Below are 134218 nucleotides of genomic sequence, written 5' to 3' on the forward strand. Positions count from 1 at the left end.
CCATTAGATGTTGAGCAGTATTGACTAGAGGGGAGGCGGGGGTCATTCTGCACTTCACCTGCTCCCAGTCCCATATGTGTGGAGTCTGACCACAATGCAGCATGACCATGACAGCAGCAGTGTGGGGATTGGATGAAGCAGAATTCCCAAGTAAGGATAAGGATGCAGCAGGTCTCAGAGTGAGGTGGGAAGGAATCAGGCAAGCCCAATCAACAGCAGGTTTCCTTTCTTTAAGCCTTCCCAACCCCAATCTATCCCAGGACATTTGCACTTCCTGGAGCCTCTGTTTGAGTGGTTCAAGCTTAAGTCCCAGATATTTTCTTCTCTGGCACATCATTATGATGTAATGCCTTCATTCTTGCCCGTTTGTTCATCAGTGCCTTTCTCTCATTAGTGTATTTGATTTTCTGCCTCCCTTTGAGGGACAGTTGAGTTCCACGAAGCCAGAGACCCTGTCTACCTATATCTCTCCTGGGGTTCACAGCCCTGGACACCTGCTGGCATAAGTGTGAGAATGGAGGAGTGAAAGAAGAGGGGACATGGGGTGCTGAGAGTAGTTGCATGGTGTGGGGGGCTTATCTGACAAATGTCCTCAGGGCAGGAGGCAGAGAGGAAATAAAGGGAGCTTGGAGAGCCTGGAGTCTGTCCTGGTGTTCTCTCAGTTCATGACAGGAGGAAGAAAGTCAGGAAAAGCAAGGGGCAGAGGCTCTAGGACCTGAGCATGAGTGCATGCTCATCCCCCCATCAAGAGTGCATAGCCCTTTGAGCTACGCACCCTAAGGACATGCCTGTGAGGAAGAAGGAATCCTACCCTTTTTCTGCCTTTCAGAGAAGCAAACATGACTCCAAGGATTCAAGGAAGACGGGTTGGGAGTCACAGAGCTGAAATGAAAACTCAGGTAAACTGGCTCTCAGCCTCTTCCCTTCTACAGAAATAAGAAGCCACCCAGATTCTGTATGGCAGTCAGGTCCTCTTTCCCTCTACTCACATTCCCTCTGGCTGGCCACCAAGTCCTGAGGATCCCATCTCCTGAGCATCCAGTGAAGGCCCTGCCTTCCCCATGCAGTCCACTCACATCTGCTTGTCACACTCCTTAACTGGCCACACATATCCAGTATGCTCCCAGTCTCACAGTCAGCCCCGCTGGAGTTCATTCTAACACTCAGGTCTGGGCAATCTTTTGGCCCAGCAGTAAGAGGCCTGCATCCTGCATCAGAAGTCCTGCGGTCCACTCTAGGCTCCAGCTCTTGACTAGCCTTCCACCAGCACAGACTGCAAATAATTGTGTGCTTGCCACTTGCTTGAAAAAAAAAATAAGCTACAAGCTTCCACCTGACCCGGTCCCAACGGTTGCAGTCTTTGGGAGAGTCAGCCAGTGGCGGGGGGGGGGGGGCAAGGAGGGGGCCCCCTCTCTGTGCATCTGTTCTGTGTCTCTCTGCATCTCCAAGAAATAGTGTTAAAAGTGCTTACATGAAAGCAAAACTCAAGTCGGACCAGCCCACTTTCCTGCCTAGACTGCTGAGACACACCAATATGTGGATGCTATTTAGTTAACCTTGGTTTGGAGGTCATTTTCTTTTCTTCTTTGTACTTCTCAGTATATGCCAGCTTTTCTGCAATGAGCATCAGATGCTTATGCAATCTGAAAAAGATAACCCATACTTTAGAAATCCTCCAGGCTTTCCAAGATAATATCAAAACACCTTCAGCAGTACAAGCAAGATTCTGCCTGTCTAACCACACGATTACCACTCTCTTCACCTTCCTTACAAACCTACCACCTCTCACATATCCCTTACTTTGTAAGCAGCGTGGGAACTGCTAGTAGCTCCCTGAACATTCTGTGCTTTTTCACACACTTCGATTCCCTCTTTCTTTGCCTACATGAAGAACTTCTGTTCACCTTCCAAAAGCTCCAAGAACATCTCCACTGGGAAGCTCTCCCTGCTAACCTCCTCCCATAATGCGGTCAAATGTGTCTCTCTCTTTTTTTCTCTCTCTGCTTTGCATGTTTGTCTAGTTCAGTGTCTGGGTAAGACTTCCTGAAACTAGGATAAGACTGCACATTCTTCTACATGGCTGCTGCTCCAGGAAGGTTATAGAACAGTATTAGGGGAAATCTTGGGTTTTGGTTGGTTTGGTGTCTTGGGTTGGGGTTATGTTACGCTGGATTCCTCCAGAAGCCAAACCTGAAAAAAGACTCAGATGCCAAGAGTTTCTCCAGGAGGCAGTCCCTGACAGGGAGTAGGGGAGAGAGAGAGGAAAGGGAAAGAAGCAGCAGAGAGGAGATTAGGCTCAGGTGCTGGGGTGGACCACTGGCATGCAATTCCACTGGGACCTTGGGGATGACTGAAAAGGGCACACCACCGTGTTGTCTCGAGAAGTTGGCATGATCATCCTTGGAGCCTGCACTCAGTGCATTAACTTCCCTGAACTACCCACCAGCCCGATGAGCCGGCTGAGCCTGCCCCTACAGCCAGAGAGAGCTTTCCAGCTAAGTCCCGGATGCTACCTCGCCAGACTGCCAGATGGCACCTCTGCCCTGACAGGAACAGGAGTGATCAGGGATGTGAGCAAGGCCAGCAAGAAGTGCTGGTTTCAGGTGCAAAGGGGGGCATTTCACCCACTGCAACCAGCTAGTCAGCAGGCCCTGTGGGTACGTTCCTTCTCTGGGATCCCACAGGCCTGGGGCTGGGCTGAAGGGGCAGGCGTCTCCCACCATTTCCAGCCCAGACTCTTTGCTCATGGCTCCAAAAACCATGAGGCCATGTGTCTTGTCTCGATGTCCTGATCCTGCCCCTCTGGCCAGCCTGAGGGCAAGCAGTGGGCAGGAGGCTGGAGCATTATCAGGGCTAATGTGATCTCTGGGAAGGCATCACTTCCACTTACCATGCCCCTTGATGACACAGGCCATGGGATGCAGGTTGACAGCTAGGGCTGTCAGCTCAGCTCTGGCCATCAACTTGCAGGCACAAAGGCTGGGAGGGGGTAGCATTTGGAATCCAGGGGCTGGGTCTTGAGGATACACTCAGAGGCCTCCCTTCCATTGCATTCATGAGGAAACTCAGAAAAGAAGAACAGTTTGTTTGAATAGTTGCCCCTTCCCTCTTTTTCTCCCCATTCCATCCCTCCCTCCTTCCCTCTCTCCTTTTTCTTCTTTTCTTATTTCTTTTTTAATCTGTGTTTCATTGCAGCTCACCAACTCTGCTGCATTTAGCTGTTGGCATAAGTTGTGTTGCATTTGTGAACAACATAAAAGTCCCCTCCAGGGATGACCCCTGCCCCCAGGAGCAGCAATCTCCCTCAGAACATATCCCTCCAAAGCCCCATGGGAGTTATGGGTCTTTCCTCCCACTCAGCTAAAGCCCGTGCTTGGACCCGTCTCTGCTGAGTTCCTAACATAATTGCCTGCTCCAAGTGTTGGCATCACAGAGCGTCTACCCAGTGGTGACCTTCACACTGACATCCTCTGCCTGGACCTCTCCCCTAAATTTCACATAGACTGGACACTTGTGCATGGGTGATCTGAACACCTGACACTCACCATGTCTGACAGAGTCCTTGGCTTCCCCAGCCTGGCCTACACGCCTGTCTGCTCTTCCATTGTCCCTGCATTCCGCATGATGACAGCTTCTTCCTTCTAGGTCCTTGGGACAAACCTGCAGGCAGCCCTGATTCCACTCTCCTACATCCGCTCCTGCTGCAACTGTTGGCTCTTGGTCACCTCCCCTCTGTCCTGGATTACTGTGAGGGCCTCCAGATGGCTTTCAGGCTTCTCCCCTCGCCATTCAGGAGCTTCAGCTCTACTATGCAGCTGTCAGAAACACCTTTCACACAGGAGTCCTCTCTCTCTCATTCTCTCCCCACTCTCTAACAGCTCCCCTCTCATTCACAATCAACCCTGCAGTCCTTCTGTGGATTGGTGAGCAAACACATTCTTTTGGCAACCCAAGGCCTGATGAGCTCTGCAGCCCCTCTAGAAAGCCAGCTCAGGCAGGAATAGAGGTGTTGCTGGCAGGGAGAGAACAGGAGTGGCCAGCAGAGTGGCAGGCTGGGCTCCAGGCTGGGACCCAGGCTGGGAGCTGCAATGTGACTTGCATCTGCTGCTTTTGGGCTCTGTGATAATAGCTGGGGAGGCAAAGTACACATTAGAATAAGGGAAGGGGAAATGGGAACAGAGGGAGGTGTTCCAGGAAAGAGAACTTAGTCTCCTGGGAGGACAGTGGGACTTCTCACAGTCAAGACGATTCCGTGCATCCATACTTTAGCCTTAAGATGGTCAGGTGAGCCACCTGGACAGAGGGCCCTCAGGTGGACCATGTTCTCTTATAGCAGAGGGGTTGTGGGCAGTGAACAGCCAGCCTGGCACGAGGACTCTGTCCACAAGTAACGCCAGAGCATGATAGAGACTCTGGAAACTGCACATTCAATTTTACTCTCTCAGAAGACCAGGTACCCAGACACCCCACTATGAGGAGGTAAGGCCTCTTTTCTAGAAATGTGTACATGCACACAGCACTCATATGCAGTGTGAGATTTGTCATGCATGGGAGAAGGTATATAAAGGTATGCACAATTCATACTTGAAATAACAAAAATCACAATATGTACTAATTCACTCTGGATTAAGGAAATAGAGTGTCTGTCTACTCTCTGCCCCCCATGGGCCGTTCCTCACCATATCCTGTCATCTCCTTCCAAAAAAAAATCATCATCTTGAATTTAGCAGTGAGAATTCCTCTTTTTTGTTGTTGTTCTTTATTCCCTCCTCCTTTACTTCCTTCCTTCTTTTTCCTCTCCTTCTCTTCCTTCCTTTATTTCCTTCTTTTTATATAGTATGGCCATATGTGAATATACTCTGAAACAGTCTATATTTATTTTTATTCCTCGTTAAACTTCATGTAAAAACCTCACTTATTCCATGACTTCTCTGGCTCAGTATAATATTTCTGAGCTGAGTCCATGCATCTATGCATGATGAAGAGCCAGGCTGTAATTCACTCATCGCTGTTGCTATACAGATTCACTCACTCTACTGGATTAATAATCACAGTTTACTGGGAAGGGCTCTTGGATTGCTTCCAGCTGTATTTTTCATGTGCAGCAATGCTGCCCGTAAAGTTTTCAGATGTTTCTGACACACACCTGCGAGAGCTTCTCTGGGGCTCATTCTTATTTATGGTTTGAAGGGTATGTTTGTTCATGGTTTTTAAGTCATTCTAATTATTTTCTAGAGTGGTTGCATCAACTGAACTCTCTATAGTTGAGTGGCAATTTCTCGCTTCTCAACTCTTCACTTCCTTACTAATCCTTTATTTCATCTGGGTTTTAAGTTATACCAGTTTTTTAGGTGTGAAATGCTATCCCATTGTGGTTTTAATTTGTGTTTCTCTGACTCCTAATGACATTGAATATCTTCTCATATTCCCCATAGCTCATATGTTATTTTTTTTTCTGTGAAGTGATGACGCATGTCTTTTATGCATTTTTGTTGGGTTTGGTTGCCTTTTCCTTATTGATTCATCCAAATTATTTGCTGAGTACAGATCCTTTAGCCGTAGAGTCATAAACATATTCCTTTGATTGGGTTATAAAGCTTTTTGTCTTATTTATGCTGATTTTGATAAAGAGAGCTTATATGTTTTAATGTGATTTTAGTGTAATAGTCCTTTGCTTTATGTGTTGTCTACTCTTTCCTAGTGGAAATTTTCCCAAATTATATTTTGGCATATGACAATTTTGCACTTCACGTTTTTGGCTTGAATGCATCTGGAGTTTATTTTTATGTAGGGTGTGAGACAGGGATTCCATTTCATTATTTTTCATTCTAATAACAAATACCCAATTGTCCTGACCCATTTATGAAGTGATTACTTTCTCTCTGCTTTGATGAACAGATAATTCTCCATCTTAAACCACGTTCCTTTATATAACTGAGCACTTCCTGAAGTCTCTTCTATCTTCATGGTCTGTTGTGTCTCAGTAATCCTACATCATCTTAAAGACCTCTGATTTGCAATATGCTCTCCTGTCTAGGGGAGCAGGACTGTCCAGTTCTTTTCCTTTGGAAGTGCCATGGTGCTTTTTTTCCCCCTACAAATGTCAGAATCAGCTCATAAATATCCATGCAAAATCTAACTGGGATGTCATCTGTGAGTGCCTTGAATCTACATATCAGTGTGGGGAGAGGCGACTTCATGATAGTATGCAGGCCTCTCATCCCAAGATACAGTATATATCCCCACATGTTTGCCTTCTTCACTAACAACAATACTTTGAAAATACAATTCATTTGGGGGGGGGGAGGTGGATCGGCTGACTCTTGCCTGGATCCCCCTTGACATTCGTTAAAAAGACCACCTGTTAGTGTCAGCAGTCTCTCTTTTTTTCCCCCAGGAAACACTACCCCATGGAATGACCAAGTGACTTTCACAGTGACTTCCCCAATCCCTGTTTACTTGTCTCACTTGCCCTCCAACGTCTGTTCTTGAGAAATTTACCAGACTACACTTTTTCTGCAGCCTGAAGAGGCAACATGGGGCAGAGCTGAAAGTACAGCCTTGGGAAGCCCAGTGAACAAATGTCCATTACAGACCCTACAATGACCATCAGCAAAATCTTGGTCAAGTGCCCTGGCCTCTCTATGTCTCAGTCTCTTCATCTATGACATTAGCATGATGACGATGATGATGACAACGATGAGAAGGGAAGCATTTACCTCCTAGAATCCTTGAGGGGATTCAGTGATGAAAGGCATGCAAAGCCCTTCGAACGCTGTGTAGGACTTGTGTTATTTAGTGGTGCTGTTATTATCAACACAGTTGATTTTTCCATGCCTGTGGCAGACAAGGCTCTTCTCCAAGACTTGCAGTTAGATTGAGCTGACTTCAAAGCACAAGACCGGGATGAAATGAAACATATGGTTTGATTTCACAAGGATGAATGTGGTCCTTGGAGTTTAAACCAAAGCTGAGTCAAAGCCTGACTTCATTACTTGCCTGCAGAGAGACATTAGGCTTCTGATTCTCAGTTTTCCTACCTGTAAAATGGGGATAACAGTACCTGCTCTTACAGACAGTGACTGTAGCATGGGTCATGTTCATCAAGATTTTGTGGTGTCAGCAACAGTCATGGTCACTGCTTCCTCCTAGAGATTCTTTATCTCTTGGGTACTTTTCCAGGTCTGAAGGTTAATTTTATGGTGTCAACTTGACTGGATTAGGGAATACCTAGAAACCTGGAACAGCATTCTTTCGAGTGTCTCTAGGCAGGTGTTTCCCAATGAGATCAACATGTGAGTGTGAATGGAATAGGTGGGAAGACCTGGCCTTGATGTGGCAGGTATCATTAACTGGCGGGGGGCTGAGAAAGAACAGATACAGAAGGCAAACTAGACTCAGGCTCTGGAAAACGGGGTTCACTAGACTGTTGGCTTGGGCATCAGTTACTGACCCCTGGACTCCAGGACCAACACCAGCTGGTACTTGGGCTTTGGACCTCAAGAAGATGGCTCCATCATTGGCTGTCCTGGTTTTGAGCCCCTCAAACTTGGACACCATGCTACTGGTATCCAGCATCTGGGTCTGCAGATGACCTGTCATGGGACTTCTCAGACTGTCATTGTAATAAACCAATTACTTAATAAATGTCCCTTTCATGTACCACACACACACACACACACACACACACACACACACACACACAGATCGTCACATACTTCCTTGTATAGATACAGTTCTGCATTGCCCGTGTGAATGTGGGCCTTGAGACAAAGTCAAGTTTGGTGCACTGCCTCACAATCAGTATGGATATAACACATGTCTCTATACATGCATGTATGGGGATGGATCATGGGGAATGGACTTAAGTCTTAGAGACAAAGACACAAAGCTGCTGTCCTCAGGAGTGGGTCCAAAGGTATGACCACATCCCCCAAACACACTCATTAGAGCTCACTGCGGAGGAGGGAGCCCAGAAGCTATGTCTGTGGTGGCATGCCCTGCCTTCCTCAGCCTCCAATAGTTTCCAGGCTCATCCTCAACAGTGAACACAAGTACCAAAGGAATTGCTTCCCAGTAGGGGAGCTGCTTCCATAACAGGCCAAGAGCTTAGCCCAAGCACCCTGAGAAGGGAGCTGGAGCAGGGGCCTCAGGAAAGAAGCAGGCATTGTTTCTAAGGTTTCAAAGTTTTTCCAGTAATTTCCATCTCATTTTTCTTCCTATTCCCCATCCCCCCAATCCCTAAAAGATCTTTTTCCTTTGTCTCCATCCGCTTAGAAGCCAAAACAATCAGAGATTAGTGGGACCTTGAAGCTAGTTCCTAGGGTTGAGAATGAAGCTGGGAGTCCAGCTCACACACTCTGAGATGTGGGCATTCCGAGAAGCACCCTGGCCACTCTGCCAAGCTGTGCTCTGTTAACCCTGATTGTGGAAGGAGCGTGCCATTCTGTGACAACCCTCTCTCCTTTACTGGATTCTTCTTCCAACAGAGGCAAACCACACTTCAAGTCAGAATCTTCTGGGTGAATCAGATTCAAATCAAAATTTCTTAACAGTACTTGTATACAGTCACGTTTAGTTACCATCTTACCATGACATGTGATAGTAGTTTTTAATCTATGATGGCAAGATAAAATTTCTTTCATGACTTGTTGCTTTTGCTATAAAAATTTAATCATGAAATATTACTGACATATGAAACCATAAAAATTATATAACTGACAACCCACCAGTTAAAAAGGAAATATGTAAGATATTTGATGGAAGATCTGGCTTGCCCTTCCCCAGTGGAACTTTTCTCTGCACTCCCCTCATCAACCACTATCCTTGTAGAGTTTTAATTATTCCCAAGCAGGGGTCTGAAAACATACTCTTAAGTATTCTCAGGAATAGTTAACATGATATGCAGCATGTACAAATACGTAGTATGCCTGTGTACTCATGTATATTGTTATGGTTTGGATATGGTTTGTCTACTAAGGCTCTGTTTTGGGAACTTGGTCCTCAAAGTGGTGGTATTGAAAGGTTCTGTGTGCCCTTTGAAGAGGTGGGACCTGGTTGGGAGTACTCAGGTCAATGAAAATCAGCTTAATCAAAAAGGATTTTGGGCAGTGAGCACTGGGCACAGTGGCCCAAGTCATCCCTTGAGACATACATCAAAATGCCTGGTCTGAGTCCCAGCTACCCCACTTATAATCCTATCCATACTAGTGTACCTCTTGGGAAGCAGTGAATAGTGGCACAGGCACTTACGTCCCTGTCACAAGGGAGACCCAGACGAATTCCAGGCTCTTGGCTTTGACCTGCCCAGTCTAGCTGTTGCAGGAATTTAGGGCATAAACCAGGAAATAGACGATCTTCTCCCTCTCTGTCTATTTGTCTCCCTCCCTTTCAAATAATAGGAAGATAGATAAGTTTTAAAAAATAAAGGGGGCTTGGAAATAACTTAATCAAAATACACGAAAACATTTCTTGTGGGACCCTGGTTGGTTCTCTGAAGAGGGTTGCTATAAGAGCCTTGTCTGGTCCCAGCCTGCTTTCTGGCTCCTGGAGGAAGCTGCTTCCTCTGGGGGACTTCACATTGTGATATGATGCCAGCCGCCATTAGACGCTCACCAGAAACTGATTCAGTGACCACCCCTCTACCTGCCCTTTGATCTTGGACTTGGAGCTCCAAGAATGCTGAGTTTAATAAACGTCTTTTTCTTCATAAACAACCTGCTCGGATCTTTTGTTACAGCATGGGAAAGCTAAAGAAAACTCACAGACACTTGGATACATGAAGAGACTTCAAAAAACTCAAGTAAAATATGTATTATGGGAAAACACCATGTGTGGGATTTAAAAAATGTGCACCCAAACTCATCTTTTGATCTTACTTTTTCCACAAATCTTCTGACATATTCTATATTAAAATATAGTATGTATTTAGTGTATGAATATATAGTATAGCATATGTGTAGACACATACTTTATATTTAACATCCTTGAATACATGCATTCATATATACAAATTAGATATATAGACTTAGATATTAGCAAATATCCCTAAAGTCACATGCACAGCATTAAAACTGTGGTTTACACGTGTATCTATATGGATGTACCTATGTGTATGAGGCTTAAGATGCACAGAAAACTGAACCAGTCATGAGTGGGCTTCTTTATACAATTCACACATCCAGATTATTCAATAAAAATGAGCAGCACCCCAGGTTTGCCCCTCGTGCCCCCACCAAGCCCACATCTCCTTCCTCCTCCCCAAAGGCGCCTAATTTCACAGATTCCTTTTGCCTGTCCAAACAATGGAGGGTGCCATTTGGCTGTGTTTATACAAACGCTACCATCCTGCATAAATCCTTCTACAAATGTTCTCGAGATTTTTCCATGTTGACACTTGGGCTTCCTTTCTAAAACAAATGTATTGGATTAAGACGAGTGACTTGATTTAATGGAAAAACATCAGGTCCACACTAGGACAGGCGTGCAGGGTGTGTACCAGAGTTCAGGAAACCTGGGACCAAGCCCCACTCCTTTCCCTTTTGCAGGTGTGCAAGGGGAAGCCAAGAAGAGTCGGGGCAGCACCGTAAGTCACAGTGTATGCTCCTGGCACAGTGGGACAGGCTCTGACCGCAAATGCCTGAGGCCAGAAATGTTTCCTGCAATGTCCTGTTAACAAGGAACATCTCCACCTCACCCCAACCCGCAGCCACAGATATCAATTCCATGTCCTCGCCTGGGTTAGTCCTTGGCCTTGATCTGCAGAAAGTAAACTGTTTTTGCTAAATCAATTGTTTCAGAATTGAGCCTGGAGTTGGGGTGGCGCAGTGCTGGGAGGACCCAGCCCCACCAAGGCAGCTGTCCAACCTTCAAAGTTGTGACAAGTCTTCCACTTGGCAGCCCACCTCCATGACCTATATTTTAATGTGTGCTATTAGATTATTGCTAATGAGACATCTTAGGGATAAAAGAATTATGCTCTCTGCCCAGGCTATGGTAAAAGTCCAATTGAATTAAAGGCTAAAATCGTTTGGGACTCTGCTAGACAACCTGTCCCCCGGGCTGGGCCTGAATGGAGATATTAAGCTTTGGAAATTACACAGGAAAAATAAGTATAATTGATCCGAGGTAACTTCACTTGTCTAAATTAAATAATGTGATTGTTATAGGCAGAAAGGCTTGGGATGAAGAGGCGGACAGAAAAGGCTTGCTTCTGCAAACAAAGTTATAAGGACAAGCCCTAGGGAACTTTTTTCCATGATGAGCTGACCACTGGGACAGTGGTCAGCTTCCAAGAGTCCAGTTGGCTATCAGCAGGAAAGAGATCTGGTCTGAGTTAGAGTGTCTGAGATTTGTCACACACAACCATCTTCATACCCTCTTCTCCCAGTACCAGTAGTGCAGTTGGCTCATGGTCCCTGAGGCTAGCCCTTCAGTGTCTACACAGATCTTCTGATTGGGAGAGATCTCCCAGCTGGTGGTCGACCCCCCGGATTTGTGCAAATTGTGTGTCCTCAAGGAGTCTTAGCCTCTGGGACACCCACCTTCAGGACAATTCCCTCCTCCTCAGAGCAAGGCTTCCCCCAACTCCCATCATGATTTATCACTGCCTCCATTAATCATCATCACACACACAAGTTTATCATCCCATAACTGCGTGTACACTGTGGGCCTAGGGCCAGGCCCTGAGTAAGACACCACATCTGCAGAGCTACAGGATGGCCGAGCCCTGTCTCCGAGGAGCTGCCTTTCTCCAACCCAAACATTGGCACTCCATCGACTCTCTCCTTAACTCTAGGTCATCTGGGGACAATATCAGTCCCGATGTCACTCAAGAAATGGCAAGTGCTTCTCACTTCTTCTATGTACTCCATTCTATCCCATTTTCAGCTCCTTCAATCTCCCTCAACATCTGACTGTCCCACACCTGGCTGTCTGCAAGGTGAGACTTGAGGGCTCCACAGCCATGCTTACAGGGACCTTAAATATTAATGTTTTAATACCTTAAATCCCATGGTCAACACTTTTATAAAATGTTACCATGTTCAATTACAAGCAACTAGAATATGAGTGTGTAAGAGACTTCTTTCTGTTCCACCCTCATTCCATTTCTTCTTCTCTGTGTTTCCAGACTCACTGCCATGTGTTGGAACAATTCTCTAAGCCGGAACTGCAGTGACAAACTAGACAAATGAGGTCACTACCTACGCTCAAGCAGGGAGAAAAGTCTAGAAACAAATAAGCATGCAAGTAAGTGAGATAGATATAACAGTGATAACTGTTCTGAAGAAAGCCCCGGAACAGTGGACTCGGCATAGAACACCTGACAGGGCCGTCATCTGCGTGCTCAGGGCATTGCCTCCATAAACTCTAAGCTGAAACCCTCAATGGCGGGAAGGACTTGGGCTGCAGAGAGCCAGGGTGGAGTGATTGTGGCTGGAAAAGCACAGTTGGGGGCACCAAGAGGGCTGGAAGGAGGTGTAATGGCAAGAGGGAGGTGGCATCCCAGGTGTGGGCAAGGAGACGTGGATGTGAGGTGGAGAGGTGGGCAATGGCCTGATCTTGGAGTGTCCTTGGGTCACTTTAACAAGGATGAGTGTTCCTCTCAACACAGGGAGAGACATTGAGAGCTTCTGAGATGAAGGATGTGATTAAGCTTGTATTAATTTTAAAATGTGTTTATGTATTTGAGAGAGAGAGAGAGAGAGACAGTGAAAATGGCAAGTATTCCTATTTTACTAATTCACTTTGCAAGTGCCTTCAAAGGCCGGGCCTGAGCCAGAAGGAAGCCAGCACCTGGGGAACAATATCTGCTGCCTCCCAGGAAGCACATTGGTAGGAAAAAGAATCAGCAATGGAGCCAGGACTTCAATCCTGGATGTGGAATGCAAACGTCTCAGGCTGTTGGTTCAATGTTTTCATTTCAAGGGTCTGCCTAGTGGTTGTGTGTACAATAGGTGAGGGCAGAGCTGAAGCAGGTGCCTGGTTAGGAGTCTCTGGGGAAGCAGAAGGCGGTTTGCAACGGCCAGCATAAAGCACGGAGCAGGACAGATAGCAGGCGTTTTCTGATTTTAAAAATATATATATAAAGAAATACACAAAGATTAAATGAGCATGTTCTTCCTGATTCTTTTTTTTTAAGATTTATTTATTGATTTGAAATAGTGTCAGAGGTTTTCCATCCTCTGCTTCACTCCCCCAATAGTTCTAACAGCTGTGCCTTGGTCAGGCTGAAGCCAAGAACTCCAACCTGGTCTCCCACAAGAAGTCAGGAGTCCAAGTATTCACATGGTTGTCCACTGTGTTCCCAAGCTCATTAGCATGGAGCTGGATCAGATGCAGAAGGCAGAGCATGGGCTTCCAATCAGCAGCTCCTTGTCCACACAGTCAGGGGAAAGCATGAACAGGCTCTTGCCTCCCTCAGGCTTCTTCTTGGCACCTTAAATGGGGTCTACTCTTTGGATCTCAGCGTTCCCATCTGCATAATAGGTAAAAGGGCTTTCAGCACTTCACTTCTGTTCTGAAATCGTGTTCTTACGAAGAGAGAATGATGGAAAATCTGGGCACGTGGGCGCCACAACTGGGGGCAACAGAGACAGCACCCCTGTCATTCTGAGTCCTACAAGGGAGGGGCATTAGTACCCAAACGAGAACCCAGTGAAAGAGTTGTGCCAGGGTAGTGTGGTGTGGAGGCCACATGGCACTCATGTAGACAGGTGTGAATACATTTCCCATTCTGCTGTTTTCATCACATGGGATCTTTACAGTCTTCATTACTTCCCAATTGTCTAACTTACAAAGAAGCAAAAGCAAAAAAAAAAAAAAAATTGTTCTGGCACCTTCAGTCTTTGACTCAACCACTTGACTTCATGCTAATCCCAGGCCCTTACGGCATGTCTGCCTATTTCTCTTCCTGCATCACAGAAGCCTGGCTCACCCTGGAGCCCTTCCAGGCAGGGCCTGGATTATCACTACCTGTTAGCTGTGCTCCTAAAGGGCATGGCTACTTCCCACCACCTCCTGTGCTGGTTGTGCCCCTGTATCATCTCTAGAGGAGCAGAACTTTTAAAGTTTCTGCACATTTTAAAAGATGTTTTTATGTGACAAGAGAACTAGGGTGAGGGAGAAACAGAGAACAGGCTCTTCTATCCAGTGGTCCTCACCTCAAATAGCTGCAACAGACTCCTTTCCGCTCTCCCATATGAGTCCAGGAGCCCAAACACTTGGGTCATCTGCCTCTGCTTTCCCAAAAGCATCAGTAGAGAGCTGGATCAGAAGCAGAGCAGCCGGGAATGAAACAGGTACTGAGATGGGACATCATCATCACAGGTGGCAGAGTAACCGGCTGTGTCACAATACCAGCCTCTACGCATTTTCTTTCAAGTTTACAACTCCAGATAGAGTGGACAGCATTGTGGCACAATTGGCCTGCCACCTATAAATACCAGAATCCCATATGGTGCCAGTTCGAGTCCCGTCTGCTCCACTTTTTTTGCTCCACTTTCAATTCAGCTCTCTACCAACACACTTGGGAAAGCAGAGGAAGATGGCCCAAGTGCATGAACCTCTTCTACCCAAGTAGGAGACCCAGAATAAGCTCTTGGCTTCAACCTGGTTTAACCCTGGCCATGGCTGCCATTTGGAGAGTGGCATAGCAATGGAAGATCTCTCTGTGTGTCTCTCTCTGTGTGTGTAATTCTTCCTTTCAAATAAATGAAATAAGTCTTTTATTAAAAAATTAAAGTTATGTTTAAAAATAGAACTCGAAATAAAGCAGGTCAGTTGAACATCTCAAGCTGTTGCTAGTAAGATGAGTCACAAAATGTCTAGGATGGAAAGAACTTCAGAGTTTATCCAAAGCAGCGTTCCTCTTCACTACACAGTGACCTTTAACATGTTATTGTACATTCCTCACGTCAGAATACTCGCCACTTCCAAAGGCCACTGATTCCAGCTTTACACAACCCCAATAATCAGGTGCTTCTTTAGTAGCTCTGTATCCCTAGAACTTCCATCTGCTAGCCCTGATACTATCACTTGTGTCCACACAGAGGAACTTGACACCCTCCCTTCTATACAACAACTCCACAGGTACTGAAAAACCGGAATGACAGGTCCTCCTCATCTCCATACCCAGCCACTGCCCTCTATCTTTCCTTGTCCTTGTCCTGGGTGTCTTTAAGACACTGGTTCCAAACTGTAGTTCCTGTGACTGCCTTTGGAATTCAACAGATGCCTGGGACATCAAAACAATTGATTTTAGAGGCCACAGGGACACATTTCATCCCCGCCTCAGCTCTGACTTTCTTAGTTTTCCTTGATCTGGTTTGTATTGATTGCATCCCTGTGAAACACCAATGTTTGCAACCTTCAGCACCCAGAACTCTCTCTCTTTCTCACTAGTGACATTCAGAGGGTCACTAGGGCAGCTGGGGCATTGCACAGCCTGAAGTGCAGTGTGCATTGTGGATGTCACCAACCAGCACCTTTGGGACCATAGAGGCTCCTCTCCCCCATTGTGCTGTATTGTGCCCACCCTGAGCTTTGCTAATCAGGAAGAGAGAAGCAATGAAGCTTCTCTCTGTGTGTGTTCTTCTCTCTGTTTCAAACAGCTAGATAAGTATTTTTTTTTTTTAGAAAAAGAAAAGTGAAGCAGAAATATGCACCTTGTTCTTCTGGATCAAAACCTTAGCTGACGATCAAAACTCACAAGCTGTCTGTGTTCTTGACATTGGAAGCCTCACCAACTACTCATACATAAGAGAAAGTCTTGAATACTCTGCGTGGCCCACAGAGATCCTTCTGCTCAAGGCCCTGGTGTCAACCTGCCTGACCAATGATCTGCTCACTGCCCAGGCTGTAGCCACACAGCGTCTCCTGATTCCTCTTATGCGTGGGCAGAGCCTCTACCAGCAAAGCTCTTTCTTTTTCTCTTTGCTTGAAGAATCCTGCTTGCTCAGGTCTCAATCCTGACATTGCCTAGCTTCCAGACCTAGCAGGAATCCCTGGTACATCAAGAACTCTAGTCCCAGGACCATCCCTCATATCATACATGCTTCTCTGTGTTCCCTGCTGCTAACCTCTAAGCTGCTGATGTCCTGAGTCAGTCCTTGAACCCCAGCTTCTGACACAAGTATCACTGCCTCTTGTTTTCTGTCTGGACCTTTAGAATCTGACCAGAGGCTGAGCTCAATAGGCAGGAGGGAGCCAGAGAAGAACCCTGGTATTACCTTGAATCCCCCGTACTTGACCCAGGTGCCCTGAGAGGGTGATGACACCCACTTCTCTGGTGAGGATCTGAGATTCTGGAGAGATATTGCTGAAACTGGTTCAGCTCTGACTTAGGAAACAGTGCATTTGCAAAAAGCTCTGTGCTCACTTTCTGAGGCTGCTTGACAAAGGACCACAAACCAGCAGCTTAAAGCTCTTGGAACATATTCTGTCACAGTACTCAAGGCCGGGAGTTTGAGGTCAAGAGGTTGGCAGGACCCTGCACCTTCTGAAAGCTGCTGGGGAGTCCTTGCTTGCCTCTCCCATCTCTAGTTTGGAATCAGTCCCTGGAATTCTGTGGCTTCCTGTGGTCTTGCCTCCCTTACCACATCCTCTCCCTATGCATGTGTATGTCCTAATTCTTGTCTTTTTAGAAGGACACCAGTCATGTGGTATGAAAGCCCATCAAGTCTTACACTAACTAATTACGTCATTATAGGGACCTTATTTCCAAATTGAGCCACATTTTGAGGTCCCAGGGGTGAGGAATTGAATGTTTTTTTATCAGGCAGGGAGAAACAGTTCAACCCACAGGTACAAATATCTCTTCCACTTCCAGCCCTTGCTATTTACTCACTGTGGCTGAGGAATGATTTCAGCGACCAAATGCATGGAGATGCCATCACGGATAGCCCAAGTCGAACAGGACTCCTTGGCTCGCTCTGCTCCACCCAGAGGCCCAGTAAGAGACAAATGTGAAGGAAACAGGTTGTTGGCCTGTCTAATGCTGTGCTAGCAAGCCCAGTGCCCACACACACTCCAATTCTACTTGCAGGCGAGCGGGTATTTATCAGTCCCAGACCAGAGAGCTGTCCTGTTAACTTTCTTTTCTAAAATAGAGAAACTGTGATGAACTTTTCCAGATTTGGTCCCAAAGCTTCCTGGTGGCTGACTTGGCTCTGATGAAGGATTTCCAGTCCATAGTGGTGCCACAATTGAATGTAATAATTTCTACTGGGATCCAACCCTAGCCCAAGACTCAGTTCACTCAGTTCAGATAACAGAGTAACATTCAATTTGTTTTTTTTTCTAGTGTGCTAATCATAGAAAAAAGAAAATAGTAAGTTTCTATTGAAATGGACTTAGGAGCAGATGCCAGGGACAAGTGAGAAGTTGCAGATTAACTTTGCTTTATAACTCAGGGGGAAATAAAAATAACCAATTTGATTCCAGCTCTAGAAAATAGGCTTAATTCCCACACCCCATTCACACTCCTGCCTCACCAGTTTGGAGTTCTTGTAAACTTCATTGAAGAGTCCCATGTGACACACTGCAGCAGGTCATGAATACACAGCAGGTGCTGTCAATAGGACGCTCAGCACCCAGCACACACAGGAAGCACTCAATACGTACCTCGCTCCACCCCACCTGTGACACTTCCCAGGGTTTTATTTACATTCTCTCAGTCTCTGTCTCTTGTGTACTCTCGGCACACATACTTACACAGACTTGACCTAAGTGACCCTCACAAAATTTCAGTGGCAGAGGTTGAGGAGATAGTTTCCCCATCTATTAGACGAGGAAATTGAGTCCAGGCATAGTAAGAAAGGGAGCACTATTGACTAACCACTGGGATAGGACTCACAGTATCCCAGTGCTGGCACTTTCCTCTGCAGGCCCAATTGGTGGATGGAGTGAGCGGAGACAAAACAGGGCATGGCGGGGTGGAGGGGGTGGAATGACTGAGCTGAGGCCCTGCCACTTGTATTCCTCCCGGTGCTCCTGTCCTCAGCAGCCTCTTCTGGGTGTAACCGCTGCCCCCCAACCCCGCCAAGAGTACTCAGACGTCCTGGCACCAAACCTGGTGATGAAGCTCTCTGCAAATAAACAAGGCTTTTCCTCCCATCCCTAGAACACTTCATGCTCCCTCTCTATCTCTTGGTGCCAGCCCCACCCCAGGGTGCTCTGCGTCAGAGCTGCCAGTGTGCTGGGACTGGGTATCCTCTCCAGGAACTCATCCATAAATGCACAGACAATGGCACAGGAAGTGTTGGTCTTTGATGTGGCTCATGGGTGGGTGGCTCCACCCAACGTTCTAGTGTCCCTTCCAACCTGCACTCTCACTGTGACTCCAGCGCTCTCTCCTAACTCCTCTCATCTCTGCAAGCCCCAGGGTAGTCCACAAAGCTTCGGGGTCTATTTCTTTTAGAGATGGAAATGCTGAGCCTAGAGAAGACGTGGGGATCAGCACTGACCCAGGTCCTAGGGCACTTAGACTCCTGAGCCAGCTCTGCTCCACAGCGGGAACCCAGTGGCCCCTGGGTCCCACAAGCCCTTCCAGGGCCTTTCTCATTAGCAAAATATGGTCTTTGGATCTTGGAGACACTTCAAGGCCCAAAAAGGCAGCTTGTTTTTGATGGCACTTTGGGAACTATTTAAAAAAAAAAAACTGGGGATGGCACTTAAGATCCCACTCCCAATGTCCATCTTCCACATGGGAGTGAGTACCTGGGTTCGAGTCTCAGCTCAGCTCCTGATTCCAGCCTCTTGCTAGTGCACAGCCTGGGAAGAAGGAGAAGGCTGAGGTAGTTGGGTCTCTGCCATCCACTTACAAGACTGCATTGAGTTCCCAGCTTCTGGCTTCTGCCTGGCTTAGACAAGCATGTCAGGTCTGGGGCAGAGTGAGCCAATGAATATCTTCTCTCTCTTTTTAAAAAGATTTCTTTTTATTGGAAAGCCAGATATAAAGAGAGATGGAGAGACAGAGAGGAAGATTTTCCATCTGTTACTTCACTCCCCAAGCAGCCACGATGGCTGGAGCTGCTCTAATCTGAAACCAGGAGCCAGGATCCAGGAGCCTCTTCTGGGTCTCCCATGTGGGTGCAGGGTCCCAACGCTTTGGACATCCTCGACTGCTTTCCCAGGCCACAGGCAGGAAGCTGGATGGGAATTGGAGCTGCTGGGATTAGAACCAGTGCCCGTATGGGATCCTGGCGTATGCAAGGCAAGGACTTTAGCCACTAGGCTACCATGCTGGGCCTTATCTTCTCTCTTAAATAAATGAAAACAGAGACAAAACGTTCTGGCCTCATTATTCAATGACCTAGTAAATGAATGAATGAAGACAGAATTGAGATGTGCTCATGAGCGTGCCTAAGCTGGACAACAGTTATTCGGAATATCCTGTAAGGGCTAAGGAGCCATCCAGCAGGGCCAGCTGTCTGGTGCCTTCTCTTTGGAGACATGTCTGGGCTGTGTTGAAAGTCCACTTGCTGACCTTGCTGGCAATGACCCTGATGCCCATGCATGGCAGGTGATGGTGGGGAGTGGCAGTCTTGGCACTTCTGAGGGCAGTTTCCCCACAGCTTGGGTTTCTGATAAAGAGACAAGTTGCCTTTGGGAAAAGTGATAGCAATTCCCTCCCAACATCTCCTGCATTTCGATTGTTCACCATGAAGCTTTGGAGTTGACAGCCCTGAGTTAGTGATTTGTTCAGAAATCCCGTGGCAGGAGTGGGTAGGTAAGGTGAAGCAGAGTTTATTCAAGCCACTCACTCAATGCGTCTCTATCAGACACATACACTGTGTCTTTCTACATGGCAGAAGCTGAGACAGCAATGAACAAAGCTGGCATCTGGGGAAATACATGTGAGAAACACACAGTTTTAAGAGACAGGAGAAAGCACTGCCTCTGTGCTTTAGTCCAGCCATCTTTATGACCCAGGGAATCTTCCCTTTGCTTCCCACACCCACTTTCAATCCTAGGGGACAGTCAGGCATCTTCCCCTTCTCTTTACCCACCACTTGGTGATCTGCTGCCACAATGCACCAGGGACTTGAGCTGCTGCTTGGACATGGGAGGTTGGCATCACAGGTGGCAGCCTAACCTGGTGCATCACAATGCCAGCCCCTGATCAGAGTATCTTTGTCCAGACCAGGAAAACTCAACTATCTCTCACCAGAAGAATGAGTTAACAAGCTGAGGTGCATATTCAGTGGATCCCTACTCTGCCACAGTATGCCTCAACCTAATGAATCCCACGTCCATTACACGCAGAAAAAACTCAAACACTGAAGAACACCAGCTTTATATACTTAGAGCATTTCTGATAACAGTTGTGGTGGGGGAAGAATTGTAAAGGGATCTGTGGGAACTTTCTGGATGATAAACTCTAAATTATTTCATCAATAAGAAATATTTATGAGCAGATACAGAACTAATTTTTAAAATTCCTATCTCACTGGGCCTGGTGTAGTAGCCTAAGGGCTAAAGTCCTCACCTTGCATGTATCATATGTGTGCCAGTTCTAATCCCAGCAGCTCCGCTTAGCCAGGGCGAGCTGGAACAGGGGCAGACAGCACCTGCTAACAAAAGCCGAAGTGAGATGGGCCATGCTAGATTGGATTGCTGCACCCACAAGGAGAGGGTGGGGTTGGTAGGGGAATAGTAGCAACTCCACTGCTGGGCCGCTGCTCAGGGTGGCAAGCGTGAGAGCTAGAATTGGGAGCAGACCAGGCTGGACAGGGCTATAACATCTGTTGACTACATGAGAACTGGGTTAGGGAGAGAGCCAGGCTAGGGTATTGGATTGTATCCACTGGTATAGGCATGAGCCAGAATAAGGGCAGGCAGGTTGGACTTTTCTATAGCATCAGCTGGCAAGTGCTGGGACTAAGGGCAAGCCCTGTCAGGCTAGACTGCGGAACCACCTGAAGAGTGCGAGATCCAAGGGGGGGAGTGGGTCCATGGGAAGACTGTGGGATCCTCTCTGATGGGCTGCAACTCTCACTGGTGAGCGTGAGAACCAGGACTGGGGGTGGGCCTGGCTGGACAGGCAGTGGCACCTGCTGGCATGAGTGTGGGCTGGAGGCTGGAGTCAGTTGGGTTGAGTTAGGATTCAGTGTCCAGTGATATATACAAGATCCCAATGGGATGTGGGGTAGACTACACCAGTCCACTACACATGCTGGAAGGCACAAGAAACAGCTGGTGGGGGGCAGTCCTGTGGGGGTTATTGGGGGCCGCTCTGACTGGGCTGCAGCTCTCCCTGTGGTGCATGAGGGCTGAGTGGGTGTTGGGCAGGGCAGGGCTGGGCTGTAGCACCCATTGGATTGCTGAGGATGGAGGGCAGAATACATTGACCAAATATCCCGGTGAAGCTTGACAGCAACTATCTGGGCCAATGGAGATATCTGCTGGTGGCAGTTCGTCATCTCCCGGATAATGCAGCGATTGGGAAGCTGGGCGTGGTTTCTCCTCTTGTACCCCTCTCTCCCATACACAGAAAGACGAAAAAGGAAACGTGTGAACAATGGTCTCATCCACTATCCCCTGATCCTCAACCCTTCCCACCTGATCAACTATGTAAACATCATCAACAACACACACACACACACACCCTCCTGTGTGGCTCTGCGTCTGGTGTTTGTTGTGGCAACAAACTGAAAAGAACTAACACTGAAAAGAGCTAACAATGTCTTACCCCAGAATGGAAGAATTTCCTAGGCATGGGGCAGAGAGACAACGGGAAATGCTGACATGTGTTGAGCCAATGTGTGAAGAAGTAATTGGGTCACGGATCCTTTAGCAAATCAGACGGTTCAAATTATTCTCAACAAAACTGAAGGAAGAAGAACAACCAACTTGTTAGATGGCAGATCATGACATTGGACCTTTGATAACATCATAGGCTGATTTTTTTTTTTGGCAAACAATTTGAAAATAACTGAAATCATTTTCTGTAATAAATCCTTCCCTTTACATCTTCCAGATATGTAAATAAATTTGTCATGGCTTATATCTATAAAAATAAAAATACTTGAATACTTCCTCAACATAGAACTCTGTTACAATTTCAGGTTCAACCAGAAAACATAATTATAAAACTTTAAAGGAGAAGAAAAATCTACCACAATTACTCCTGTTTTTACTGTCTTTCCAGCTTCATGTTTCAAGATTTTGATTTTATTATTTTTCTTATGGGTAGAGAAATCTCCATAGCCATTTCTATTCTTTTGATGCTTCTTTTACATGTGTAAGAAAAGCAATAAATAAATTCTAAACCAAATCTCAACTCTACTTCTGTTATAAATCCTTCTACTCTGTTATAGTTACTTATATATTTCCTGAAAGATAGAGATCTTACACTCTTTTGTGACATGGTTGTTTAGTATCTCAGTTATATTTTGTTTCCAATGTCCAGTCACTGTCTTCACTTCTTCCTCCTTCTTTAAAACTAATGTTCAGGGCCCAGCGCAATAGCTTAGTGGCTAAAGCCCTCACCTTGCATGCACTGGGATCCCTTATGGGTGCTAGTTCGTGTCCTGGCTGTTCTACTTGCCGTCTAGCTCCCTGCTTGTGGCCTGGGAAAGCAGGAGAGAATGGCCCAAAGCCTAGGGCTCCTGGCTTAGGATCAGCTTATTTGTGGACATCTGCAGAGTGAACCAGTGGATGGAAGATCTTTCTTTCTGTATCTTCTCTTTGTAGATCAGTCTTTCCAATAAAAATAAATAAATCTTTTAAAACAAGTGTTTAAAAAGAAATCTTCTCATTAATTTATCATTCTTTCTTGAAATGTGATTCTCCAGGTTCATTTTCTTTTTATTCAAAGTAAGTACTTCTGGTTCTTTTTGTTTTAGACAGATGAAAATGGCCTGAAGCCTTGGGACCCTGCACCTATATGGGAGACCCAGCAGAGGCTCCTGACTCCTGGCTTTGAATTGGCTTAGCTCTGGCCATTGCAGCCACTTGGGGAGTGAACCAGTGCATAGAAGCTTTTTCTCTGTGTGTCTCCTTCTCTCTGTGTGTCTGCCTTTCTGGTAAAAACAAATAAATAATAAGAAGAGCTATCTTAAAAAAAGGAAAAGTTGCATAAAACCTGAAAAGATAAAAACAAACAAAAAATCACACCAAGGAAAACTGTAACGATTTCTCAAACTGAACAATAAATGCAAAAACATTAAAATATAAATGATAAAGCTTGTGACACATATAATTCAAAAGACAATTGTTGCTGACTTCTCATCAGAAAAATAAAAAATGGAATGTTTAGAGCATTAGAAAGAAAAAAAAAAGTTAACCTAGGATTCTTATCCAGCAATAATGTTCTTCAAAAATGGAGACAAAATTAAAGTCATATTTAGACAAAAGTTGAGAGACTGTACTGTCAGGGGACTTGTGCTATAAAAGTTGAGTTCTTTAAATGAAAGAAAAGTAATGGAAAAGAATTATGCAAAGAGAGAACTAGGAACAGTAAATACATAGATAAATATAAAATACTTTTTCTTTCTCAAGTTCTTACTTAGTTTTTACTTCTTTTCTCTTCTTTTTTTTTAGGGCCTAGAGAGGTTTGTTGCAAAGGAGGCACAAGGACGCTCAGTCCTTCTTGGCAGCTGCCTTTCGCACACGCCAGGATGCTGCTTAGCTCCTCCTGCCTCCCCTTGACCCAGGTGTGCATGCCCACCCTCTTCCTGATGAACCTGAAAGCCCACTTGTCCTTGGAGACGTCGAGCAGCTCCACGGTGCGGCACTCACAGGGGCTGAAGCTGCACACCCCCTGGATCATGTCCAGCATGAACTTGGTGTGCTTGGTCAAGCACTTGCGGCCGTAGGCGGACCTCCGCTAGCTCACGTTCTCGGTCAACCTTGTGGTCCTTGTTGAGGCCCACAGCCACGCGGTAGCGCAGAGCCATGGCTGCCGCTTTCCAATGGCAGCCGACACCGAAGCTCTTATTTTCGCTTAAGGGTAAATGAATGCTTAAAGTTAAATTGATATAATGTCTCGTGAGGTTTCAAAACAGACTATTATGATAATAACAAAAATGATGGGTTGGGATAAAACAGAAGCATATTGTAAGATTCACACGTCATAAGTGAAAAAATACACTATTACTGGAAGGTCAGCTGTGTTAAACATGCTAAGTCATTAAAATAGCTAAATAATCATAGCTGTTAATAAAACAATACGGCAAAATAAAATAATAAATAGCATTTTTAAAGAAATTAGTCTATCAAAAAATCCAAAAAGAAGTTCAGGCATGGAAAAAACAGAAAGCAAAACACAAGACATTAGGCTCAAACCCAACCAAATCTATTGGTCATTACACCAAATTTAATTGGGCTATAGAAATATTCGTTTTACAGATATATATCAAAAATGAAGATGTAGAAATTAAAATGAAAAGGATCCAAAAAGAGTCATCATAAGAAAATGGCTTGTTAATAATGGGGTAAGATACAGTGCTAGAATGAAAGAGGGACATTTAAATGACTAAATGGCCATTTGTCAAGATAATATAAAAAGCAGAGATGATGGGAGTATGCATGTCAGGGCATCAGAAAAACCGACGGCTGGTAAAACCACAACGCTTGCTGCAAATGTCATAATCTTCCTTTCAATAATCATGGAAGGGTCCAACCCAAAAAGACAGGAGGGAAGGATGTAGTACTCACAAAGCACTGCTATTTGGACCTAAGTCACATTAATAGAACCTTTCACATTCTTTCCGAGTACACACATCCACCAAGACAAACACTGGCTAGGTCACAAAATGAATTCCAAGGCATTTTAAATAATTGGGGGGGTGGGGCGGGGAAGCAACCATTGGGAATGCTTCCACCCAACCTAAAAACCAAGGACAGAAAATTTTCCTCATTGTCTTTTTTAGTCAAAAAACAAACTTTTTTTTTTTTCAGTTCCATTTTAAGGTCCATTTTCTTTCCCCTGGAATCTTGATCTGAAATCCCACTTCTTATGGAAACCCTGTCTTTTATCTTCCAGCTGCAAAATACTAAGCTTCTTTGTCAGTGGGGTTGAAAAGCGTCTACAGGACAAAGGTAACTTTTCTGTGCTCCTAGTTCTGGTTGGTGGTTCCCTTTTCGTGTCTGGCCATGGGGATTTCCCTGCGTATCTTGCAGGTTCATCTAAGAATTTCAAAATGCGTTTCTGTTACCATATTCAGCATGCGAGGGGTTTTGTGGCGAGCCGGTTCTCAGATTATCTGGTTTCCATGATCCTGCATTTTAAAGCCTGTCACGTAATTCTCTGGTTATTTTATGGGTTCAAGTTACACTGGCCTAATGAAAGCATCCTCGGTCAGAGCCAGATAGCCTTGGGTTTGAATTCCTGCCCCGGTGCTCACCAGTTATGTAACGCTGCACAAGTGATAACACATAAAACCCTCTGAGCCTCAATGTGGAGATGAGTTTCAGAGATTGTAATTCCAGATTCTGAAATTTGCTATGAAGATTATCTTGAGTCTTAACACACTAGACAAGGTACAACAAGCAAAATACCTTATTACCACAATTCATTCATTTATCAACTACCCAGTTCTCAGTTGGTGCTGGGGTTACGGTCAATAAATGGATCAGCAATCAAATAATTACAGGTGAATTTAAGTGCTAAAGCACTGAGAATATCTGTAGAAACAGTGAGACTTTCTACTTGGCTACGGGGATGTGACATTTGATTTAAAAACTGAATGGAGATGAAAATATTCTGAAATTAGATTGTGGTGTTGGTTACCCAACTCTGAATCCACGAAACACTGCTGAACAGCACAGCTGCATGTATGGGAATTCTACCTCAATGAAGCAAAATGGAAAAACCAGAATTCTTTAATTGCTTGGAATTTTTTTATAGCAAGTTTGTTTACTCAGTAACATAATCATAAAAAAAGGAGTATTACATTCACAGAAGTAGAATTAAAGAGCTGTTATGGAATATTATTTTACAACAGGAATACAGTGAAATCATTTCCAACAGTCCCATGGAAAAGCCTTTATAAAATGCTACTCTTCATGATTAATAAGATAAACAGATGAGTCTTCTGTGATTTAAAAAAAGTCAAGGTCCCTGAGCTTTCCATACATCCACCACACATTATAGACTCTGCCATTTAGATGTGCTGTCCTAATGATTTGGATGACTGTTCCAACTCATTTTTATCCCTTATCTAAATAACTTTGAGATATTTAAAGAAAAGCAAATCATTACATACATCTAAGGATGAAATTTTCTGATGTTCACTTAAATAACGCAAATGCACCTAAACAGCTAGGACACAAAACTGCTTAATACATACACTAGCCTGAAGTTACAACTTTGAATGAAACGTAAACTCTAACACTTCTCATGATACTTCTCAACTTCAAAAATGCATTTCAAAAAACTAGCTCATGGGCGAATCATCAATAAAGACATCGAGCAACACAGCCAAAACAGTTGGATTACAGTCTATGAATTCAGAATAGGAATCAACTATTTTTTGATACATTATGTTAATTGATCAGTTCTTTGTTCAAAATCCCAAACATTAAACATATTAACAGGGTCCGGCGTGATAGCATAATGCTTAAGTTCCTCACCTTGAACACACCGGGATCCCATATGGGCGCCAGTTCTAATCCCGGCAGCTCCACTTCCCATCCAGCTCTCTGCTTGTGGTCTGAGAAAGCAGTAGAGGTCGGCCCAAAGCCTTGGGACCCTGCATCCACGTGGGATACCCGGAAAGAAGTTCCTGGCTCCTGGCTTCCAATTCGGCATAGCACTGGCCGGTTGCGGTCACTTGGGGAGTGAATCATCGGACGGAAGATCTTCCTCGCTGTCTCTGCTTCTGTCTGTATATCTGCCTTTCCAATAAAGTAAATAAATCTTAAAAAGAAATACTAACAATTTATATGGCTGAGCCTCAGTAAAGAATGGCACTTTAGGGAAATTATTGCTTAACCTAAAAAGTCTGTGTCTGTGCCTTGACCGGTGGCTTTGTGTTAACAAGGCAGGTCATTTGATGCCTTAGGTTTTTGGTGACACTTGGGAACCTTTCGCGTCTTCCATGTAGGTATTTTAGACAAGCTCTAAAATTAGAGAGGACATTTAATAAAATAAAACTTGCACTTGGATGGCAAAATATATTAATTCTATTATAATATAAATAGAACAAATCAGATTCAGTTATTGGGCAAGCGCTACCTTCTGAGCCATCCGAATCAAATTAGATTCAATTCTGTGGCAAACAATTCATTTTCTCATTAGGCAATGAATGCTACCTTCAATAAGGCAATTCCCATTTAGCCTCTGGCCACAGCAATTGTCCTTAAAACAAAATTCAGAAACTTTAGATCATGTGAAAGCATATAACTTCCTCAGCAGGTGGTTAAAGCTGTCAACACTGGAGGTGCATATCAAAATACGGGTTTTTAAGAAACCCCGCTCATTAACAGAGCTCTTGCCTTCCCATAATTATTGATCCCAGAAACTGAAATTAAAAGGGACAAGTGACTCCGTGAAGTGAAAGGTATAAAAGTTCTGAAATACTGTTCAGAATCTTCATCCTTACTTCTAGAAAGGGGAGACACTAGAGAATATTACTGTTTTTGAGGACAGTAGGTTAAAAACAAAATTCTGTTTTTAAACTTCCGGGCTTACTGCTCACCCACCATTAAAGCTTTATATTCACTCAGATAGGGAAATTAAACTTGAAAACTCACAAAATACACAATATTTATCACCAATCCGCTAATCAGTAAAGTACGATGTAACACATAAAAAAGGAATATTATTCAATATGTGCACATTAATAGAAAAGCATCTTTGGTAAGAAAGTTTATGGTTTTTCTATAAAACATTTCCATTTTAACCGTCTTTACTCAGTAAGCACAGGAAAAATACTACCAATAAACGTCTTCATGGTTTCCAGGAAATCAGTGTGTCTTCCGCCCAAGGAATCCTGCGCTCAGTCCTCCTTCTTGTCTGACATACCCTCATCATGATTTTCAGGACTGACTTTATTACTCGCCCCAGAGGGAGCAGTCTGGACTTCTTTTGGTAATGAAAACACATGGCACGTCTGAAGGTCCAGGTAGGTTGTGAATATCTTAGCATATTCTGGGTGCTTCAGGGCAAAACTTTTAAATTCCTCTAGAAAAAGGAAGAAAACAAATGCAATAGATTCCGGTGAACCTTCTTTTGACATAATATAGAGAAATAACCTATTCTACAACTCAACTCACAAATATTGCTGTTGAATCAAGACATGGTATGGCACTTCAGAGGGTAGTTTTCTTACTACCTAGTCAACTATTACTACTCCAACTTGACTAGGTAGTAGTATATGTAATGACTCATTACTTTGAGCTATATCCTGGGGAAATTTGCACAAGTGGTGCTCTGGAAGGCATGCGTGAGGATGTTCATGGCAATCTGCTTCAAAATAGGTAAAATCAAAATGAAACTACTCCAGTGCTTACCATTGGTGGAAATTAGCTAAATGAATTGTTGCACATTCTAGACATAATGTTAAATAGCAATGAACATTAATAAACAGATATCTGGTAATATTATAAATGAATCATAGTCATAACGTTGAGTGAAAACAGGTAGACCTGCAAGAACATGTAGTGCATGCGCCCATTTAAATAAAATTCAAAAATACAAACACAGAATATAATTTTTAAAGGAATATAATCTTGGAAAATGTAAAGCAGAAATTCCTTTTTTATATTTTTATATCTTAACATATATACCCATATATATACACAGATATCTACCTATCTATCTATCTATCTATCTATCTATCTATCTATCTATCTATCTATCTCTCTGAAAGTGACACAGAGAGAGAGGATGAGGAAGAGGGGGACGGAGTGCCCCAAGTGTGAATTAGCAGAAAGCTAAAAGTGGGAGCAGAGGCAGGATTCAAATCCAGACACTTCAATATGGGATGTGAGCATCTGAACTGTGAGGCCAAATGTTCATTCAAATCCATGTACTTTATTTTTTTAAAGTTTTCCTCTTCCTCTTTTTCTTCTCTTATTATTATTATCATTTTATGATACAGTTCCATAATCCATGTACGTCAAAAGAATTTCTTGTATACCCAAGAGTCTACTTCCCAGAACATTAGCCTAACCAGCAACAAAATAGGTCCTAGTAATCACCTATTCAGGGCTCAGCCTCAATCACTCTTTTTAACTCTTTAGCACTGTTGTAAGAATGGAGACAGGGGCTGGTGTTGTAGCACAGTAGGCTAAGCCTCAGCCTGTGGTACCAGCATTTTATATTGGGTGTTCATTCCAGTCCTGGCTATTCCACTTCTGACCTAGCTTTCTGCTTATGGCCTGGGAAGCAGCAGAGGAAAACTCAAGTTCTTGATCCCCTGCATGCACTGTGGGATGCCAGAAAGAAGCTCCTGTATGCTGGCTTCTGATAGCCCAGTTCCAGCCACTGAGGCTGTCTGGAGAGTAAACCAGCAAATGGAAAACCTTCTCTCTCACTGTCTCTCCACTCTAACTCTGCCTTGTAGATGCTAAATAAATAAATAAAATTTTAAAAAATAATGAACTCAATAGATTAGGGCCCTAAGCATTCAATTACCTAAGACAGAATAGAAGTCAGCCAAAATTATCAGTAATTAAAAACAGAGAGTAAGGGATGTGTGTGACCTACTTTCTCCATCCCAGAAACATTAACAAGTTCAAACTCTTTGAACACCATAAGAAAGGGGTAATTAAAGAGGAATCGCTCTCCAGCCTGTGGGAAAGACAGGAAGAGAATCCATCAGATATCCAGGAACACATCAGAGCTAAGGCAGGAAACCACTAGCTGGACCTCTCCAAAGAGATGTGTTTCTCAGGGACTACCCCAAAAGACACAGAAACACTGATCGACCACTCTTCAGTGCCAGGCAACATCACTTTACCACGAGGAGAAAGGATGCTCACGGTTGGATGGCCCTGCCACTCTGCCATGAGGCCTCCATCCACACAGGCCTTGCTACCAAGGTGGTAGGAGACCACGCATGCAGATGCTTACCTAAGCAGTAAACAGCAATAAATGGTTGAGTGGCTGTTACCATCGGATCTTGATCCATATTCTTCAACTGGCATAACAACTGGGCTTACTTAACAGGCCACATGAACGACAGAAGGTAAAGGGCCCTCACAGTAGGAGAAGCAGACACTGGGGGCATCAAGGCATAGATTTCAAAGCCCAGCTGTCTTGGTTGGAATCTAGATTAGTACATTCTTTAGCTGTATGGTCTTAGGCAGTTATTCAAATTCTCTGTATTTTGATAAAATAAATATAATTAAGACTGCTGACTAAAGAGGCTTGCTGTGCAGAATAAATGAGTTAATTTATTTTTATTTAACAATGAGCTAAAGCATTCAACACGTTTAGAAGCGTACCTAGTAGCTAAGTCCTTTAGATAAGCTATTATTTACTGTATTATATTACTGTTACTACTATCATCATCATTACTGTTACTTCTATTTTTAATATAATTAGGTACAGAAAAGAAGCCTTTTGTCGGAGGGTCAAGTCACCCCTCTCTTAGACTGACTCAAGAGTTTAAATTGCCTACTCACCATAGGAAATAGAATCCCCATTGGCAATTTCCTTAAAGAGACCAGAAACATCCAGATCAGGCACTCCAAGGGAAGCCTGAAGGATGGTGGTGAATTCTTCCTCCGTTATGGAGCCGTCCTCATCCACATCAAAGAGCTGATGGAGAAAACATATGTGACAATCAGCTTTCTGTGAGTTAGAAAGGTCTGGAATAATCTTGGGATCAAAAACTTTCATAATCATTCAAGCATCTGCTTTGCTGAGGCCGGAGGTATACATTTGAAGGAAACACGGTTTCTGTTCTCACCACACTGCCACTTTCACGATACCAAGAGACAGAATTAAAATAGGGGCTTTAAAACAATAGAAAGTCCAAGGGACCTGAGGGTCCCACCAGCACAGTGATGAGTCCTGACCGCACAGGTCACAGAAGCCGTGATTTGAGTTGGGTCTTAGAACATGAAGTGATGTTCCCAGAATATACAAGGAGAGGCCTGGGGTTCATGTTAGGACACTAAGGGACAAGAGGATATCAGATCACAGTAGGTTTACAAGGGTTTTTCAAAAAAATTCATGGAAAAATGGAATGGAAAGGTAAGCTCAGGGTGGGCATTTAGCTTAACAAAGATGCCTGTATCCTACACTGGATACTTGGGCTCAATTCCTGATTCTAGCTCTCTGCCAGTACAGGCCCCAGGAGGCAGTAGTGGTGGCTTAGGCAACAGAATTCCTGTCACACACCTAAGGAAACCTGGGTTGAGTTCTTGGCTCCTGGCTCCTGGTTCAGCCCTAGCCCAGACCCAGTCCAGTCTAGGCTACTCTGAGTGTTTGGCACATGAACCAGTGAATGAGAGATGGGAGTGTTCTCTTCTCTCTCTGTCTTTTAAATTAAAAGGGATAAGAAGAGTAGTAAAAGAAGTTCTTTCCTCTTCCCTTGGGAGGTGTCTGGTCTCATATTTTTTTTAAAGAAACAGTTGACTTGGTGTGGATTTTTTTTTAATCCATGCAGTTTTTCTACCAGATACACTTTCCATGAACTTAAAGTCCTCACATAACATCTCACGTAATACGGTAAGATAACAAGAGTGGAGAGGAGCAATGACGGTGTGTGAGATCAACAGGCCTCTGAGGCAGCGCTAAGGATGGGGTTTGGGGCAGGAGGCTGACAAGACTAGAGGCAGGAAAATCAATTCAGAGTCTGGAGTAGAGGAGCAGGCAGGGTAAAAAAGAATTTATGAGAACAAAGATAGGACTTACATTAGAGGAAACAAAGTGATGGAAAGGAGGAAGTCAATGATGGCTGAGGCTTTTGGTGTGGATAACTGGATGAAGGCTGGGTATATTAACACAGAACGGGAAATGGGAACAATCGGTGTCAAATGAAATCAGGAACTGGATCCAGACCAGGTACATTTTGGAGTGAGAGGTGCCAGGGATAAGAGATTCAGGTATCAGTTTCAAAGGCTGGTGAGGCTTGGGATAAGAAGCTGGTAAGCATGGAAGCTGAGGGTGTGTCTGAGCTTATCAGAAAAAAACACAGATCCCTGGAAAGATGGGAACAAAGCACTGACAAAAGACTTGAAGCAGCAGGAAAAAATAGCATGCATCTTGGAAATTATCAGAGTGATTTCAGGAAAGACAAAAAGATTCTGACAGTGATAACAAGCAATAGCATAAGACGGCCATAGAAGTGCAAGGCAGAAGGAAGATGGTTAGCCAGATTTGGCAAATCAGAGATCCTGATGACGTCAGTAAACACAGCTTTGGGCGACCAGATGATATCGCAGAACTGGCCTTTTCTAGTGCCTCGGATCTCAAGCAATCACAGCGAGGATTCTGTCACATTTCCCATGCTGCATCCAGAGCTCTGGTGGCTCTCTCTTCTGCAGGAGTTCCTTCCACCCTGTAAACTTCATCTCTGCTTTATCTGTCCTTTTCACAGCTGCCTACCCCAGATCACACCTCTCACCACATTCCCAATTCCCCTTACTTCTGCTTCAACTCTGCTATAGAGCTCCCTGTTCTAAGCTAAACCCCATTGTCTGGGCTCTGGTAGAAAGTTCAACACCCCAATTTCCTTTAGGGAATGGCATCTCTTCACAGTACTCATAATGAAAACATCCTGTTCTTCCTATCAAGCACCTGGCCAAAGACCATTTGGACCATACTCGACTGTGAATCATGAGCTCATGTTAATTATGAAGCCCCAAGAAAAGCCACAGGGCAGTTCCGGCAGCCACACTTCCTGGAGCTGCTGGGGTCTGAGTCTTCCCTGAAGCCTATTCCCTAGCTTCGCAGCCAATTCCACTTCTGTGTCAGCTGACTAGAGTTTGCCCTGTTGCACATACCTGGACAATGTCAACATTTTACCTCTAAAAGGCAGAAGTGAGATAAAAGACGAAGTGTTGCCCAAATAAAAGGCTCTGCAAAGAATTCTAAATGGAAGAAGCTACTAGTAAAAGAAAGATGAAAGTATGGAAAAGCATTCTAAAACACAGAACACCTGAAAGGAACAGTCAAAATATATATATATATATATATATATATATATATATATATAAAACCTGACCCATGCCTTACTGAAAACAGAGTTAATTATAGTTTTAAGTCTTCCTTTCTCCCCTCTTCCTTTCCCAAGCCAAGGTCTACACTAGCTACAAATCTCACGACTTCTCTGAAAACAATCATTACTGTGATTAAGGGTGAATTTCACTATGAGGTCTTTCATTGGTAAACCAAAAGTGACCATTTGTCCAGTTAAACTTATAATTACATATACAATCCCAAAACAACAACAGAAATATCTGGATTGAAATGAGTTGGCTATGTGTGTAATTTCAGGTTTTATGATTAGTGAGTCTATAAAGGCTGTAAGTTATCAACTTTGGTAAAATTCTTGGCCCTTGTCTTAGGATCATCTGCTAAGCATCAACCACTTGGGTGTTTTGTAGGTCTAACAGCTAACTCAGTTTAAGCCAATCACAAGTAAAAAAGGACACCTTAGGAAAAAATAAAAGAGCACACAGGAGTTCCCATGGCTATCCCTGAGAAATGAGAAAGAACACTTGGAGGCAGAGAGTCTTTGTAAATAAACAGAGTTGGGAAAATATTTGTTGAGGTCACAGTGGGCTAATCTTCAGAAACTCAGGAAGAGAAAGGTAACTGAAGGATACAAGATAGAGATGGTGCTGAGATTGCCTTTAGTTCCTAGGTTGGGTGGAAGCAAGAGACTCAAGCACTCTCAAGCAATCAGGTAAGACAAGCAGGGAAATCCAAGAATCCGTCTTCGTTGAGAGTTGCCCATCTAAGCACAGAGTTCACAGGAAGCCTTCTGTTTAAAAAACCAATGAATATAGCTGGTGCTATGGTTCAGTGCATAAAGCCATTTTCTGCAACACCAGCATCCCAAATGAGAACTGATTTGTTCTGGCTGCTCCACTTCTGACCCAACTGCCTGCTAATGAACCTGGGAAATCAGAGGAAGACGGTCCAAGTCCTGGGGCCCTTAGCACCGACATCAGAGACCTGAAAGAAGCTCTCGGCTCCTGACTTTGGACTTTCCCCGCTCTGGTCATTGTGTCATTTGGGGAATGAATAAGCAGATGGAAGATCTCTATTACTTTCTTCTCTGTAACTCTACCTTTCAAATAAGTAAATCTTAAAAATGAAACAAAGAAAGCTAGAATACTAGAAGAAGCACTTTTACACTCATAACTGAAAACTCACTTTGGTAAACGTATTCTCCCCCTCCTTTTGCTCCTGTAAGCACAGATTTTACTCATTTGCTCCCTGTCTCAGTCCTGTGTCACTATAAAAATCACATGAGAGAAGAACTTCAAGAAAGTCCATGGAGATGTGTATTCTTTATTTCCACTATTACATAAACTTTTTGAGGTCCTTTCATGTGTGACATTATAGGAAGGCAGAAGCTGTGATGGGGTTCACCTGACACTACGGTGACAAACTAAATTCCGCTGGGAAAATACCACTTCAAATATCTGCATACAGAATGAAAAAATACAGATAGAGTAGAATTTTCCAGACAGAGGTAAGTGTTGTTTATTTATAAACCATGCTAAATTACCCGCTCATCAATCTCCATACTGTTAACTAGATTTTTGCTTAAACGGGTACTTGCACTTTCTTCATTCTCAGTAGCAACTGCCATTGCATTACTCTCCCAGACGTGTATCACAGCAAAAGCAGTAAACTAGTGCAGAAGATTCACTGATTTCCAAATAACACAGTTAGAATCAGCCCTTGTTGACGAGACAGACCAAGATGTTTTCCATGAGCTGATACCTTGAAGGCCACCTGGATGATCTCCTCTGTGTTGGCAGGGTTGCACAAGACAGCCAGGCCGATCACATACTCACGGAAGTCGATGCTGCCATCGTTGTTCTGTAAAGGGACAGGAGGGATCAGTCAGCAGGGCTGCTAGTTGAGCTGCTGCTGTTCATGAGGTCACAAAGCCAGCCTCAGGTGCACCTCACTGTCATGCACTGAGCCTGTTCACTTCTCCCTGAGACAGTACAGCAAGCAAGGGGACCACTGGTTTTCCATTTAGCAGGAACTGTATTGAGAATACATGTCTTACTTAGCATTCGGTACACACATTTTATCACTGAAGCCATTAGGAGTGGCCCTCGGGGCACCCAGGATGGGTTCCTGAGTTCAGTGCTGCCTTAATGGCAGGATCCAGGACTTTCATCTTCAATGGGATGGAAGCAATGATGGACTTCCACAGGCAGGATCATGGCAAAATTCTACACTGAGAGGCAAAATCACAGCAAAATTCTCTCAGACTTAATCCGCAGTCAATTAGGACCAACTAAAGCCGACATGGGAGACTCTGAACCCCTTGGGATACCAGGCCCTAGCAGGCCCCACATTTGTAAGTCACTGGACAAGCAACATCACCACTGCCATGACCTATGGAGACATTCTGAGCCTCAGTCAAAAAGAAAGGATGGATAATTCCCCAATAGACTGACAGAATCCACAGTCAACTTTATACATTCATTACTCACCTGGTCAGGAACACCGAGAGGATGAAAAAAGGGGACAGAAAGCCTAAGAAAAGGAAGAAAGGGAGAGAGGGATAAGCTGGAGAGCCAGGGGAGCCTGAAGGAAGAGAGGACAGAGCTGAGGGGGAGAAGAGAAGAAAGGAAAAATAAGATTGAAAGTGCAAAGGAAGGAAACATGGGGACAGTGTTCCGGATAGCAGCTCAGCCCACTGAGACACAACGCTGGCCTCTTGATGGATTTTGGTTTTAATTCTCACTATGGACAGTTGCACAGTACTGAAGTTTCTATGGTTGTTTTATAAGTAAACATTAAAATATCCAAAAAATGCAAGCAATCATTAAGATGAGGTACATGTTTCAAATACTCCTGGAAGTTTGTTGTTGTTCTTAGATAAAGTTTCTTTCTTTAACAAAGATTTACTTTTTATTTTAAAGCCAGGGTTACAGGCAGAAAGGGAGAAAGAGAGATCTTCCATTCATTGGTTCACTCCCCAGGTAGCTGGCAACAACAATGGCTGAGCCAGACTAAAGCAGGAGCCAAGTGCTTCACCCATGTCTTCCACACGGGTGAAGGTACCCAAAGACTTTGGTCATTCTCCATTGCTCTCCCAGCAGGGAGTTGGGTCTAAAGTGGAGCATCTGGGAATCAAACAGTATCCATATGATATGCCAGTGTTGCAAACAGAAGCTTAACCCTCTATGCTGCAGCACAAACCCCAATAAAGTTATTGTGTAAAATGATATGAGGCATTTTGAAATTTAAAAAGTATACATGGAGAGCAGGTCTTCGGTGCTGTAGATAAGTTGCTCCTTGGGACACACATCCCATATCAGTGCACCTGGTTGGATTCTCAACTCTTCTGCATCCAGTCCTGCTCCCTGCTTATGCACGGAAGCAGCAGGTGACGCTTCAAGCATTTGGGTCCCTGCCACCCATGTGACAAAGAAATGAGTATTTTAAAAAAAAACTACATAACACCATTTCACATGTTCTCATCATTAAGTATTTTTTTCAACATCCTACACTGATTATACTCTGTGATGTTAGAACTTAAAAATAATGAAATGGGGTTACATGAATCAAAGGCCTTCGCCTGGAGCTGGTACTATGGCACTGCCTGTGATGCCAGCATCTTATATGGGTGCTGACTGGTGCCCTAGCTGCTCCACTGCCAACACAGCTCCCTGCTAATGTGCCTAGACAAAAAGCAAGAGACAACCAAAAGTCTTTGTCTCCTGTGCCCATGTGGGGGAAACTCTTGGCTCTTGGTCTTGATCATAGCCTAGTCCTGGCTATTACAGCCTTCTGGGGAATGAACCAGCAGATGAAAGATCTCTCATTCCCTCTTTCAACTCAGTTTTTAAAAGGTTATCCAACGGGGCTGGCATTGTGATGTGGCAAGCCAAGTTACTGCCTTCAATGCTGGCATCCATATGGACACCAGATTGTGTCCCAATTGTTCCACTACTGATCCAGCTCACTGATAATGAACTAGAAAAAGCACCAGGAAATGTTTCAAGTGTTTGAGCCCCTGGTCACCCATGTGGAAACCCAGGAGAGGCTCCTGTTTCCTGGCTTCAGCCTTACCCAGCACTGGCTGTTGCAGCCATCTGGGGAGTGAACCAGCAGCTGGATAATCTCAACCTCTCTCTCTCTCCCTCCCTCCTTCTTTTGCTTTCTGTAATTCTAACTTCCAAAATAATTAACTCTTTTTTAAAGGCTGTCAAAAAAATATTTCTTTCTGTGCTAAAAATGTGCCTTTAAAACATTAAATATTGGATGACAACTAAGAAATTATATCACTTGTTACTCTATTAGTTCTATACAGTGCCAAAGGTTTGACTACTTGGAAAAGTTCAAGGTTTGGATTGGAGTTTTGCACTTCCACTCTGGCAACTGAGGTTATTTACACAAATGTAATACAAATTTAGGAGAGGAGCTTGGGTCACTTTAGGATGTTCCTTCATGTGCCTGCTGGAAGAGAATCATAGAAGTAGGTAATCCCTCAGTTTAAGGAGTAAGTAAATGTTTAATACCAGACCTCCTGTGAGATGATGATCTTCACTTTTCGAGAACGTGTCTTTAGAGCCAAGCTACAAAACTCTGGCTCCACTCTCCTTCCCACAGCCATCATGCAGGAAGGTTCAATTGTAAACTTAATATTCTGAGGCCTTAAACAACGTCCTGGCAACTTTTTCCTCTCCTGGCTGCTCTCCCCTATTCACGCTTAACATATTGCTGGGCTCATTCTAGAAGAGGAAGGCTGATATTGATGTGCGGTTGCTGGCAGCAACCTCATTCCTACTCTAACCACACCTGGGCTAAGCAGCCCATCAGACCCAAGTTAAATTACAAGTCCCTTGAGGACAGTGGTTCTATGCTCGGTGCTTGGTTCAGTTCAGAATTACATGTGTGCAGAGCTTCCTAAACGCTACATGATGGCGGCAATGGTGAACACAGCAGTCAAATGCCAACCCCTCCGATTTCCATTGGGAATTTCTAACAGGCAGCTGGGGGGTTATCCACAGGCTGACTACATATGCCCATAGCTACAACAAGTTAAAAGAGAAAGCAAGTACTTATTTGAAAGCCCAGGGGGACCCTCCAAAGTAGCCTTAGTTGGAAGGGATGTGTTAGCCAATGGGAAAATAGAAATAGCAGGCTGGTGAACTGTGCACTTGCAAATGCAGCCTCACCCACTGGGTCCATTCACACTGGCACATTAGACTCAGTCTGCTCATGAAAACCATAAAGTCAAACCATGGGCTCTATACTGGAAAGGCACCAGGGCAGGGATTTGGGGTTCCTTTGGATTTTTTCCTCCAGGAGACTGCTACACTGAATTTTCTATTAGGCCAGAGTTTGTGGGAGACAGATTTGACAAATCCTGGTGTGTGTGTGTATGGTAGAGGTGGATCTGGATTATTCCCCTATTTTAGAGCAGCCAATGGTGGGGGCAGTGGGTTAAGCCACTGCCTGTAATGACGACATTCTGTATGGATGCTGTCATGTCCCAGCTGCTCCACTTTTGAGCTAGCTCTCTGCTAATGGATAGTGAAAAGCAGCAGCAGACAGCCTGTTTGGACCCATGCCACCCACGTGGGAGACCAACAGTTCTGGCTGTTGGGGCCATCTGGGGAGTGAACCAGCAGTTGAAAGATCTCACTCACTCTAACTCTGGGTCTTTTTCTTTAACTCTTGACTTTCAAATAAATAAATCAAGCAAACAGCAAAGGCTATCATCAGAATCACCTCGGAGCTTCAGCACTTTCTCTCTGGGCTCTGCCTTTGTTTGCAATCTCACTGTCCAAATTATTCGGAACGGAACCAAGGCATTTGGACTGCTGAAGAGCTCATTTACTGATCACCAAATAAAAGTCACCAAAATAAAGAGTTGCTTTATATTGCCTTGGACTGATTGCCTTTGATGTCTTTTTTAATCTTTGTGTTTCCTATGTACTCACAGTTTCCCAAGATGAGCACAAGAATTTTCCTAGCTCTAAGGCAGGACAAGATATGACAAGAGCTGGCTGACACCAGCTGGGCATGCCTGAGTTTGCAGGAAGCATGTGTGAGGGCAGTGTTTTTGAACTAAGGATATACCCTCATGTGTCTCAAATGCCTTTGAACCCCCCCTCCACACACACAAGTATATCAAAGCAAAACAAGATTACAAAACGCTTATTTTACTAGATAAACAGAATCAGAGTTCTAGAAATTTAAATAGTTACGCCACAGTTTTTTTTTAAATGCTGTCCTCATACAAAAAGTATTTTATTTCACATTTCTAAACCTGTCTCTATATATCTAAAACATTCTTTCTAGAAAGCACTTTTTTCTTTTTTTCTTTTTTTACATAATGGAAAGACCAGATGTGAAATTATGAGAAAAACGGACTTTGAATCTCTCTCTTCATCCTCTTACAGGGAAAAACCTATCTTCTGAGTTATTTTCTTAATTTATTCCAATGCTTAAAACAAAACAAAGCAATGATAACATTCTTATTCATGGAGTTCATAATCCCTAAATCTATGACTTTACAACCCTGCACCCCCTTCCATCAGATATGCAAATAAATCTAAATAAATCTAGTATCTCAGAAAGAGGACATACTAACCACTCAGCACAACTTTTATGAAAAAAAAAAGGAGTGTTTTAATTAAAGCAGTAGCAGGTGGCCCACAATCTGAAATAGGCAGGGATGTGACAGAGCTCGCCAGGAAGTGACAGCTGCGGTGTGGAGGGAGCATCCTTGTCCTCTGCGAGGTTCTCAACTCTGCAGTGGCCACTTCAGGAATACATGGTCAGCTGCAGCCACTCTTCCATAGACACCTGGATCAGACCATCGGCATCTCTATCCAGAGACTTGAAGGCACGAAACATGGCGTCCAGGCGGACGAGGCAGCTGATGAAGTTGTTAAAATCCATACTGCCGTCCTCATCAGTGTAGCGGCGCACTATCATTTCGTGGAGCTGCTCGTTCAGCTGGAAGCCTGCCGCCTGCACAGCCTGCCGCAGCTGGGACCCACGCAGAGACCCAGAGTGATCCTTGTACTGCTTATACACGCACTGCCACTTCTTAATGTTGTTCCACAGGTACTTGAATTCTTCAAAGCCCAGCTTCCCGTTCGTGTCATTGTCCATGACAGACACAATGCTCCGGCACGTGTCAAGGCTGAAGCCGTCTGTCTTCAGGCTCTCCTTGTGTTTAGAGATGACTTTGTTGAGAATATTCATCAGGTCGGTGGCACCCACCTCCAGGTCTGGACCGGCCAGTTGCTCAAACTGTCGCCGAAATCGCTTCACTTCTTCGCTTTCATGGGCCTCCACGTGGGTGAAGTGCTTCTGCGGGGGAGGTGGTTCTGGAGTATACTGAGCTGCTGCAGCCTCACTGATAAAATTCACGATCCCTCCAACTATCCGGCCAATATTACCTCCACCTCCACCGCCGCCTCCACCTCCACCGCCGCCTCGGCCTCCACCCCTGTCCCCACCACCTCGCTGACCACCTCCACCAAGAAGACCTCCCAGGGCTTCTCCAAGACCTCGATCTGCCCCTTCCAGAAAGGCCTTTGCAAGAAACATGCTTTCAGTCCAGCAGGCAAGTGCAAAAGCTGCGGAGGTCTTGGAAATGGTGTGTGAGGAGAGCCCAACGCAGTCCAAGCAGCTGCATGTGGAAGAACTGGCTTTTCTGCACCTGCTTACACCACCCCACGCCCCAAGAGGTGAGGCTCTGCTTCCAGCTCAGGGTGCCCGAACTCCACCAGGTCCTAGCACCTGCCGTGTTTTAGGGGCCTCAACAAAATTGCTCTGTATACTTCTAGGATAATAATCCTATATCACAATATGTACGGGTATGAAACATTAGAATAACACTCTAACCAATAAAACACAACACTATACATATCTGACACTGGTTTCTCAGTGCTCCTCAGACCCTGAGTCATAATGTGCAAATTTCCTAATAGGAGAAGATGAGTAACTCAAGAAAAATCGTTCATTCATTCAAAAACCAGAAAGACACAGAGAGACAAGATCTTCCGTCTATTGGTTCATCCACAACAGCAATAGCTAAATCAGGTCAAAAAAAGGAGACCAGCACTCAGTCTAAGTTTTCCCTTTGAGTGGGAGGGAGCGATCCCTTCAGGGACTCACTTGACCCGTCACCTGCTGCTTCCCAGGATGCCCAACAAGAAGGCTGGACTTTGAGGTAGAGCTTGGATTTAAACCCAGGCACTCTCATATTGGATACAGTTATCCAAACAGCGTTTTAAATGCGCCAAATGCCTGCCTCAGTGTTCAAGTAGTTAGCCTCCTTTATTAAGTTTATCCTTAAATATTTTATTCTTTTTGATAAAATTGTAACAGAATTGTTATCTCGATTTTTGTTTCAGGTTGTATATAGAGATGCAACTGATTTTGTGTGTTGATTTTATACCCTGCAACTCTGCTAAGTTCAACTACTAGTTCTATTAAGTTGGTTTGTGTGTCTCTCCGTGTGTAATCTTAGGGTTTCCAATAAATGTGATCATGGCATCCATGACAGAGATAACTACATCTTGCTTTTCAATTTGTATTCCTTTTACTTCTCTCTCTTACTTCATTATTCTGGCTAGGGGGCTTCTGGCACAATGTTGAACAAAGACAATGAAAGCCAACACCCTCATCTTGTTCCTCATCTTACAAGAAAACCTTTGCCTTTACCACTGAGTATGATATTAGCCATGGCTTTTCCTAGATGGTGTTTATTATGTTGGGGCACTTTCCTTCTGTCTCTAGTTTGCTGAGTGTTATTATAAAAGGGTACTGAATTTTGCCAAATGTTTGTTCTATACCAGTTGAAGTGATCATGTGACTTTTCCCCTTCATTCTAAAACTGATGGTTTTTCACATAGTGAGCCATCCTTGCATTATAAAAATAAATGCCACGTGATCTTGCTATATAATCTTTTTACTAGTGAAAATTTTATTTATTGGAAAGATATAAAGTGGGATGGGGGAGGAGAATGAGTTGGTTTCTATTCATTTGTTCACTTGCTAGGTGCCTGCATGGTTGAAGCTAAGTTAGGAGCAAAGGCAGGAGCTGGAAACACAATCTTGTTCTCCCATATGCATGACAGGAAGGATCTCAATTATTTGAGGCATTTCCACTGCTCTGGCTCTCTGGAGTCAGAAGCCAGAGCTGGGGATTAAACCCAGGATCCTTTATGTGGGATGCAGGCATCTTAATTACCAGGCTAACTGAACACTCCTTATATAATGTGCTGTTAAATTTTGTTTGCCAGTATATTGTTCAAGATTTGGCATCAGTATTCAGTTTTTTACATTATCTTCATCTGGTTTTGGTAGCAGGGTAAAGCTGATCTCACAGAATGAGTTGAGAAGTGTTTCCTCTTCAGTGTTTTGGAAGAGTTTGAGAAAGGCTGCTGTGACTTCTTTAAGTGCCTGATAGAATTCACCAATGAAGCCATTTGGTCCTGGACATTTCTTTGTTGGGAGATTCTGGCTCTCCGTGTTAGATCAGAATTTTCCATTTCTTTATGATTAGGACTCAACAGACACAGTATTTCTGTGAATCTGTCCATTTCACCTAGGTATCCAATTTTCTTACATACAATTGTCCATGATACTCACCTATACTCCTTTTTATTTCTACACAATTGTGATCTGTCTCCTCTTTTATTTCTGTTTTATGTGTCTCTCTTTTCCCCCTTGCACATTACACTTGTGAAATTTGATTTTATATTTTTAGTTATTGCCTTCAGATCATTCTATCACAGTCACCCCAGAGAATACTCTGAGACGCCCCATCTTGGTTCTAGGTTAGATCAGAATACAGGTTCTCAAGAAGTCTCAGGAAGTTCCATTAGTGAGATCGGGAAAAAGGTGGCCTGAACTTAATAGCATATCATACGACCTAGTACTTGGAGTTTCGACTTCAAATCAATAATGATAATAATAGTATCTTCTATGATACTATTGTTGATAATAACAATATCTTCTATGATGTTATTCTATTTTATGATACTATTGATAATGATAATAATAGCATCTTCTGTGTCTACTCCAAAGTGATTTAATCTGGTTATTATACACCAGGACTTGAACTCAGTGAGTAAGACATAACATGAAGACAACAGGATTATTGTGCCCAAGGATCCAGGAGATCCACAGAAAATCAGTTGTAATTTTAATCTGAAACCTGTGTCCACATTTCTACTAATAACTCATTATATTGATATAGAATATGCTTTGGTTTTTAGCTTCTATAGAATTCCTTTGGAAGCTCTGAAAGTCTTCACAACAGAGAAAGAACAAGCGAGAGGCATGAAGCTAGTTATTCCAGATCCCTGGCTAATGCACTGCACCATATTATCAAGCCAGTACGGAAGCCCAAATGGGGAGTACTGATTTCTGCTGAAGCAAACAGAAGCTGAACATTGAGTCGTAGAAGAGATTACTGACTACAGGCTGAGTAGGAGTCTCTAGCTGCACCAGAGGTTTAAAGGGATAACAGGATAAAAACAGAGGTGCCAGTGGATGGAAAGTAGTCATGAGATAGTGGGTAAGATACCGGGGTGCATTTCTACTGCTGCAAATGAAGGGAACTGAGAAATGAGTGGAAGGGACCCTGCCTAGAAAGACCCATGCGGCAGAATCCTCATGCAATAGTGTAGCAACTGCCAAGGGCTCCAATGGGACACCGCAAGAGAGTAAATGTAAAATTACTTCAGAAACTGGGCAATCCTAGAGTTAGTAAATGACTTTCCTGGCTGTAGTTAGGGAAAACATAGTAACGAAGGGACGTGACTCCATTTAATGATGCTGGTGTGGTATCATGCCTCCTATCACGCCCAGTGGTTTCTAAAAACCTCTCTAGCGACTGATTTCATTTCTTGTGAGCACAATGAAATGGCCTCTATGAATACAGAAGGACAAACATTTTCTGGAGCCACACAGGAAAAAAGTCCCACAAAAAGATGGTCTTGATTTCAGGGGAACACAGCAAGCCATCTGGTCTTAGATTTAAACCCATCCATACAGGCTGCTCCCAGAACAAATGGCATAGGCCTTGTTTTTCTAATATTGAGAGTTAACTTGATAGTGTTCACTGTCATATGAAATGTGCTTCCTTCTGCCCATCTGAAGTGGTTTATTTGCTGCAGTTTAAATCCGATTGCTCTCACTTATTTTCTGTGAAGATGAAGAACATTTGGCTAAGAGTTTCTCATAAGCCATCATAAAACAAAAGACTATTATTAGATTAAGAAGTCATTTTTTTTTTCTAGAATATTTAATTCCCTCTGGCTATCTATTAGAACATTAATAGCAGCCTTAGTTCCTGTTTAGGAGAACTCTGCTGTACAGACCTGGAGAAAAAGGGTGAGTGAAGAGGCCACACTTGATGGAAAGTTTGGCCGCAATTCATTGGGAGGAGAAAAGAGCTGTTGAATTTAAAAAGTAAACAATGACAGGGGAAATACTATCAGTAATGTTACTCATAGTAACCCCAAAGTAGAAGCAACCTACATGTCCACCAACTGGTGGAGAGATAACTAAAATGCAGTATATTGAGATAAAAGAAACGCTTCATCAGTAAAATGGAATGAATTACTAACGTGTGCTACAAAATGGATGCAGCTTTAAACATTATACTAGGTAAAAGAGCCCCGGAATAAAAGCCCATAGATTGAATGATCCTAAATTGTATGAAATGTCCAGAAAAGGAAATTCTTGAGTCAATCTGGGTGAGTTATATAGTAAGTAAAAATATGTGTCAAGAAAATTATATTTAAGAATAAGTCAACACAGATTGCTTGTACTAAAGGGATTCTGCACTAGGAATTCTGTGAACAACAGAACCAGCCGTGCAGCTCTGAGCTGGTCGCTTCCCTCTTGGCTGCCAACATTCTAGAGGATGGATGGGCACTGTGACACCAAAAGTCCCTCTAGCTTTACAAGGCTGCGGTCTAGATTTGCAAATGCCACAGAATGGTGACAGGAGCCTGTTGAGATTAGTTTTCTTCTGGCGCCTAAGCCTTTTATGCTACACTTGTATTTTCATTCAGTTGTTCTTTATCTTGGATCTGGTTCCACAACATTTAAAGACATGCTTACTTACACTAATCTCCATTTTGACATAGTACCTGGTGTTCCAAGTCCTGCTAATTGCAACCTTTCCCGCGGCTCATTTTCCCAGTGGAATCCCCAGGTGCAGGCACTCAGCAGGAGCACCGACAGCTCCCACTTCAGGTGCAGCCTGTCGTGTGGGGCGTTCACCCCACTGTGATGTGATATGAACCAGACCTTCCTAATTGGTTCAGAAGAATGTCACGGTGGATAAAATCAAAAGCCTTTCTCGACTCCATATAGATCCTATCTGTTTTTCCTTGTCCTCTCCAACTGTCATTTTGTCATAAATGGGTCTGACACAACTGGTTCTTTATAAAGCCCTGTTTTTCATTTCCCTACACCTTTGGAGGAGGTCAAGGTTCTAATTAAAAAGAAAAAAACAAGTTAAGTTTTAATTGTGAAGCTTCCTGTCTGCTTCCTATATTCACCTCCCAGGAATCCTTTCACTGAAAAACCAAAAATAAAGCAGGTTATTCTCAGAACTCAATGGGTACTTGTAATGTCCCAACACTCAGAGAAAAAAATTCTGTGATTGACTGAAATAGGGGAGTTAAGTCAATCTGAGAACTGAAGTGGGAATTAACTCAGACAGATAAACTATCAGACGCTCAGGATAAGTTGTGCAACTGAAGAAAAATACTTCACTTGTCCTGGACAAAAGTTATGGCAGTCTTTCCCTGCAGACCTGGTGAGTAACAGAGTGCATTTCATATAGCAAATCTTGATGAACTAGGATTGGAATCAAGGTGAACGGTATTTTTGGTTTGTTTTCAATGAACTGGGAAATGCTGCTAACCTATCAATCCAGAACTGGGCGCGCCAAGGACAGAGTCGATCCTGTTGATCGCAGGCACAGCAGCCACCTGGGTGTCTCCTCCCGTCTTGAGGCCTGGGAAAGTCGGCTCACTGCAGCACCCCACCTCCTCGGACAGGAAGAGGCAAGCAGCGATGCTTGTTATTCCTGGCACTCAAGATTTAGACTTGAACTCATACCAAGAACAGGGCAGACAGGAAGAACCTGGGCTAAAGAAACACACATTTATTCCACAGAATGTGAAATAGAGATGAGAAGTCTACAGAAGTTTACAATAGCCAAAAAGGCTTGCATTGCCAAAGTGCTGAAGCATACACAAACTTTCCCTGTCTGATATTTAAACAAAGCGCACGATAATGCCCAGAAGAGCGGAGCACTTCACACAAGGACAAATGAGGAAAGTCACAAGTCGTCAGGTTGTCTTTCTTTTTTTCAACAGAGTGAACATATTAACCAACTACCTGAATTCTGCAAGGCAACACCCTCTTTGGGGTGTAATATTATTGGTAAAAGGAGCATGTGAGCACATGCCAGACCACAATGGAGGAATCAGCAATAGATCATCCGCATTCCTTTCTTCTCATCTGTTAAGAGCATGGCATATCATTAGTTAGAATTGTGGGAGAATGAATATTCATGAGAGATAGACATATCAGTCAAGAATAAAGGACCATCGTGATTTCCTTTAAAGCAAATGTGGAGTATCCCACAGATTCACAACATTCTGTACACTATACACATTCACTGACTACAGTCCTTCAATTCAGTTCTCAGACCTGCCAGCACGCTTCCCTTTGATCAACTTAGGCAACGAGCAGCTTAAAGCTGGTGGGCACAGCTGGCACCTGTTTTCTAAATAAAATCTTATTAGGTCACAGCCATGCCCATTCTTCTACATGTGGTCTGTGGCTGCTTCTGTGCTAGCACGGCAGAGATGAATAGTTGCAACACATTATGTGATTTGTAAAGTAAACAATATCTTCTGTCTGGCCTTGTACAGAAAGCTCCCCCATTTCGGAATATAGTTTTGCTAGGGAGAGGATTCATGCTGTTATGCTAACAGTGTCAGATGAAACATTAAGCTGAATGGATCATCAGATGCAGTGAGGGAGAGCTCTAACTCATCAGGAGGACGAAGTAAGAGGCAGATGGCAGGGTACACAAATGAACTAGCAATAAAAATTATATTCTGACTGAGCCATTTGAACACCTTTTCTCATAGGCACATAAGGTGCTACTATCAAGGGCACACACAAGTCAGCTCCATAACCCAGTGGATGGGTCATGGAGGAGGTCAAGGTTCTGAGAAGAGTGCTTTCTTTTTGGTCTCCAACATGCTTAAAGGTCAGAAGAAGGAGATGAACTAAGCAAGGACAGTTAAAACACAGCAAGACCTTAGTGTTACTGTAAAAATGACTGACAAATATTTCTGCTCCGGTCAGTGTTGTTTCTTAGTCCCACAAAGTGTCCTTAAATCATTTCAAGGGTGCTAATAATCTGAATTATGCAGACAAAAAAATGTTGAAGAGCCACTGTTTCAGCCATGTCTCAACTCCAACTCCAACTTGAATGGGCAGTGAATCTGACAGGCAGAGCTCCAGTGAAGCTCTGGTGCACAGAGTTCAGAGTTCGGTCCCCATCCATGGAGGCAGAAGAGCTAGAGCAAACCAAAGATGAAAAGGTCCTTTTTTTTTTTTAACCCACCAAAGATGGGACTTTTCCAAAGGAAATTATCCGAAAGGCAGAAACTTTGCTCTGCTTTGGATCATGAGCCACACATCTCTGCTGAATCCTCAAACTCTCTGTTCTCTGAGAATCTAAAGAATTTATGAGAAGTTGGTAATAGTTTATCTATTCTAGGACAAGTTGAAACAGAACCCATTGCAAAGTTCTTGTAAACTAGCCAAGGATGTAGTGGGAAGGAAGAATAAGGAAAAGACAGAGAAGCTATTCAGGTGTTTCCATCCCCCAAATTTCAACCTCAACTGCCTTAGACTTGGGCAAAGATTGACAGTGGAAAAGAGGAAAGGGTAAAATGAGAAGGGGACACAGCAGAAGGATTTTGCAGGTAAGAATGCACAGCTGCTGCAAAAGCAACAGGAACACTCCACTGTGTCTTTTCCCCACCTTTCCTTTTGCACACGCCTCCACCTTCATCAAGCACTGACTATAGCAAGATAAGCTATCCTGAGAGAAACAAACTGGACTGATGACTTTCCTTGCCTTTCCAATTGACAGTTTCCCAGCTGCATCACCTAAAGGGACTGAGAAAACAAGCCTAGCTTGGAAGTACGCAAAACAAGGTGTGGCAATAATTGCACAACCAGCTTCTCCAAACAAAACAAAGTAAAACTTCACATGCACAGGCAGGTGTGTCAGGAAGCGGGGGGGGGGGGGGGGGGGCGGGGAGAGGAAGAGAGATAGAGAGAGAGAGAAAGGAATATAAAATGTATTAGTATTAATTCTCCAATTTTCTTGGCCTTTAAGCATGTTGGAGACCAAAAAGAATGCACTTTAGAGATTAGTTCATAGTTTATGTCTAAAGCTAGGTCACCCCCATACAAAGAAGTAATGAAAACTAACAGTTCAAAATGATAAGTAAGTCTGTCAAAGCACTCCATGCAGAAATGTGATGGACCAAACAAGCTACAATTCTCACAAGTCCTCTAACTAACTGCCTGGGGCCAGTCGCCATCACCAGCTTAGAGAGAGTGAACCCAGCTAGTCGGTGGTTATTTCAATCCTTTCCTCATGGTCCCTTCTCCACTGTCGGATCTTCCTCACTTCCCATGCTACACAAGCAGAAGGGAGGCTGGCAGGTGCCATCAATCACGGAGAGACAGAACCCGTGTCACCCACAGTTCTATAATTGCTAGCTGTGACAGTCTGACACCTGAAGGACAGAGCAACCTCTAGGGTTTTTATTATTATTGTGATTAAAAATCATGGTGAGCACAACATCTAATAGGTGCTATTAACTTCTCCCTTTGTCCTTTTTTCATGTCCTTTCCCATCTCTCCATCTTCTGTCCTTGTGTGAGGGTCATTGTCACATTCCTTCTAATCACCAGCTCTAAGTATAAAGATATTTCGCTTAAAGTGGGTTGCCTGATTTCTAGGACCATAGGAAGATGCTATAAACATCCCATAGATTGGGGCGAATCAAGATGGCGGAATAAGGTAAGGACACATTTAAATGGACAGAGAAACACTAACCGGTATGAAGCAGAGAGGGCACATTCCAGGAAATAGGAAAGGACAGAACCACAGCAGCGGGATAGTTGGAGACTGACAGACACAGGAAAGCAGCAAAAGACAACGGTGTGGTGTTGCAGTGACTGATACCCCAGCAGCATTCAGCGAGTGGCAATCTGTACTGCACCAACAGCCAGAACTCCACCAGCAACCAGGTGGGAAGAGACTTGGAGCTCTGGAAGTGAACCCAAAGAACTGCCCATTCTGTTGGTCTGTTTGATTTGACCAGGGACAAAGACAGAGCAGTAGAGCCCAGATGGGCAGTGTGGGAACAGGGTGGATTTCACAGTCCAGTCCACCCCCTCTAAAGCCAAATCGGGCACCATTTTGTTTAAGGAGGAAAAGGCAAGGGAAAGAACTGAGCACACCTTCAGCTGGGAGTGAACTGATTTCTGACTCAGTGAATTGCAATAGCATGGCATCCTACAGATTTCACCCAAGATAGGTCTGGGTAGCCCTCAGACCTGACGGCCAGCAGAGCAAGAACTCTAGTAGTAACATGTCAGACGCCCCTCTTCCTCCAGATACTAGCATTCCCCTGGTCCTCAAGCCTTCCCACCCTGGTCAACTACGTAAATATAATCAAAAATTTTAAATAAAATTATGTAAAAAAAAAACAGGAAGAGAAAGAGAGCTTTTTTTTTTAATCTGTTGTCTTACTCTTCATGTGTCATCAAGGACTGGACCAGGATAAAACAAAAAAGAACACAAAACCTCGACCCCAGTGAAATAAAAATCTACATTCATACAAAAACATACGCATGAATGTTAGATTAGAGCTATATTCAAAACTAATTCCAATCAGACACAAACCAAATATTCCTCAACTGGGGACTAAACTACATTACATTCAAGCAAAGAAGTACAATTTGACAGTCAAAGGGAATAAGTTACTGTTAGGTCTATCCTCCACATCTCAAATGCGTTACGATAAATAAAAAGCCACCTAACAACTGAGTGAGTCCACAGATGCAGCATCTGGAAGAAGTGCAATGGGGAACAAGAACAGACTGGCGACCGGCCAGGGTTAGAGGTGGGGGAAGGACCACAAGGGAACTTTTTACATGTTTGACCAGTGTGTGACTGAAGGTAGGAGTAGCCACAAATCATAACTCCTTTGTTATAAGTTTCTTAAAACTCACAGATGCGTAACCAAAAGACCACATTGTACATTGTCTTTATACATTGCAAAATTAGAAGCATGTAATTTGAGATCCTGATGTAATTCTCCTAAGGAAACTGTCACACAGCTCAGGAATCTACCTGCACACTCGTACCCAGCAAGCCATCCCCAGCACGATGGCAAAAGGCCGGACTTTAACTGAAACTTCTCTTACCAAACATCATTTGAAACAAAATCTGTTGATTCTCACATACTTTAGGGAAAGTCCAAAAGCCTTTAAAATAGACTATTACCACTGATGTCATCATTGTATGACTTTTGATACAAATTTTCAAATTCCTGTCAACTCATATAAACTTTGCTAATTCTGTACTATAAATGTGGCTGTATGCTTACAATATTTACTTCTGACCCGATCTTTGAAATTGATAGTATCACAGATGTTGTGATACATGCATACACAATTATTATTATTATTATTAGGAAACACAAAATCACACAATTAAACCACAGCTTCAGCCTTAAAACTTCTAACACTGATCTGGCAAGCTTAATGCCTGCCACATGGATGGCTGCTCTGTGGGAAATGGCAACGTGAAAATGTTAAAGATCACATTTTAACTTACCCTGTCAAAGAGTGCAAAAAGTTGTCTTAAGACATCTGAAATGGGCAACTTTAAATATTCTGCAAATTCTTCAATCCCAATTCTTCCTCCTTTTGAGGAACTTGCAATAGATGCATATTCATCCAAATGCTTGCGAATACCATCCCAATCCAATCTAAACAAAAACAATAAATGCATGTGATTAATTATTCATAATTATCATGAACATCACTTAATTTGTCAGAGGGAGACTATTTTAAATGTGAACTTTGCAAGGGAGAATAAATAGGTATTTAAAAGAACATGTAGAACAAGTAGGCAAAATAAATTTTTTTTGAAGATTTATTTGTTGTTTTTACTTGACAGCCAGAGTTACAGAGAGATGGATGAAGAGAGAGCGAAAGCAAGAGAGAGAGAGAAGAGATTCCCATTCAGTGGTTCACTCCCCAAATGGCTGCAAAGCTGGGAGCCAGGATTTTGTTGTGGCTCTCCTACGTGGATCCGGGAACCCAAGGACTTGAGCCATACTCCACTGCTTTTCCAGGCCATTAAACAGGGAGCTGGAAAGGAAGTGGAGCCGCCAGGACTAGAACTGGTCCCCACATGGGATGTCAATGCTGCAGTTGAAGGCTGAGCCTCCTACACCACTGCTCTAGCTCCTGGCTGTAGTTTTTTAAAAGTAGGTACCAAGTTTGAAAAAAAAAAAAAAAAAGAGGAAACCCAAGTTAAGTGTCCAAAGCTCAGTGATGGTCAGAATTTGTATTATGCAAATAAATTCATGTTTCGCACATGGAGTTCTCAGTATCATCTAATCACACTCATTCCCCACAATGGCACGGCTGCTCTGACCTACCCGAGAGATGGAAGGTGATCTGTGTGGATCCAGAACCCCTCTAGCCCCAGCTCTTGCTGTGACCAAGGCACCTGCCTCTGAGATAACTGCTGTTGAAAACACAAAACTGGATGAACAGAATAGGACAGAAATGCATCTCTACAGTTTTCCTAATGTGAGCACTAGAAGCAGGCTTGAACGAAGCCAAGAAGAAAGGAACAGAGAGGAAAACTTTATGAAAATAGTCATTTCACAATACACTCACTTCAATTTTCGGCTGATTTTGGTGAATTCCACCAGTCCAGCTTCCATAGGCAGTGTCAGCTGTCCGGCTGAAATCATTAACCTGCAGTCCTCATAGGTGTGGTCTGTAACTGGTACTCCCAGGGCTCTAAAAGCATTAAGAAGCACAACAAAATTCCAGTTTTTTTTTTTAAAGCAATGATTATTCTTTCTCTCTGTCTCTTCTTCTCTCTGTACATGTCCTTCCAATAAAAAATAATAAAGTATGTCTTTATAAAAAAATAAGTAGAGGATGGCCCACTTATGTGGGAGACCCAGAGGAAACTCCTGATTCCTGGCTTCAGATCAGCTCAGCTCCAGCCATTGTCTCCAACTGGGAAGTGAACCAGCAGACAGAACATCTTTCTGTATCTCAACCTTTCCAATAAATAATAAACAATAAAATGATAAAAATAAAGTGTTTTCTAAATTTAAAAACTTCGTGTTTGTAGTTCTTTTTGTGTTTTGCATGTGTGAAAAAAAATATTTATTTACTTCATTTTACCATGATACAGTCCCATAGGCACTGGATTTGTCCTTAGAGAAAAAACACCACTGCCCTGTTAGCTCCAAACCTGCTCCTAGGCATGAGAGAGGGCGTGGATGCGCGGGGAGAGGTGCTGCACCTGCAGCTCTCGGCAGCGGTCTGGGAGGTGCAACAGGGAGGTGGCATGGTCTCTCATTCCTGGACACTGATTGATCTAATCAGCACAGGGACCAGTTAAAAAGCTCTGAAGTGCAGGAAGTTACTGGCTCTGGACTGTGCAGTTTCTAAATCTTAAATTTACAACCATCTCTACATAGGAGCAACTTTCTCACGTCTCCGTGAACCTTGTTCCCTTGCAAACTTTCTTTCTGGTGGTACTCCCAACCCTGGGCAGCTGTCTGGAGACAACAGAGATAGAAAGTGGGATGATCGCAAGTGACTGTCAGCTCACAGTGATGGGTCAGCTTGGAAGGTCCACCCGTGGACTGACCTTTCCCAGTTACCCCTGGACTCCTGCCTTCACCTTCCTGGTGAGCACACAAGTCCATTAGTTTGGGGCTACAGCTGGGGAAATACTTACAGATTTACTGTGTCCCTGCACACATTATTTTATGTACCAAAATGAGCTGAAGAATGAAACCCTTGGGGAAAAAGAAAACCTTAAAACTATGTGAAGTGACATTCACTAATACTTTTCAAATCATTTACTGGCTGTAATCAGACGTGGACACTTACTCAGCCATGAAATTCCGAACTCTACTGGCGAAAAGAACAGGGTCATTTCTTTCCTCCTCGCTTGGTACTTGCACAGGCATAAACTGAAAGAGAGAACAGACCTTTCCATCACAACTCAGGACCTCGGCTCAAGGAGGCTGAGAAACTCAACATACCGAGTCTCTGGCAATACGTTCCACTCTCCACCTTTCAGAGCAGAGGTTCCAAGCATAACGGAAGGAGTATCAGCTTGGGCTTGGAAAATCCTGGGCTGTGTCATTTAGCTTAACTGTCTCCTCAGCTCCCAAGGAGAAGCAGGGTCACCTGCTCCCCTCCTTGCCATTAAGACAGAACAAGTGCATGTTCGGAATTCTGGAAGGTGTAAAGTCGGAGCCGGATCTCGGGCCCAGAGCTGCTTTTTCTACCACTCCCATCTCTTCCTGTGGGCATGCTCCTTTTTTCTCGTTTCCGTTTGTCTTCATAGTTTTGTCTTTCTAGCCATGTAACAACCACATTTGTACCAGTTGATCAAATTTTGTTTTCTCCCTTTAAAAACAAACTTTAGGATTGATTTTTGTTTAACATTATTTTACTTTCTGCTCTGTCACTCTTGCTTCTATTTTTTTTCCCCTTTAACTTCTATGTTACTTCATTTATACTATCCTTGTTTTTATAGTTTTCTTAGACTACAAAGGCTTTGGTGTCATATTCAAGTCACTATATATCTTGGGGGCGTCTACCATATACCAGGTCAACACAAATAGGACCTTCTTGCCTCAAGAAAATCCATATATATGTGTGTATATATACATAAATATAACACAAATTATATATCCATGCACATATAACTTTATACATAATTATATGCTATATAATTAATGTTTCATCATATTAAATATCACATTATTTAATATAACATATACTATGCAATATATAAATTATATTTTCTATTAGATTAATATTTCTTATAGAATAAATCCGATTTTTTATATAATGAGTATGTATAGTATATAATAAAATATACAATATTTTTATTGAAAGGCAAGGAGACAGAGCGAGATCTCCCATCCACTGGTTCACTACCCAAAATAAATGCTGGGATTGGGCCAGGCAGAAGCAAGGAAGTCCAAATAAGTCTCTCGCCTAGGAGACAGAGTCTTAAGTACTTGAGCCAGTACCTGCTGCCTCCCAGGGTGTTTGATAACTGGAAGCTGGAATTTAGGAAGGGATCTGATCTGAGAGCTAATACTTGATCCCAACTTTGTAAGCATAAGGATAATTTCTGCCAGCAGCTCCTGTTTGATCCATTATGACTATGTACCAGGTACAAGGCTAGATACTTTATATGTAGTATTTCACTGCATTCATTCTCCCTCCATTTTGTTACAGGGAGTGTGAGTTCATAAAGGTGAGAAATTTGCTGAAGGACTCATGGTCCTTCCATTCCTTCCATTCCTCAGACACTGTTGAGGCATGTCTTATGCGTTATGCACTGTGCTGAGCCCTGACGACTTGGCAACACAGCATCTACCTATAAGAAGCCCTGTGTGCAATGGGACGGAGAGTTCAGGGATATTGAATTAAATTCACATTCATTAAGCACCTACTGTGTGCTGAGTACTTTGGCTTTATCCCACCAACTCTCAACAACTCCTTGAGGCAAAGCGGACCTTTTCCATCTGATAAAGAACGTGGCTTCAAGAGATTAAACAACATAACCCCCAACACATAACGGCCAACACATAAATGGCAGGGCCATGACTTCAAAGAAAAGGATCTGTAAGAAACAGTTCCACTGTGTCAGATGGACCAGCTTTCAAACCTTGTTAAGTTGCCTATGGATGCTGGTGATTCAGAGACGAAGTTTAAGTAAGGGGGTGATGTGACCAGGTCCAAGGTAAGTTTGTTTTTTGTTTTGTTTTGTTTTTAGTTATTTGGGAAGCAGAAAGGTGGGGGAGTGGTGTGAGGGATAGAAGGGTCTCACCATTTCACAATCCACACTTTGACAACAGCTGGGGCAGATCCTAGGCCACAGCCAGGATCCTGTAAATCCAACCATGTCTCCCACGTGGGTGACAGGGACCCAGGAGCTATCACCTGCATCCCCCAGGGTCTGTGATGGCAGGATGCTGGCATCAGGGTCCAGAGCTGGGAGCCTGGGCACTCCAATGTGGGATGCAGGTGTCTTACTCCTGGGTCAAATGCTAACCTCTGAGTGGTCACTTGGGTGGTGAGGAATGGACACACGTAGGAGCAAGAGGCTAAGAGCCCCAAGCACATGGAAGCTCCTGCAATGCTCCTGGGGAGAGGGCAGGACCCAGAACGGAGGGAGGGAGAGGATGAGGAGCAGGAGGAGGGTGGTAAGGACACAGAGGCATTTTAACACAAAATGGGTAGAAATTAGATAATAATGTGCCAACGTGCTGTCATTTTCCTTTCACATGTTTTTATTAAACTTCCTCTCCAAGGAGACGAGGGACTTTTGCAGAAAACAAGCACCTGGCTTGTGTTGCTGCCATAGCTCTGCTGTATCATTCTGGAAAAATCAATTAGCTTTTCTGAGCTCAGCCCCCTCTCCTGTCAACTAGAAAACTTACAGTAAATGGTCTCTAAGGTCCCTTTCCATTGGAATTCTGTGGGTAGTTCTCCAGCATCTGTTTATTTTTTACGGTGGAAAAATAATCTCAACCACCACTAGAGGTCCCCACACCACTTAGATATCCAGACAGTCTTAGCAAATACTCCTCAAAGTTCACTCTATCTGGATCTAATAAAATTTCTTTGCATTTGTTGAGTGTGAAAACCAAAGAAAACAGTAAATTAAAATCAATTTCCACAATATAGCATAATCAACTAAAGTTTTAACCTGCCATATATTTCCTTATTTAAAAAAAAGCAAAATGATCATTTATAATGTACTTGATATGTAGGCCATAAAAGAACATTTGGAAAATCCTTAAAAATAAACTACTGCTACTGTGTTAACCAAACATAAGAGAAGAAACTATAGTTTGGTTGCTGTTCATGCACGGAACATTTTCCATAAAATGTTTCTTAATAACTCTCATATGGGCATGGCATTTCATTTTTGAAGGAAAAAATTTTGCTGAGAGTGCAAAATAATTAAAAAGGTGACAACTGGCACTCTGAGGCCTTGCATCCCTAAGTCTTCTTAGAATCCAACGAAAATTCGAATTAAAGAAAAGTTTATTCCTCTTGGATAAGTTCGGCCTAGCTACGTCTTATTTCTCTTTTGTACAAAGCCTCTAACAGTTCATTGCACAAACACGCCTGCCTTTTGAAAAAGATCAACCAAAGAAAGGGGAACCCAGCTGCCTTTATCTGCGGTTGCCACAATACGCATGTAAGTAGCCAGTGACCTCAGGATGCTGAGTTTCCTTTTCTCTCGTGACTCTCAGGCCTCATATGATGACTGCTTTGACATCTGGACTTCATAGATCCTCCACCTGGCCACAAGACCTAGTTCTCAACTTCATGCTGGTCATGAAAGCAAACATCCAACCCTCATCTCTTCCTGTGACAGGTTCTTAGCACAATCCATGCACAGGCCCTGATTTTGGCACACACAGACTCTCACAACCTAATGTCACATTTGGACCTAGTCAGTCTGCTTTATCCATTGCCTCTCGCAACACTGCCCGGCCACACGCCTCGACCCAGCACCTGGGATTCCTGCACATCTGGACCCTTCCATCACCCAGACTCTCATTACTGCTACACCCATAAAAAAAAAATGTCCAGAACAATTCTTGGACACTGCTGCAGAGTGCTAAACACAGTTACACATCCTCCATGCCTTTCAAGTTGCAGCATACTCCCCCTGGCTCAATGCACTTCCTTCTTAACTTCATAAAGAAGAGAGCCTAGAGGAACTCCTCTGCCCTTCCTTATTGCACAACAGACTGGCTTCTCTCCAGCTAATCTTTTCTACTTCTAACACACTACACCTTCCCCATATCTTCTTCTACAGCAGATAAGGGTGTAGACAGAGGTGTAGAAGAGGCCCTGCCTCCTCTTGGTTTTCAAGTGCATTCAAGACAAAGATGAAAGTCCTCAGCCTCCACTGACTTTTAGTTCTTCACACAAATGCTCAGTACCAGCAACTCCAGCGCATTCTTGGCTTCTGCATGACATCAAGAATATTCCATTCTACCAAATTAACAATGATGAGCAAGAGGAAGACTGAGGTGCGATGACACTAAATCTTTTCTTTCTCCTTTGTAACAGAAGGGACTTTTAAAGTTCAATATAACAGCTGTACAGCTCAAGTTCTTCCCACAATGCTTCTAAATTTTCACAGACAGAATGCAATGAAGGAAGAGATCCATGCTGAATCCTTGCTGCTTCATTCCCCAAAGAACAGAAATATCCAGATGGGCCCAGCACAATACCCGAGCGGCTCAAGTCCTCACCTTGCACGCACTGGAATCCCACATCAGCACCAGTTCTAATCCCAGCAGCCCCACTTCCCATCCAGCTCCCTGCCTGTGGCCTGGGAAGGCATTAGAGGATGACCCAAAGCATTTGGGACCCTGCATCCACATGGGAGACCTGGAAGAGGCTCCTGGCTTCGGATCGGCTCAGCTCCATCCATTGTAGCCACTTGGGGAGTGAATCAGCAGAAAGAAAATTTTCTTCTGTTTCTCCTTCTCTCTGCATATCTGACTTTCCAACAAAAAATATTTTTTTTTAAAAAAAAAAGAAACATCCAGGTAAGCGCAGTGAATGCCAAACATGTGCCACATGCCAAGTTGTAGGTCGCCTTGCTAACCTCTTAACCCTGCACAGCAGGCATGATCACGCCTGCTTTGCTAGTGAGAACATAGGCTGAGAGAGGCTTGAGGAATTTTCTCAAATATACACAAATAGGTAGAAACCGGATGAAAACAACACTCTGGATAATACTCTTTATGATTGTTATTTTCATTCATGTATTTGAAAGGCAGAGCTACACGGGAGGGCAGAAGGGAGAGAAAGCTCGCACACACTTCTGTTATTTCACTCCCTAAATAACTGAAACGACCCGGACTGGGCCAGGCTGACGCTCGGAACAGGAATTCCATCTGGATCTCCCGCACGGATGCAGGGGTCCAATCACGTGGGCCATTTCCACTGCTTTCCCAGGGGCATTAGCTGGAAGCCAGGTCAGAAGTGGAGCAGCCAGGACTTGAACTGACACCCAAATGAGATGCTAGCATCACAGGAGGCAGCCTAACTGGCTGAACCACAATACTGGCCCCGGGTAACATTCTTTTTATTACTCCGCCCCTCTGGAAGCACTTACAAATACCAGCCTTCTATCTATGTCTAGTTACCTATGTGATCTGTACACATATATGAGAACGTGTGCATTTTGTGTGCTAGACATTGTGTAAAAGGTTCATTTCAATTCACAATTACAAGTAGTTTAATAGCTCTGGATATTTAAATAAACCATATAAAAGTATTTGATTCTTCCCTAATAAATCAGACGCCTGAAGATTTTTTTAAATGATGTGTGTGTGTGTACTGACCATAACACTCATTACTAATTACAATTCTTTTCTTAAATCAGAGGTTTTTTTAAAGGAAAAAAATTCCTTTGTATTACTTAAAATAATGAATTGCTCGCCATAAAGTATGTTAGGCCTAATGGTAATGAGTTTCATAAAAAAAATCTTCCAGATTTCCTACAGGAAAAAAAAAGTATGGCTTCTAAAGTTGAGATAATGTGAATGTCACAGCCCAGGAGGACAGACACTCACTGGATACACACTGAGAAGACCATGTTCCCACTCCTAGACCAGCTGCTGCCCACACAGTTGCTACACAGTATGACTTAGCACTTACTGTCTCTCATGAGACAAGCTAGCCTAATTTATGTCGCAATCAGCAAAGTTTCATACGCTGGTGATGTCATTCCCTCTGCCCCTGAGCCATGTGTTACCCAGGTGTGTTTGTGAAGCAGCTGTGTGAGAAAGGTGGTTCCTGCAGGACCCTTCGAGAATTTCGCCACATTGTGAAGCAAAACTTGACTTCCAGTAGAACCCTTCTGTCGGTGCAAGCCCTCGCCGCTGCTCACTGACACCAAACGACCAATTGCATGGGACATGAGGTTTGGGACAGACCGCATTTTTCCAGCCCAAGAGTCAAGAGATCATAACCTCTTCAAAAATAAGTCTTCACTTTGGGGAATCTGAGAGAGAAGGGCAGAGATGTAGGGAAATCTTTGTCAATATGACAGTCCCTCGATCTTAGATATCAAGTTCTTGAGAATCAAGGAGTCTGGTAGTAGACATTAATGAGGGGAGATTTGGGAAGATTAAGGGCACACTGAACTATCCTGTGACTCACAGAGGAGCTGGAAGGGACTCTTCAGTAGTCCAAACTTTAAACTTGTAAAGTGAATGCTGTGTTCTTGAATATACATCTTGAATTAGGTTTACTTAATATTCAAGATCTAGGGCCCAGCGCTGTGGCCTAGTGGCTGAAGTCCTTGCCTTGAACGCGCTGGGATCCCACATGGGTGCTAGTTCTAATCCCGGCAGCTCCACTTCCCATTCAGCTCCCTGCTTGTGGCCTGGGAAAGCAGTCGAGAATGGCCCAAAGCCTTGGGATCCTGCACCAGCGTGGGAGACCTGGAGGAAAGTTCCTGGCTCCTGGTTTCAGATATCACAGCACAGCACCAGTCATTGCAGTCACTTGGGGAGTGGAGCATTGGACGGAAAATCTTCCTCTCTGTCTCTCCTCCTTTCTGTATATCTGACTTTGCAATAAAAATAAATAAATCTTTTTTTAAAATTTCAAGATCTAAAATCATGCTTAAGACAATAAAAAGATTGTCCATCACTTTTTAAAGGGGGAAAAGGCAAGCGTAAAGCTTCCAAAAGCCCAAGACAATTGAGACTGGCGATTGCTGACCACGCTCTGCTCAGCCTGCTGGTGGAAAAGCTGCAGCTCCTGGGGCAGCACTCCTTGAAAGCCTCACACGTACAGCTGGACGACTCCTGTGGCATAGTCATCCAAACAGCAGGGAATTAAAATATCCAAATATCATAAAGTCACTAGGAATCACCAGTAACATCATAAGTCTAAAATAAATGTAACTAAAATAAGAACACCGCAGTTCTAGCCTTGAACTATATGCTTTCGCCCAGCACCACAATTCTAAGTGAGATATCAAACGCCTCCCGATTCAGCTACTGTCCACTGGCAGAAAGTCACCGTGCTTGTAAAGTTATGGAACAAAGGATGTCTTCTTTTTCTCTGCCAGAGAATATTATCCAAGCAGGTCTCAGAACCAGCTGGATAAATACAAACACTGTCATTTCAGAAAGAAAGGGAGAAAGCCACAACACGGAAAGGAACTGTGGTAACAGCAGGCGGAGCACAAAATGAGGAATTTGCATCTTTCTGTTGTAATGTAGCTCAACTGTTGACAGACAAGTGTGGTAGACACAAAGCGCAGCTCCATGTGCAACTCCATGGCTGGTGCTAGATCTGTGTGTGTGTGTGTGTGTGTGTGTGTGTGTGTGTGTGTGTGTGAGAGAGAGAGAGAGAGAGAGAGAGAGAGAGAGAGAGAAAGAGAGAGAGTTCGTTGATTTTGGAGAGGGAGGAGAGCTGAGTTAGACCACCAGAGGGAGCAGCTACAAAGGGCCTGCTTATAAACAACACAACACAAGGCTTCCCCAAAATGTGTTCTGTGGGGCTGGTTCCGGGAGACACCCGGAGAACAAGGGAATGTGAGGTCAGTGCAGTCAAATATTTCAACAGCACTGGGAAGTACTGAGAGAAGAAACCAGGCAAATCTTTTTTTTTACCCTGGTACTTCCTAAGATACTAACACACAGAGTCAGTTTAAAACAAACAAACAACTTTCCAGAAACAAGTAAATACATCACAAGAACTAGTGCTGTGTTTTTTGATCACAATGAGAGTTGCTGTGCTGGCGTTAAAATTGGAGAGATGTGGAACAGAGCCAGTAAACAGATATTTCTGAGTCAGGCAGATAACCTGCAAATCTCAAGAAAAAATGTCACTACTGCCCTGGACGATGTGTTACTGCTGAGTACTTCCAAACGGCTGAAATACTGAGCCATTAAACAAAGCAAAAAATAGGATTCTAGTTCGTCACATTCCACAGCCTTCTCAGAACACTGGCCCCATTCAGAATTCCACATTGCATAGGCAAATATTTCATTACATATGTCATAGATGCAATCTGAAATTCCAGGCAAGAGTTCTTGGGCCTGAACATCCTCAGTCCTCCCCCTACAGAGCCCACCTGGGAGTGTCATTGAAATTCACTGCATTCTGAGTTCTAGCGACCATGCCACATCCCATCTAGGAACAGCTCAGAATGTCCAAACTGTTCTGATCTCTCCTCCGCATGCCACCTGCCACCGCAACTCAAAGGGAAGCACTGACCCTGGAAGGATGGATGGTATGGGGCCTCCCAGGTATGACTTTCCATGCACACAATGATCCTCTGATCTCTGTGTCTGTCCCCTAAACCCAGGGTTGCACCTGTCAGCTTTCATTGGACACAATCTCCAAGGAGTTGAAGGACCCTGCCAGCCACTATCATGCCCATTGTTGGGACAGAAAAGCATGGCATTTGTTTCCCCAGAGGTCAGTGTCAAAAGGAGTAAGAAGATGGACACGGGGGATGTGACTCTGAACAGCCACCCTGGTTCTAGGTTGGAAGTTCCCACACGCCTCCTAACATGAATCTCAGAGCTAAATCTGACAGCCTGCAATCAGATACACGATTTGCAATAAACCAGGGCTGATTTTTGTTTTAGTCAAGAAACAAGTAGAAAAAGAGAGACAGTTGGAGATCTTGTACCCATTAACTTACTCTACAGATGCTCCTAATTATAAAAGCTTGGCAAAACCAAATCTGGGAGCCTGGAACTCAATCCAAGTTTCTAGGTGGATGGCAGGGACCCAATTACCTAAGCGCATCACCTGCTGCCTCCCAGGGTCTACATCAGCAGGAAGAACCAGGAGCAAAATCAGTAGCACTGGGACGGACCCAGGCTCTCTCATCTTGGGTGTGGGTGTTGCCAGCAGGCTCTTAACCACCAGACTAAATGCTCATACCAAGGTCTTTTTGGTTGCAGACATTCCTATCTGGTCTTTAGGCTAGACATTTGAGGTCAAATCCTACGTTCCAAGGACACATTCTGAATGACTCACCTCAACTTCTACCTTTGTGAAGGGCTGGCAGAAAGTCAGCACACACAGCTGCAAACTGCAGAGAGAGAAAAAAAGAAGGACATCCTTATACGGCAATAAAAACAACGTTGGGCTGCACTTGACGCACGAGCACCCTCATAGCACCCTTCATTTACTAGTTTTCGTTTATAAATGATGCACCACTGCTGCAGGATTTTTTGGGCTTAAACTATTCTTGACATTGAAAAGCTAAAGACGATACCAAATATGGGCCATGAATCAGAGCCACAGCCCAACACACAAACCTCAAATGGCGACGTTTCCTTGACAACACCAACTCACATGCCTGAGTCCCCAGGGAAACTACCCATGGCCACATGTGCACATACAGAATGGTGCTTTAGGAAAACTCCCGAGTAGAAAGCCAGGTTTCTAAACTCTTCGTAGGCACACACACAAGTGCAAACACAAAATTGTCCTGGTGAGGAGCAGCATGGGGGAAGTGCGGAGGCCTGTGGTGCAGTGGCTTAAATGCATGCTTGGGGTACCTGGTTTCAATCCCAGTTACTCCACTTCTGATTCAGCTTCCCACTAACGGATGCTGGGGAGCAGGATCCTGGACCCGTATGGAGGACCCCGATGGAGTTCTGTGATCTGGCTTTGGCCATGCTCAGTCTCAGCTTAATGAGGGCATTTGGTGAGTAGACCAACAGATAGAAAATCTCCCTCTTTCAAATGAAAATAGATCATTTTAAAAATTGTTCCAGAAACAAACACATGCTTTGTATCCGTGGGAATCTGGTGGAAATTTTCAAAAGTTCATTGCCAAGTGAGACAATGACTCTCTTTCAACTCTCAAAGATAATTTTTGAAGTAGTTGTTTCCAATTGCAGCCTTCCAGTAGACTGCTGGACTGTGGCTATGATTTCGGTGAGATTGTTAGGTCAGCCTCGACTGCGAGCTGACCCAGGAACCAGGCAGAGTTGATTACACTACATGTTCAGGGGAACAACTAATCAGCCTTTATTATTATTATTATTGTTGTTGTTGTTGTTATTATTACTGTTAAGAAAGTTAAACACAATTTATCTGTAAAATTTACCCGAAGGGACACTTAAGGAAGTTAGGAATTTAAACAAGGGAGTTGGTTGAAAAGTAAGAACTCAGGAAGTAGATTTATCACTCCCATAAATCATTATAAATTGTTAATGCGCACTTTGAAAGGGAAAAGCAAATCTATAAACTCCAAAGTCAATAAATATTATCTGCATAAAATAGTTTCTGAATTATTTAAATGCGGTTATTTGAAGACAGAGATATTCTGAAAAGCCCAAGTGCAATAAAAAAGAAAAGGGGAGGGAAAAAACCCCTAACCCCTAACCGGAAGATCTTCTTAACCCTGTCTTGTCCACACCACGCACCAAAATAAATGTCTTCGGGAAGAGAAGACTCAGGCATAAACGTTGAGATGAGGCAGTGATGGAAAAACTGCTTTCCATTCATGTTCCGGTGTCGTGTTTGTGAAAATCTCTTCCTTAGAATCTGCATGGAGGGCAAGAGCAGTCAAGGAACCTGATTTCCAAACACCGTGCGTGGTGCTGACACTATCAGTAAGCAGAGCAGAGGACAAGGCCACACGTGGGCAAGCACCACGAGGCACCAGAACAAAACCAAACCAGGCCTTTTAAGGAGCCTGCGTCTGTTTACATGCTGAAGAAACCCCTGCCTCTCAACATACTTTCGTCTCTCCTGCTCAGAGTTCTGTACCTTATTCATACATTTCCCAGGGTAGAAGCCCAGAAGAACTAAGTCGCTCCAGTTCCTACCCTGACTGCCAGAAATCCTTCTATTTGATCTCCACATCTACCCAGACCGCTCCACAAGACAAAAACAAAAAAAAGTACTGTGCATACAGTGAACCCCAAGTCAGCAGCCCCCTAAGGAGGTTAACTATAAAGGCCCACGGGATGGCACATTCAGAGAAAATAACTATGTCATCCACCTTCTTTCTCTAACATGTTCTGGTATTTCCTAATTCTCCCTCGTACAAAACTTTAAAACCAGCAACACAAAACAACCATAGAGACAGGAAATTCGTATTCTAGCCTAATGAACAAACTGATTTCCTAGAGTGAAAAAGAATATACTGTCCAGATAGCTTGTGCAACTTACATCTTCTTTGATGTCGTTTGCTTAACTGCAACTACCAGCATAGTAGTCTAAAACTCCACCCGTGGCACCAATATCCCACACAGGTGTCAGTGTTCTAGCTGCTCCATTTCTCATCTAACTCCTCGCTTATGGCCTGAGAAAGCTGCTTGGGCCCCTGCCTGGGAGACCCAGAAGCTCGTGGCTCCTGGCTTCAGATCAGTTCAGCTCTGATCACAGTAACCATTTGGGGAGTGAACTAGTGAATGAAAGACCTTTTTCTCGGTATCTCTTTTTTCTCTCTGTGAAATCTGCCTTTCACATAAAAATAAATAAATTTTGTACTTAAAGGTAAGTTGTGATTTCCTTTGAAATATCTCCAAGTGGTCACCATCTCTGTTCATCGGCAATATTACTTGCACTCTGCACTTCACAGATCACAGCCCGGCCCGCCACTGGGGAAAGTCCTCAAGGGCAGGTGTTTCACAGACTCGTGTCAAAACTTAAACTGGTTCAGACTTCTCCAAGGGGCACTAACCAAAACAGCATGAGAGCAAGTTAAGATCCTATATGTACCATTCTTTTAAACGTGGATTTCACTGCTCAATTTAGTAATGAGATTGTATTTCTCTTCTCTCTTCAATTCTTAGAGAGAAATTATGTGCTTTCAAAACCCAAGATAAAAACTGAAATCTTGGTTAGCTGTTGCCCCCGCTCATATCACACTCATCAAGACTATTTCAAGCCATATGACTCAATTATTCTTAACCATGTAGACCTGGATATAAAATAAGAATGGATCTAAAGTAAAAATGCTAAATCTGCAATGGAAATAAAACTATAAAATTACAGCTAAGTAAAATGCTAATTGGGTCACTGGGATGCACACACCTGAGATGCACTTGAACATGATGGACAACCAGAATTCTGCATGTCGGAGACCACGGGCACTAACAGGAAGACAGTGAGTCAGCATGGAGACTCACAGTTACATGACTTAAAACTGACGAGAAGTCTTTACTTTCAGAAAGCAACAACTGTAAAACAAGAAATAATCTCTCTTTTTCTTCACTAACATACAACGGATACAAACTACGAATAGCCACAAACAACTTACAATGTGTATCCTTGCCATGTCCAGGTCACAGTATCCTACAATAATACAATATTTACACTGTTAGTCCAGAGGAAAAGTATCAAATGAAACAAAGATCTTATTTTAACATTGGGATTGACGTATATCTTCTCTGAAATTAAAAGCAACATTCTAAAAATCAAAATATGCATAATATTATTAAGAACAGTGGAACCCATCTAAAAATATTTTGGATTATGTAACGTACATAGCAAAAATTCATCCTTTTATATCATCATCTTTTTGGTGAAACAAGTTGTACCCAATTTTTTAGAACAATATTATATGTGCTCAGCTATGCATTTCCTAATAAGAACATATTGAGATAATTAATTTGCAAAAAAAGGAAGGGAGAGAGAGAGAGAGAGAAAGAGAAAGAAGGAAAGAAAGCAAGAAAGAATGTATTTGTTTTTCCTCCCCACTCGCACACAAAAGAGAGCCTGTCTTGCAAACGCATCCGCCCCTCTGCTTCCGCCAGCTATTCAAACCATATTCTGCTATCAAATGGGGCTGGAGAACATGAGCTGTATGGAATGTTTGCAGGGCTTCCCATAGTAAAACACTACCCTTACCAGTTTGTTTGGGTATCGGAGGAGCACTGGCTGCACTGGAACTCCAGGAATGAAGGCGCCTACAACCACAATGAAATTTTATAACATGGCTTTTATAAAATGAATAAATGTGAATAAACATTTAACAGTAAAGAAAAAATCATAATAAGCACAGTTTGAGTATACATAACAAAACAAACAGGTGGTTAATTTTGGTAAATTCTTAGCATCTGCCACAATGAGGGTTTTATTAAATTAAGAATTGCTTAAGCAAAATTCTAAATGCTGCACCTAAACCACTTAAAATATTTACTTCTTCATTAATAAAGGATGTTTAGAAAGTTCATAGAAATAACTATGAGAAAAAAAAAGCTTAAAACTATATTTCAATTGTATTTTTCCATGAATTTCCTAAAGTATCTTCATGTTGCTCCATTTGTTTTCATTTCCCAAACATTTGTTATTCAACAGGACAAGAACATTTTATGACCCAAACCCAGCGACTATATGTAAAGCTAGGTGAGATCAAACGTGTGAAGCAAGAACGGCCACACCTTCTAGAAACGACTGGGCCGCTGGAGTTGAGCGTTCTAGGAGCTGACCCAAACATCTGTTAAAGTTACACCTGCTCACCAAAGTGGCATTCTTAATGATAAAAAAGAATGACCCTTAGCAGAAATCTGAAGATAACATGATGATCATTTGAAAGTATTCTGTACTGTGATGCTGGACACTAGGTGTCGGTGAGATATTTTTGGAGGAAAATTAAAATATCACGATTCTGCACACACACACACACACACACACACACACACACACACACTGTGGAGGAGATTCTACCAGGAAGAACTGGTACTGACACACAAAGAGCACGCACATGGTTCTGTGAATTAAACACATTTTTAATCAGAAAAGAAAGGCTCAAAGCAAACTGAACAATTACCATCTTTAGAACTAGCCAATCACTTGAGAAATCTTCCATACCACGTTCTTAGAATACGTAATTTAATTTATCTCACCTGGTTTAAAAGTAATCAAACAGGAACGATTAGTACAAGTGCCTTCTGGGAAAACTAGTATCTTGGGAGAAAAGGAATAGATTTACTATTTCAGGCAAATTAATAGATTATCTCTTTTATTTTCTTATGATTTCATAAGCAGCTGTGAATGATTAAAAAAACAGAAATAAGATACAACGACTAAACCACAAGCCTAATGAAAAAATAGAAACATTATTCAGTTTTCCTCTAAAAACAAGTATAGTCCCACCACCAATAGGAAAACTAGAAAAGCAGACTTAAGCTTTGAACAGAGACTCCCATTAATGGTGACACTAATGATTTAGATAAGCTAGAGAAGATGTAAACTTGTGCTCAAAGTATGCATCAGGCTGTACCAAATGCTGTGGCTATATGCTCTTTACCAACCAATGTCCCACTTCTTTGCTCCTTGTCTCCTCCTTAGGTGAAGTTTGCTCCCATGAGATGCAGTTCAGGGTTGTTTCAAGGACAAAGAAATAGTTACAATGTGCTTATTGCTTCTTCAAATGAGCTGATGTATGGAATACAACTTAATGTCTTTTTGTTTCAGGAAATGTGTTTAGCTCGTCCCTCATTGCTTCACATCTGCCCTGTGAAAGTTATGCTGTACAGTTAGCTCCCTCATTAATTAGAGGAAATAGCAGCTCGATTTTTCGGAAACGTTAAATTCAGCCATGAGTAAATTGCTAAGCACATAAAAACAGAAAATCCCGGCGCTCACAGCAGTTGGTGATGCACACTTTATCATCAATTTCAGTGGAAAATTCTACAGCCATGCATCTCACAACGAATCTCACAGGGAATCATAAAACCACAGAGCTGGAAGAGGCATTAAAAGTCACAGAGCACTCCCTAATGCTTGGATTCTTTCTACAATATCCCCCCCAAGTGGTTGCTCAGCCAATACCTAAAACTTCTAGAAAAGAATTCCCAACGAGACTATTCCAACTCTGGAAGAAGAAAGTTCACCCTCAAAGAGCAAAATGAACTAAAACTCACCCCTTTACCTCACCTTTTAATCCCAGACACATTCCTTGGATCCAAAGAGAAAGGTCAAATACTTGTTCTAAACTCTGGCTCTTGGCAATCATTTAAATATATATATTTATAGATATATTTATATTTACATATCTATTTATATTTATAGATATATTTATATCCATAAGAAAATATATATGCACACATATATGTGTGTGTGTGTGTATATATATATATATTCTTCACATATTTTGGTTTCTCCTCGTTTTCATGGTCTTCTACCAAGGTCATCTATCAGGTCATCTATCAAGCTGCTACTCTACTGGGCGTCACTTGTTTTCAACTGGGCAAAGATAGAGGAATACTTCCTGGAACTACCCCCAGGCTTTACGATGCATTAAATACTGCCCCTTGGCCACCTCAGAAGGTATTCCCATAAAAGGAACAGTGAAGGCCAAGTTTGAGGAGGTTCTACAGGGGATTCTGAATGCTCACCAAACAAAAACGCACCATCTGGACATCTGAGTACTTCGGCTAATATTAAAGATCTTTCTATTTCAGTAAACCTGCTATACTGTTGCGTATAGCTGAGCTTTAGAATCTCATGCACTAAATGGTAGATTTCTCATATCACTTAATGGTAATTAAAGTCCAAGAGAGAGAGAATCAAGTTATATTAGAAGGAAAAACACACACACACAAAAATAGTAAGAGTTGAGAGAATAAAAAAGAATGGGACATTTGAGTCTGAAACATCTCATTGCATGAACTGTACTTGATGCTCATTGCTTCTTTACATGAAAGCTACCTACCTCCAGGGGATGTACATGAGCAAGTCTAAAGCTGCACAGTCAACTCTTGACATGTATCAGCGGTCATCTTCCGTGTCTTACCTGGGGCCACTGCCCTTCTGATGTTGCTCGCTTCCTTATTTCATTGATCGTGTTCTTCCTGGAATCCGGATCCACACGGGACACCAACACTGGCTGCAGAGCTCGTAAGAGCCCTACAAAACAAAAAAGTCACAGCCAAATCCTTTTGCCTAAAAACACAACCTTATGGAAAATGATAACAGCAAATTGAAGGGAAAAAAGTTTAAAGACCAATTCAAAGTTCACAAGAACTCAGTTTCTAATTTCAGATAAAAATCACTCACTGATTCAGCAGAGATAAATAACAAGAATAGAGGCAAATACACTCTCCTTTCTAAAGGTCTTCTCCCTCATCTCAAACCTTTGTGACACACTACATGATCATCTTGTTTCATTTCATAAATACCCTGGAAAATGATTATGCAACGTTATAGTATACATCAGCAGAAAGTATTGCTAATTTTACTGAAATTTGCAATGCGTAATCTTCTAAATCAGTAGCTTCCTAGCACATACAAAACAAACTTCAATTTACCAAATAGTTATTGCAATATAATTGGGGGGAGGGGGCACATTACACAAAGCATGCTAGTTTCACCAAAAACAAACAAAACAACTCGGTGTCCCAGGGTGACTGTTGTGGTGAAACATGTTAAGTCTCCACTTGGAACACCCACATCCCATATCCAAGCACTGGTTTGAGTACTAGCTATTCCCACTTCCCATTCAGCTTCTTACCCATGCATCCTGGGAAGGAAGAGACTTTGGCTCAAGAGCTTGGGCCCCTGCTACCCATAGGGGGAGACCTAGATGGAATTCCAGGCTCCTGCCTTCAGCCTAGCCTGTCCTGGCTGCTGTGGGCATTTGGGAAGTAAACCAGCAGATGGAAGGATCCTCCCTCTCTCTCCTTCTCTCTTACTCCCTCTCTACAAGACAGCAGAATCTCAGCTAAATGATGAAGGCACAAGGACTAGTATTTCTCCCTAGCAGTGGAGGCAGCATCCGACAATTTTCACAGCTACTCTTTGATCGCGTGATGCTTGCAGTAACCTTGGAACAACTGGGAACAGTTACTTGGAGACTGATTCCTTAGGGAGAGGAGTCAGCATCTGGTGGGAAAAACACTTCCCTTGCTTCATTATTTTTTATGGCAGGAAGCACTCACTGTTCCACATCATCATTTTTAAAGTTACACGTGGGTCCCTCACGGAGATTTGGGGGGCAGTAATGAAGAAAGCAGAGTCAAGAGAAAAGACTTGGAATATTTATCAGCTTAATACCCTAAAGAGAACGCCATGAAACAAACAACATGCTTCCATAGATTCTTTGCTTAAGTTCATTCCTCTCTCTCTCTCTCTCTTACACACACTCACTCTCAATTTCTTCGTCTTTGTCTCTCTCGAGGAAAGTTAGCATGCTTTGTTTTTAAAAACCATTTTCTCTGGCAATATACAAGGACAGAAAGACATGATCAGGGCTGGTGACAAAGATGAATTTTTGCAAGAATAAGGAAGCTACAGATGAGCACATCTCTGGATTTTTTCATGTCAATTCATTCTTTCCACATAAACAGTACCTCATGAAAATAAGCAAATATGATTGAAACGATTTCTTACATGAGTTACTAAAAAGTTTATCAAGTTACACATGATTCTTTTCACTTAGAGCATGTGCATGAAAATATTTTGTCAGTGCTACAAGTACTTACTGCCAATCAGAGGGGTCTGTGCATTTTCATTTCGAGACACCATGGACGGTAATCCGGCTACAACACAAGCTATTCCATCAAAGAATGTGGAATGAGGGGCTGCAACAAAAATGGGTGCTTCCAAAGGACTTGCAATCTTTCCTTTCACGGTAACTATAAACCCCATTGTGAAGAACATGGCATGACCCAGAAACTTCAAAGCTGGGTGCGTAATTTTCCTTGAAAATAAATATGAAAAAGACGTAATTAGCTTTGCTCATGGAAGCTAGCAGCAGAACTTGACTCTTAACACAATAAGAAAGCCAAAATATGTCAGAATGTTTCAGAGCTAACAGCAGTAGTTGACACGTTGCAGAAAGCTGTTTCACCAGGTGCCAGTTACTATCCTAAATACTTAATCTGAGGAAGTAGATTAAGGAGATTACTACTTCCATTGCACAGATGAAGAAACTGAATTACAGAGAAGTGAAATAATTTGCCCAAGGACACGTGATTAACATATGGCTATATTACTCCATCGCTGTAAATGGCTAAAAAAGAATTGTCAACACATAAGCCCCTCTGAGACACTCAAATCAGTATTGCTCTTCAAAGTAGTCATTTCAGAAATGTACATTTGAATAATAACAAGACCAGTATCTCCTCAAATTCTTCTAGAATGCTCATGCTGTAATTAGCCCTCATTGAGAACCTTAAAAAAGTAAATTTATCAGCTCAGGGCTTCCAACAGTAATCTGCACACATTCCAAAATCCAGCTGTTTAGTCTTAAAAAGATTCTGCATTAAAGATTACTTAATTCATCTAACTGTGCCAGGAACTGCATGGGATACACAGGACAAGGAAGACCCAGCCAGTCAGTCTCTGATACGCTCGGCTAGCAGGGAAACAAAAAACCTGTTCCCACAAGTGCAAATGCAGGATAGTTCGCTCAGTAGTAGGGAACGAGCACACAGCTTTTCTCCAAAAATTAAAACAAAATATGTTTATTGCTCACGGTTATCTAAGAGAGCTGTAAAAACAAGATAAAAAGCAAAACGGCAACAAAAAATATGAGCTTCCTGCCTAAGCACTAATGGACCAAAGAGCTATCAGGAACCAGCTCCAGAGGGACTTTCTGTGACTTGTATTTCACAGCAAGGAGAAGCACTTTTCCAGAGGGCACGGACAACTGCACTCCTGTGCTGTGCCTTAAGTTTAGAGATGAAATCCTGACTCAGGTAAGGAGACAAAGTGTGCCCCCGCGCCAAATTCACACACCTCTCCATTTTGATCTAGTGTGATATCACTTCTGATAACTACATTTCCAAAGAGTCCATCTTCACAGCCAAAAGCTAAGTCTATTTAAAAGCATTTAACAGCGACTGAGCCTGGTTCCACACAATAGCTTCCACGATGCCTGTCTGGGAGGAGATGAAGATGCCAATTTGATTGACAAAAGCAAACCTTCCTTTGCCAACATGGCTTGTATCTATTTTATAGAGTATTAGACGATCCCTTCCATTACCCTAGGTTTTTATAAGCCACTAACAACACACAGCAAAAGAGGTAATTTAAAAGGAATTCGCCGGTTATAAAAAAAAAAAAAGAAAGAAACCATCTCTTGAAGCTCTGTTTTATACAACACAACCTTGAGTTATAAAACAAAGAAGTGCAACTGGCAAGGATGGAGGCATCTCTGGGGCATTGCCAGCACTGGATTCATTTCCACTTCAAACTAGCCTTGTGTTTGATATTGATATTTGTTCATTAGAACTGGAACTAAACAGCAATCTAAATATCTCCTAAAGAGTTTCTGCAGCAGTGTTTTTTTTCTTTTTTTTTTTTTTTCACAAATTTCAGAGGACATATCCACATTTGAGATTTGGATGAAAGAAGCACACCCTTATGAATGAAAAAATATTGCATGCACTTTGGGAGAGTTCTACAGTTCCCTCAAACCCAGCTGTGGCCTTGGGACCCAGTAAATCTACATGAAGAAGCCCCACTTTGAAAACATCCACAGGGCAGACATCCGGTCTGGCCAGCAGCAAACTGTCTGTTCTCTGATACCATCCTCTTTACACGATGCTGGAGAGCAGTTCCCGCTTGCCTCGGAGCTAATGTTTCTGAAAGCCTAGGTTATTTTAATGATTGAGTTATTCACTGTAACAATCGTTAATTAATAAAGTTAATAAAGATCATCATTGAGCCACTTAATCACGCCACCACAGAAAGCACGCCATTACCGCAGAGGGACAAAAGCAAATGCGAAAACTGAGGAAGAGAGAAAGGAAGCAAAGCATTTTGTGGCCACAGTGGTTTCTGGGATGTTAGCTGGGTATCTTAAACAGCCAGAGATGTATGGCTGCATTCAGCAAATGGAATATTGTTTCATTAGGAAATTGCAGCTCAATAGCTGATTATCAGAACACCCCTGGGTAGTAGTTTCTATACCAAACTAAATTAATATTCATTCTATCCAAGAAACAAAAGGAAATTATTAAAAACCAAGTAGGTAACAATAAAACTATTGGTCACTGGCTATACTATGCTAAACCTTTTTTTTTGTAGCCATGATTTATCTAACATTTGGACAGAAGTCTTTCTTACCTCCTCCAATCGGTCACGGGGTGGGTCAGCTTGTCAGGGCAGCACATGGTGGCAATTGCAGCAAACGGCCATGCCAGTAATATAATTAATCCCACCAGTAAGGCACGAATTGGAAGCAGGATAATGCCAAGAATAAAGATCTGAAAGTCATTGTTGGGGAAAAAAAAACAGATGAATGAACATGATTTTAATAGGTCGCTATCAGAAGATTTCTGTGCTGTTCATGCATTTACTCAAGGATGAACTGAGTACTGTCCTGTACCAGAGACTTAAGCACACACACATAAAAGTATTTTATCTGATCTTATAAAGCGTGCTGTGCACAAAAGAAATGGTGAGGAAAAATCACATGACAACTTGATCTCTGTATCATGAAAATGCACAAAGGATGCTGGGGAAACAAAGAGGCTGTATGTCTGTCCTAGCAACCAGGAAAAGCTTCCTGGGAGAACCTTAGTCCTAGCAGCCTTGCAGAACAAGCAGGTGCAGGTGAGAAGGGGAAACTGCTTTTGGGGAGCTAGCAGCAAAAGGAAGGGTGTTGATAAAGGCGTTCGAATGTGAAGAAGTAAATGCACTGTGGAATGTACCAGCCACACTAGCAGAGGGGAAAGGAAGAATGAAAACCACATAAACAAGGGTAGTAAATGGTGTACGAGTGCTTAACTATGTAGCAATCACTTTAAGCACATGACATGAAGTATATCACTTAGTTCTAATAAACTTAAGTCCTTTTAAATAGAAGAAAGGAGTGGTATAAGGGACCAATTAAATGCTTAAACCATACTCTAAGTGAATGGAAGAACCAGGATGTGAATCCAGTTTTGGCATAAAGACTTTGCTCTAAATCCTTATAGTATATTGCCTTTTTATGGGAAAGACAGTATTATGTATAACGTTATCTTTTTTTTCTCTATAATGCAAATACTCGAACAGCGCCACCCTTCTGCTGCCTCTTCTGACCTGTGTAGATCATCTACCAAAAACAAAGGTTAAAAATACAAGGATGAGTCAATGAGTTTGTAAAAAATGAAGTTTAAAAATGTTTTAGCGCAAAAAAGAAAATTAACCCATGCATGATTTTAGGTAAAAAAAAAAAAAAATTCCATAAGTTTTTTGAGGAACTTGTGCATTCTAGTAATCTGACATCTGTCAAGTCTTTTGCACATCTGTGTGTTGCAGATAAAAATGACATACAAACAGATTTGCAGATGAAAATGTATTGTGCTTTGATGAATGTATTAAAGAATAACTTACAGAAAATAAAACTATTTTAAGTTTACTCATTATGAACTTCGCCAATGTGTTCCCCTATACGATCACCATCACAATCAAGATATCTTCATCACTGTCAAAATTCTTTTCTGCACCAGTCACTATACCTTTCCAAATTCCAGAAAACCACGAATCGACTCTTCCTCACTACAGTTTTACCTGCTTTACGTATTCATGTTAATAAAATAGCATAGGATGTATTCTCTTATTTAGACTCGATCACTTTATACTTTTAAGATGAAGCTATTCTGCCATATTTAACAGACGTTTTATTGCAAGTATTATTCCATTGAATAAATATAGCACAATTCTTTTATCCATTCACTTTCTCATGGCCATTCAGTCTATTGTAAGTGGTGTCTTATGAACATAGATTCTATAATCATAAATTAATAATATATAATGGGTATCTATTTTCATCTCACTAGTAGTGAAATTATTAGATAATAGATTGTATATCTTTATTTAAAAAAAAAAACACTCGCAAAATTGTTTCCCAAAATTGTGCTACTGTTTAACATCCCTGCTGGCCATGTTGGTTAGCTCCTGATTCCCCACATTCCCACCAATATTTTGCGCTGTCAGTCTCTTTAGGGCTAACCACTCAAGCAAGTATAAAATGATGTCTTATTGTGACATCAATTCATTACATTTCCTCGATTAATAATGATATCAAGCAAATACATCATTTTTTTTGTGCTTTTTATGTTAGCTGTTCAGTTCATCAGTCCATTTTTATTGGGTTACTAGTCTTTATTCATTTGTAGGGGCTATCTTTACAAATTTTATCTACAAGCCTGATTGTCAACATGTGCATTGAAAACATTTTCTTTGTGGCTAGCCTTTTCATCTTCTTAACAGCATCCTTTTCTTAATAAAGTCAAATCTGCCATCTTTTATTTTCATTCAGGTCTTTTATTATGCCCTTTCTAAGAAATCTTTACCTACCTCAAAGTCAGGAAGAGCAATTTTATTTTTCTAGAAGCTTTGGGGTTTCAGCTTCCTTGTTTCAATCTACGGATCCATCTTGAATTAGTTTCTGTGTGTAGGGTGCAGTAGAGCTTGTGGTTCATTTTTACCCACAGATTTTTTTTTTCAGTTGATCCAGCACTTTTTGTTGACAAAGCTTGATGTTGCCTAATGAATTTCCTTGGCAATTTTTTCAAGAATCAATTGAATGTTTATAGGTGCTTTTCTAGTTGTCTGCAGGGGTTGGTTCACGTCTCCTTTTGTCAATACTCCACTGTCTTAAATATTAAGCTTTAAAGTAAGTTTGGAGATCAATGTGTGTACTCCAGCGTTGTTTTTTTTTTTTCAACATTTTCTGGAGGCTGTTTCAGATTCTTTCTATTTTAGATCAATTTTCTATTTAACCTATCAGTTCACAGAGAGAGAGAGAGAGAGAACCTGTTGGGATGCTTACTCAGAGTTCACAGAATCCATACATCAATTTGCAAAGAAATGTCATACTAATAATACTGATTCTTTCTATGTGTAAACATAAAACATTTGCGATAGTCTTAATGAATTTCTCATAAAACTACCTCATTTTTACCATATAGCGATCATGCATGTTAAGTCTTTTCCACATGTCTTATCAATTTTATGTGCTTCTGTTTCTCTTGTCCTGTTTTCATTTGCAATAGGGGATGTCAAGAATTTTGGTTTTACTATTTCACCCAAATTCCTGTAATGGCTCCTTAGGCATACCTTGCCATAAATGTTTATTTTATTGTTCTTTAAACTTGTATTCATTCACTTTATTTGCCAAGCAGAGATCTCTTATTTACTGATTCACTTCCCAAATGCTGCAACAACTGGAATCAGGCTAGGCCAAGGCCAATAGACTGGAAACCAATCTAAGCCTCTCATGTGGGTGGTGGATATCCAGCTACCTGAGTCACCACATACTGCCTCCCAGGGCCGTGTCAGCAGGAAGCTGGAGTCAGAAGCACAAGAGGTAGCTAAGCAGGCATTCTGACACGGGATGCAGGTAACCCCCCCCCACCCCAATGTCATATCCACTACACCGAATGGTTAAACGGAACCTCAAGGTTAGGGGGAGGTGAGAGCTTAGAGAGCTTAGGGCCACCTTGGACCTTGGCAGCGCATGTGTGTAGCCTCTGGCATGCACACAGATGCAGGTGAGTGAATGATCATCCTAGGATTATGTCAGAGCTTCTCAAAGCCCTCTGTGGACATGTCAGCCCCTGCCTTTTTCTCTTGCTTTTTTGGTTAGCCTAGTGTTTGCTCCAGCGAACTTCTTGCCTCAGGCAGCTGTCATATAAAACTAATTGCCTCTGATTGTTTCTGAAAATATATCTGAGAAAGGCGATTTGTGCTGGGTGAGCTCCAAGGCAGATGGCATCAAGACAGCCTTGACAATGTGCCGGTATTCAGCAGCCACTGGAAGATCAAACAACGATCATTCTTGAGAACCGGCACTTTGAAGGAGCCCCAAGCCTAGTCCACCCCCTTCTGGAGTCCAGGCTGCTGTTTTCTGCCACAACCAAGGACACTAATGACCTGAGGAGAGTGAACGAGAACAGAGAAAGGAACCCTTCCCAAAGTTTACTGCGACCTCTTTCATGAATAAATGCAAAAGTTTTCAGCTGTATATATATATGTATTTATTTATTTATACTAATTAAAATTTAAATTAACCAAAATGTTCAGCAATAGATATTTATATATAATATATATTTAAATTTAGAGAGTATATTGATATTTATATATAAATATCTATTGCTGAAAACATTTGGTTAATTTTTTCAGAAATGTGACAAAAGTTGATTCTGAAAACTGTACGTATAGATTTTTTAAAATGCTTGCCAGAGTTCTCTTTGATTTTACTCAGAATAGAGTTTATTCTCTTGCTCTTTAATGTCTTCAAGCAGTGTGCGTGTTTGTGTGAGAAAGAGAGAGAGAGATTATACATGTTGACCAGGATTTATAATAAGTGTCTATAGAAAGGTTTATCTGATTTAAGCTACTCTACCATTTCAGGGGCCAAAAATAGCCCTGTGGATTTTTTTTTTCTCTTGAACGCTGACTTATAAATATAATACAATTTTGCTATCACTCTACTTTCTACTAAAAAAAAAAAAACAAACAAAATAAGACAAACAAGAGCTCCAGAGCTATTCCTTGCAGGGAACTTCGGATCCAGACTGTTCATGAGACTGTGCACACAGTAAGCACACTGCTTTAACATGAACATACCCTCATCTGGCTTGAGTGGTGTGATAAAGAGTTAAGAAACAGGACAGTGCAGATCAGATAATGAAAGTTCCTAATTCACTCTAACAGACCGTTGTTCAAGCTCCCCTTCCAAGAAATCATTACCAGAAGACCAAGAAACGGTACTGACAACAAGAAAGGCTCACAGCAGAGATCACAGCATAAGAAAGAGTTGGAGGGTGATTAGAGCAAAGTTCTGTAAGTTGCATTGATATCCACTGTGATCAACAAATACACACGTTAGCTGAACAAGCTGTCAAATATGAAGACAGCGTATCTGCTGTGACATCTTCCAGGCGTGCTGCAAAGCACTGCACTCTGCACCACACTGCCTTTCGGTTTCATGTTCTCAGGACAGGCAGACACTCTCTTGGGGCTTTTTCCTGGTCCTTTATCGCGGCACTTACTAAAACATGGAATTACATATTTATACACTTGTCTTTTTAACCTTCTTAATGAGTTTTTAGATGGGCAGGGTCCCGTTTCTCTTGTTCCCAGAGATGAGCCCGTGTGTTACATGCTACAGGTCTCGACGTATGTGACATTCATATATGCAGTTCCAACCAAATACCCATTGCAGCTCCACATTCTGTCGAGAAAATGAAAATCAAGCTACCTTTCTCCCATGTTACAAAGTAACAGATCCTTAAATGATCAGAGAAAGAGAGTGAATTCCTTTAAGGAGATGCAAAAAATGACTTAAACAAGATATGGGTCGCCATCGAAGAGTCACTGTGGGCGGTTGGAGGGGGTGGGCATTTTAGCTTGGCAGTTGAGACACCTGCACCCCGCAGCAGAGCTCTGGCTCCTGAGGACAGCTTCCTGCTAATGCAGACTTTTGGTGGAAGTGGTGAAAGCTTAAGTAACTGAGTTCCTGCCACCCACACAGGAGATTTAGATGGAGTTCCCAGCTGATGCATACATGTAGACTGGGCAAGCTCTGTTGTTTTGTTTGTCTTTCAAATAAATAAACTTTTGAAAAATTTATTTTGAATCAATCACTCTAAGTTGTACGTAGATGAAAGAGGGTCCATCTTTTAAAATGGATATTGCAGACACGATGGATGTTCAACTACGCCTCCTGAAACGTTCCTTCTTAACCCTTGGCTTCTGCATGCCTGTTTTGAAAAACAGACCATTCAAGCCATTGAAATTTCTTTGGTCTCTCAGGCCTGCATGGATTGCTTTTAATTTAATATCCAGACAATGTCCAGTTACATTCAACCCAAGCAGAAAATTCTAAATAAGGTGAAAATTTTGCAGACAACAAATAGCACAAAATAATGATGAATATTAAGATCACCAACTAGTATCAGGTTGTTCACACATTATCTCAACGTTAATGCTCCTTTGAGGTATTATTATTATTATTATTACAATTTACTGAATGAGAAAATGGATGTAGTTCAGAGAGGTCAAGTGAGTTGGGTCAATGTCACACAACTGATAGTGACCACGTCTTTCATCTAAGACTAGTGATTTTTCCATTACAGTACAGCTCTCATGGACTTAGGTGGAAGAGCTCTGTAAATGGCAGCAAGTCAGGTGACAAACCAATTCATTCACCGTAGGTACAATGCAAACACTGTGAACACGCCTCGAAGCCGAGTAGATGGCCACACTTCAGAGTATAAAAGAATTGACCATTTCAGACTCACTTTAGTCTTGGCTGCAGGTCAATGTAGTTACAAGTATTGCTGATGTTTCAAAATACAGTGAAATGCCAATCTATTAAAAAGGCAGGAAGGCCACATTTTTAAACTTTTAGTTTCTAACCAGGATGGGAAGCATCCAACCCGCAGGTCATATGAGGCTCCCAAAGTCATTTTTGTCTGGTTTAACCAAGGCAACTGCAGGAGGGACTCCAAGTTCAAGAAATCTATAAATTGTTAACTTGGTAATTTATGGTCCTTGGCGAGAAAAAAAAAAAAAAAAAAGGTTCCCCACTGCCTCCAAGAGGCATTTGTTCCCGTATTCTCATCTGCTCCTTCCTCTCACAGCCTTCTTCAGACACCGCCTTCCACCTCTCCTCTAACCACCACACACACTGCTCAGCCCAGGACTTCACTTTAGTTTTCTTAAGATTTATTTATTTTTATTGCGAAGTCAGATATATAGAGAGAGGAGGAGAGTCAGAGAGGAAGATCCTCCATCCGATGATTCACTCCCCAAGTGACCGCAACAGCTGGTGCTGAGCCGGTCTGAAGCCAGGAGCCAGGAACTTCCTCCAGGTCTCCCACGCTGGTGCAGGATCCCAAGGCTTTGGGCTGTCCTCGATTGCTTTCCCAGGCCACAAGCAGGGAGCTGGATGGGAAGTGGAGCTGCTGGGATTGGAACTGGCACCCATATGGGGTCCCAGCGCGTTCAATGCTAGAACTTTAGCCGCTAGGCCACGGCGCCGTGTCCAGGAGTTCACTTTTCCTCTAATAGAGGACATTGTTCTGCAAAGACTGTGCCAAAGTCACACTCCTTCAGTGTAACATAAAGATACGCGTGAGCCCAAACGGAAAGCACCAAAGCCTTCCTTTCCTCGTGCAGCGCACACGGGACAATGTGGGTGGCATGGTCTATCTTGTCCTGCGATAAAGACCTTCACCAAAGAGGAAGCCACAAGCGTGCATGTAACTTCTCTCGGTCAAGCAGCCTTAGAGAGAGGAAACGGGACTTCCTCTGGGCACGGAACCCTTTTTAACACCGGGAGACACCGGGTGACTTCTCAACTCTGCATCCAGGCAGGTGACAGCTGACACAGGCCAAAACCTCCCCTTCTTTGCTTCTGCGATCCTAGCCTCAATGCCTCGGCCTAGGTGGATCATTCCAGCTTTACCTGTTCCTGATGTCAGGCCTGGGCCTCTGCCTTTTTCACCCCACCCATCCCAGGCCGACTCCTCTCCTAACCTGAGCCCCAAGGAAGTCTCATACTCTCCTGGTGCAAGTTTGCTTCCCACTGCATGCTCACACACTCAAGTGCAAGCTCCCCAGCAGGTTCGTCTCCTCCTTCTGGGCCACCTCCGGCTGGCTCCGCCTCCTCGCCTCAGGGATACGGCTCGGAGGACGCCGGCTCTGCATCCTCCAACATATCCCCCACCCTCAGAGCGCATCTTTCTCATCCCACTCCTAGCCCCTCAGAGCTCCTTCCTCAGACGCCCGCGCAGCCCGGGCTCACGCCCCTCCCAGATCCACGCCCCCTTTCCCGAGCAGCCTCCGTGGTGAGACCCTGGAGCCTCTCCAGAAGGCTCTGCGCTCAGACTCGCGCCCCTCACCTGGATGCCCCTTGCCGCGCCTATCCGCGTCTGCTGCACGAAGGGGTTGGGCACGGGCGGCGGGAAGAAGGACGCCTGGCGGGGCACCATGGCTGGACGCTGCCCCGCGACCCCAGCACCCGGCAGGGTGGCCGCCACGGCAGCCGCCTCGGCGCACCGGTTCATGGTCAGACCCGACCCAAGCAGAGCCCGCGGGTGCTGCAGCGACGACGGAGCGGCACCCCAGGCTGGGACTCTAGTGGGGCGCCGCTAGGGGGCTTCTGCGCAGGCGCCTGTTACCTAGACGCGCTGCTGTCGCCCCGCCCCTGGCCACACCCCCTTAGGCATCTGGCCACGCCCCCTAGAGGTGAATGGTTTTTGCCCTGCAACCTTGGATGAACACAGCATTCCTGAGACTCTAAGGTGAGCCGCTGGAAGCAGACTTCTCCTGTTTTAGGAACCAGGTCGACTGGAATTTCAATCCAGTTTGCAGGTTATGTGATGCTGTCCCCACGGACATCACTGTCTCTGAATGGTAATAAACATTATTCAGATAAACAGAACCTGGGTGTAGCAATGCAACCACTTCCATTAAGTGAACTCATGTGTCCTGGGTGGGTTCTCTGTGCTTGGTTGCTAGCATCCTTTATCTTTGGGTAAGCCAGTTTGAGTTGGGTGTTTAGTTGATTGTGGATGAAAGAGTTCTCATATGGAAACGGGTATTGGAGCAAGATTTATCCCAACTCAAAATCTACGTACTGAAGGGGGTGGCGGTGAGGGTGGGATGGGGGCTTGAGGAGGACGGAGAAGAATCAGTTGTTCCTTTCAGAAAAAAAAAAAAAAGCAGAACAAGAATTGCCCTCTGATAATAAATGAGGAACCAGATCCTGAAAACGGAAACGTCTGGGGTGCCCTGCCTCTGCACCCCTAGGAAGTTAAGGGCCTGTCTGGACCTATACAGCTGGTGGAGGCGGAGGGGGAAGTGGAGCAGCAGCTGGGTTGCTGAGAATAAAAGCAGAGGGGAAAGTCAGCAGGCAGAAGGCCAAGTGATGACAACCAGAGTTTGGGGCCTAGGACAGTCACTCCCCAAACTTCCCCATTGCAGAATTGCAGAATCTCCCAACTGTACAGGAGGGGCGGGTGGCCTTGAGTCAGGCCCCCATCTGTGAGGAATGGCACATGGCTTCCTACAGTGCAGCATCCATAGACAAACACTCCAGTGTAATACACCTGTCAATTAGGCGAAGGAGCAGCTGAGTTTGCTCCTGCTGAAGAACCTTGATAATATCATCACATTTTCATCAGGACACAAGCTTCCCAGTCTAGGGGGCACACTGCCACAAGGGGCAGGCAGACCCGTGTGGCTGTCATTCCAGGAGCTTGATCCAGTGGGCAGGCCATAAGAGGAGAAAAGGTGATTTGGGGTTCACCAAAGTCAGCTCGAGTCTTGTCCAGTCCCCGTCAGCCTCGCCAGGAGCAACAGGCTGAGTGATAAACAGGGCTGGAAGTGATTTCCAAAACACTAAGACCCACCCAGGCCCTACGCGGCTGCTCAACAGTACCTGCATGGTTACTCTACAGAAGGGAATGAGGAGTAGGGGGTCTGGCAGGAAGGGGCAGGCATGTGCCATGAATAACAAGGATACCATCTCTCCCCTGTGTGTGTGCTTGAGGTGGCCTGGGGCCAGTGAGGACATTTGCAGATGGAGATTCTGGGCTGGACTAAGCACGTGGCTCTTCCTTTGGGCCATCGTTTGGCCTTGACCCAGATTCTGCTACCTCATGACTGTGGGCTCCTGGGGTCCCCTTCTCTCTGGGACTCGCTGGTCAGTAGTAGTAGCATTAGAACTGGTATTGTGACACTCAAGAAAGCACATCGTGACTAATCACGGAATGGCTGATGTCTTAACGCTTCAGGGCTCTCTCCTTAGGGGACAGAGGGACTACTGCCAACACACCTGCACTTCTCTAGCTCCTTGCTTTGGCAGCTCTGACCTTTCTCGAAACATCACTTGTGTCCTGCCAGAAGCAGAGATTTGAGCTTTGTTGAGTTTCTTCGTTTTTGTAAGGCTGTGGCAGCTCTGGACTAAGACAATAGCAAACACTGCGACTCAGATGTTATCTTTATTCACACTTGTTGGCACTTCCCAGGAGGAACTGCTGAAGGCACAGAGGGGAGGGCGGAGATGGAGTCAGGACTCAGTTTTCCTCCATCCAGTGGAGGCAGTGACTGGGGAGGGACATCTTAACCAGAGTGAATAAAGCAAGCATCCCTGGCTGGGCTGGGCTGCAGCAGGTGGTGACTTCAGACAACCTGAGCCTCGTGTCAGGAGACGCAGATTCAGAGCGGAAAAATAAAATGATCAAGGGAAAAGAACCGAATGAATACAAAGCAATCCACTAACATGGGGAAGTTTCTAAGGCAGCCAGCAGTGAGAAACCAGGCATCTGGGGTGGCCACCTGGCTGTGCCTTTGTGCCACTGTCCCATGCCAAGCTGTTGGGCCACCAGTGCCCTGCTGAGATAGACCCTGTTGGCTCCGAGGGTGCCGTGAGCCACAGACGGTTGTGGATGGAGATGGAAGTGTGGCAGCACCAGGGCAGCCCAAGGCAGGGCTGCATGGAAAATACCCAAATATCTTTTTGAAGGTGGCTCTGAGGGGCAGTGGGGTTGGAGGGGGAAGGGACACCAGGGAGGGGAGCAACCAGCACCTTTCCTTGGGCACAGGGCAGAGCGGCCATCTGGAATCTCAGATGACCAGGAGGGGGCGAAGTTGTGGATTAAATGAAGGCGCAGCGGCCAGGCCCGGTGGGGCCCTTCCCTGCGCCTGCGTGTTCAGGGCCCGCTCAGCAGCCCAGCCAGTCCGTTTTGATACTTCCAACCTTCACACTCTTCAGACTTTGGTTCTCAAGCTTCAGGTAGTATGTGTCCTTGAAGAAGTAGCTGTGTCCTGAAAATAGAAGAGAGGCTGTGATCACCCCCATCCTGACATTGTGGGATGCAGAAGGTTCTAGAATGTCTGCCTGGTGTAAGCAAGAAGCTCTTAAATCAGAGGAGACTACCCTGCAGGGCTGGAAGCGAGGAAATGGTGGAGAGGGAAGGCCTCTCAGTTCTTGCATGTTCATCTCTAATTTGGGGATAACTTGGAGCTAAATTACATACTATCTGCCATTATTAATCCTAAGCACCATGCCCCACTTGACATAAGCACCAGAATAAAACTTTTCCATATACTAGAGACAGCAAACCAGAAGGCTTCCATGCCTATTGGGTCAACAGATGAGTTTACTTGATTCACATAAGCTGTTTTGTTTCTTTTTTTCTTTAATTCTGATTAGGTTGCCAATATGTAACTGTCTACAAAATCACATGAAAATGCAGGTCTCTGGATTATTTGTAAAACAGCTGGAGGGGTTAGTACAGTGGCACAACAGGCTAATCCTCCACCTAGCAACACCAACATCCCACAGAATGCCAGTTCATGTCCTAGCTGCTCCACTTCTGATCTAGTGGCCTGAGAAAGCAGCAGTGTAGCTCAGGTCCTTGAGACTCTGCACCCAAGTGTGAGACCAGGAAGAAGTTCCTGGCTCCCATCTTTGGGCCAGCTCAGCTCTACAGCCACTGGGGAATGAACTAGCAGATGGAAGATCTTTCTCTCTCTTTCTCACTTGTTTGCTCTCTCTCTCTCTCTTTCTCTCTCTCTCTCTCTCTCTCTCTCTCTCCTTCTCACTCTATAAAGCCTGCCTTTCAAAGAAAAATAAGTAAATCTTAAAAACATAACTGGATGACTGAGGTTAGCATGATGGCTTTCAAGTTCATCCTCTGCCTGCAGCAATGGCATCCCATATAGAGGTCAATTTGAATCCCACCTGCTCCCGTCCAATCCAGTTCCCTATCTATGGCCTGGGAAAACAGCAGGGGATTGTCCAAAGCCTTGAACCCGTACACCCATATGGGGAAAGCCTGAAGAAGCTCCTGGCGTGGCTTCAGATCGGTTCAGCTCTGATCATTGCAGCCATTTGGGGGAGTGAACCAGCAGATGAAGATCCCTCTCTGCATCTGTTTCTCCATCTCTCTATATAAATCTGCCTCTCAGATAAAAACAAATGAGTTTAAAAAAAAAAAAAGGTAACAGGCAACTGCAACACTGAGCCACCCATTCTTACAGGCCAACAGCTGGGAAACAACTGGCTCCTAGAAATTATCTATGTACTCACTTGGCCACAGACACCAACATTCCCTGCCACCTGCTTATGCCTACTCTACTCATTTGTGCTGCCTGCCTGGTCTGTAGAACTTTAGGAATGCATGACTCCTGAATCCATGAGCTCACAGACTTCTTTTAAAGCCCTGGTGCCCAGATATTTATCCTTGAATTTTGCAATCCTTAACCTCACACTTGACAGCACATTGCTTTTTCTTACACATGTTAGAACTGGAGTCACAGGAGGCCTGGACTCTGAACTCAGCCTGGGATAGGGCCTCAGCAAACCTTGGTGGATTTGAACTGACATCTCTTGTAAACAGCCAAGCTGAACTCCTTCTCAGGGCCCTGGAGAGCTCAGACCAGCCTCCAGGGGAATACAGCTTCCCAACTCTGCCTTTCAGCCTTGCTGATCTGGGAGACCTTTTATTCACTAAGGGAGCAGGGCAAAGAGTGGGAGAAGAGGGGGAACATTGCCACATGAGCAACAGCCCATGACAGAGTAGCCTGTCTCAGAGCCATCCTCCTGCTAATGGGAGGCCTCTGGCAAAACCCGAGGAGGCCTGGAATTAACCCCAGGAGAAATGAAGGGCACGAGGCCCAGGTTTCTTGCCCCTATGTCAGGGCCCCTTCCCAGCCCTGGCTCTGGGCCCTGCAGCTGTCAGGGGCAGGAGCCTCAATAAATTTTGCTGCCTGGGGCCCAGCACAGGGAACAGAGGTCAGGGGTCTGGATGCTTGCCCAGTACCGGGCTGAAGGGCTTGATTTGTTTCCCTGGGGCACGGCATGGTTGCTGTGCACAAAGAGCAAGTGTATGCTGGCGAGGAGCTGGGGCTTGGCGAGGGCAGGGAGTCCTAGAAAGCGGGGAGAAGCTTGGGCTACTTACCACCGCCCTGCAGGTCCACCACAGCATCCAGGTTATCAGGGATGGCATTCCAGGCATCCGCGATGAGCCGAGGGAAGCCAGGGTCCATCTTCTTCTTCACCTCATTGTATCTGTAAGACGTTGTACATGCCAATCCACCAGGCCTCCTTAGGGGCCTGTCCTTCCCCTACCTGGAAGGACCTGCAAAGCAGACTTAGTCCTTTGGGGGTTTAGCTGGCTATTGTGGAACTCAGACCTGGATCTGGACCCTAACTACATTCACTAATCACGTGACTGTGGACAATGCCCCAAAACAGCTTTAAGATGACTGTTAACATTTGGGAGTGCCTACTCCATGTCTAACAGGGTGACAGTCTCTTTCCATATACCTTCTCACTCAGTCCTTACCACAATGTTATGACCCGTTATTGCCGTATACCCATCTCACAGGCTAGAGACTCACAAAGGACCTCCCTCAGCTTCTAAAGTGGTAGTCTAAGCCAGACTCCAGGGCTCTAAGTTGCACTTGGAACCTCAGTTGTACCAGCTGTAAAATGGGATTGCATTTACTGTAATTCATTGGTTTAGCCTTGTGTGGGGTCCTGAGTAAGCTGCAGGCTGAAAATGAAGAGCCTTCGGAGTCCTCAAGGGTTGGAGAGCCAGGTGGGGGGGTGGGGAAACCTGCTCCATTGGTCTTTCCCTGTACGACTTAGACTCACTGCTGCTTCTCCAATGTACCAAATAGAGATGCATGACATTTTTGTCCTGGGAGATGACCATGGCTGGCAGTGAGGTGACATGGCAGGTAGTGGCTGCCAGCCCACAGTCTGTCAGTCCCAGAGTGTTAGAACTGTACCCGACAAGGTGCATGGTTACTCTGGGTCCCACCTTTAATTCCGGCAAGCATTCAGGACACTTACTGGAAGGGTCCCTTCCCTGATTAGTAACACTTCTGTCTTTTCAGGGTTCTGAAAAATGCTTTAATGAATATTGCTATCATTTAAAAAATTTTTTTCACTTCACTTAAACCCAATGGATTCACTGTTGTATAAACACTTAACAAGCTCTCAGAGGCTACCTGGACAAGCTCAAGTTTTCATGGCACTGATTTTCTGGACAGAGCTACAGTTGAATTCTACCTTGGTGGCTCCAAGCTTCCTTCCACATCGCTCCTACCTGGCTTGCTGTTTGCCTACAAAGCCACGCCGCCACCAACCTGGACTATCACACCAGCCTCCACGTGGGCTCCCTTCCAGCGCAGGCGTCCTGTGTCTCTGCCCATCACCCCAGGAACTGCCAGAAAGGCCTTCTTTAATCCCAGCTGCATCCTAAGACAACTCCTTACAAAGCCTACCATGCTTCCTCATGACCTGGGGCACCACCACTAAGTTCCCCAGATCAACACCAACATCCTCTCCAAATCCCTTCTGACCCGTGACTCTCATCCCTATGGCCATGACGGCTCAGAGACAGGTGTTTCATGCTTGAGCCCACCCTTGTCTCATTCTCATTCAGCTTCACAAACATGGGAAGGACATGAATGAATGAACCTCACTGGGGCTGAGATTTGGCACCATCAGTGTCCCATTATTACAGTGCAGTTCCAGTCCTGGTTTTATTCCCAGTTCCAACCTCATTTTATGCACATCCTGGGAGGCAGCTGATGACGGCTCAAGTGCCTGGGCACCTGCCACCCAGCAAAGCACTGCCAGCACCAGAATGCACTTGAGCACGCCCCTCGTATATGGGCACATGTGCTTGCATGCCTGCATAGGCAGATAACGTAGGAGGAGAAACAGGTGAACTGTGGCAGTCCTTCCAAGGCCACAGTTCAGAAGACCTCAGGCCTCTTTCCATGCCAAGTGCAGTTTCTAAGATTCTGTCCCTACTGCTGGCCGGGACTCAGATTGGGAGGGTCCAGGGCCTGCGATGCTAAGATGCCACGTGCAGCCAGTGCCTGTGTCAGGGAGGTATCCAGACACTGGGAGCAGAACGCCCAGTCTGTGGCTTCTAGGCTGACTGCTTTCCTCCTCAAGGCTGGAGATAGCAATCAGCAGAGCCAGCAGAGAGCCTTAGTAACAGGTCTGGAATTCCACCCTGCCCCTGGCAGGCCAGGGACAGGAGCAGTTTCTGACTGTAAGGCAGCTGCCAGTGGGGGGCGGAAAGGAGGAGGACAAACAGGCCTTGGGGAAGGAAGTGGGGATTTTTCCAAAAGGGGCAGACAAAGGCATCGGGCGTGCCCTGTTGGTAGCAGTTCCTGGGTGGGGCACAGATGCTGTGGCAGCCACTGAAGGAACCCAGGGACACTAGGAGGGAGGAGATGCCAGAACACCCCAAAGGCTTTGGTGTACAAACCACCCCTTCCGTGTGGATCAAATGACAGGGCAGTATGGCGAAGAGCACACAAGACAGGAGCCACAGCTAACACCAGGCTCTGTGCTGACACTTCTATGTTTCAGGAACTGATAATAAGTTATGCAACATAAGGTTGTAGCAAGCTATTACAATACCCTAACTCTAACCCTAATCCTTTCGTTTCTTTGATCTCAGTTTCCTCATCTAGAAAGTAGAAAGCATTACCATCGAAATTCTGAGGTTGGGGCTGTGTATCCTGCAGCTTGGCTCCTTGGCACCTTGGCTGGGACTGTGGCCTTTCAGAACAGGGTCCTTGCTTTTGGGCAGTCAGGGGCGCAGAGCCACCTGCTTCCAAACTGCCCTCCTGCCAGTTGGTGCCCACAGTCACTGAGCCTGCTGCAGGCCTTCTTGGCATTTCACCCTCTGCATTCCCTGCCTCCTCCACCTCCATCTCTAGGGATTCCGTTATTCCTGATACCGAGTAAGTAAAATTTAGCATGTAAGAGTCAAGCCCCAAACTGTCACTACAAGCGGCGTGATTTCAAGCTAGTTACTTAACACTTCTGAACCCAAGTTTCTAAATCTTTAACATGGGAATAACAATGCCCTTCCCATAGAGCCCCTAGACTAATGTCAATTCATAAAGTCAGTCTTGGTGGTGATTATTTTTATGTTCCCTTTACACAAGGAGTCACCCCAAAATATGCATATGGATGTGGGCCAGATGGGCATGACTCAGACAAAAAACTCCCGAGAAGGGAACAGAGGTTATAACCACAATTATACAGCAATGAGTACAGAGCTGGGGCTTGCCTATGGGGACTTCTCAAAAGGCTGCAGCCTTGGCAGGCTGAAGACCAGAATGGGGCTACCCATGGCCCCCCAACCTCTGGACACATCCCAGGAGACATGCCACTACAGGGCTGTGCCACCAGCCTCACCTCCAGAACTTGTCTCCAGCAAAGATGTATGTCTTCTTGTTCTTGCTCCAGTTAAAAGCAGCATCCACTCGCTGGACATCAGGGGGCAGCCCCAGGCTGGTCAGAGGCTTAGGGTACCCTCGCTCCAGGGTGCTAGCTGAATAGACCCAGTACTCGTTGCCTGCAGTGAGAGTAAAGGATGTGTTGGTGGCTGATGCTGAAATCTTCCACTTCAGCCTGCCCCCCAACATCCGCCACTGCCCTTGCATCTGCCACCCAGAGGACCCCACTGTGAACAGAGGGATATGTGGCAGGGGCACACACATCAGCTATGCAATCCTTGACCTGATGACTCACATCTTCGAGAGACTCGTTCTGCTAGCATTCATGCAATACTAAATCTTTCAAAACTTTCATTTGACTGTCTATCATTCATTGAAAAACCCACTTCCATCTTGGTTTGAAGTGACCATCCAATCATAACTGTCTATGACAAGGAAAACACGTTTCTGTACAATAATAGTAAACCTAGGGGCTGATGCTGTAGTGCCACTTGGGACACCAGCATCCTGTATCACTGCATCAGTTTGAGTCCCAGCTGCACCATTAGCTCCAGCTCCCTGCCAAGATGCTTGGAAAGAGAGACTTGGGGAGAGCTCTGGGCTCCTGGTTTCAGCCTAGATCAGCCCTGGCCCATTGTGTCCATGTGCAGAATGAATCCACACATGGAAGAGGTTCTTTTTCCTCTCTCCCCTTCCCTCACCTCTCTCCCTTTTTCTACTCATTCGTAAACATATTTCTAAATAAAAATCAGGTTTTAAAATCTCTTACTTAAAGTTGTTGCCTGTCAGATACTACAAAAGTGGAAGGAACACATCAGCAGAAAAACAGATTTTTGCCTTCTAGGGAAAGGACCTGGGAAGCTTGGAAAAGAATCAGAGGAAGGGAAAAATGTCTACTTTGATGCTGGGGCTTTAACCAGTCTCCAAGGTGAATCCTACATTTGGGTGGGTGGGGGCACTATGTTCAAAGAACAGACCCCACCAAGAAGAGGGAGGTGCACAGGGCACATGGGCTTGGGTAGTAGGGGGACCTGGTCACACACAGGAGCCCCGGGGTACAACAGGAGTATACACCCCCCACACACACACACACCTGCAAAGAAAACAGCCTTCTCCTCCTGTGGGGCCTCATACACGGCATCAATCTTTTCGGGGAGCTCAGGCCAGAATGTGGCTACCAGCAGGGGTCCCATGGGCTTGTCCCGTGGTGTCACTGTCCGCCAAATGAACCTGGAGACGGGAAAGAGGAACGGAAAGCCACAACTTGAGTCACTCTGCAGCGCTAACCACACATGCCCTCCCAAAACCAGCAAATAAAAATGAAACAAATAAAGCAAGATCCAATGACACTTCCATGATGGGAGGTCAAGAGACAACATGAAGGTTGGAGAAGGACAACAGAATGAGCGGAGTTCCCTCTACACCTGTCCGGTGGAGAAATGACCCCCTTGTTCCCCTTCTCTCCTCTCCCCAGAAGACAATCCTGGCGACGCCCTGCCCATATCTCAGTCTCAAAATCACCAACGGTGAGTGTATGGAATGGCAAGGCTTTCCTGTTTCCCCTCCTGCCCAACTAGAAACCGACTGAGGCAGGATCAAGGCATCCTCCAGCTTTTCCCAAACTGGAATGGAACAGAAATGGCACTTTGGCAAGAGTCACGGCAATCATTTCTTGAGGCCGAGCACGCCCTGCGCCTTGTAATTTAATCTCACAGCATGATCATGTGCACCGTTGGTGTTTCTCCAGTATCTAGTTGCCATTTCCTGGCAGCCTTCCTCACACAGCTCCACCTCTGTGCTCCATCCCTCTCCCTCCCCTTCCCCTTCCCTGGGAGCCCAATCCCCATTCTAGGAGCAGACCCTGATACATCCAAACCATGTGGTCCAAGTGTGTCCCTTTATCAGCTGTATCAGCAACCTTGTAAACTGGTTACCAAAGCAAATCATTGAGATCCTAGCCTCTCTAAGCTAGGGACTTCAAAGTTGTGTTTGCATGAACCTTCCAGAGGATTCCAGCACATGACAAAGTTTGAGAACTCTTGGACCGAGCTGACCAAAACTTAGAATTCCCTGGCAACTATTACTGATTCATTAGTTTCTATATGACTTAATTTGGCAAGACAATACTGGATAGATAAGTTAGCACTTCAAGTCTAGGGAATTGTGCAGGAGAGGGTCTCTCTCCCTCCTCCACTGGATGTGAATAAGGGAACTGCAGACCCAGTTACCATGGGCAGACATTGTGTGACTGCGGATCTGCTGTGGCAATGAAACCAATGTACAAAGGCAGTCAGTAGACAATGATATCAAGTCACCAACCCTCTTCTTCTTCCAGAAGGAGGATGTAAGAGTCACTTCTCTCCACTGTTTAAGCTGCTTGGGATTTGTTGGGAAGACGGTTATCTCTGTTGTATGCAGTGACCCATTCTGTGGGTCCTGTATGTGACCCATACAGAAAACGATCATGCCCCTCCTCTGGGCAAAGCAAGCTGAGAGAAGCGAAGGAACCGTCAGGATTCAATTCTAGATCTGACCACAAAGCCCAAGTTGAATCGACCTGTAGCACTGTCCTTGTCCCCCCAACTGTCCAGAGCCAATTTGTGCACATACTCACTGTCGAAATATTTACAGATTCACTCGATGAGTCCATCAATAACATCCATCAAAATCGATTTCAAAGAAGATGTAATGTGACGGGTGCCCATTCTTAGGCCCCCACTTCACAGACGCCAAGACTGTGATCAAGGCTCCCTTTATGGGAAGTGCTCCAGGCTAAATGTACTCCTGGGCAGCGGGGCCTCAGTGGACTTCTTCCTCATCTCTGTTAACTGGCGCTGTGGGGCCATGTTATCACACATCCTGATTTCAGCATTCAAACCCTGCTGAAACTTCACTTCTCACATCTCGAGTCTAACCTCTTTTGCTCCCCACTGGTCACAGACCCCATGAAAGGCAAGACATTTGCATCGTAACCCTTGGAGGAGGTCCCTCACAAGTTCCTGGGCCATCTTCCAGCCTCCTCTGGCTCTCTGTCCCTCCCTGTATAAGCCATGAACCGTAGTACCCCTATGGCTTTCTCTGCAGACCCCTACAACTTAAGCATTCTGTCCAACTTTCATTACTGCCCAAGTGCCTGGTATCCTTGACTGCCAACATTTTGCTCATGAATGCCTCTGCCTTCATATTCCCTTCACTCTACCATGGTTTACTGTCAGTCTTCTGTGCCTCTGTTTCCCCACACCATGCTGGTGATGGGTATTGGGATCCCTGGAGAAATCTGCAAAATGCAAAAGTCAATTGATCCCTACAGGATCCAGTCACGGGGCTTGGGCCTGGGGACTAAAGCCAACTCCTTTATCACTCACTTGAATTCAACTTTGTCCATGCACCCATCTTTGAAAACACTGGCCCCAATGCACCATCCTCCCTCCCACAACTCTCAGAGCCTCATAAACTCCTTGGCACAGTGGACACCAAGTAATTATTTGTTGATAATAACAATGAATGTGAATTCACTGACTCAGTGTCAGGCACGATTCCAAGCACTAAGCTCATGTAATCCTCATGTGAATCCAATGAGATAGTTGAAATATTAGCCTCGACTTAGAGCTGAAGAAAAAAGGGACTGAATTAACTTTCTTGTAATCAAGCAGGTCAGATATTCCAATCCAGATGGTCTGGCACCAGGATCCATTTCTTAATTACCACACTCCATCCATGGATGAATGGTTGAGTGGATGGGCAGTTAATGGACAGACTAAAGAGTAAGCAGATGCAAGGGGAATGGGTGAATGGCTAGACCCTTTAGTGCAGTCCTAGACACTGCCTACCATTCTCCAGAGGCCTAGGGCAGAAGGGGAGACTCAGCTCTTGGGTCAACTGTGTAGAGACCTTTATCCATACCTTGCAAGACATTGCTTTCCTCTATGCTACCATCACTTGCTACACATCCATACATACCCACACATATATACATGGTGAGTTGGCCATTTGAGGTTATGGCTGTTCCAGGAGAAGGCCTGCGGTAGACTGGTTTATTATTCCCAATGCTTGCTTTCCATTGCTACCTTGGGATTACACATCCCGGTGTGTGGGTGTGTGATTTTACTGGCCCGCCCTTTAGGACAGGTATTGGGCTTGGCTGTGTGATTTGCTTCAGTCAACGGAATATGCTCAGACGTGATTTGAGTGTGGTTGAGGTTGGCTCTTTGCACCCTGTAATTTACCACGAGTAGCTGCTAACTCACCCCAGGAGAACGGACGACATGCTAACATACCTGACCCTGAACTGTAACTGGAAGCCAAGGTCCCTGATAAACCCATGGACCATGGGGCAGTAAAAGAAATGGTCGAGTGCTGGCCACCTGCGAGTGGGAGTTGGGAAACACACACCAGCAGCACCCACGATCGGTCATCCGTGAGGCCTCCAGCAGGGACCACGAGAGCGAGGCTGGCAAGAGGACACTCACCGGTCCTTGAAGAAGAAGATCTCACCACGGATCTGGGCAATGCCGTCGAAGACAATGTCCTGCTTGCAGATCTCAGGAGTGACGGGCCCCAGCGTGGGGGTGGGGCCAGTGCCAGTGTCCACATCTGCATCAGGGGAGGGCCCTGGGGAAGGACACCTGGCTTTATGCTCTCCCCTACATCAGGGCTCCACCCCGTCAGACTCTCAGCTGGACCCATGCTCACTATATCCCTGACAGCTGTTGACCATGCCCATTTCACAGGTGAGGAGGCTGAGGCCCAGAGAGGCCAAATCTCTCCAGAGTGCAGGTTCTTATGTCCACAGGGGCTCATGTGCAGGCCCATTACTAAGGTCAATAATGTTTCAGGGTTAATTCCTCTGCTCATGGTGGCCAGTGGCATTACAGCATTAACACGGACCTGGAGAATTCCTTCAGTCTCTTGTAGCCTGTGGGCAGGAGTGCCAGCACTTGAACCAGGCACCTCTTTCCTCCAGATCTCAGGCTCATGCTCAACTCCAGGGTTCCCCAAACTTATTCACTCAGGTACAACCTGCCCCCTGTTGGCCTAGTTCAGGTACCACCAGGATCTATATATGCAATCTCTTTCTTAATGGAAGGAGTTTTTACCCTTCAGCCTCACTGAAAGCGCTAAACACAAATACTTTAATGGTTTCAGGAACTAGGTATAATATTCTCCTACACACTCAAATAAAAATACATTATGAAAATGCAAAACTTCTACCCCCCCTGAATCCTTAAGGTCATTGCACAGGATAGGAAGGTCTACTCTGTCGTTAACTAACTCACTGGGTTCTAAACCCCTCCCAGTTGGCTTAAGCTCATGTGACCTTGGGTCAAGACCTTTCCCAGAACTCAGTTTATCGGCTTAGAAATGGCAGCTGGAAGAGGCATGGATGCTAATGTCACCTTGTTCAAGTACTGCCTTGCTATACCTCCCCGACTCTCCAGGGCTAAGTCAGCACTGCCATCACCCCATCCTCGGCTCCAGTGGTCCTGGGTAAGTGGGACCTTATGGGGGCTTCCCTCCCAGGCTGTAAAACTGCACAAACCCTGCCCCAGGCTGAGGTTTACCATAGAGCTCTTGAATGCCCTTAATGTCGTCCTGTGACAGGCGGAAGTTCTTCGTGAAGGTATAAATGGGCGCCATCAGGGCCCCAGGATCCTGGGAGTGCTCCAGCCCCATGGCATGGCCAAACTCATGGGCTGCCACAAGGAACAGGCTGTAACCTGAGGCGGCGGCAAGCAGGGGGAAAGGGGGAAAGGAAGAGAGCGGAGATTGGAGTCAGGATCTGCTTCTAACCAAACATTTCCAGCAGCAGTGGGGCCAAGAGTTTTCCCTCCCCCGGGGATTTTGGGATAGTAGGTGTGTAGAGATGCTCGCAGGCATCTCTTGATGGAGTGGGACTCCCTTGGGAGAATTCTCTCTCTGGGCAGTGCAAGCTACGCTGCAATTTGGACATCTGTTGGTAATAGCAACCTTGCCCGGAAGGGGATGAGATGGAAATGAGTGCTGGGACAGATGATGTCTTGTTTTGGAGTCTGGGCCTCTGCTGAGATGGGTGGGGCCTATCCAGGGAACCTGTCCTTGACCAGGGAAGGGACTCCTCACTGCCCAAGTTGGAGGGACTGGGGAAGACAGTACCAACTTGAGATGGGGTCTGAGGAAACATTCAGAACTTTAACTAAAATTTAGTTATGTAATGCCAGTATTGCAGGAAGTAGGTTGACTTATTGGATCACAATATCAGCCCCTTAGTTTGTCTATTGGAGTTATTATTTAAACAAGCTCTGGTTGGCAGGCAGTGACACCCTGTGTCTCTGCACGTTGGCCAGGGCCTTGTACCTTGGTCAGGGCAGAAGCCCCACTTGCGGTCATCATCATAGTTGGTTGAGGTGGCACACCACATCTTGCCATCACTGCGGCCCGCGCTGGTGCAGCTCTCGTACTTGGTACCCAGGAAGGTGAAGGGGAAGACGCAGGGGGCGCCCTCTGAGTTCCCACCAATAGTCGACATGGCTGTGGGGTGAGGGACATAGGTAAAGGGGCAGAAGGGCCTGAGACCACCCACAGGAAGCAGGCTGAATACTGGTTTCCTCCTAGCCCGCCCCTTTCACATGCAGTCGCCCTGCGCAGCAGACTGAATGTGTCACCCACACGTCCTGGGTAGGGAAACTGGAGCTCAGGGAGACACCAGTCTGCTAGGACACCAGTCTGCTGGGAAGTGTCAGGCTCAGGCGGGTCGAAGAGCTTCCACCATCAGCCTCCAGGGGGTGGGGAGAGAGGCCAGAAGGCAAAGTGGCTGGGCAAGGCTGACAGTGACAACATCCTCCTCCAGGGGGCGCACCTCATGGGCCGATTCCTGCAGAGACTGTCCTCTGTAGTTTAAAGCAGGTGCTCAGTAAACACCAGGCGGGGGAGGGGAGAGTGCTAATTGGAAAACTGACACCAGAAGGTGGTGATAACTGCCCAGGAAAGGCAGGGGACAGAGAGCGTAGGGCCAGAAAGGGAGAGAGAGCGGCCCTGTCAAGAGGCTGAGAGACCTGGCATTTTGGCATCAGTGTCTGTCCTGAGCTTGGACCACCCCGTCCCAGCTCTAGGTATTGTAACCACCAACCTTGTCCTGGAAAGGGAGGCTGCTGGAGGAGGGGAACAGGTTTTCTATGGACAGCAGCAGGGCAGGGGAGGCTGTAACACTCACCTGTCTCCGGGCAGAAGCCGTACTTCTTGTCCCGGTCGTAGTCCTCCGTGGTGCCACACCAGCGGTAGCCGTCTGTGCGGCCCTCTGTGGTGCAGCTGTTATAGGATGTTCCTTGGAAGCGGAACGGGAACTTGCAGGGCTGTCCATCGGCGTTGCCACCCATGGTGAACAGGGCTGGGAGAGAGGAGACAGGGCAGGGGAGCGCAGCTGAGGGCCAGACACCTGCCCAGCACAGGGTCTGCTGGCCTCCCACCTACAGGCTCACAGCAGCAAGTTGAAGGCTATAAAAACCTCATTAAAAGCTATGAAGACACTGAGCCTGGGGTTCAATCATTTTTGCACCCAAATAAATTCACCTCTTAATTCCATTTTCCCACGAACTTTCTGAGCGCCCTTGCATTGTAGTCATCTCCACCCTCCCATGAAGAGCTGCTTCTTGGACCCCCTACAGAGGATGCTTATCTGGCCAACCCAATCAACAGACACCAGCCATGACATGGTTAACACTCTGTACTCAGCAGAAGCCTCCAGTTCCCAGTCCCAAGGACCCTCTGTCCATGCTGCCTGGTCCACACCTACACCATGTGGCCTGCTGACTACGCTACTCATGTGGGCAGGACAACAGGAGTCTCATTCCATTTCACAGATAGGGAAACTGAGGCATGGAACAAAGTGGGCCTGTAAGTGAAAGCCTTGGACAAGGATCATAACTAAAAACTAAAATCATCACCCGATGGCGATCTCTCCCTCACTGTCTTCCCCATATAAATGCAACAACACACACACACACGCACGCACACACACACACACACACACACACACACACACACACACATCTTCGCCTCCTTTCCCTCCCAAAGCTCCTTCCTGGATAGCCTGCTGCGGTCCCTGCAGGAGGGACACAGCATGAAGGAAAAGGAACAGAGAGGGTAGGGAGCTGAGCTTCGGCAGTTTTGAATCTTCAATTCAGGATCCTAGTTTGACCTCAACTAAGAAGGGGGTCAGGACAGGACAGCAGGGGAAGGACTCAAGAGTCTGGACTTGTCTGTCACGGGTTCTTGTGCTCCCCCAGCCCCTCATCCACCCCAAAGCTACAAAATGGTGTGTCTCTGCAACTGCCAACTAGCAAAACCACAAGTGCGTAACAAGGACCATCTGTGCACTGCAGAGCCAGAGGTGACCTCACCAGCCCCCGTTAACTCCACCATGGCCAGCATGGAGCCCAGGCCCTGGCTTCCGGCCACAAGTTGTGGGGCTCCCATCTGACTGATCCCCTCTCCTACACCCATGAAAATTGGTCTTGAAAGTCCATACACAGACCTGAGGAAGAGGCAAAACTGAGTTCAGACCACTTGGTGGCCTGAGAACGGGGAAAGGCAGTGTTAACACAGTTCGAGGCCAGCCTTCCACCTCTGGCCTCCCCTCAGTTGTATTTCTACCACCCAGGGAGCTCGTATCTCCCCTTGGACCACTCCCAGCGAGGATGGCCAGGATCAGACATTGACTCAGCAGTCAGGAGGGGCTGAGTAATAAGAAACTGCTAATACAAGTGTGTTGTGCATTCTCCTATCTGGCTAAAGACCAAGGCGATGGCTAGTGGCTAGGGGAGGAAGACACCTCTCCCATACTTAAAAGCACTGCTGTTGCTGTTAGACCTTTGACTGGCACAGGTACTGTCTTCTCATCAGAGGATCTGGCTCATGGAAGGGTTAACAGCACCTGATTCCCTACTGTGAAATGCAAAACACAGAGAAAGGTTTTATCTAAAGCATTCTGACTTATTAACAGCCAATGGCTTGAACTCTTACCTAATATGAAGTCTGGTTTGGGTAATAAAAGCATAAGCAGGAAGACAAGGAATAGCTACGCGTTCCTCTCCTTGCTTCATGATGGCTGGTATTAAGTTACACACGGATTCAGCGAAATTCACAATTATCATCCAAAACCCAGAGTATTTATACTATGGGAAAAGGTAGCTCTTAGACACGTTACTAGACTTACTCCTGTTTTTCCTGGATTTCCTGGGTTTGTGATCTAAATTCAGCACAGCTGATGCCTTGATCAAGAAGTTTCACAGATATCGTTTTATGAGTGGCAAGTATGAAGTATATCAAAGATGGTGTTCGAAAGATCGAGGGTGAAAACTTCGATTGTCAATTTATCAATTTCACCCCATGATGGCTTTATAATCTTTGGAAATGTCAAGTCTCAAACACTGACAATCACACACACACACACACACACACACACACACACACACACACACACACAACTACTAAGGCAAGCCAAACGCAGAGATACAGCCACAGCGAAGGGACAGAAAGGCACACACAAGATGGCACAGTCCCCCTTCTCCCACACACACACTCACCTGTATGTGCATGCACACACCCGCTCATTAGCAGTCCGCATGAGGAGAGGACCAATGGCTGACGTTGGTTGGCCTATCTGAGCCAGGTTGGATATATCACGGCACTATGAGTGCCACCTCCCTCTCCCACTTCTCAGCTCCCCCATCCATCACCAACTTTCTCCTCATGCCCTTGGACCTCTTGGTTGCAAGGTACAGAGTGGTCCTAGAGAGAACCACTACGCATGTTAAAGTTTAAGTTAATTCTAATAGGCTTCAAAAAACAAAACAAAACAAAACAACCAGTAAGCAGACTATGGCTTCACATATAGTAGTGCAAAGGAAGATACTTTGAAAAAACTGAACTGATTCCATAAAAATATTCTATAAACAATGGTCCTGATCGGGGCTCTTGGATCTGATGAGGGGGTGTGGGGGTCCACTAGTTGACCGGCAGTGCCAGTCCTGGTGAGAGTGGAGAGTAGGGATGTAGCGGAGCACTCAAGAAGGCTGGAGGTACAATAGAGCCTGGGAGTTGGGTGGGTGGGAGTAGACACTCACCTTCATGCGGGCAGAAACCGTACTTGCCATCCTTCTCAAAGTCATAGGTAGTGGAACACCAGAGGAAGCCGTCACTGCGACCGGTGTCCGTGCAGCTGTTGTACTCCTTGCCGTTGAACAGGAAGGGGAACTTGCAATACTCCCCGTCTGCGTTGCCATACTTCACACGGACCACTGGAGGCGGGGGTGACACACAGGATGGAGGTGGGATACTGCCTGCATTTCTCTGGCTATCGGGATTCTCACTCACTGAGGGGTGTGACTTCTCCCTGACCCCACCGGGACCAATTGAGAAGCCACATCCTGGTTTTGCTAGTGACAGGGAGCATTCAGAGGGGCAGAGAGGAGGCCTGGGGTTCGCAGAGGGCCCTTGCTTACCTTGCCCTTCTCCCAGGGTCCACAGCTCATCATCATCAAAGTGAGAATCTCCCCCAACACCAGTGCCTGGGGCAAAGGCATGAGCCAGGAGTCCGTCCTTGCCGTCAAAGGGGTATCCATCTCCATGCTCTGCAACACACACTGGGTCTCAGTGTCCAGCATTGGGACCCATGCATGCCTCTCAACATGCGTGGAGTCCTGCAGTCCACCCTCCCCGTCCCACTGGGTTTATCCAGGGTAGGAACTCAGTAGAGCTTTCTCGACTCGGTTTTCATCACACTATGGTCTATATCACTCCTTCAAGACCACATGGCACCCAGTACTCACACCATCTTGATTCAATGGCTGTATCACCAGCAGTGACACCATACCTACACATACAGTGTCATACCAATGCCCTCACCTTGAGTCAATGCGTCGACCTTTCTTCCTTCAAACCACACCCCTACCTTCATGCCTTACTGTCACCAAAATCTACAGCACCGAACTTCCGGCCTACTTTGCTACGAAGGTCCATCTATGCTGTCTGCCCTCATGTACACATTGTTCCCCATGCGATGTGCCTCATCACACCACCCAGTGTCTCGTCCGAGCTTCATGCCTTATGCTACAGCCACCAACTCACGCAATGATCCTGCGTTCTCCTCCACTAACTCTCAGGTCCACCCTGCTGAAGCTGTGTCTGCTGCAATCCCCCGGGGAGGTACCGGGGTCATCCAGCAGAATTTCCCATGATGTCACCAATATTCTTTATCTATTCCAGCAGCCTTGTGTGGCTATGTAGCCAGTGGAACCAACAGACTGAGTCTTGGTGTTTAAAAACTAACATCAGTTTCAATAGTCACATGTATCTATTGGCTACCTGTTGAACAAGACAGCAGATCACTGAGTGGAGGTTTGTACCCAGTTACTGCATGGTACATGTGGCTGTCCAGCCTTACATCATGTTGGATTTTCACCAGCTCCAACGTCTGCAACTTCTGCTCTTGTGTCTAAGCTGCCCCAGGATGCCTCTCCAACATCTTTCTCATCCTCTTGTCCAACCACTAACGCTCACCCCCGCAAACTTCTCGTCTGCCTACCCCAGCGACCAAAGTTGATCATGATGTCAGCTTCTCCGTCGTGGATGCGAGAAAACCTCAGTGGGGTCACGTCACTCCAGACTTGGAAGGCACGAGCAAAGGCGTCATCCACTGTCTCCTGGTCCAAGTCAGGTGTGTAGCCGATGATTCTGGAGGAGGCAGAAAGGCAGGTGAGCATGTGTGCATGTATGTGGATGTGAGTGTGTGCCAATGTGGAGTGAGTATGCACAGTGTGCAAGTGTGTGTGGGCACATGGGGGTGCACACGTGTGAGTGTGCAATAGGAACATGCGCATTCATGTCAGTGTGCACATGTGCATGTGTGTTAGGGTTCACTGACACAATAGCCCTCCCACAGGCTAGTCAATAGCTTCAGGTCCTCTATCAGGAAGTTTATGTCTCACTTCAGGCTAAGGGAACAGGGATGGGAAAAAAAAGTGCAATATAAGACACAGAGCCAACATCTCACCCTTGGAATCCAGGGCCAGCTGTGCAAAGCAAAGCTCAGCCTAATTAGCCACCAATTATGACCCTCCATAAAATTTCAATTAGCAGCCAACCATCAAGTTTCCTCTGCCTGCCCCAGTGACTAACATTTGTGACACTCTTGCTGTGTGCCAAACACTATAGAAACCCTTTCTGTAGCGGTGATTTAGCTTGTTCTCTTGCCAGCCCCAACAGGAAGGGTCTGGGATCCCTACTTTGGGGGTTGACAAATCAAGGCTCTGACCACTGAAAGATGGGTAGTCTGATGCCCCATGGCGCTAAAGCTGGAGACTGGCATCCAGATCTGATCCTATTGCCTTAGAATTCTACGTGCAAACTTCCCAAGATGTCAAGACCCCACCAAAGATCCCTCACAGATCTCCAAGAACACTGAGTCCCCCTCATCCCGATGGCCCCAGCTGCCCCAGCCCTGCCTTGTCACCTGTATGTGATCTGATTATTTTCCCACTTGGGTTTGCGTGGAAAGAAGTTATAATTGGCCACATCCGGGTTGCCACAGCGTGGCTTCCGCATGGTCTCAATGGTGTTCTGGTCAAGTTCGCCTGTCTGGGGCAATCCGAAGAACTTCTGCATCTTCTTGAGCGTGTCCTTCAGCACGAACAGGTTACAGCTCTCCTTGGGGCAGCCGTAGAAGGTGTTCAGATATTGCTGCATGAAATAAGGGACCCCAAGAGAAGCATCAGCTTAGGATGACATGGTTGGGACCAAGCAGGTGCATCTACCCTCCGAGTCCAGACACAGCATATCTTAGGGGTGCCAGGGTGCTGGCTGCAGTTCTCCAACCGACTCTGACACCCCATTGGCTCTAGAAAACACGTTACCGCCTGTCGGTGCTACGAGCTCACTCTAGGCCCGCGTCTGTATGTTTTTAACTCACTTCATTCTCACAGCAACTCCATAATGTAAATGCAATTATTCTCCCCATGACACAGCGTAAGAAACAAATGCAGAGACTTTAAGAAACTTGCCTAAAGTCACACAGTTCACAACATCCTTCCTTTACATCCACCATTGTACTTATACACCTAACAGATAGAGACTTAAAGCAACTTCTTAAAAAAGAAAAAAAAAAGTGGATTTTATTTATTTGTTAATCAGGGTGATGGAAGGAGGGAGAGAGAGAATAAGAAAGAGGACGGTTTTCTATTCACTAGCTCACTCCCCAAGTGGTCATGCTGGCTGAGCCTGGGCCAGGCCAAAGCCAGGAGCCTGGAGCTCCAACCCAGTCTCCCAAGTGGTGGCAGGGGCTGAAGCCCTTGAGCCGTCCTTCAATGCTTTCCCAGGAGCACTAGCAGAGAGCTGGATTGCAGTGGAGCAGCCAGGACTTCAACCTGCATTCTGACATGGGATGCCAGGGTTGCAGGTGGCAGCCTTAACTTGCTATGTCACAATCCTAGCCCCACTTTTTAAAATCCAGAGTCAAGGGCTACATGCATGGGCTCTGGAAACAGACAGAAGTGGGTCCAAATCCTGGAACTGCCATTTCTAAAAAGAAAGTGGGCCTGCCCTTTGGGAATCTGCCCATATCCGGGGCCAAAACCAAACTGGCCCCTGGAGAGAACCTCTGGGGATTCAGGAGTGATCAACCAATTGCTTAATGCAATAAATCCTTTTTAAAATAAAGGTGAATTTATTTATTTATTTATTTATTTGAAAAGCAAAGTTAGAGAGAGAGAAAAATGTCTTCCATCTGATGGTTCACTCCCCAAATGGCCTCAATAGCCTGGCAGGGTCACATCAAATTCAGGAACCAGCAGTGTCCTCTGGGTTTCCCACACGGGCACAGAGGTTCAAGCACTTGGGCCAACTTCCAGCGCCTTCCCAGGATCATGAGTGGGGAGTTGGATTAGAAACAGGGCAGCTGGGACTCAAACTGGCACCTACGTGGTATGCCAGCATCGTAGACAGTGAAATTACCTGCTACATTACAACACTGGCCCCTCAGCGGGTTCTTTTTTGAGAACCTGACAAGCCCTGTGCTACATTTTTGGGATACACTGGTGTGCAAAATGGAAGTTGCTAATCTCCGAGGTTCAAATCCCAGGGCAAGATGATCTGCTGATCAAAAATCAATGCAAAATTAGCTCTGTGGCCAGTGCTGCCTTGGAGTGACAAAAGGATATAGGAGGTTTGATGACAATGGCCCTGATCTTGCTCATAAGGGGTATACCCCTTATGAGTTCCATGTAATAAAGGCTGGTGCTTGCTGTGTGCTGGTTCAGGTACTCTTTCAGGCAATGGATGTGACCTCTCACCGCATCTATAGATGAGGAAACAGGGACTCTAAGGCCAGTCGGTTCCTGCCTTCCTCCTTGGAATTAAACAGGCTCCACCCCAGGATTCTTCTGTTCCTGGGTTCCCAGCAATGCCCTCAGGGAGGTACCAAACCTAAAGTTCAGCTCTCCACCTGCCACCCACAGCACCATTGTGCAGGTCAGATTCAGCCCCTGGGAAAAAAAAAAACAGCCCTCTAAAAAACTGCAGGAAGCATCCCTTATGTCAAAAGAAGGGGCAAATGTGGAGGCATTTGTGTGGCGATGCTGGTATCATGCCCCAAAGGAGATCCCATGGCAGCCAGGAGACACAATTGGGAGGAGTATATTCAGAAGGTGAGAGGTTTCTCTTGTGGCAGAGGCAACACGAGTGCGCAGGTAGTCTGCTGGGAAGAAGACCTGGGGAGCTCCGAGGCTTGAAGCGCCCACAGTGTCCAGGGCAAGGTCGGACCTCGGACCTCCAAGCTTGACTCCTGTAACGCCAAGGGCCAGGACGCCTCTGGAGCCAGGCGCGCGCACGCTCTCAAAACAACATCTGAGCCGCAGCTCGGGACCTGGGCCAGGAGGGAGGACTGGTTGGCTGCTCTCCGACCCGAGTCTGGCTTCAGCCGCCCCCGCCCCACGCGCCAGGGCCTCCTGGCGCCCGCCCATCCCCCCTCACCCGCCGCCCCAGCGCTTGTCTGTCCTCCGACTCCTTGGAACAGTTCAAAGAAACTTTCCGAAGCCTCACTCAGGACCCTCGCGGCCAACGCGCCCTGCAAAGATGGGCCACAGATGCGCCCTCCCATATTCGATGGCTTGTGGCGCGGTGCTCTGGAGCTGTTTGGTTTGGCTGGCGCCCCTCTCCAGCTGAATGCCAAGTCCCTCTCTGGCCAATCTCACGTGTGCAAAAGTTTACCCAAACTGGGGTGAAAAGGGTTCCCGTTAGCTGCTTGTCATAGATAGGCCTTGCCAGGGGTCCACTGCTAACTCCCCAAAATGCGCTTAAAGCCTGCCTCCCGGCGACCCCTCAAGGAGCCCTTCCCGGCCTCTTGCCAAAGCTCCTGGTTCCCTGCTCCGCTGGATCTCACCGCCCTACCGCGCATCGTTCAGCCAATTGCCCCCACCGTTTGCATACAGATCCCTTCCATTGCTTGCCAAGGACCCACGAAGCGGTTGGCGGAGGCCCCTCCCCCCACGCCCTGTGCCCACTCTGGAGGCTGGGGGAGGCCCTTATTCTCCTCCGAAGTTTGTCTCAACTTGGCTGTTGAGGCCCGGCACAGCAACTCACCACCGCCAACTCTTTGTCCGTTTTGGGGGCGACATCGCCAGGGAACTTGATGATGGGCGACGGCGGGGCGACGGCACGGCCCAACAGGCAACCCAGGACGCAAAGCGCCCGCAGGAGGCCGGAGAGGGCTCCCGGGGCCACTGGTGCCTCCATCCTCGCGCTCCCGGACTCCCCGCGGCACCCGGGGGTCGCTGGCTCCGGTACGGGTGGCCGCGTCGCCGCCTGGCTGACGCCCGCTCCGCTGCACTGCTGGGTGCAGAGGGTCCGCAGGGGATGGGTCGCCTCTCCCGCGCCAGGCTCAGCCGCTCACGCTCCGGGACCGCGCACCAGCCGTCGCCGCTACCGCTGGTTCTCGCAGGTCTTGGCAATCCCTTTGTATATTTAAAAGCCCAGATGCAGAGCCTCCAGGCTACGCCGGAGGAAGTCTGGATGCAGCGGAAACAAGGGCGGGCGGCCTCCAGATGTGGCCGGCTGGGCTGGGAGGGCGCTGGCAGCCTGGGGCGGGGGGAGGGGGCGCGCTCGGGCCCGCCCCTCTCCGCCCCACCCCCCACTCGCCTCCCTCCTGGGTTTTTTGTTGTTGTTTTTGTTCACCTTCGCTTACCACCACCCCCCATCCGGCTGCTGGCTACCTCTGGCCTCGGCGACCACCTTCGGTGCACCCGCTGACCAACCCCAGTCCTGGCGTGCAGCCTGTGGACCCCCTGCCGGCAAACATCTGGCGCCATGGCGCCGGGGCCTGGAGCTTCTGGGGTTGGTGTGGAGGGGAACAGCTGTGCTTTGAATGAAGCCCGGTACCTGCGACCCGGCTGGGGTCAGGGATGGGAAGGGAGGAGTGCTGAGACATCTTTGGTAGGTGTTTGGAGACAGAGGCGAGGTGAACAGAAACGGAACGAAGGGAAGCAAGTGAAGTGACGCTCCCCTAAATCCGCTTCCTCTGTCCCCCTTTCTTCCTTCTTCAGATAGGGGAGTTTGCCCGACGCCATAGACAGTGCTAAAGTCACCACCGCAGGACTCCTCCAGTAAACACCCCATTCCCTTGCAACCTGCCACTTCTGAGGTCAGCAGGCCAAACCCTGATCCCCCGCAGGCAAACATGACAGGACACCTGGCAGGCCGGAAGAAGCCTTGGAAGGAAGGTGCTGTACCACAGGTCACAGGTCACAGGCCACAGGAGGTTGTGTTTCTGCCCAGGAGGTGGTGAGCTGAGCAGGAAAGCGCCTCTAGTATCTTCAGACCCCCGGGGGGCCTGGGGTCAGATGGATATCTGAGCATCACTTCCGATGCTAGCCGGAGGCACAAGACCGGATCCCTTGCTGTTCCGGTTCCCTTTTGGTCTGGCCCGGCCTGCCTCGCCTCAGCTAGTACTGCCTCCTTCAGTCCCACGCTGCAGGGAAACACAAACAGCTTTTCCTCATGGAAAACCCAAGGAGTCTGGGAAGTGTGTCTCTGCTTAGCTTCAGTCCTTCAGAAGGCAATTAAATCAGGGACAAACTGTGATGGCTAACTCCAGGAAGGCTTCCTGGAAGAAATGACTTCCAAGCTGAGACCTGCAGAGCTAAAGGGGTGGGAGTGCCGGGCAGGGGGTGGTGAGGCGTGTTTCAGCCACCAACTAGGAAACCAAAAGAAGTCCCCTTAGTTGGGATAGGGCAGGGTTGGAAGACGCAGTCTGGAGCCAGTGAAGGAGTAAGGTTAGGGATAGGAAAGATGACCAGCAAGCTGCATGTGCAGGGCCTGGGCACTCAGGGCCGTGCAGCTGGACTTCCTCCCCAGAGGCCTGGGGAAGCCTGGGCAGCAGCGTGGGGGCCCCATGGGCTTCAGACAAGTACGGGCTTGCCCAGCAGGCAGGCAGGTCGGCTGGCCTGTCAGCGTCCTCCAGGCATGGCTGGAGGTGGGGCCCTGGCCCTCTGTTGAGGACACTGTGAGGCCGGGTAGGGGTGCAGCCCCGGGAGGGGGCTCCCTGCTGGCTCACGCCCCTCTGGCTCCCGTCAAGCTCCCTGGATAGTCAGAGAGCCAAGTGGGAGTGCCGAGCACTGGGAGTGAAAACGGAAAAACTTGTCTCAGTCAAACGGGCCTGCGGGGAACGACGGCCTGAGCGGTGTTTGGAAATTTGGGAAACTTCAAGTAGAAATCTGGCTTTCTAGTTTCCTTGGAAAAGTTCCTGAAATTCTGACCAGCCGGGGTGCCAGTTTCCTAAAGCCCTGGCCAGCCTGGGATGGTTCCTGGTGGCCACGTGGGGCCGGAGCTCAGGGATGGCTGCTTCCTCCGGAGGAAGCGTGTGGCTGCTTTGCTGCGATCCGCACCATTCGGTGTTGCCACGCGTGTGACTCGTCCCGCTCACTTCTGTTCATTTGCCTGGCTGGAGTCTTAACCTTTTCTGAACAGTCTTAGGGCAGATCTAGACTTTGGCTTTGGGACCCCTTGGGCAGGGGCAAGCTTTGCTACCCCTCTTCACTGCCACTGTCATTCTGGGCATTGCAAGGGCATTGGTGTCCAGTGCGGGTGCTTGGTGCCCATTTAGAGGCCGTGTCAGCAACAGAAGCGGCCCTCAGTGAAACAGCGACTTCTGTGTCCAGCATAGCGGGCACAGGGGTCATCTGGAGCTCCCATAATGCGTTTGATGGGGGGTGAGGCGTACCCCGCCGCCCTTGTGGATGCCCTCTGACCTCCCCTCCTTGCCCCACCCTGTCCTGCCCTGACCTGCCTAGGTGAGTAATCCTGAAAGGCCTGTGTGGACCTGGCAAAGCCACAGGATGCACACCACCGTTAGACCATCTGCTGATCTACATGTGCAAACAGGCCGCCTCCTAAACCGCCACCACCACCTGGGGACTGGCATCTTTCAGCCAGTCCCAATAGAAATGGGGTGTATGCCCTGTGTCCCCTCAAAGGATCTGTGCAAGCCCCGTGCCCAGGTGTTTGCTCTCAGTGGAACCACAGCTTGCAGATCCAGTGGGGAGATGATGAGGTTGTGGGGATGAGTGCGAGCCCAGGCCAGTGAGAAAACGCAAAGCTGCATGCAAAGAGCCAGACAGGGAGAGCATGGAGGCAGAGAGGGGAGTGAGGCCGCTCCAGGGCACCAGCAGGCCGGAGGGACAGGGCTGGGCCTCTCCCTAGAGGCAGCCAACCCTGCTGAGACACTGATTTTGGACTTCCAGTGAAATTGCATTCCTGTTGCTTGAAGCGGCATGGCTCGTGGCCGCTGTGTTAGGGCAGATCTAGGGCGCCTCACAGGCTGCAACTGGAAGGTGCTGGGGCGTGGTGCATATCGCACTTACCCAGGAAATCTGCAGGGAACACCGTTCCAGGAGCTGCCACCGGAAGACTGACTTTATCTTAACCGAAGGTCAGAGGTGACACGAGATGCTGCAGGTGGAGACAGGACCGTGGCGGCCAGGTGTGCTGCCCCAAGCCCCCGGTCTCCCTGCTTGCCTTAGGTATCCCTTAATTCGCCCTCTTGGGGAACCACCTTGCTCTACATCTAGCTCTCAGAGGCTCCTGGCCCCACGGTGGCTGTGCGACCCAGGCAGGCCTGGCAGGTGTGGACGGCCTGGGCAAGCAGCAGCTGAGAGAGGAGCGCATGGCTTTCCTGGAGTGAGAAGCCTCCCACTGCAGGTAGCACAGCCTTTGGCTCTCCACTGTCAGTTGAGCTGCTGGGATGTCAAGGCAGAAGCCCCTAAAGACAGTGGCTCCCTGAGGTCACAGTTCCACCACTGAAAGCAGAGGCAGGAAATGAGGCCCAGACAGCTTCTGGTGCCAGGCCTACCTGATGGAGGAAGGGAGTAGAGAAGTGTTGGAGGATTGTCAATAACCCAGCTATGCGCAGTCACGCAGCCCCACACCCCACGTTCTGCTGTGTCAAACCCAGCAGGACTTACAAGGTCACGCTCCCCATTACACACCTGACCCGGAACACTGGGGCCCTGCCCCCAACTCTGCCTTCTGGGAATATTCATTAGGTTCTGTCCTGAGGGTCATGCCAAGTCTGTTTTTTTTTTTATATTAATTTATTTTTATTTTAAAGGCAGAGTTACAGAAGAAGAAACAGAGAGGAAGAGAGAGAGAGAGAGAGAGAGAGCCTTTTATCTTCTGGTTCATTCCCCAAAATGCCAAAATGGCCAGAGCTAGGCCAGCCTGAAGCCAGGACCCAGGAGTTTCATCAGGGTCTGCCACGTGGGTGCCAGGGAGTCAAGCGCAGGACCATCTTCTGCTGATTTCCTTGGCCGTAAGAAAGGAACTGGAACAGAAGCGAATCAGCCAGGACTCGAACCGGGGTCCCTATGGGCTGACAGCATCATCGGCTCCGTTACAAATGGCAATGCTCACTTTGCCCCGTGGTGGCTTGCACTCCTTCCTGAATGCGCACCTTGCAGTGTCTTTAAACGAATCCCCTTGGTCTGCGCCTCCTCCTGGAGTGCTTTCAAGCAGCCTGAAAGGAGTCAGGCCTGGGGAACTCTCTGCTTTGCAGCACAGCCACAGCTACAGGTCCCACGTGGTCCAGCTTGCAGCATGGAGCTGAGCTTTCCTCCTTCTGGCTCCAGCTGTCTGTGCATCCCAGGCAGGGTCAGGTTGCCCTGCAGGGAGCCCCACGAGCCAGCCCTGGCTCAGGTCCCTGGAGTCCATGGTGTGGAAGAGGCTGCCACGGGCAGTCAGGGGGACAGATGGCTGTGGGGATAAGGCTGAGCACAGCCCAGCTTACTGGCAAGGGGATTACACACAGGGCCCCGGGGCAGGTGGCAGAGCAAGGAAAGGGGAGAGAGTTAGGGGGTGGCACCCTGTGACCCTGTGCCTAGAACCATTACTGGTCCAGCCTGGCAAAGCCACAATGCACCTTGTGCCCTCACTGCAGGTGACAGGTCTCACCCCTGCCTGGCTCCGTCTCAGAGCGTGCTGAGACCCTAACACCATGTTTTCTCCCACTTGATTGACACTCGGCATTCATCTGTCCTGCAAAGCTCCCAATGCTTCATTTCATCATTCCTTAAAGATTTATTTAATTTTACTGGAAAGATGGATTTACATATAGAGAGAAGGAGAGACAGAATAAGATCTGGCTGCTGGTTCACTCCCCAAGTGGCTACAGTGACCAGAGATGTGACAATCCAAAGCCAAGAGCCTCTTCTGGGTCTCCCATGCAGGTGCAGGGTCCCAAGGCTTTGGGCTGTCCTCCACTAATTTCCCAGACCATAAGCAGGGAGCTGGATGGGAAGTGGAGCAACTGGGACATGGACCAGTGCCCAAATGGGATGCTGACACTGCAGGTGGAGGATTAGTCTGATTAAAAAAAAAATAAAAACACACAATGTGCTGGCTCCTTGTGTCATCATTTTAAAAAGTATTCTTGGGTGTTTTATTTACTCAGAAAGCAGAGAGACAGCAAGAGAGGAGGGATGGGGAGACAGACAGACAGACAGTCACTTCTCTCCCCAAAGACATGCCATGGCCAGGCCTGGGCTGGCTCACAGCCAGGAGCCCAGTAAGTTGACGCAGGTTTCCCACGGGGGTGGTGAGGCCCCAAGAAGCGCCATCTCCCGTCTCCCAGGGTACGCGTTAGCAGGAAGTGGAGCTGAGACCTGAACTCAAGCCCTCTGATAAGGGATGCAGCTTCCCAAGCTGTGTGCCGAGAACTGCCTTGACACCTGCTCCCCTCCTCTCCTGTGGGTCTCAGTTCACCTGCCACCTCCTCCACAAAGCCACCTTGGATTGACCATCCCCGGAAATGATGGGTTCCTGTGTTACTTTTTTTCTCTCTCCCTCTCGGAGGCAGCTTGTTCCTTCAAGGTCTTTTTTTATTTTATTTTGGCTTTTTCTTTTTTGATTGGAAAGTCAGACATATAGAGGAGAAGAGGCAGAGAGGAAGATCTTCCATCTGCTGGTTCACTCTGTTAGGTCCAGAATAAATCCTTCCACCTTGAATGGAGGAGTTCCACATGAGACAATACAAAGACAAAGGAACTCCATTGCTGGAGCGCTAGGGTCCGAGTCTCATCCAACGCAGTGGAGTCTTGACAGAGGCCCTGACCATACATTTCACATAGTTCATAGAGGGTTTGGGCTGCAATCCCAGGAACGGGCTATTGATTCTATGAACAGGCATTGGCAAGATTGTAACTGGTCAGTTTCTATCACCCGTGACCACTCTGGTGGTCGGTCTCTCTTATCTGTGCCCACCCCAGTGGTCAGCCTCTATCGCCATGACCACCTGATGACTATGGACCTTTCAAGTCTTCTCTGATTGGTCGGCCCTGTCTAGGGTGTGTCGCTGCCCACTTCGGGGAAGCGGGTGCCTCAATTCTAGGGACTGAATTAGGCCTAGCCTGCCCCAGGCCTGTCGTGGCCTTACCTGGTGCCCCCACAGCAAGCGGACCTCTCATGACAGAAGCCGGACTTGGTGGTCAGTTAAACAATTGATCAAGCAGCATCATTCTAATATTATTTATCCTAAATTCTAATTACCATTACTTATCCAACCCTCTACTAATTGCTATCTCTTAACAATTACATATGTATTTTAATTACCTTATTACTACTCATTCAATGCCATCCCTTAATCTTAATCTCTATAATCCCCTAATATCATCTCTTAACACTTATATATTTTGCCACTTTCATTCTCTTTATTGCTAGACGTTCATTTATTATTGAACTATTTCTTAATACTACTCCCTAATGCTATTGCACATTACTATCATCCTGACACTACTTATGTTCTGATTAATACACTATTTTCTTTATTCATCCATCACTCAGCACACTTAGTACTACTTAGCTCTTATTTTAGTTTCACAGACTCACAACTCCCCAAGTGGCCGCAACGGCTAGAGCTGAGCCGATCCAGCCAGAGCTGAGCTGATCTGAAGCCAGGAGTCAGGAGCTTTTTCCAGGTCTCCCACAAGGCCGGGTACAGGTCCCAGTGCTTCGGGCCGTCTTCAACTGCTTTCCCAGGCCACAAGTAGGGATCTGGATAGAAAGTGGGGCCACTGGGATTAGAACCGGCACCTATATGGGATTCTGGCATGTGCAAGGTGAGGACTCCAGCTGCTAGGCTACCGCTCTGGGCCTGCTTCCAGGTTTTCTTACAGACTTGATGTGTCGGCTGTATCTCTGCTACCTGGACCAAGGCATTGCACACAGCAGGTGCTCAATTCATGCTTGTTGGCTGCATTCCTGTGGGATTACTTGGAAGGCTTTCCCCTGGGTGCAGGGAGGGCCAGCCCTGTTTGAGAAGGTGGGGGAGCTGGTGTGGTCCTCGGGGTGGGAGGGAGCACAGCAGTAACTCCTGGGCTTGGAGCTGGGCTGGGTGGACAGGGTTTCAGCTTACGAAGCCTTGGAGAGCTCTTGTTTCATAAAAGGTTCCATGCATGGTTCCAGATCATTCTGCCATGTGGAGACCAAGTGAGGACAGACCACAACAGACCAGGAGTCTGAGGGCAGGGTTGTCCATTTGTTACCAATGGCGAGAGAAACTCAGGGTAGACTCTGGGTGGGACTTCCAACAGTGCAAAGAATTCATGGGGCTTAAATGGGCATCAGTTAGCCAAGACTTCTGCTTTTCCAGAGACTTTGGGGACACAGAACCCTGTCGGGTGGTTGGGTGGACACGAGAGTCTGCAACCATGGCAAGATCCTGGCTTGGCTGGGAGGCATAGGCTGGCGTTTGCCCATGAGTGCCTGCCTGCCTGCCCCAAGTGCTGCACCCACCCCACCCCACCCCGTTGTCCCCCAAGGGCGCCTGCCTGTAGGTCTTTGGCTGGGGTGGTCTGGGTAACGGCAGAGCCGGGCTGCTCTGCACCATTGCCCGGCGTCTCTGTGGCACATGCGGTCCCCTGGCTCCTGTGTGTGACGCAGCCTGGTGCCCGCAGACCCTGGCAGCTTTCCCACCTTAGGCTCAGCAGGTCCATGGAGCGTTCTGTTTTTTCTGCTTCAAACGTCAGCTAGAAGGGGCTGGGTGCCGGTGGGACTCAGCGCCTGGGGGGACTGCAGGGTAAGGTCGGTGACTCACCGCCCAGCAGGGTCCTGCCTGGTGCCCTGCAGCCATTCAAGGCCTTCCTGCTCTGCCGAGGGTCTTCCCCCAGGCAGGTGACGGAGGACCAGGGCTGTCAGTGAGGGGCAGTGCCTTCCTGCTGCTGTGGGAGCTGGCCTCCAGAAGGGGAGGCTGCGGATAACCTCCATGACCAGTGTCACCCCCAGGGATCCTGGTTTCCCATTTGGGATACTCTGCAGGTGGCCCAGCTGGCTCCCAGCCCGCCCTGTGCACTGTGATCAGATGGCAACCCCAAAGCGGCCCCACCCCATGGCGGCTGACCGTGGAGTTGCTTAGCAGCAGGTGGGATGGTGAGGAGCCCTGCCTCAATTACTGACAATTTTTAAATTAATGTCTAAAAATGTTTATTTTTTCTGACTTTCAAATCAAAGGCCGATTCACCAAGACAGATGAAGACAAAAAAAGATCTTCTGTCCGCTGGTTTGCACCCCTCCCCACGAGACAGCTGCCAACAGCTGGAGCTGAGCTGATCTAAAGCCAGGAGCTTCTTCCGGGTCTCCCACCTGGGTCTCCCAAGGCTTTGGGCCATCCTCCACTGCTTTCTCAGGCCACAAGCAGGAAGCTGGGTGGGAAGTGGAACAGTTGGGATGTGAACTGACACCCATAAGGGAGTGTTGCAGTCAGGGACATGGCCCTAGCCAATGCATTAATTTATTTGAAAGGAAGTAAGAGAGGAGAGAGGGCATGCCATTGTCTAGCTCATTTTGCAAATGCCCCCAGTGGCTGGCAGGAGCTGGACTGGGGTTGCAGCCAGGAGCCAGGAGCCCCATCCAGGTCACTGAGAAGACAGAGCCAGGTCCGGCAGCCGCGGCTTCCTCCCATTGCCCTATGTTTGTAAGGAGCTGCGGCAGGCAAGGGCGCTGGGAATGGGACTCAGGTGCGCCAACACTGGGTGCCTCAGCCTCCAGGCTAAACTCAAGCCCCGCTTTCAGAGGTGAACAAACAGGGGCCCAGAGAGGTTGAGCCTCATTTCAGCCCTGGGGAGCCTCGTGGGGTTCCCCAGTGCACCCAAGCCCCCTGTTACATCACTACCCCAAAGGATGGGGAAACAGGTGTGCCTGGGACACAGGGAGGGAAAGTAAGCCAGACCCCACGGGGACTCACACAGAGACATGCTGTCATTGGAGCCTCCACTGCCAGTGCTGGAGTGCAAGGCCATGCAAGGGCTAGAACAAGTGACCAGGCACACGCAGCCACCAAGCTGAGCCCCTGGCCTCTGCAGCTACAGCAGGTCCTCTGTCGGCTCAGCTACCAGCAGCTAGCACTCCTGTTTCTCCATCCTCAGCTCTGGCTGCATCGTGCTGGGCGGGGATGGGGAGGAGGGACATCCTCCCGGTGCCTCCCTCAGGCCCATCCACGTGGTTCTTTCAAGGCCGGCCTGAAAAACCACCTCCAGGAAGTCCCTCTTGATTTCACCCGTGGTTTACTGACTGTGCCTCGGTGCTCTAACTGCAGGCACCCACCCCCCACACCGCCCTTTATTTCTTCAATAATCACAGTTACCACTCGGAGTCTGAAGGGAGACCACGGCGCCAGGTCTGCACACGGGAGGCACTTAACAAACTATTGCATCTGCGATACACTGGTCCGTGCAGGACCCACCAAGCAGGCACGTATGTATACATGCATGATTTTGGTCATGTATGTGTGTGCACGCACTTGCATGTGCATGAGCAGGTGTGCATGTGTGTGTTTCTGAGCACCGCCTGGGTGACAACGTCAAGGCTACAGGCAGATGGACGCCGTTGTCCTGAAATAGAGGCCCGACCTGGGGTCGCCTGGGCACAGAAGGACACAAGCGCTTCCCCAGCCACTAGGTCCCCTGGCACCGGTCCTACCGCCCCCTCACAGGCTCCTTGGGCAGGCGGGCTGCGCCATCTGGTGGTCAACCTAGGAGACGCAGCCTCAGCGTCGGGCGCTGCCTGGGTCAGACCATTCCTTAAGCACGTGGCTCCATCTAGTGGTTGAAAGTTGCCATCACAGGCCATCCGCTCCAGCGTCTGCAACATTAACAATTCCAAGCCTCCTCTCTTACAGCTACAGAATTTTGGGGAGGCATCCATATTATTTCCATTTCTCCTTAAAGCTTGCATGCGATGTTTAACTCTGGAAAAGTTAAAAGTTTTAGTTTGAGAAGCACAGACTTAACGGGACTTCTATCTGAGATATTCTATCTTCAAGTTCAATAATAAATCCAGCACCTGTCTCCCATCTCACAGAGTAGAGGCAGAGGACCCAAGGCCAAGGCCCTGGGGTCCTTCCTCCCCGAGCGTGCACCCACAGTGAGCCCCGTGTTGCTGAGAAGGGGCCATGGGGAGGGGGCCTGATCTCTCCCTGGGAACCCAGGTGCATCCTGGGGCCTAGCAGCCCCTCGACCAAGGCAGCAGAAGGTCTGGGCTGAGGGGTATAGCAGATCAGGTAGGGTGCATGAGACCAGGAGTCTAAGTCTTCTGGTCTGAGCAGGCGGCAGGTGGGCTGCTGGGGTGGGCTGGGGGCACCATATATGGGTCAGGGATGCGGAGGCCACAGCCAAGTCCACAGGCAACAAGACGCCCTTTTGGCTGAGCAGGCCAGACTGGATGTCACAGTGCTATGTCCTGGGCCCCATCCTCCAGCCCAGCCTAGTAGCCTGGTGCTGAACAGCCATGACACCTGCTGAGCCAGAAATACTAGTCCCACAATTTCTGCTCTTTGGAGGGCGTGAGGGGTGGGAGGGGGAGGCTGCATCAGCAGGTCTCCCTTGGTCTAGCGGGGCCCACCGTTCTCATGTTGCCGAACTGGAGGTCAGCCAAGAGGGGGCTAGCCTCAGCTCTGCCCACGGCTGCTGCCCTCCAGCAGACTGACCCAGGCTCGTCTTCCCAGCATCGGGGTAGAGCCCAGACTTCCAAAGGACAGAGTGGCTACATGCCATGCTACTTCAAGGCCAGCCTAGAGCACACCCACTTCAGTTTCTGCCCATGCAACAGGTCCAAGCTGATCCGACAGGAGGGGGCCGGGAGAGGAGAGAGACTCTGGCTGCAAGGAATGGCAGAAACACAGCAAGAACATTGGGCTAAGGCTGGCGGGGGGATGGCAGCCAGCTTTGTCATCCTCTTTGCATCTTGGCTGCACCTCTTAGCACCTGGAGTGACCCGGGTGTGAGCCGTTTGCCCTGTTTGCCAAGGCTCTTGCTATGCCTTACCAGCCCTATGCTACCTGTACCTGTCACCTACCTGCCCCGCACCCCCAACTTCCACTCATGCACCATCTATGGCTCCCTACTGTCTACAGGAGAAATCTGAAGTCAGCCTGGCACTGCAGCTTCCTCCCCGTGAACTGGCCCAGGCTTCCCTCTTGCACCTGTTTCATGTCCCTCTGCTCTGCTGTCCCTTATACCCCAAGTCACAGTTCCATGTTTGCAAGCATACAGCCCCTTCTGGGTGCTCTCGGGAGGGGAGGTGTGTCTGCTTTGCAAGTTATTTCTTCGGGGGTGGTGGGGGGCTACCTGTCCTTCAAGGCCCGGCTCAAGGTCTGCAAAGTTTTCCCTGATCCATTGGATATTGTCTGATGCCACCTCCCACCTTGATCATCATGCCTCCTGCCCCTGCCCCGTCTGGGTGCTGCTGTGGCTGTGTGTGTTTCCCAATGCTCTCTTTCTCTCTGCTGCCACTGTGACTCCCATAAGGCCAGAGGCTGGCTCCCGCATCAGACACAGCTGAGTTCACAGCCTGCTTCCACCCTCTGTGAACCCAGCTGCACCATGAGCCCATTGGATCTCTGTTTCTGCATCAATAAAGCGAGTTCACAAGGTGTTCTGCGAGGCCTGAGATGGGGCACAGTCTGCGTGTAGTGTGGCACCTGCAATGGAGCACCTGGGGCATGGTAGATCACAATTATTCAAGGGCAGGAACAAAGCCAGCCCAGGTGCGTCCCACCTGAAGCCCCGTAGGAGGCCCTCTCTTGTTGTTATTTAAGATGTTAAAAAAATATTTAACTTTAAAGTCAGATTTACAGAGATACACAGAGACATCTTCTATTTTCTAGTTCACTCCCCAAATGGCCACAATGGCCGGAGCTGAGCCGATCCGAGGCCAGGAGTCAGGAGCTTCTTCCAGGTCTCTCCCACAGGTGCAGGGTCCCAAGGCTTTGGGCCATCCTCTGCTGCTTTCCCAGGCCATGAGCAGGGAGCTGGATGGGAAGTGGAGTAGCCAGGACTCAAAGTGGTACCAGTACTACAAGCAGAGGATTTGCTGCTACTCAACCATGTCAGCACCTCTTGTTAACTTTTCAAAGTTGTTGTTTGAAAGGCAGAGGAACAGTCAGGCAGGTGGAGAGAGCTCCCGTCAGCTGGGTCACTTCTCAGACACTGGCAGTGTGACTAGGGCGCGCTGAAGCCAAGGCTGAGCTCTTAAGCCAGGTCTCCCGGATGGGTGCCTTTCCGTGGCAGCCCAGGCCTACGTTAACAGGAAACTGGAGTCAGGAGCCAGAGCGAGGACTCACAGCCAGACGACTGGATTGCAATATGGGAGTGGTGATGTTGACCAATCTGTTCCTTTCCTGACTGTCGCTGTTCGCGACCCAGGTCAATGTCAACATCCCAATTACTCGGCCGGGATGTGGGTGGCATGGCTACAAAGCCCTTGCAAATATCAACATCCGGGGCTTAGAAGACCCCAATTAGTAGCCTGTCCCTGTTTTACAAACAAATGATCAGAGAAGCAGCTTGGGGTGCAAGATATGAGTCTCGTAGGAAGGATTATATACCAAATCCAGCTAGACTATATGAGGGTCGTGCGCCTGTGTGTGCACGCGCGGGTTAAAAACAAAGCTGCAATCCTCGCCCACTTGCTACTCGCAAATTACGCCCGGTAATTCCCGCGCAATAAGCTTTTGAAATACAATCTGTCGTTTCAGATTTACGGAACATGACTTTATATAATTGTGATTCTCCAGCACACGTTCCTACACATAATTAAATTCACTTTTAAGCAATCTGAAGCTTTTCTCCTGGATTATCTGTTCTAACCACGTCGTGTCAGCAAAAATGAATGTATAATCTGTGGAAGACATTTGGTTGGTTTCGGATAAAACGCATCCATCCTGCTAGTGATCAAAAACCGCAGAGACAGATAAGGTGAGCTTAACGCACCTTCTTCAGCCTCGTGCGTGCACAAAGCCAGCCCTGAGCCCAGCTTTGTCCCCTCTCCACCCCCCAAAAAGGGCACGGGTCTCCATGAAAGAGGAATACTTGAGTTGCTTCAAAGGATACAAGATGTTCAATTAGGGCCAAATTATCCACTGGAGTTGACACAGTCATACACTTTGAAAAGCAACTGAATGAAGACCCTTCCTGGCTACATGATCAGAAACCAGAGCCCCCCCAGCTCCTCCCACAGGAGTATGTGCAGGAGACAAACAGATTCACAAGCTGGCCAGAGAAAGAGGGCAGAGGAGGAAAGCGGAGACCTTGAACGTGCAGCAGCAGGTGCAAAGCGAGAGGCGTTCCTGCTGAGAGCTCTGTGGGTACAGTGCAGTTTCACGCCCCAGACACTGGAGGGAGCTGGAGCTGCCGAACACAGCCTCCAGTTAAGCTGGAGGCATCACGAGTGGATGCGTTTAGCCTGTCAATATGTGCAACTATTATGTGTTCATTAAAAATAAAAAGAGAGAAAGAGATTTTCTATTCACTAGGTCACTCTCCTAAATGGTCGCAACAGCCAAGGCTGGGCCAGGACAAAATCAGGAGCCTGGAAGTCCGTCTGGGTCTCCCGCATGCACGGCAAGGGTTCAGGCCTTGGACCATTTGCCACTGCCTCCTTCCAGAAGCTGGATAGGAAATGGAACAGCCGCAACTTGAACCAGTGCCCTCATGGGTTGACGACAAGGCATGTAGTGGGTTAAACTGTCCATAGTACCAGCCCCACAGGTAACAGCGACAGACAGGGGCGTGAAGAAAGCAACACCTCCGGCACGCGGGACCACAAGTTGGAGGAAGAGGTCGGCATGGTGCTACTGTGGCTGCTGAAGCCACCGCCAGGAGTGAGGATGGGGACAGGCCAGGAGGGCGCACGTGTGTGTCAGTGCATGTGTGTGTCCCTTGCACGTGATCCCGTGAGTCTGTGTCTGAGTGTGTGAACAGGTGTCTCGGTATACTTGTGCCTGTGCGTGTCTGTGAATGAGTCGGAGTGTGCAAGCAGGTATTCTGATTGTGTGTGTGACAGTGTATCTGTTAGTGTGTACGTGTTTGAATTTTTGTGCAGTCCGGCTGATACAATTATGAACAGGTTCCTTTGTAAATCCAAATCGTTTATTTCCAAAGGCTGTGAAAGTTTAAGAGCGAGGCGCCTGCAGAATCAGGGTCTGGGGAGGTCTTGCTTGCTGGACCATCTGCAGCAACTCTTCGCCATGACCTTGCTTAGTGGACAGCAGAAAACGTCCTTCCCCAGCCTCTTGTGGAAGAGCAGTGACGTCACAGGTGGAGGTTCCTCCATTATGCCTTGGTAACCTTCCAAAGGCCTCTCAGCCTGGCGACAGCTCCCCGAGGGGTAAGACTGCAGCACGCATGTGTCGGATGGACTCAAGGATATGTGCATGTATGCCTGGAGCTTCAGTGTGCAGGATTTTTATGTGTGTGTGCGCACGTGTGTGTGTGTGTGTGTGTGTGTGTGTGTGCATAGAGACAGAGAAAAGAGCTAAGACGTCAAGCGAGTGCCTTCTCTCCCTGGGTCCTGAGTTCGGTGTTAGTAAATCAATCTCTCCCCCGTGGGTACATTTGTCTCTGCATGTCGGACCGGCTCTGTGCCGTCTCTGGGATACAGAAGTGAGAGATCAGGGCCTCACTGGTCTCACAGGTGTCACAGGAGTGAGGGGATTCTTTCAGGCTGTTCTTCCCAGGAGATCCTGCCTCTGCAAGACAGGGCCTGCCTTCCCCAAGTTACCAAAGTGTGGCCCTGCCCCCGACACACACACACACATGCTCTCAGAGTGGCGAGGTTGGGGATGCTGGAGAGATGGAAGGAAGTCTGTCTTCTGATCGCAGCCCAGCCAGAGGGGACCAGGGATGCCGCTTGCTGTGTCCTCCCTTATAACATAAAATGCTGCAATTCTGGTAACTATGGAAGCTGCACTGGGGAGGAAGTCACAGGCAGATTCTAGCAGGTGAGCCTGGAAATGCCCACCAGATGGACGCTGTCAGCATGAAAGTGAGCACTGGCCTTGGCCTTGAGGTGAGGCCAAGAAGCAGAGGGCAAATGGTCCTGGTGGCCAAGTCTTAAAATATTCTCCGCTTCTGCTATTGGGAAAGGAAAAGCCGAATGAGGGAAGGTACTAGCTCAAGGTCACTTCCAACTGAGAAGCTGACTGCTCAAGGTTCCACCTCTGTCGCTTACACTGCCTGCCATGGCTGTACGCCCAGGGTCTGAGACTTCTGCGAGGTCCCCCTGCCCGGGCCTATGAGTAGTTCAGGTACCCCCTGCCCTCTTACCCAACTCATTAACTGTTAGCACAAAACTTGGGGATTCACACGTCTGTAGCACCTTGGGGAACCGGATATTTCTTCAACCATGCATAAGTGGATGAGTGTTGGATGGATGGATGGATGGATGGATGGATGGATGGATTGATGGGTGGATGGATGGATGGATGGGTGGATGGATGGATGGGTGGATGGATGGATGGATGGATGGATGGATGGATGGGTGGATGGATGGATGGATGGATGGATGGGTGGATGGATGGATGGGTGGATGGATGGGTGGATGGATGGATGGGTGGATGGATGGATGGATGGATGGGTGTTGGATGGATGGATGGATGGATGGATGGGTGGATGGATGGGTGGGTGGATGGATGTTCTTACACTGAGGAGGAATCAGGGTAAGTTCTCACAGTCTCAGGAGTGCAGGCCAGAAGTCGTCCACACACGTTTCCTTTTCGTTGTAAGAGAAGTCTTAGATATTTAACAAGTGGCCCATGCAAATCTTCACAGACCTGGAGATTGTTTTTTCTTGGGCAAGTCAGGAGACGCAGCAACGGCAGGCTCGCATTCTTGTGCAAGCAACCCAGAAGCAGCATGTCGCCTGCCCCTTTGCAAAGGAGAACGGCTTCTAGATTCCACGACTTCCTCAGCAAAGACATCACTTGTCTAGCCCCTTGCTCTCCAACTCCTCAGGTGGAAAGACTCCTTTTGCACTCCCGTGCCCCTTGCTGAGGCTGTGTCCGGCCAGGGTCTTCCTTCTCTACATCTCACTGTTAGGAAGCAGAAACGGTTCACCCAGACGATGCCAACCCGCAGCTCAGCTCAGGCTGTCTTGGGAGTCTCCTCTCCCAGTTCCCTAGGAGAGGACAGTGAGGCCTGATAAGCGCTCTTCTCCTGGGGTTGAGGAAAGACGGTGGTGGGTACCAGCATCCCTCGGGGAGACAGCAGTCAGCCCTCGGGAAGTTAAAATGCAATGCTTTCTGAACATGTCCCTTACGCACTTGCATATTTCGTTGACATTTTAATTAAGACTGGAGCCCTCTTTGGGCTGCACTGAGGTTGAAATCGCTTTCACAGGCTGCTGCAGCCTAAAGGTGGAATTGAATGGGAGCTGTGCGGCCGCTGAGCACTGCTTCCTGCGCATGCGTCATGATGGGACCCACAGTATATGAGTTTCTGTTGGCTGAAACCAGGCTGTTGCTCAGTGGATTTTGCTCCAGATTAGAGCGCACCTAGGGCTTGCCCTGCCGAAAGCAGGTCCCAGGATCACCTTGAGCTGGAAATTGTTGCTTTCTAAAGGGGTGAAAAGGGTGCTGATGGAGGGTGCACCTGAGTGGTCGTGGCTGGGGTCAGGTGGGGGTTATGATGTCCACTTGAGCGGTGTGTTCTTGCAGTGTTAGCCCAGGCAGCTCGGAAGTGCAAAGCAGGGGAGAAGCTCCCCAACTCTCATGCTGCAAGGTTTTGCTCACAGAGCTGTGTTTATCTATGAACATTATTTTCTCCCAGTGGCTGAAACTCAATCATGATGGAGGTGCATTAGGTTGGGTGCACCCAGCATGCTTTTCTTTCGGAGTGTGGGCCTGTTGTCAGTCTCTGGTGCGCATGTGCTCACAGCCCCCATTCCTCACCAGAAAGGCTTCATCTGTGTCATCTAAACGCTGTGCAAAATGCTCCCACAAGTGGTCTGGGTGATGGTATCAGAAAAAAAAGTGTGTGACCTTTGGGAAATGAATGAAGACTACTGAAAGTAGCAGCTAATATCGAGGCTCAAGACATAGGTCATGAGCATCTTTAGAAAAATTAGATACACATGTGGCAAAGATAGAACTTTGGATTCCTATCTCACAACAAACACCAAAACAGAATCACTTTTTACACATATAATAAAGCATAAGAATTGGGGAAAATATGGAAGAACTTTACGATAATCACAGAGTGGATAAGAGGTTTCAAAATACACTGGAAACACCAGAACTCAAGCCAGAAAATACCAGTTTGTCAGTTTGTCTCCAAATAAATCGGTATAAAGCTATAAAACAACAGCAACAGCAACGATTAAAAGTAAACCTAAATGCAGAAAAAGAATTGCAGCTTCTATCCTACACTGGTGATTTACTGAGTATCTCAAGACTTTCTGTAAATCTCAAAGAAACTGTCTGGGGCCAGGGTTGTGGGGCGCCAAGCTCAGTTGTCATTTCTGACACCCGCAGCCCCTGTGGAAACACCTGTTCAAGTCCTGGCTGCTCTGCTTCTGCTCCAGCTTCCTGCTAATGCGCCCAGGAGGTGGACAATGTCCCAAGTGCATCCCTGCCACCCAGCTGCTCATGATCCCTGGCTTCGGCTTAGTCCAGACCTGCCTGTTGGAACCATTTGGAGAGTGAATTAGCAGGTGGAAGATTTCAATCTCTTTCTCTCTCTCTCTCTCTCTCTCTCTCTCTCTCTCTCTCTCTCTCTTCTCCCTGTTTTTCTACCTTTCAAATAACAAACAAGTCATTTTTAGGAACAGGAAACAGTTAAACAGATGAACAGAAAAAACTAGGCTGTGGATATGAACAGGAAATATATGGAGAAGGAAATGCCGGGTTCTCTTTATTAATTAGATTAGACAATGTTCCAAAGTTTGCTGATACTCACATACCCCACTGAGGAGTTTCCAGAGAAGCAGGCCATGTGCTCGGTTGCTGCTTTCCTTTCTCTGAATTGACTCATGAGAAACAGGTGTCCATCTCTCAGGGGAGGAACCTGCTGGCTGGCTGGTGCCTATGAGACCAACTTCATGAGTTAAGCATGTTTTATCATAGGCATTGTATTTCCCCACTAACATAGAACATGCGTTATGCATAGGTAGGGATGTAGACACAGAGACTACACATACATGTACTGCTGGCTGGATTCTCAGACATGTTTTTCCATGAACGGCTGCCAGTACAGGCCGTAGCCCAGAGCAAACATTTTTGGAATCAATTATACTTGAATTAACAAGTGTGCTGTTCTTTTTCTCTTTTTTCCTCTGCCCTCCAAATTCTCCCCACCTAAGAGGACTAATGTGTTGGAAGAATTCAGCACAAGATTCTTCGTGTGCTTACACATCTGACTCAATAGGAAGGCTGACTTGGAAGAACTGTCTTCCTCCTGCTCCCAGCTCCCCCGCTGGCAAAATAGCCCTGAACCCCCAGTTTTCCTTATTTTGAAGGGAGAGGAATTGGGCAGCTGCATCATTTTGAACTTGTTGAGCCTGTTTCTGATCAGTAAAATGGAAAGTTCTGGCCACCTTTAGGATGGAAAAGAGGTTTCAAAGCACATGAGGAGAACTCTGTGGTTTGACTTTGAGATGGCAGAGATGAGAGAAGGAGGCGCAAGGTTGGTGGGAAAGGTGGAGGAGACACTGGGTGTAGGTGTGCTATTTCACACATAGCACCAAGTTCCATGGCCCAGGGAGCTTTGGAAGTTTCCTGAAGAGTTCATTTAGGGCAGGGGGTCGCTCAAGGTCCCGTGTGAGCTGTTAGATCCATTCATGTGCTTGTGTTTTGCAGTCCTGGTGGGGTGAGGATGTGACGTGTGCATGCTCTGTATGTGCACACTTGTGTGACCGTAGGTGACTTCTGAGCTGGGTCCGGGGAGCTATTTTGATTTGATTTAGTTTCCAGAAAACCTTAGACAAGGACTTACTTTGGTGGGGTGGGGTCTTTGTTTTCTTGGGTATATACTGAACCAATTTTTCCCTCAGGCTCTCACTCGCAGGGTTGTTTTGTTGGCTTGCTTTTGAAAAAAATCAGTTGTGGTGATGGCTAGGAGAGCGGTCTGCTAATTGGGAAGAGCCAAGTGCCTTGATATTCAGCAGAGTCTGAAAAGCATCTTGTTGAGTTCAAGGGTCGGCTTCTGTTAGAAATGCTGCCCAGAGCGGGCGTTTGTCCTAGGGGTTTGGAAGTCCACATCACAAAGTGTCTGCATTCAGTTCCCAACTCTGGCTCCCAACCCCAGGTTCCCGCTCTTGCCAACCCCAGGAAGCAGAAATGCTGGCCATGTTCACTGGGGCTCCTGCCATCCTTATGGGAGACTTGGCTTGCACTCTTAGCAGACAGCTGGATTAGAAGTGGAGCAGCTGGGATTGGGAGCAGAGTCTATACAGGAAGCCAGCACTGCAGGCTGTGACTTGACTGCTGCGACATAGTGCTGTCTCCTACCCCAGAACTTTCTTCAAGGTGTCAGGTTATGAAGGACAGACACAATCTACAACTTTTCTAAATCTAAAAATTCCTGAGTCAGGAAATACGTCCAACCCCATGGGCTTCCAGCTAAGAATTTGAAGACTCACAAGGACCTCAGCTGAAAACCTGGGGGCATTCACATAAAGTTCACATTTCCTGGCTTTCTTGAAGAGGCAGAAGGATCCCCACATCTATGTTCCTTGCCCCACATCAGCCAAGAGGAAAGATGTCTTGACAGCCTTCTCAAGACAGGGGGTGAGTTAGTGGGCACCATGGCAGGCTACGGAGTTTACCAAGGGACTTTAATTCCTGGATACCTCTGTCTCACTGGGACACGCCCCCCCAGCTGTGACACAGGTGTCCCTTGACATTCACGAGGGATTGTTCCAGGAATCCCTGCAAAATTCCCAGTTCACAGATGCTCAAGTTCCTGGTAGAGAGCAGGAGAGTATTTGCATGGAACCTTGCTGTATTCCTGACATTGTCCCCGGATTACTTAGAACATCTGCTCTAGTGTAAGTGCTGCAGAAGCCGTGGCATGTGGTAATGACATTCGTCATTACAAAATCTGTCATTGGTTAAATTCACAGGTGCAGTATCTGTGGATATGGAGGGCCTGCTGTGCTCACAGCAGTTCTATGCTGTATCCTGAACACTCTTTGAGCATGGGCCAAGGCTGGGTGGAACTGAAGTCAGGAGTGAGTCCAGCTGGGTCTCCCACACATGTGGCAGAAAATCAAGCATTTGAACCCACCATATTGAAGCTGCATTCATAGGGAGCTGGGGGACTCTGAGACCAGCGTGCCTTGCTGTGAAAGCGCTTGGACTGAGTGCAGCCTGTGGCAAGGTCCTCTTGACTTTGATCCCTGGCCCAGTCAGCAGAGGTGTGGGACTGCAGCACCTGTGACCAGTCCAGTTTTGAGAGATGGGGTGGAGAGGAGGCATAAGTGTTAGAGGCACCCCAACGGAAGTGATACAGAGAATGTCAGCATCTCCAACGCTCTTGCCTCATTCTTGGGCACAGAGGTGGGGTGTGGAGAAGATGACAGTTGCACCGAGCTGCAGAAGGTTGTGTAGAGCAGCAGTTCATGACATGGATTTGGGTTTCAGATTCTGGGACGTCATATGTTAGCCATGGGCTTTGCCAGTTCCCAAGGCCTGAACCTGCACACTGCATTCCTTAGCTGAACCCAAGAGGAGGGATTCTCTGCCGACGAGTCCAGGCCTATCTTCCCACTCCCTCTCCTTTGGCGCGGCGGCCCCTTGAGTGGGTAGTCTTTTCCCTTTGGACTTGAGCAGTATCCACCCAATCCCATGGCATCCAGTATCCCTCGTGCCCACACCTCAAGACCCCCCCTTGTGCCATGAAAGTCTCCTTAAGGAAACAGAATTTCAGACAAAAGGAGAAAATAGGACTAAGAGGCATGACCAGCAGTGTCATATGCACTGGCATTTGGCCTCGGCATGCACAGCAGTGGGAGCATTGCGTGCTGTGGGCACAGGTGCCTTCTGGTCTCCTAGGAGGAATCAACGACTGAATGATCAGAAACCAAGTGAAAAACCAGGCTGCCTGCCTCCATCACCCCCCTACCCGTCCCCCGGGCCTCTCTGCCACCTCCTGCTTAGAAGGGGCCGTCTTTATCTCCACAGCTTTAGTCTAAATGTCCAACACATCGTATTAATGAAAAGAATAAGCTGTTGTTTATTATATGTCATAATGGGGAATATGACTATTTAATATAAATCTGACATTTAAATTCCACTTAGTTCTGAGATATGGACGATATCAAGGCGTAGCTCTTTACCCTGGAGTGCTAACTCCCCAGGCCTGCATTTTAAAGCACTGAAGTTTTCAAAGTAATCAGGTTCCTTTTTTTTTTTTCCAGAGGAACCAAATTGTGAGGACATCTGTTCTGTTATTAATTTCACATAACTCTTAAGCTCCTCAAGGCCAGAAATGAGGCTTCATTCACGTCGAATTAATGAAACATGATTGTGAGGCCCTTGCATGGGGATGCTGTCACACGGTTCTGAGCTGCTTATAAGCACGGAGTAATCTCTCCAACTGCCAGGGGACAGCCACTGGAAATCCGCCCACCCCTGCCCCCCGCCCCCCGAAAACAATATCGGAAAATATCACAACACTAACTCTATCCTGAAAGATTAATAGCAGATGAAAATTTCTGGGAAATGAATCAGACTTTCTCAGGAAAGGATACTAATATCTCAGGCGAAAAGCAGATTGCAAATGGAAGAGCTTTTTGGATACAGTTTAATAATCGCCCCCCCCCCTTGCCCCCGCCTCACAGGAATGCTTCTGGGAGAGGGACCTTGGGTCTCCTGCAGAGATCTTTTGGGGAGCGGACATGCTGCAGAAAAGAGGCTCTCTGTGACATGGATCCTAAACTGGACAACTGGACTGGTTTTTACCATGATGCATGTGCTGGGCAAATGTGTGTGTGTGTGTGTATGATCTGTGTGGGAATGTATGCCTGCATGTGGATGAACATGTATGTGGGAGTGCGTGTGAGCTTGTGCATGTAGAGGTATGGAAATGCGTGTTATGAGTTTGTGTTTGATGTGTGCGTGGGAGAGCACATGTAGGATTTGGAGTGTGTGAGGATGTGTGTGTGATGTGTGTGCACACGCTCCTGGAAGACCTCTTAGGACAGGCATGAATGAGTCAGCTGGGAATGACCCATCGCCACGCAGATTCCATCTCAACCATTATGGCAAAGAATTTGTTCCCGAGGCTTTGACTGGGAGGGACACACTTTTGATTCTTTTGGTGAAATCACTGAAAATGCCAGTGGAAAGATCGTCTGGAGGGAATGATGGGAGGGGGTGCCTGAAACTTCTTAATCAAACTTCCAAGTGTTATTCTTGCACTTCTGTTGAGCTGGGACCCAAAAGAGAATCTGCATATGATATTTACATCTCAAATCTTCAGAGCCTCATTAGCTTTGATAGTTATTTATTTATTTATTTGCAAGAAAAAAAAGAGAGAGAGAGAGGAATTTAAATCAAACAGAGAGGCACAGAAGCAAAACCTTTGAATGTAGTGCAAAATTAATTAACACAGGCAGCTGACGGGTAGGGTAGAATACAATAGAATTCAGAGAAAAGACAATGAAACTAATTAGAGTCTGATGGGAAAATCCTGCCTCATTTAGTGATCATCCATTGGTAATTCATAAGTCGCAAATATTGGTATTTGAAGAGTAGTGTTGGAATTTTAACCCTGTTTTTCCATGCTTCCTCTAGAGCTTCCTCTGTCATTTCATTAGATTCATGATCTTCCCAACTAAACCAATCAAATTAATGAATATTGTATTTATGGAGTTTGGGGGAAGCCAGTTGAGCAAGTCCTCAAAAGAGTGTGTGTGTGGATTGAATCCAAGTGTCAGTCCAAAAAGAGATGGAAATGCAAGGCTGTGGTGAACTCTAATAGTTAGCATTAACCCCCAATGGAGGAACCAATTTGAGTATACCAACAGATAGAATTCCAGTACATTTTTGCCCCTGGATATTTTGGGGGCTTTATTTTACATTCTATGCTTTGTAGATCTGTGAAAAACATTTCTATCCGCTCAGCTGAAAAACCCTTGACCATCAGTAGGAGGAAGACTTTTAGCTTCGCCTCGCATAAGACAGCATCAAGGGGTCTGTCTGGCTTTCTTGTGGGAAGTCCTTTGGAATAAAATGATCAGTTATCATTTCTGTTTTTTTGTCCTTCTGTATAATGCAACAGCACAAATGTACAACTGCCCCACTGGGAGAATTTAATGCAAAGCCAGCCTGTCCCAGAGTTTTCAAGTTGGCCGTGCGTGTCTTTGGTGAGTCCCAGGAATCCTTTAAGCTTCTTTCAGAATCTCCTTTCTACCTACCCTCTTGCCCAGGGCTCGAGACTTTCAGGATGACCCTGGGTCCTTTTGAGCTGAAAGAGAATGGGCTTTGAGAAATACCTTGATAATAAGCTTTAGTTCCCGTCTTTAAAGATGGCTAAAATGCTAATGGTGGGATTTCAGGCTTTGTGGCGGTTGGATGAAAGGGTTGTTTTTTTTTGCAGTGGTCCTTCAAACCGCCACTGCATAGAGGTGGCCTTGATTAGATGAGTCAGTAAATTATGCCACATCTCAGCTTTTCCCCTATGCAAAGTGGAAGGAATTGAACTAGAACTCGAAAATGATCTTTAAAGTTTCTTAAAACCTCTCTAATTGGCGATTGCAACCTATTGGGGTGTGTGTGTGTGTGTGTGTGTGTGTGTGTGTGTGTGTGTGTGTGTGTGTGTAGGTGGAGGAGGGGGAAGGAATGCATGGTCGTGCACAAAGAAACCCAAAGCTCTTCCCTGTAAGTAGCATATGCATTTATTCATGAGCTCATGCATCTTTGTGTGAGTGTACCTATGGGCTGATTCTGCAGCACACAAATCTTTCACATTATTTCACTTAATTCTTACAACAACCTTTGGAGGCAGGTATTCCTAATAGGAGCCACAGCCAATGCATTGAGCTATGAATAAATCATAGGTGCTTGCCCAGCAGAAAGGACACCAAGCTTCGTGTCCCTGTGCCTGGTGTGTGCTGCTGGGTGAGGAAAGGTGGACGACGGGAAGGCAGGGAGGAGGATGAGAAGGGTCCTGAGGAGGCACTGCATCAACTGACCCAGAACGTGATTTAATTTCTAAATAGTCTGTACAGGCTGTGTTGTTGGACATGGCTGATCTTCAGCCCTGGTTTCCAATTTCCCACTCAGTGAAGGACAGAGCTCAGGCTAAAGAAACCTCAAGATCACCCTAGCAAAAAGTGACAGGCCTAGGGCTAGTATGGTGGCTCAATAGGCTAATCCTCCACCTGCAACACCTATAGAGGCACCAGTTCAAGTTCCAGCTGTTCCACTTGTGAACGAGTTTCCTGCTTATGGCTAGGAAAGTAGTAGAGGGTGGCCCAAGTTCTTGGGCCCTGGTATCCATTTGGGAGATGTGGAAGAAGTCCTGGATCCTGACTCTGTATCCACTCAGCTCTGGTTGTTGTGGCTGTTGGGAGAGTGAACCAGTGATGGAAGCTCTCTCTCTTTCTCTGTCTGTTTCTCCTTCTTCCTGTAAATAAGCTTTTCAAATAAAAATAAATAAATGTTAAGAAAAAAAAAATCTGTGAGCAGAGTATATCAATTATAAAAGAAAAGAGTGGCAGGCCTGAGCTGGAAGCCACTTTAAGACCACAAAGTTCTCTCTGCCGCTCTGCTGCTGGGAGCTGCCGCAGGTTGGCCTCATCACGGTCCAAGCAGGTCCGGCATTTCCACACCAGAACCCAGAGGAGGAGAGGATCCAGAATCGAGTGTGAGTGAGGGTTATACTGCCAGATTCAGCCAATAAAAAGTACAGGACACTCAGATACATTTGAATTTCAGATCGACAATGTGTAATGCTTTTGTATATTTTTAGTGTTTTGTGTGGGATATAGTTATATTACCCATTATTCATTGTTGACCTAAAATTCAAATGGAGGCAGACATCTTGTATTTTTTCTGGCAACCCTAAGTGTGGGGTGGGTTGTGGGGGTTCCCAGGTGCACTAAGATCATTGGAGCTCTTCTCTGCTTATGACCAAGCCCATCACAATCCTGATCTCACCCCAGGACCTTCTCTATCCTGAGGATATGCACTGCAGGGGCAGGACTCCTTGAGACCAGTGCCCTGCCTTGTTCTGTTTCTGTCTCCTCCCGCCTCCACTCCATGCACTGGCACCGTGGTTTGGCTTTGAAGCTGGGCACGGGGTCCACAAGGCGTGTACCGTCTCCTAAGCACATGGAAACTATTCCGGGCCTGCGGGCCTCCGTGGTGAGTCAGCAGCCAGTCGCACGGTCTTCCAGCTGCAGCACCCCCACCCACCCCAGCCCAGATGGAATTTATTAGAACGCATTGCTTTTGAAAAGAAAACTGCATCTTAATTAAAGGTTGGAGATCCAGAGTCTGTTTACAGATGAGAAACGTTAAGCAACTACTATGACCAGGGCAGGGCGTCCCCGCTGGGGCTTCAAACATGGCTTACCAGCCTGTGGAGGGACCACATGGTGCCAGCTGCCCCTGCCTCAACATCTGGGTACTTCGCTGTGTGACAATCACAAGGCCCGGCAGAGGGGCTATTGGAGTTAAGCAGGCCTGTCTTCTGCTCTTACCACTTGCTTTCCCAGGATGGCAGGAGGGGGCTAATGAAGGTTAACCTGGAAACCTAGGCCACTGGGTCAGCCTGGGCCATGTAGAAGCTGAGAGAATTTGGCCTTGACTCACTTGTGCACCACACATGAGGGAAATCATGAGAAAGTGAAGAGGGGTCCTCACCTGGATTGTATGGAAAGAATTCAGGAGCTCTTTTACCTCTTACCTTTGATGGGTTGCATTCACTCATTTATTTATTGCTAAAAGTTAACTGAAGGTTAGCATTTCTCCCATTCTAATTGCAGACCAAAAATTTTTTTTTCACAACTGTATTATCATTGTATGTGATCTAATATCATCAGAAATCAAGGATATTTTAATATCATAATATGTTATTAGGCAATATCATGAAATAAATTTGTTAGTATTAGCTGGAAATGGTTTTTCCTCTGTTTCTTGCTATTTAATGGTTACCAACAGCATATATACCTATATATATATATACACACACCTATAAGCAACTTCAATATATTGCATATATATAGCATACGTCTTGCACCATCATGAAAAATTATTTACAGTTGGTGTTTAATGTAACTTGCTTTCTAATTCCTTGTTTTCATTTTATTTGTATAAAACCTTTATTCTGGGCTAAATCATGGAGATTTAATGCTAAGACCAAGAAACCACACTCCAAGGGCCAACACTGTGAAAATTCATGTAACCAATGTAGGCATTTTCATGTCACAGTAATAAACATCGTATTATCTCGTCAAAGGGTCATTGGAAGGGGCTCTGTGGTGTAAACCAGACCTCTGCTTGTGGGACACCATTCTTCCTAAAGCCTGGCTCAGGCTGCCTCCAGGTCTGTTCTCTTTAACCAGGGAGTTTGTTCTTCATAACCCTTGAAGCATCCCTCTACTGTCCTAACTGGACCTAGCTACCTCCCGCCTCCTGTTTGACAGAGAAGCAGCTAGGCCACAATATCAAACTGAGGCTTCCACCACAACCCAACAGAGTCATTATCTTCTTGAGTTGATCAAAACCTTGCCTGGGGACTTAAAGCCAGGATCACTGTCCCACCTCTTGCTGGCCTTTGTATGACTTCAGCAAGTCTGCAGACCCCTATGAGGTCAGAACTGTCAGCAAGGACACTTTGTGGATGAGAACTGAGACTCATGCAGGTCATGCGAGCTTGTCTGACTGCAAAGACTTTCTGCACCGAGCACATCCCTACACATGATTCCTTAAGAGATTAAGAGATGCCCAGGGTTCCTCTTGGGGAGATGACTTCTCACTGGAGAACTAGTCTTAAACTTACAAGAGAAAAAGGAGGGAGAACCCCAGCGAAGACTATCAGACCCTCCTCTCATACCCCCGGGAGTCCTGGCAGCCACGTGTGTGCTGGTTGAGGTTTCTGCCTTGCTCGTGTACCACGAGCCTTGGTTGATCCTTTTAGTCTGAGCCAGGGGGACAGAGCAGTGTCTGAATGTGTCCTTGTCCTACCATCAATACCAGAATAGCAGTCAACTTCTGTGCTGACCCCTCGATGTGGCTGAGCTCTAAATCTTTCATCGTCTGTGGACTCCCTAAGAATTTTGACTACATTGGAATGCTATTGCTATTATCATGTACTTCATGTACTTCCCCTTCCCCCCCCCCCCCATGAAGCAGGTCTGCTTTTAAAACTACCTTTTATATACTAAGCAAATTGTTCAATAAATTATCATATGTATATATTATCATTTATGTATTAAGCAAATTGTATAGCACTACCATCACAAGGATAAGAGAAACATCAGAGTAACCCCTCAAAAAATGTTTATTCAATTCTACCCTCATTCTACCACATTCTGTTGTCTGCAGAAGAATTTGAGCCTGAAGTCTTTTAATCAGCAACCATTAGGGATTAAACACACGCTAGCATTAGCAGGGTATTTTCTGAGGCAATAAGAGGAATCTGGAGTGTATGGGAGAGCATGATGCACCATTGTGTGGGTCAGTGTTATTTGTCACCTTGTCTATGCATCTCTAAGACTATCCTCTGAGAACACTCTTTTGTCCCAGCGCACCTTTGCAGTGCCCCTGTACTGTGGGTGCTGACACCAAGTGAGTAATATTTCATCTGACAGGTGCAAGGAGAGCCCCATGAGCCCGAAGCAGCACAACCAACAGGAGCACCTCGCTTCCCTTCCCTCCACTCTCCCCCTTGTGTCTTCAGAGGTTCTGTCCTGGTCACAGCAATGTTCTCTTCCAAGGTTATCTGCCCAAGACAAGGACATTTTACAGCATCTTATAACTCCCCATGGGTGTCCAGGATCACAGAGCCATCCTGAATCAAGAGGCCCTTGCTTGGAAACCCGTGGTGAGGTTGGATACAAGTGATACCAACTCTGCCTTTGTGAATGAAGAGGGTGTTGATGGAGGAAAGGAGGAGCCAACAGGAGAGGAAGGAGATGAAAACAGATTGGGGAGAGCTGCAGCATCCCCATCTGGAGAACGGGAGAGTGAAAGCTGCTTCTTGGTGGCATGGTTAATTGGTGGGAGAATCTGAAAACACAGTTGGTACCTTCACTCCCTTCCCTTCCTCTTCCCCCTCTTATACATTGGCTACATATGTGTTCATACACACTTATGATTATTAATTTATTTAATGAGAGGGAGAGAGAGCGAGAGAGAGAGAGAGAGAGAGAGAGAATGGACCCTCTTGCTGGGAGCCAGAGTCTCTCATGGGAATAACAGGACCTGATTCTCCACCTGCTGCCTCCTGGAATGCACCTTAGCAGGGAGCTGGGGTTGGGAGTGGAGCCAGGACTGGAACCCAGGCATTTTAATACAGAATATGAACATCCTGAACAGCATCCCAGCTGCCCTGGAAAACTCCTGCCCTTTGGGTACATGTTAAGTGACAACAGGTATCCTGCAAACAAGATCTGTGTTGCTATGAAAATATGTGGGGCCAGAGACAAGATCGCCAGGCAGGAGGGGCCTCTTGATTCTTAGGATAATGTTGTCTGAGCTGGGGGAAGGGGTCTCTCAAGGGGACTGGTGTGACACAGA

The 134218-nt window shown here is 46.3% G+C and overlaps 3 protein-coding genes and 1 pseudogene across 8 annotated transcripts; all 4 read right to left on the minus strand.

Moving 5' to 3' along the window:
• Positions 1 to 23497: 23497 nt before the first annotated feature.
• Positions 23498 to 26620, minus strand: LOC121158077 (annotated as a pseudogene).
• A 550-nt stretch (positions 26621 to 27170) lies between these two features.
• Positions 27171 to 81554, minus strand: LPCAT2 (lysophosphatidylcholine acyltransferase 2). 3 transcript variants are annotated; one of them, XM_040982692.1, is made up of 15 exons: positions 81306 to 81368; positions 75751 to 76176; positions 73531 to 73670; positions 70941 to 71158; positions 69254 to 69366; positions 67362 to 67422; positions 66364 to 66422; positions 65774 to 65808; positions 62530 to 62584; positions 53350 to 53432; positions 52111 to 52236; positions 51035 to 51188; positions 34859 to 34957; positions 30577 to 30712; positions 27171 to 28129 (listed from the first exon to the last, which is right to left on the minus strand). In XM_040982692.1, exons 3-15 carry the CDS (start codon positions 73575 to 73577, stop codon positions 27945 to 27947), a joined length of 1371 nt encoding a protein of 456 aa, XP_040838626.1. In that variant the 5' UTR covers positions 73578 to 73670; positions 75751 to 76176; positions 81306 to 81368; the 3' UTR covers positions 27171 to 27944. The 3 variants fall into 3 exon arrangements, with proteins under 3 accessions (XP_040838626.1, XP_040838624.1, XP_040838625.1); XM_040982690.1 differs by lacking the exon at positions 75751 to 76176 and having other exon boundaries at positions 81306 to 81554; XM_040982691.1 differs by lacking the exons at positions 66364 to 66422; positions 67362 to 67422; positions 75751 to 76176 and having other exon boundaries at positions 81306 to 81554.
• CAPNS2 (calpain small subunit 2) lies at positions 39725 to 42178 on the minus strand. 4 transcript variants are annotated; one of them, XM_040982696.1, is made up of 2 exons: positions 40579 to 42178; positions 39725 to 40524 (listed from the first exon to the last, which is right to left on the minus strand). In XM_040982696.1, the coding sequence occupies exons 1-2, from the start codon at positions 40667 to 40669 to the stop codon at positions 39875 to 39877; spliced, it is 741 nt and encodes a 246-aa protein (XP_040838630.1). In that variant the 5' UTR covers positions 40670 to 42178; the 3' UTR covers positions 39725 to 39874. The 4 variants fall into 4 exon arrangements, with proteins under 4 accessions (XP_040838630.1, XP_040838628.1, XP_040838629.1 ...); XM_040982694.1 differs by having other exon boundaries at positions 39725 to 40536; XM_040982695.1 differs by having other exon boundaries at positions 39725 to 40518; positions 40567 to 42178.
• A 1843-nt stretch (positions 81555 to 83397) lies between the features above and the next one.
• Positions 83398 to 105733, minus strand: MMP2 (matrix metallopeptidase 2). The gene is made up of 13 exons (XM_040982689.1): positions 105298 to 105733; positions 102176 to 102402; positions 101249 to 101397; positions 100167 to 100295; positions 99789 to 99962; positions 96878 to 97051; positions 96022 to 96195; positions 95250 to 95405; positions 94158 to 94299; positions 90782 to 90918; positions 89648 to 89807; positions 86373 to 86482; positions 83398 to 84234 (listed from the first exon to the last, which is right to left on the minus strand). Exons 1-13 carry the CDS (start codon positions 105448 to 105450, stop codon positions 84131 to 84133), a joined length of 1989 nt encoding a protein of 662 aa, XP_040838623.1. The 5' UTR covers positions 105451 to 105733; the 3' UTR covers positions 83398 to 84130.
• Positions 105734 to 134218: the final 28485 nt, after the last annotated feature.

Source organism: Ochotona curzoniae, unplaced genomic scaffold (genome assembly GCF_017591425.1).
Source record: "Ochotona curzoniae isolate NIBS_2020 unplaced genomic scaffold, NIBS_Ocur_1.0 contig_3622, whole genome shotgun sequence".
Lineage (NCBI taxonomy): Eukaryota > Metazoa > Chordata > Mammalia > Lagomorpha > Ochotonidae > Ochotona > Ochotona curzoniae.

Excerpts from the sequence above, each read along its gene's own strand:
- CAPNS2 (XM_040982693.1), bottom strand. The coding sequence starts at position 40,669 with ATGTTTCTTGCAAAGGCCTTTCTGGAAGGGGCAGATCGAGGTCTTGGA.
- LPCAT2 (XM_040982690.1), bottom strand. The coding sequence starts at position 81,470 with ATGAACCGGTGCGCCGAGGCGGCTGCCGTGGCGGCCACCCTGCCGGGT. Across the intron at positions 52,237-53,349 it reads GTTCGGAATTTCATGGCTGA|AGCCCTGGGAGTACCAGTTA; the intron begins GTAAGTGTCCAC and ends TAATGCTTTTAG. Across the intron at positions 51,189-52,110 it reads AAAATCAGCCGAAAATTGAA|ATTGGATTGGGATGGTATTC; the intron begins GTGAGTGTATTG and ends GTTTTTGTTTAG.
- MMP2 (XM_040982689.1), bottom strand. The coding sequence starts at position 105,450 with ATGGAGGCACCAGTGGCCCCGGGAGCCCTCTCCGGCCTCCTGCGGGCG. Across the intron at positions 90,919-94,157 it reads ATCTTCTTCTTCAAGGACCG|GTTCATTTGGCGGACAGTGA; the intron begins GTGAGTGTCCTC and ends TCCCGTCTCCAG. Across the intron at positions 86,483-89,647 it reads GCTGGAGACAAGTTCTGGAG|ATACAATGAGGTGAAGAAGA; the intron begins GTGAGGCTGGTG and ends AACGTCTTACAG.